Raw genomic sequence first — 116,849 nt, forward strand, 5'->3', positions numbered from 1 at the left:
CTCTCTCTCTCTCTCTCTCTCTCTCTCTCTCTCTCTCTCTCTCCATGTATTGAAAAACCGAGGTCCGGGTCTGAAGTCCCAGAAATTGGGTGGTAATAAAGTGGGTGGTAATAGTTGGGGTAGGATCCTGCACCAGGCTTGTCCCGTCGACTCTCCCGTGGTCCAGATGATTTGTGGGTGGAGGTGTGCCGATTCGCCTCCTGAAGCTGTGGTTGCAGCTCCTGAGTCATTGCCAGCCCTTCAGTCATCTCGAAGTGAGACCCCCAAGCCTCACTCATGACCTCAGGGGCTCCTTTCTCTCCACCTTTCTCTCATTCCCACCTTCCCCGGAGACAGTCTTCGGGGCCTCCCTTCACACAGACCTCCAGCCACCACTTTCTACAGAGCAAGATCAGGTCCTCTTCGATCTGCCTCTAGTTAGCTACCCAGCGTCCAGTTACACCAGGTGACCTTCCTGCTCTCCGAACTCAGTCCACGTGGTCCAATTGCAGTGCCTTTGCCCAGAAGTCCCCTCCACCTGGGATGCCCTTCCCCCTCATATCCACTTGTCCAAAACCTAATTATCCTTTAAGAGTCAGTTCAACTTGTGCCTCTCAGACAGAGGGAAGAGTCCTGGCTTGGAACGGAGGCCGGAGGCCAGGCTCTAGGCTCCCTCTGGGTGCAGTAGTTTGCCCTGGATGTAAATTCCATGAGGACAGGGACTGTGTCATTCTCCACTTCTACACTTGTCTTCGCGATGCTCGTGAATGCTTCACAGTACTTGCATATAGAAGACACCTAATAAACATCTGCGCCTAATAATTTTTTCTTTTAATGGATGAAACTCTGGTTCAGTCCTTTTTTCTCTCTACCGTTTCGGTTACTTCATCTTTAAATGGGTAGGGGTGTTGAACAGAATGGTCTTTGAGTTGCTCTTTGGGAAAAAAAAAAAATCACAAAACAAACCCCACCTAGCATTGCAGCTCCCTATGTCCCACCCACTGATTGCCTACCTTGGGGGCTAGGCCCTGGCCCGGGGCAGATGTGAAGGTCTGAGGCCCCTGTGGGTCAGAGAGCTGCACTGGGGCCACCAGTACCTGGGAGGGGGTCCTCTCATGCAGGACGAATCCCACTCGCATGGACAGCATGATGAATGTGCATTGAATCCAGCACCTTTCCATCCCCATTTCTCCGGTGGGAAAACTGAGGTTGGGGGTGAAGGGTGCCGACTCAAGATCACAAAGCCTAGGGCCCCGGGTGTCCTGGCCTCCTGCTTGCCTGCTCTAAGTGGAGCCCAGCTCCTCTGCCCAGCTAACGAGGCTCACCACAGCTTTCAAGGCTGTAACTGCCCCCTCCACCACCACAAGCGAGGCTTCAGGGGTGGGGTCTGGGTGAGCTCAGGCCTGGGCCTACTCAGAGATAGGACCCCGCGGGTACCCACCCTCTTCGAGATTCATTTTACAGCAGGGGAGGCTCAGGCCCCAGAGAGCAAGGACTCGTCCAAGGTCACAAGCTCGATCGCGGCAGGAAGGGAACCCAGGCGTCCGTCCGCCCAGCCTGGGCTTCTCAGGGGTGGGGGCAGCACCCGCGGTGCCAGGCGCTGCCGGCGGCGCAGAGGGTGCCGCGGGGGCGGGGTCAGCGGAGGGCGGGGCGCCGGGCACCGCGGCTGCCAACGCCACCGCGGCTGCCAACGCCTCCGCCGCGCTAAGGCTCTAGCTCCGCGCACTCCCTCCGCGGCCGCTGAGCCGAGCGGACGCCCTCCGGGGCCGCGCCGCAGCCCTCCGCGCTCCCCCCTATCATGCCCCGGGCCCAGGCGGGGGCCGCCCAAGCAGCCAGGACACCATGCCCGAGGGCGGCGGTGGCGGCGACGGCGGGGAGGTGCCCGCGCTCATCCCGGCCGGCGAGCCGCTGCGGGAGGAGGTACCGGCTCTGTGTGGTGGGGGCCGGAGCCGGGGCTGGAGCGGGAAGAGGTGGACAAGGGAAGGGGCGACCCCCGAGGCGGGGGCTGAGGAGGGAAGTCCGGAGACCCTGTGGCCAATGACGTCACTGGGGTAGCCTGCGTCCTGCAAGAGGTCCTGGGACCTAGGGGCCCACGTGGGGGTAGGGGTGGGGTTGGCTGGGAAGGGATATGGGGGCAACTCCCGCCCCCGACGCCCCCTCATCCCGCCTCGCCTTCCTGTGACGTCAGCACCTGGCCCCTGCGCGGCCCCATTCTGCAGCGCTGCCCCTCACCCCCAGAGCCCCGGGGTTAGGCCCCCAGGCACTCACGAGGTGCCGGGGCGGCGCCTGCAATGCAGCAGCGGTAGCGGGGACTCGGGGGGCGGGGAGCGGAGGGAGGAGGGGAAAGAGGGAGGGAGGTGGCCTTTGGTACCCCTTCTCCCTCTCCCTGAGGTGAGGCCCCAGGGCCCATCATGCTGGTTGGGACCCTCAGAATGGCCCCTCCTCAGTCCTAGCCGCGAAGAGGGTCTGCAGGGCTGTAGGGCCCAGTGTGGGTGTTGGGGGTGGTGGGTGGTGAGTAGATCGCTGTGTGTGTTTCGGTGGACAGAGGTTGCTTGTGGGTGTGTGAATGTCAGTGCGTGCTCCGCACACCTCGAATGGAATATACGTGCCCTATAGGCAGGTGGAATATACGTGCCCTATAGGCAGGTGAAGGTCTGGTGGCTTGGGTGAAATGCTCACGTGTGAGTGCATGTGAGTGTATCGTCCTGCGGTGTGTGGGTCTCTCCCGGTAGTCTGTAGGATGTGGGTGTCAGGTCGCAGTAGGGGTGGGGGCATGTGCACCGTGGTAGGTAAGGGGCTGCCGTGTCCCTGCGCTTCAGTGAATGTGTAACATTTATGTGCATCTGTGTCCTGTGGTGGGTGGGTTGGGGGAGGGGATGCGTGTGCACCTGTGCGCCAAGTTACAGTGGGGGAGGGGGGTTGCGCCCTGGGCTCTGGTGAGGGTCTGCTGCGTGCTGGATAGACAGGCAGTGGTCACATTCCCGGTGGGAGGTTCTTCCGTGAACTTAGGGTGGGGTGGGGTGGGGGTCACGGATGAGGGCAGGTGCATCCCTCTGGCCCCGCAGGTCAGGGTAGTGGTATGCCTCTGTGGTGGGCGGCTGCTCTGGGTTGGGGTGGGGACAGTTCCTCTCCTCTTGGGTTTCTCACAGCCTGGTGGGGGTGGGACTGTGGGGCAAAACGTGGCCCCTTAACCCCCCACCCCCGCTGCTTCCTCCAGACCACGTCTTCCTTCTCCCCCTTTTCACCCCTTCTCTCTCCTTAGGCACCTGGGGATGAGGCGGGAGCCAGGCTGGCAGCCCGGGCCAGGGAGTGGTCCCTGCTGCCCAGCAGCTGTGTCCCGCTCCACCCCCAGCACAGACGGGGAGTGGAGGACGGCACTCCATCTGCTCCCCACCCCACCGCCCAGACTCACACCTCTCCCTCTCTTCCTCTTTCTCGTTTACTTGAAAGCCTCGCCCAAGTCTCCTGCTGTCCCTAGCGAGACCAAGGGACCAGAGGGAGTTGCAGGGTAACGGTAATAATATTTATTCCCATGGCCAGACCCTGTGCCAAGATCTTCACACATTATGATCTCGATGAATCCTCACAACAACCCCAGTTTACAGAGGAGGAAGTTGAGGTCCAGAGAGGATGAGGGAACTGCCCAAGTCATACAGTGAGTGGTGGAGCCAGCACCCAATCCTGGGCTCCTAAGCCCATGCTCTTCACCCCTAGGACCCCTGCCACCCTGGCTTCCCACACCACCAGGTCCAGGAATCAGTGCCCAGAGAGGGCAGGGATATGGCCACAATCACACAGCAAATCGGGAGCAAAGTCAGGACCAGAGCTCAGTTTTCTCAGTGGCCAGTCATGGGGGAGAGGGGGGTCCTCTCCTCTTTTGGCAGAGATGGGTCTATTTTGTCCTACATGCCCCTGACCGAGAGATGACAGGGCACAGTGGAGGATAGGCTTGGGGCAGACAGGCCTGGGTTTGAGTCCTGCAGCTCGACTGTCAGTTGGCTAGAAGGGTGAGGCCTGGAGCAAGTTGCCCCGTCCCTCAGAGCCTCAGTTTCCTCCTCTGTAAAGTGGGGGCACAGCACCACCTCGTTCAGTGGCTTCCGCAGAGCAGCAGGCACAGCTGATGGCCGCGTGCTGACCCACGCCTCTCCTCTCTCTGCCCACTCTGCAGCAGCGGCCCCTGAAACAGTCCCTGGGGAGCTCCCTGTGCCGGGAGTCGCACTGGAAGTGCCTGCTTCTCACGCTGCTCATCCACGCCTGCGGCGCTGTGGTAGCCTGGTGTCGCCTGGCCACAGTGCCACGGCTGATCCTGGGGCCCGAGGCGGCCCTGGCCCAGGGGGCTGGGGGCCCACCGCCCACCTACCCAGCCAGCCCCTGCTCGGATGGCTACCTGTACATCCCACTGGCCTTTGTCTCCCTCCTCTACCTCCTCTACCTGGCCGAGTGCTGGCACTGTCACGTGCGCTCCTGCCAGGCGCCGCGCACCGACGCCAACACGGTGCTCGCCCTGATCCGCCGGCTGCAGCAGGCGCCGCCCTGCGTCTGGTGGAAGGCCACCAGCTACCACTACGTGCGGCGCACCCGCCAGATCACCCGCTACCGCAACGGCGACGCCTACACCACCACGCAGGTCTACCACGAGAGGGCCGACAGCCGCTCGGCTAGGGGCGAGTTCGACTACTCGGCGCACGGCGTCCGCGACGTCTCCAAGGAGCTCGTGGGCCTGGCCGACCACGCGGCCACACGGCTGCGCTTCACCAAGTGCTTCAGCTTCGGCAGCGCCGAGGCCGAGGCCTCGTACCTCACGCAGCGGGCCCGCTTCTTCAGCGCCAACGAGGGCCTGGATGACTACCTGGAGGCCCGGGAGGGCATGCACCTGAAGGACGTGGACTTCCGCGAGTCCCTCATGGTCTTCGCCGACCCTCGCAGCCCGCCGTGGTACGCGCGCGCCTGGGTCTTCTGGCTGGTGTCGGCGGCCACGCTGTCCTGGCCGCTGCGCGTTGTGGCGGCCTACGGCACGGCCCACGTGCACTACCAGGTGGAGAAGCTCTTCGGCGCCAGCTCGCCCGCACCCGGGGCCGGGCCCAGCGGGCCCCCGCTCTCCCGTGTGGCCACGGTGGACTTCACCGAGCTCGAGTGGCACATCTGCTCCAACCGGCAGCTGGTGCCCAGCTACTCAGAGGCCGTGGTCATGGACGCCAGCTCGGGCGCCTACCTCCGTGGCTGCCAGCGCTGCCGCCGCTCCGTCAGCAGCAACTCGCTGCCCCCCGCCCGGCCCAGCGGGCCCCGCCTGCCTTTTAGCCGCAGCCGCCTCTCGCTGGGAGCCGGGGGCCGCGCCACGCCGGGGGTCTTCCGAAGCCTAAGCGGGGGGCCGCTGGGGCGCCGTGGAGAGGACACGGAGCCCCTGGAAAGCCCACCGTGCTACGAGGACGCCCTTTACTTCCCCGTGCTCATCGTCCACGGTGACAGCGGCTGCCAGGGGGACGGGCAGGGTGCGCTCTGAGACCCACGCGGCCCCCACACTGGCCCTCCCCCCACCATCCCACCACGGGGCTTCCATGCCTGAGTAATTGTTATCCAGAACAGGAGGGAAGACAGACCAGCACACGAGGGATGGGGTGGGGTTGGAGCCCTTAGACAGGCTAACATGCAGGGACCCACGGTCATTTTGGGGGCGGAGGGACACCACCGCGGTTGGGTCTACGTACCATCCCAGCATGGCTCCCCTCCAACCACCACCACGTCCCACCCCGTGCGATGGCGGACGATCTAGCCTGGGGGCCTCTCAGGCTGCGCAGGGAAGGAAGTTTCCGGAAAGCCTGGGCTGGGGGAGGAGTCCCAGGGACAGCTGTTGCCTGCAGTAGAGGGCTGCCTATGGACTCTTCCCTGCATGGCTGAAGCCACGTGGGGGGCCCTCGAGCAACCCAGAAGCACAAATCGGTGGTTTGGGGCCGCCCAGCTGGGTTGGCATCCATGAACCTGAAGAGCCGGCTACGGCAGCACCACGGCCTCGGCCCCACTACCCTCCCAAAGTCCCCATCCTCCTTCCCTGACAGGCCCGTCCCTGCCTGCCCTCTGGCCTCTGCTCAGGGCCAGTCCCTGATCAGACCCTGTGGTGCAGCCCCTCTACCAGGAGCCTGGTTCTTGGAGCACAGCCCTGTCCCACCCCACCCCCCTGTCTTCCCTGGTCCACCCTCCCCTGCACATCCAGTCACCCCTGTAACCCGGGGTTGTTTCCCAGGGCCCCATCTCAATTCCATATTCCCTGGTCTCTGCTCCTGGCCCCAGAAGTCCATGTCCGCCTCTGTCAGCCGCGCACACGCCTTCCAGGCTGTGTCCTCTCATCGCCCCCTGACTTCTCTGCTCTTTACCTTCCTGATGGCCCACGGGGCTCAGGGCTATCGGGCATCCGAGGGGCCTTGGCCCCGGCCACAGCCTCTTGGACGATGCCCTTGCTCTGCCATGGAGGCCCCTGCTTCCCCCGTCCCTGGGGCTTGGCCCAGGGGACACCAGCCCTCCCCCAGGGAGGAGAGAGTAGTCCCTTCCCTTCCAACTGGGGCTTCCACCCGCTCTCATGGGCCGGTGGGGGAGGGAGGAGGCAGAGAAAATGCAGATAAAATAAAAGGTATGAAATGGAAGGTCTTCTCACGTGCATTCCTGGGTGGTGGGTTCAAGGCCACTACAACAAACACAATGGGCCATGTTGGGTCTGGGAGGGGATGCAGGGTGGGGCTGCAGCACCCCCAGGAGAGGGTGAGCTCCCTGCCTGGCCTGGGGTCTGAGACTCAGATTGAGGTTGCTCTGAGCAGCTGACTCCACCCGACCGGTGTCTGGGTCGCTTCTAAGAGACTGTCCAAATGGCCCCTCTTCCAGCCCAGCAGCGGTTTCCATTTTGCTGCTGGGTGTGCTGAGGACTAAGGGAGTGTGGCTGGTCCCCAAAGTGGGAAGGAAGAGGTACGGCCTGTGGCGCAAATTCAGTTCCCCCGATGGCTGCTGGTGTCATGGATCTGGGGGAATGGGCACTGAGCAGGTCAGAGGACGCAAAGCTGGAAACAGCCAGCCCCAAATCAGGGCATGGGGTCTGAAGACGGAAGAGGGCAAAGGAAGGGCCTCCCTCAGTGGTGGAGCTCGAGCGGCCCTTGGAAGTGCCATCTTCCTGTACAGCTGTGCAGGGGTGTTCACTGTGCGGGAGGCAAGTGCGGGTGGAATCCCCCCTGTGGGCCACTCCTCAAGCCCTGGCACGAAGCTGCATCCGCTTGGATGAAGGGCACCCTTTTCTAATCCATGCAAAGGCACCATAATGGCCAGTGGTGGCCCTAGAAGAGTGCAGAGAATGGATGGGATTCCCCCAGGCAGAGACAAGGCGAAGGGTGCTCTGGGCAGTGGGAGCTGCCTGCACAAAGGCTTGGGTGCAGGGCATGAAGCAAGGGTGGAAGCAGAGCTGTGGAAGAGGTGGCTGAGGCCTTCAACACCAATCCCTTAACTGGGGCATTGCCCTTAAACTGGGGCAAACTGGAGCCCTGGAAGGTGGTTGAGCAGGGAAGTGACAAGCTCAGGACTGCATATTAGGATTTTTAGCAGAATTCCAGCTGCCTGCTGGCCACATGGGGAGGGTGGAGTTAGAGACCAGAGCTTTCCCTGTGCATCAGCCCACTGCCTCACAGTGGGTCAAACCTTTGTTTGAAGTCAAACCTTTGTTCAGAAGCAACTTAGGTGGAAAACTCCGTGGTGCCCAAACATTCAAGGAGGCTGCAGCAGGCGGGGGGGCAATGTGTGGCCCCGGCTCATCCCCATGGGGAAGATTTCCCTCTTCCATCATCCTGCTCTAACACCTCAGCCACTAATGGCCCACCAACCACTATCCATTCTCCCCTCCTCAATACCAGAACTCCAGTTTTACTTTAGATGGCGATGAGCCCAGCTAAAAGGCAATATTTCCAGCCTCCCTTGCACATATGGTGTGGCTGTGTGACCTAATTTTAGGGTATGAGATATAAGGAGAAGGTCTTGGAAGGGATTTCTAAAAATGCTCCTTGAAATAGAAACAATATTGGTGAAGGCTAGTTCTGTCCTCTCTGCTTCATCCTGCATTCCACCTGGAGCACAGATGTGATAGTTGGAACTCCAGTAGCTACTTGGGACCTGGAGATGACCTTGAGAATTGTAGCCATGTGCTGAGGATAGCAGAGAAGCAAGATAAAAGACCTGGGGCTGGGAATTCCCTGATGGTCCAGTGGTTAGGACTCTGAGTTTCCACTACCGGGGAGCACAGATTCGATCTCTGGCCAGGGAACTAGGATCCTGCATGCCATGCGGCGTGGCCAAAAAAAAAAAAAAAAGACCCTAGGCTTCTGATGACACCATAGGTGTGTCCACATCATCCCTGGGTTGCCTGCTTTCAAACCCTCTCAGTGAAAAAGAGAAATAAACCATTAGTTTGTTTAAGCCACTGGTTTTTCTTGTCTCTATTACCAGCAGCCCATATTATTACCTATTTACTGCTGCATCACAAATTACCCCCAAACTTAGCGGCTTACAACGTCAATAATCATTATTATCTCTCCTGGTTTCTGTGGGTCAAGAATTCAGACATGGCACAGTGGGAGTGGCTTATCTCTGTTCCATGATGTCTAGGGCCTCTGCTGGAAGAATCAAAAGCCGGGAATCATCCATGAGGCTTGTTCATTCATGTGGCCGGCAGTTGACGCTGGCTGATGGCTGAGGGCCTCACTAGGGCTATTGGTTGGAGCACCAAAAGAGGGCCTCTCCATGTGGCTTGGGCTTCCTTTTAACTTGGTGTCTAGGTTCCAAGGACAAGTGTACCAAGAGAGTGGAGGCTGTATTGCCCTTTGCAATCTAGCCTCAGAAGTCACATGCATCACTTCTGCCCCTTTCTATTGGTTAAAGCCATTACAAAGGTCCACCCAGTTTCAAGGTGAGGGAACATAAGACCCCGCCTCTCACTGGAGGCTTGTCAGCATCGCATTGTAAGATTAGCACGTGGGATGGCAGATATGTTAGTGGCCATCTTCAAAAATGCAATTGGCCAATGAGCCAAATGCCATTCCTAACAAACCAACATCTATAGGCTGGTCTGAAAAATTAGCACCAACCGTTTTTTTGTGTTTTGTTTTGTTTTGTTTGTTTTTTGGAGGTTTTTTTTTGGCTGCACCGTGTAGCTTGTGGGATTGACCAGGGGTTGAACCCAGGCCTCGGCGGTAGACCGCCAGGGAATTCCTGAACACCAGCCATTTTATAATGTTTGTTTGAGGGAGAAGGTGGTGGTATATCAGATGTGGGCCTACTAGGGGCAGAATGACATGCTTAGGTCATTTATTTGGGCCCTCTAGCCTACAGTAGATTAAATATGGCCACAAACTCTTTGTAGCTCATCCCCTCAAGAGGTGGAATCTATTTCCTTGCTCTCTAAATCTGGGCTGGCCTTATGACTTGCTTTGTCCAGTAGAACGTGGCAGAAGTGAGGCTGCACAGCTTTGGAGGCTAGACCTCAAGAGAACTTGCAGCTTCCACCTGTGCTCTCTTGGAGCCCCGAGACCACCAGGCTGTGAAGATGCCCAGCCTAGTCTCCTGACAGATGAGAGGTCACATGCCCCAGCCAAGAGCCTGGACGTGCCAGCCCAAATGGAGCCGCACATGACTGTAGCCACAGGAATGACCCCCAGGTAAGAGTAGCAGACTAGCAGACGAACCACCGAGCTGATCCCAGCCCAAATTGCTGACCTACAGAATGGTGAGAAATAAGAAATCCTTGCCGTTTCAAGCCACTAAGTTTTGGAGTGGTTTGTTACATGCAATGGATAGCTGATACAGGCTCTGAACCCATTTCCACCTCTCAATGAAGGGTCACTGGGCCTGCAAAGCCTGGTGAAACTGGAAACCCCAGTGTCTGCTGGACAGCTCCCATCTGGTGGTCTGCTGTCTCTTGTTCATGTTTGGTCTCTATTTGAGCCAACAGTGAACCAGGATACCCCATTCTAAACCATTCTCAAAGGAGAATAATGGCTGAGGAAGGGGGCAGAGCTTTGTCCCCAGATCCCAGAGACCTCTGCCTCTGCTCTCTGATCGAGGCCTGACTCAGCTCCACACAGCACAGCTGAAACAAGGTGCCCGATCTCCACACCCCCAACCCTGCTTCTCTCGATCTTTTCCATCTCAGGAAATAGTGTCACCACTGTTGCTTAAGCCAGGCGCTTGTATAGCAATCTTCTTCTTCATAGTTTTTTTTAAAAACTTTGTATTACGTAAAATTTCAAAGACCACAAAAGTAGAGAGATTGGTGCAACAAGGCCCTTTGTCTCCAGCGCCCAGCGCCGCAGCCATCGCCCACCAGGACCAGTCTTATTTCACCCACACCCCCTGCCCCACTTCTCCCCGCTCCAATTGGACTATCTCGAAGATCTGGAAGTTGTAACATTTGATCCATGAACACCTCCCTCACCCCTGACGTGACATCTACACCCAGGATTCTGCCTACAACACATCTCTCTAAACACCCCCAGTCCTCTCCAAGCCACCACCTTGCTCCAGGTCCCCCTAGGGGGTCCTCTTCCAGTGACAACCTTGGACTCCAACAAGGCTCCCCTTCCTCGCATCCCCTCCAGCCCATGCAGAATCACCTTAAAATATAAACCAAATCACATCTTCACCTCACTCAAAATATACCAGTGCCTCAGGACTTCCCTGGCGGTCCAGCAGCTAAGACTCCATGCTTCCACTGCAGGGGGCACGGATTCCATCCCTGGTCAGGGAAGGAAGATCCCGCATGCCTCGTGGTGCGAAAAAAAAAAAAAAAAAATATATATATATATATATATCAGTGCCTCAAGGAAAACCCAGACTCCTGCCCTGGCCCTCAGACCCCTGTGAGGTCTGGCGGACATCCCCAAGCTCCCCTCTCCTTTTGGAGCTCCAGCCACTGTGGCCTCATGCCTGATCCTACAACAAACCAGGCTCCTTCCTGCCTCGAGGTCTCGGCACATGCTGTGCTAGCTCCAGGAGCCTTCCGCATCCCCAGCTCTTCCCGAGACGCCCTGACTGCTCTGTCTGAAGCCATCCACTGTTCTACCTCAGCTCCCTTTGCATTTCTTTTCTGCCACTCACCATAAGTGGCAATTATTTTTATTTATGTATGCATGAGGTTATTATTTGTTTCTTCTCTTAGAACTAAGCTATGGGAGGCAAATGGTAACAGGTGCAGACCTTTCAGTCTGACGGAGTTCCAATTCTGCCACTACCACCTGAGTGGCCCTGGGCAAGTTACTTATCCTCTCTCTCAGCTGCAAAATGGGAGATAATAATAGAATCTTCTGACTTCCACGGGTTGTCATAAGGATTAAATAAGATAATATGCCACCATCACAAGATTGTAAATCAACTATAAAAAATAAATAAGAATAAAATCACAACAGTACTAAAAAAAAAAAAAAGATAATATGCCACCATGCTAAAAACGGGGTTTACAGCATAGCAAGTGCTCAATAAATTTACCTATCATCATCATTTGTACTATTACTGTTATTAATTATAAATAGGTACTCCAGGGCTTCCCTGGTGGTGCAGTGGTTAAGAATCCGCCTGCCAATGCAGGGGACACGGGTTTGAGCCCTGGTCGGGGAAGATCCCACATGCCTCGGAGCAACTAAGTCCGCGAGCCACAACTACTGAGTCCACATGCCACAACTACTGAAGCCCGCGTGCCTAGGGCCCGTGCTCCGCAACAAGAGAAGCCACCGCGATGAGCAGCCTGCACACCACAACGAAGAGTAGCCCCCGCTCGCCGCAGCTAGAGAAAGCCCGCACGCAGCAACGAACACCCAATGCAGCCAAAATAAATAAAATAATTAATAAATAAATAGATAAATAGGTCCATATTGCGCATGTGCACACACACTCACCAGCAGCCAGCACAGCGCCTGGCATACAGTCAATGTCCAGTGAACATGTGTTAAGTGAATGATTCCACAGCTTCTACCAACACCTCTGGGGTTACTGGGGCTACAAGGTCCTGAGGATTGGCTGGTGGCCCGCTTCACCTTATCCTGTGGCCCAGACCTGCCAAAGGAGATTTGCATCACTCAGTCTCACTGGAAGTGGGCCCATGGGCCCGAGAAGGGCAGCCAGGGAAGTGTGTGCTGCCTCCCCAACCCACAGCAGCCCATGAGGTTTTGTGTCCCCTTTGTGGATGCAGACCCAGAACTACCGGACCCCTAGAGCACCCCCAGGTGGCAGGCCCGTGCACTTTTTGTGAGTTTCATCTTCCTTCCCAGGTCACACCCACTGCCCTCTGTCCTCCAGAGCCCCTGAGTATGAATTTATCACTGAAGTGGCTGGAAAGGACAAGGACACGTCCCTGAGTCAGGGTGGAAAGGCGAGCTGCTGCCCCGCTGGGTGAAGGCAAAAAGCCCCTGGGAGTCAGATCAACAGCAACGAAGAAAAGCAGAGCGGCCAAATTGATAACTGCACACCAAGTGCCAGAGGTTGTGCTGGCTCTGCTCCAAGGAGGAGTTTCTGTCTGGTATGTCAGCTGAGACCAAAATCGGCTAATTTTCGGTAACCTGTGGTTGCCCAGGAAAAGGCAGTTGTATTTTTCTTCTTTTTGGCTGCTGTTTGTAAAACTTATAAAATAAAACTGACCAAAATAAAAATACTGATTTTTTTTTTTCAGTAGAAGAGTTTTAATTTTTGTGTTATAAAACACAATGTGGGTGGACTTCCCTGGTGGCGCAGTGGTTAAGAATCCGCCTGCCAATGCAGGGGACATGGGTTCGAGTCCTGGTCAGGGAAGGTCCCACATGCCACGGAGCAACTAAGCCTGTGCGCCACAACTACTGAGCCTGCGCTCTAGAGCCCGCGAGCCACAACTACTGAGCCCACATGCTACAACTACTGAAGCCCACGCGCCTAGAGGCCGTTCTCTGCAACAAGAGAAGCCACCGCAGTGGGAAGCCCGCGCACCGCAACAAAGAGTAGCCCCCGCTGGCTGCAACTAGAGAAAGCCCGTGTGCAGCAACGAAGACTCAATGCAGCCAAAAATAAATTAATTAATTAATTAAAAAAAAAAAGACCCAACGCAGCTAAATAAATAAATATTGTAAAAAACCACAATGTGTTATAACTAATATTTTAATATTAGACTAATATTTTAATAAAAATCAAGTTCAAAACTCTAAAAAACACTTATAAAACAAACATAAGATCCTTGAAAATTTCAGACTCTGTGGACAGTTATGAAGTTAGGAGTTGGAGGGGAATTCCCCGGTGGTCCAGTGGTTAGGACTCGTTGCTCTCACCGCCTGGGGCCCGGGATCAATCCCTGGTTGGGGGACTAAGATCGCGCAAGCCACGCGGTGCAGCCAAACGAAACAAAACAAAAACAAAACAAAAACAAAAAAAGCGCATCGCTCGTTTGTTTGCTGGGAAAGCAAGGGGTGGAACGTGAAGGACTCACCAGTGAAGGTGGCAGCTCCGGTGGTTTCAGGGACCGCCAACTGTGGGGTAGAAAGGAAGCTCCAATCTCCATCTTCAACCTGGCCTTCTTCCTTGAGCTCTGGATTCAGGCATACAGGTACCTTCTTGAGTAGCCCACTTGAGTGACTTCCAAATACGGCAAACGCAGTAGAGCCCACACTGAATAGCACCCATCTCTCCAAAGTGGCTGCTTCTTCCATGTCTCCGCCTCCATGAATGGCACCACCAGGGGGAGCCAAAACCCGGCGGCCACAGTCCTCCTTCACATTCAGCCGGTCACTGATCCGGTCCAAATCCACTTGCCAACCACCTCTCAACTTTACTCTCTCCTCCCATCCCAGCTCTGCTTCTGCCTTGGTTCAGATCACCACCCTCTCCTGCCTGAGCAGGGCCCTGGGTGGTCTCACCTTACGTATTCCTCTTTTTCCCAGTATTATTGAGATATAATTGGCATATAGCACTGTATACATTTAAGGTGTACAACATAATGATTTGACTTACATTAAAGTAATAGAAAAAATTTTTTCCTTGTGATGAAAACTCTTAAACTTATTTACTTAACAACTTTCATATAATACATACAGCACTGTTAATTATCTTGTCATGTTGTACATTACATCCCTAGTACTTATTTATCTTATAACTGGAACTTTGTACCTTTGACTACATTCATCCAATTCCCCATCCTCCTAGCCCCCACCTCTGGTAACCACAAATCTGATCTCTTTTTTTATGAGTTTGTTTGTTTTTGAAATATGACTGATCTATGACACTTTGTTAATTCCTTGTATACAACATAGTGATTCAATATTTCTATACCTTTCAAGATAATCACCATGATAAGCCTAGCTGTCATCTGTCACATACAAATATATTACCTAATTATTGATTATATTCCCCACACTGTACATTTCATACCCATGACTCATTTATGCTGTACTGAAAGTTTGTACCTCTTAATCTCCCTCACCTATTTCTCTCCCTGCCCCTCGCCCCCCTCCTTACCTTATGTATTCTTGCTGCTCTCCTGTCTGGTTACTTTTGTAACCCTGATCCCTTGTGGAGTCTCTGATGCATAGTACGGTCTTGATAAATATTGGACAAGTGAGTGAATGGTTTGTTGTTTTAGTGTCTGGGGGGGTTCCAGTGGCCTCTACTTGACCCTTCTCCCTGTAATAGCCCTTGTTCCCATGGGGATATGGGGCTCTGCATGTGTCAAAATGTCCTAAATTACACACAGGAACGAGGAAAATAGTCCGAGGTGGGTCCTCTGTGAGCAAGCTCTGTGGCGGAGCCTCTACTAGGGAAGAAAATTAAAATCTCCTCTTTAATTATTTCCTTATTAGTGAGAGAAACTGCCACTTAGAGGTTGCCTGCCGCTTTAAACCAGCTGGTGGTTCTGTAATCTTCCCCTTCTGAAAGACTTCCCCTCCTCTTCAACCAACACAATTGCAGGCCCATGATCCAAGAGAGGCCAAATGGATGCTTGGAATGTAAATTTTAGGCAAAGTCTCACATATTCTGAGCCTGGCTGGGGACAAGCATCCGGCAGTGGCCTGATCACGCGGCTCCTGCGTCCCCGCTCCAGCCTCCCAAGCTACCCCAGCTTCTGCTTGTGTCCAGGTCTGACTTTCAGCCCACATTAACCCTTAGCCCCACGGCTCCCAATGTCCTACCAAAGATTCCCTTCTATTTTGCTTGACATCGAAGTTTGCTGACTGCCTGGGGGCCAAGGTACCCCTGGGAGGAGAGCATTTGAGACCTCCTTTCCTTCTGAGGTTTAAAGTGATTACATAGAGACTTCCCTGGTGGCGCAGTGGTTAAGAATCCGCCTGCCAATGCAGGGGACACAGGTTTGAGCCCTGGTCCGGGAAGATCCCACATGCCGCGGAGCAACTAAGCCCGTGAGCCACAGCTACTGAGCCTGTCCTCTAGAGCCCGCGAGCTACAACTACTGAGTCCGTGTGTCACAACTACTGAAGCCCGCGTGCCTAGAGCCCGTGCTCCGCAACAAGAGAAGTCACTGCAATGAGAAGCCCGCACACCACAACGAAGAGTAGCCCCCTGCTCGCCACAGCAAGAGAAAGCCCACGCAGCAACGAAGACCCAACGCAGCCAATAAATACATAAATAAATAAATAAGAAACAACAACAACACATAAAGTGATTACACAGCTCCAGATGCTGGTGATGGACTTGAACTGAGATCAGATGGCAGGAAAGAACCCCAAGGGCCCCCAAGAGGGGGTGGCTAGACATAAGTTCAGTACGAGGGTCTGGATACAGGCCAAAGCTGGAAACATCTCCTGACGCAGCCCCTCACTCCCAAGGCTGTGACAGCTGTGGCAGCACACTGTCCCCTCCAGTGCCATGGCCACAGGACCAGGAATGACTGTTGGGTGAAAATCGGCAGATAACAGCACCTCTCCCAGCAGTCTGGCTGCAGCAGAAAGTGGCTGGCAACTTCTCACTAGTAAACAAGCCGACAATAAAAAGAAGATTTTATCATCTGTCCTACTGGGCGCTCCACTGCAGGACCTGCTCGCTGTGGCTAGAGGGATCTCACACCAACCCAGCACTGTTTGCCTGGTCCCTAAGTGTGGCTGTCAGAATGATGGCCCCAAATATGCCCACATCTTAATCCCCTGGAACCTGTGAGTATATTATCTTACATGGAAAAGGGGATTTTGCAGATATGATTAAGGTTAAGAACCTTGAAAGAGGGAGATTATTATCCTGAAATATCCAGGTAGAGCACCCATTTTAATCAGTCCTTCGAGGGCTTCTTTAATCAGTCTGTCTTTTTTTTTTAATGTAAAAAGTTATTTATTTATTTATTGGGGCCGCACCGCACAGCATGCAGAACTTCCCCATTTAGGGATCGAACTCATGCCCCCTGCAGTGGAAGCACAGAATCTTAACCACTGCACCACCAAGGAAGTCCTAATCAGCCTATTTTCAATGGCCACTGAGAGCAGAGAATCTCTGGGACCCGGTGACACATCAGTCTGTGAGGTTGGTCAGCTAACAGGTGGGATAGACTGATTTTACCATTCTGTTCTCCAAAGCCTCGGAATTCTTTCCTCTGTATTATTCCAAGGAAGTCTGACTCTTCCCAGTGTGACCAGTGCTAGGTTGGGGCTGGAGTGAACCCTCTGAAAAAGCTGCTGTCAGATGCCTGCATTAGAGTGAGAAAATCCAGCTTCCCGTAAGGCAATCCATGTGTTAAGACCTAAATCTTTACTTTCTGCTGCCTGGTAGTGTACCCTCAAAGCCAGGTTTGCCTCTTCTCCACAGGCTTCCGTCATTCATCTTGGGAGTGATATCATTCATCTTGGGAGTGATATCATCTTTCTAATCTGATTTTGCCCACCCACAGGCCCGTTTTGGTGTTGTTTTTTTTTTTAATGTTTATTTATTTATTTATTTTCTTATAAGTCATCCATTTTACACACATCAGTGTATACATGTCAATCCCAATCTCCCAATTCATCACACCCCCACCCCCACCACCCCCAACCGGCCGTTTTGTTTTCATTTTCCTCCTTCTCATTAGCTATCATGGGACAAACCTGGCAATGGAGTAGAGCAAGGGGGAGGGGAAGGGTTCCAGGCACCCTCAACCTCGCACCTTCTTCCCACTCCTCACAGGCATCCTCCTTCAGAATCCTGGCGTCTAACAAGATCCTTCCTTTGATGCAGGGCCCATGCACTGCAGCAAACTCATGGGGATGCCATGAAATATTATAAAACTTTGAGGGAAACACAGAGATACTGGATATCTGTCAGACAACTGGCAAGCTGCTAGCTCGAGGCAGTTCACAGCTTCAACATCGGATTGCAGTACGTTCCTTTCGATGACATAATATCTTTGCACAGCTGGATTTTTGGCAGCTGCCATGATAAAAAGCAAGTACCACAGGGAAAGTCAATGCAGAACAGGAAATGAAGGTGACGATGTCCTGTCTCACTCCAAGTTTTGAGAAGTGGTGCACACACCCATCAGCAAGTGATTGTGGTTATTTAAGAATAAAATACTTTTGTATCTTTCAATGTATGTGTATTATTTTCTCAAATGACCACTGAGGTATTAAAACACAAGTACTTCTTACGTCATTTGAACCTAACTATTAAATGGAACTGTTGGGTGACCAAGGGACACCATGAAAAAATCAACGGAGACACTCAGGACGTGGTGAACCAACAGTGTTTGGGAACCTCTGCCGTAGGGACTTGGTGGGCGTATGATGTCAGTTTCTGTGGATTCAGCTCTCCCATGATCAGTTTCTGGACTCTGTCTTCAGGGCTCCCCACTGGCAGCTAAAGCAGACAGCACTTCCTACAGGAGGTTCTTGCAGCCACCCTGAATGTCATAGGCTTCCATCAAGAAACCTGCCTCTCCTCATAGAGAGATCCTTCTCGTCTCCAGCAGATTATTGTGGCTATCATGGGTATTATCATATACACATTGTTCAAATGAGGAACGATTAGGGAACCTGCCTAATGTCCCCAACCCTCAGGTAGTGGAGCTGGAATCAAAGCAAGGCTGTTTGGTGCAGGGTGCCTGGTCTTCTGTTTTTTGGCTGCGTTGGGTCTTCATTGCCGCGCGGGCTTTCTCTAGTCACAGCGAGCTGGGGCTACTCTTTGTTGCGGTGCTCGGGCTTCTCATTGCGGTGGCTTCTGTTGTTGTGGAGCTCTGGCTCTAGGCGTGCGGGCTTTAGTAGTTGTGGCGCACGGGCCCAGTTGCTCCGCAGCATGTGGGATCTTCCCGGGCCAGGGCTCGAACCCGTGTCCCCTCCATTGGCAGTGTGCCACCAGGGAAGTCCCTAGGGTGCCTGGTCTTAACCACTGCCAGCTGGTCTCCTGGAAAGAAATTCCCAAACTCACCAAAATCACGCTAAAGCATGGCCACTCTCAGGGGCCCTAAAGCTGCATCTGGTCTGGGCCCCTTGTCTGGATCCCACGAGGTCACAGGCCATGCCTCACTTAGCATCATCATTCACCAAAACCATAACAACTGACTGTGAGGAAGGCTTCACCTGCCCCCCACACCCAATCACATCATGATCAGCCTGGGAGCCCACATCTTGCAGCCTCACCCCTAAAAGCAAGTTCCCTGGGAAGTGGGCATTTTCTGATCAGAGACATGGCGGTCATTATGCACTAGCTCTGCTCTAGGGGTGAGGATCACAGAATCTACCTGGATTCAAACCTCTACTTGCTAACTTGGTCAAGTAGGGCAGGTGGCTTAACACAAGGCACTCAGGCAAGTGCCTTCAGCTTCCTCATTCATAAATTGTGGTAAAAATGGCAATTCTTGGGGATTGTTATGGTTCTTAAATGTTCTTTTCTTAAAAATTTACTTATTTTATTTATTTATTTTTGGCTGTGTTGGGTCTTTGTTGCTGCATGCGGGCTTTCTCTAGTTGCGGCGAGCAGGGGCTACTCTTTGTTGAGGTGTGCAGGCTTCTCACTGCGGTGGCTTCTCTTGTTGCGGAGATGGGCTCTAGGTGCATGGGCTTCAGTAGTTGTGGCACGCGGGTCCGGTAGTTGTGGCTCACGGGCTCTAGAGCGCAGGCTCAGTAGTTGTGGCGCACGGGCTTAGTTGCTCCACGGCATGTGGGATCTTCCTGGACCAGGGCTCGAAGCCGTGTCCCCTGCATTGGCAGGTGGATTCTTAACCACTGCACCACCAGGGAAGCCCTTTTAAATGTTCTTTAAATGCTATGTTCTTAAAAGATTCTTAAATGTAAAGCCCTTAGAATTGGGCTAGGCATATAATAAGGCTGCAAGCATCTACTATTCTTTTAATTAGTATTTGGCATCAAACCCCACTCGCATTTGTAGAGGCCAGGACACCAGAGGTGGAATCCCCTCTGGAAGGCATCCTACTCCCCAGGCCTGAGTTTGCCGGGGGTGGTTCTGAAGCAGGGAGTGCTGGCACCTAGTTGAGCTCAGTAGGTGTTAGTTCCAACCCCCCTCAATTATAGCTCCCCAGCCTGTTCCAATATTGTTTGAAGAATATTTTATTGAGTTCCTAGTGCTGAACTCCAGAACCTCCAGGGCTCCCTGGAGAACCCCCCCCAAACCCCGTCTAGTGTAGGAGTCAGCAGACTAATATTTTCAAATGTAGGGATGAGCACTGATACAGAGGTCGGCCTTGACATCAATTCCACTCCAAAAACTGTGACTGTCAGATCCCAGCTGAGGACCTCTGAGCCCAAACCCACTCCCTCCCGCTAAACACACACCCCTATGAAAGGTGTCCACACATCCGAGCGCTAGTTGGGGGAAGGGAGGGCCCAGCGCTAACAGTTCTTGACCCCAGGTGAGACGCTGTTCTTTCGCCCCCGGGAAACAGGATTCAAGAGGAAGAACAGCAAGAGTCCCACCAGCTGCTATGAAGACTGGCAGGGACAGCCTCAGCTTGAGGACCAATGTGAAGCCGTCTTGGGGTCTTCCAAATACGACGGAGGGCACCTGCGAGCAGATCTGCCGTTTTGCCGGGGGAACTCGGCAGATATTACAGTAATAAACAATTAATAAATTAAGCAACTATTCATTGAACACTAGTGTGCTCTGGGAGAGGCCGGATTGAGGCTTTCTGGTGGCTTCAAGCCACCGAAGGTAGGTGGCGCCAAAGGCCCATTCATGGACACCGTCCGCCGGACTCTTGATACCGTCTTGGAGCTCCCTCCAAAGAACCCGCGATCTAGACGAACGGAAACCGGGGGCAGGGAAGGAGAGTGGGCGCCCGGGTCGGGTCCAAGGGGCATCCTGGTCAATAGGGTTCGGACCCAGTAGTCTGAGCATACCCAGAGGCAGTGAGGACTTCGAGGGTCCCAGATCCGGAGCGGGCGTGGCTTCCGTCCTGAGAAGGTGGGGCCTAGGGTGGGTGGGGCTATACATTAACAGGAGGCGGAGCCTGAGAGGAGAGGTTGGGTTACTTTCTCTGCGTGGTTGATGCCTGTGCTCAAAGCCCCAGAGAGCAGCGCTCTGGGTGGGCGGGACTTAAGGGACCATCAAGGGCGGGGCTTCTGGGCATTCTTAGTGGGAGGGCCCTGGGGCTCTGTGTAGGTGGGCCATTACCTCAGTAAGAAGCGAAAGTGTGTTAGCCATACGTGGGCGGAGCTCTTCCCTTGGTGAGGCCGGTCTGGGGTCCCGACCCTACGATGTTGGATGCTGGGGGGGGGCGTGGCTTGTAGCTGGGTGTGTAGCCTGAAGAGAAGCTAGAATGGAACGCGGTGAACCCCTGGAGGGCGGAGTTTGCATCTCTACCGGACAGAGTTCATGTCTCTGCGGGATTCCCTACACTCGTGGACCTAGTCCCCAGCTCTGCAAAGGGCGGAGCTGCGTGAGGAGAATGTGCAAATTCTGGGCGGAGTTCATACCTCCTGGAAGCTGCAACTAATAACCTCCAGTCTCCTAGCGCACGCTGCGCTTAGGAGGCGGGGCTATGGCCCTGGTGGGCGGGGCCTAGGTACTGCCTTGGCCGGGGCGGAGCTGATAGAGCAGAGGGGCGGGGCAATCGCTCGGCGAGAACCTCTGAGCCGGCAGGGGGCGAGGCTTGTGGCCTTGGTGGGCGTAGCCTCTGGAGAGTTCCTGAGGGGACGCCAGACAGCAGTGGGTGGGCGTGGCTCGTAGCTCCGAGAAGCCAAGCTGATAGTGCAGGCCCGGGTCGCGCCTGGAGGAGGCGGGGCCTGAATCAGTGGGCGGAGCCTCAAACGCAGCTCTGGGTCTGGGCGGAGCCCCATTTCGGCGCTAGTGGGGGCTCTGCCCTGGGAGGCTGTCTGTTTAGGGCCGCACGCAGCTCCGCATCTGGTGCTCATTACAGGATGACAAAGAGCCGGCTCTGGGCCCCCTTCCCCACTCCCATCCCCGCCCTCCGACAGCAGTGCTTTTAACTCCTTCCTGCCCTCGGGGCGCTGTGGATCTCCTGCCCAGGGTCACAGGAGGGAGCTCTAGTTCTTCCCGTCCTGGCAGGCTCTGTCAACCCCCAGTCTGCGCCCCCCACCTTCTTCTCAGACCTAGGCCTTTGGACCACCTCGCGACCCCCACTCCCATCCAGTGAACCTCTCCGGCGGCGCCTCCAACGTTAAAAGCTTGGGCTGGATCTGTCGGGGGCGTCTGGTTTGAGTTAGGGGAACGTGAGAGCGGAGGGGGGGCGGTGCGTAGCGTTCCCTCCGCCCCCTCCGTGCCGCCCCCCACCCCGCGCCTCTATTCGTCCCCAACTCCCGCCCCTCCTCTCCTGGTCCCTTGGGGCCCAGCTCAGCCTTCTAGCCCAGGCCCAGCCCCTGGGGTCAGAGGGTGGCAAAGGGCACTGCATAGGAAAGGGGGCTCTGGGTCACCCCTCCTCGCCTGCCCGGGTGGTCGTGGTGGTTCTGCTCCGTCCTAGTTAGAGGTCCCTTAGAAGCGGCAACTGAAAAATCACAGAGGTGGTGGGAACCCACGCCTCCCCCTCCCCTCCCCCTGCCACGCCTCCCCCTCCTTGGTCCCCCCAAGGCAATGAGCCCAGGATGAGGGAGGTTGCTGGGTCCCCACAGGCTGTGATTTTTTTTTACCATCCCCTCCTCCCGTTCATGGCACATCTCAGCCTGGAGCAGCCTGAGCCTTGCTCGGTCTGCAGTTCTCCCTCTCCCAGCACCATCCACACAGAGAAGGGCACAGTGTGGCCCAAGATGGGAAGGCCTTGCTCAGGAGGCTGCCCAGGGAGCTGCGTGTGGGATCTCGCTCCTGGGCTCCTGGCTCTCCGCAGCCCAGCTTCTAGGCTCTTACTCCCACCGCCTCCCCAGAGCAGAGAGGAGTGCCTCCCATCGCCTACAACCCAGGGGGGTGACAGCACCCTTGACTCAAGCCGCCTGAGCCCCAGACACCAACTTCTGGGCGGCCTTTGAGGAGGGGAAGGGAAGTACCAGAGCTGACTCTCTAGACCGCCTTCACTCCCCAGAATCACCAGGCCTAGAACTTGCCTTTGACCCCCTAAACCCCAGTTTGGCTCCAGTTCAGCAGAAGCCCTCATTCCAGATTCAGTCCCACCTTCTAAGAGTTATGGTAAAAAGAGGAACCAATATGAAATTCTCTTCATGCCGAACCTCCCACTCCTAGGCTCTCTGTGTGACCTTGGGCAAAGTTCTGCCCTCTCTGGGCTCCTGTTTCCCTGAGAATCTCTAAAGCATACCCTGCCTTGAGGAGTCTTACCTTATTTCCTGGGGAGCCCAAAAAAGCTGAAGGAAGATCCCCTCTTTTTTTCTGAGTCCTCCCAGACCCTCCCCTCAGGCACCAATGGGGGTCAGGAGCTTTGGGTGAGGTTGGCACCCCGTTTATTGGAGAAGACCCCAGAACCCACCCCCTGAGGTCCTGGGGGGCCTCGGCATCTCCTCCGTCGTGAGTGCTGAGCCAGGAAACAGAGCTCCCAAGAGTCAGGTCTAGCGGTTGACTGAGAGAGGAGCCTGGCTGGGCCCGGGGGACCAGGAAGCCTTCTGTCCAGCTGGGCAGCCCCCGTGGGTCCCTGGTGCAGCCTGGCCCATGTGTCCAACGCATGGCCCTTCCCCCACCCCACAGAGCAGGGGCTGCGCCCCATCACACGCTGGTTCTGCAGGTCTGCACCCCTGTGAGGCTGCCCCGGTGGGGCACGGGTTCCGTTGAGCCCTTGCTCCCGGTGTGGGTGACCCAGCGATAGCAGTCGGTCACGCGCTTATTGGGCGCGTGGGGGCCACAGCGGGTACAGTACACGATGCCCAGTGCAAGTAGGACCACCAAGAAGACGCATGTTGGCACTAGGAGTGCCACCAGCAGCCACCGATCATCCCTGCGGCTGCGGCCTGCTGGACTGGCCTCCCCCAGGGCTGTGGGGACTGCCGAGGGCAGCCACGGGGCCAGGTTGGGGTCAGGGGTACCTTCCCTTGGGACTTGTCGGGCTTTGGAATGGGAGTGTGTCGGGCTAGCGAGTAAGGTCTGTTTAGTGGGGCTCTCTGGGGGCAGGGGAGTGTGGAAGGCTGGGGGTTGGGTGGCAGCAGGCACGGGGACTTGATGGGTAGGCGACACAGGGGGCCTGGAGGTAGTGATCAGAGAAGATTGGACAGTGGAAGTAATGGGATGGTGGGTGGCCTGGGCTTTGAGGACCGGGATATCTGGGGTCACAGGCGTTTGACGGGCGCTGGAGGTGGTGACCAGAGGGGCGTGGTTAGCTGGGATTCGAGGCAAATGAGTGGCATTCTGGGTATCTGGAAACATGGGGGACTGGTGAGCGGGGAACAGTTCAGGATATTTGGCTGAGATACTTGGGGGCCGGTGGGCAGGGGTTGGTCCTGGGTGTGTGGCAGAGATAACGGGGGGTCGGTGGGCAGAAGGCAGATCTGGAGAGTTGGCTGAGATCTTGGGGAACTGGTGGTCAGAGGGAAAAGCTGGCTGTACTGCAGGGATCACGGGGGGCTGAGGGACAGGGGGCAGGGGTGGACGCGTGGCAGAGACAATAGGGGGTTGGTGGGCAGAAGGCAGTGGGGGGCGTGTGGCAGAGACCACCACAGGCCGGGTGACAGAGAGCACTGAGGAGTGGTAGGGGACCCTAGGGGCACTAAGCGGGGGTGGCCAGGTGGGGTCCAGGTAGGGCATCCGTGACTCTCTGTCCTCTGGGAAGCTAGGTCTATAGGCCAGGCCAAAGTCAGGTGACTGCGTGGCCTCCATCCACGGGATCCCAGGCATCTCTGTCCAGCCACCATCGAAGACCTCCCAGGCTTCATCTTCATCCTCTTCATCCTCCCCATCATCCAGCAACTCGTCCCCAAGGTCCTGGGAAGCCCGGGCGCCCATGGCCCCAGCGGGGCTGCAGCTGATGCCATCAGCCTCCAGCTCGTGGCCCTCGCTGCAGTAGCACTCAAAGCCACCAACGTAGTTGACGCACATCTGCTGGCACACGCCGGCAATCTGGCATTCATCTGTGTCCACGCAGCGGTGCGGCTCATCCTCGGCTGGCCGGAAACCCAGGCGACAGTGGCAGCTGTAGCCCTGTGGCCCTCCAGGCTCACACTGCTGCTCACACAGGGCATGGGCACAGGGGTCCTCGCAGCTGCGCCCGTCCACTGCCAGCCGGAAGCCCTCGGTGCAGCGACAGGACACCCGACCGTCCGCCTCCTCCACGCACTCGTGTTCACAGCCCCCGTTGTCCGGGCCGCAGCCAGTACCGGGGCACAAGGGCCCAGTCCGCGACCAGCCCACGCCACCGTCAGGCTGCTTCACGCAGAGCAGAGAGGCTTCTCTGCCAGCCTGGCACGGCACGGCAGCCACAGAGCCGAAGGGCAGCCACTGAAACTCTGCAGAGACCAGGTGGAAGGGCGTGGTGTAGACGGCGGGGCCGGCCTGGCCTGCCTCATCGGGCAGCGCTGGGCAGGAGCCCTCGAAGCCAAACTGGCACAGGTAGCCATCGACGGCCAGCGTGCACGAGCCCTCGAGCCAGCGATGCTCGCCACTCGCCTCAAGGGCCGCACAGCGCTGGGCCGGGCAGGGCCCACCCGTGGCGGGCTGGGCCCAGTTGGTGAAGGCCGTGTCCTGGTCCCCTGTGGTCCACGTGAAGCCCCGCAGTGGGCGCTGAGGCTGGCAGTGCCGGGCCTGCCGCTGCAGCCCGATCCACAGCAGCCGGCTGGCCGGGCCGGGGCCCACCAGGCTGTCCACGCGCCGGGCCTCCTCGGGGGTCCGCGGCGTGGCCAGGTCGCCCCCCAGCTCACGGCAGGCCCGCCAGGCCTCGAGGAAGGTGCGGCGCCTTGGGAAGAGCGCGTAACAGCTGCCGGGGCCGCAGGCAGCGCGGGGCTCGGCGGCCCAGGGGGCCTGGCCCAGCGTAGGCACCGCGGCCGCCCAGGCCAGCAGCAGGCGCAGCAGCATCGCGACGCCCCCTGACTGGCCCGGGCCCGGCCGGCAGCCGCTCTTGACAGGGGGAGTGACTGGGGCCTCCAGCGGGCGGGCCGGGGGCGGGCCCGGGCCGGGCTCAGGCCTTGTAAGGAGTGGGCTGGGGCCGCTGCCAGCTCCCTTCTCTCGCTCCCCGGGGGCCGCCAGAGCAGGAAGCAGTCGGGCGGGGGGCAGGGGTGGGGGGTGCTGGGATTGGGGGCAGGGGAGGGGAGGAGGCGCTGCTAACAGGCCGGGAGTCGAGGAGAGGAGGCTGGACGACCCTCAGAAAACTCCAGCGCCGTCTGGGGCTCTTGGCGGAGGGTTGAGGTCGCTTCCCAGAGACTCACAGAGACCCCAATCGGGACACACTGACCTCATCACACCCGTGAACAACTGCTTGTCATGTGTGTGGAAACATGCTCTGACTCACGCTCTCACATCACACACGTGTGTATACTCCTCTCCACACACAAGAGCACTCTCTCGATACTCTGTCCCTTCGTCCCAGGTTGCACATACTCTGACATGCTAAACGCTTTAGGTGTACATGCGAAAGTGGTGTGGCGTTCTGCAGGCCCTAACACAGGAAGTCACCCACCTTCGCATGCAGGCCCTGGACGTGGGAAGCACCTCGATCACACAGACGTGGGCATCCGCAGCCCTCATTTATATACTGAGCTCCTACCTCTGCCCTCAAGCCTCCTGGCTCCAGCTGGACCGGGTGTTGGGGGTGGCCAGGGAAGGAGGAGGGGCAGGGGGCTGCCCTCCCTTCACCTCTGCTCAGCCTGGGGCCCTGGGAATCTGGACTTAGAGGGGGAGGAGGCGGCCCCCAAACAGGAAATGCTTCTCTGGGCTCCCTACTGCAGGAGGGCAGGGTGCATGGGGGAGGGGGTGGGCAGGGTGAACAGGGCTGGCTGGGAGGGGACTGGTGAGAGGCCACGTATGGACATGGGGCGCACAATGGTACACACGTGTGTGTGACACAGCCGTCACATGTGTGGAGCCCTCCTTGCCCCCATACAGGGCCTGCTGCGCAGGCCTGGCTGGGGTCCTCTTCCCGCCCCTCCTGGAAGCCTCTGGAGGCATGTGTACTGAGCCCATTATTCAGGATGGTCCCTGGGGAGCTGGTTGTCAGATTAACCCGTGCACACCCACTGCACTCTTAGCAGAAATTTGAGCCGGGGCGGGGATGCTGAGAAGAGGTTCTGCCCCTCAGCGTGCTGTCCTGATCCGGCTTCCCACTCTGCCACAATCGGCTGTGTGACTGCAGGAAGTCGCTGACCTTCTCTGGGTCTCCATTTTTCTTACCTACAAAACGGGGCTAACGTGTCAGGGCCCTTCAGCTCAGCAGGGCTATTGTATCACGGCACTCAGGGTGTGCAAACGTGCTTTGTCAGCTGCAAAGCATGAGACAAATGTTCCTTAGTCTTCTGAGCAAATCTGGGGGGCGGGGGGGATGGAACCAGGGCGGCTTTGCTAACCTTCTCACAGTGGCAGGGCTGGCCTTGCAGACGCGGCCAATCCCCTTGAGAACCAGGACTTTAGAAGGGCTTGCTATGTGCCAGGAAGGTCATTCTTTCACGGTTTACATCTGTGAAGCACAGAGAATTATCCCCCTTCTCATGAGAGGAAAGTCAATGCGGGGCAGTTCATCCTTCCCCTGGCTCAGACCCAAAGCCTTGAGGTCATCCTTGACTCCTCTTCCTCCCACACCCCACATCCAATCTCTCAGAAAATCCTGTTGTCTTCACCTTCAGAACAGATCCAGAATCTGACTGCGTCTCACCCCTTTGCCACCACGTCTGGCCACTACCCTTGACCATTTAGACTTGTGCAACGCCCTCTCCTCTGGTCTCTCTCTTGCCTTCTCCATCCTGCCAGAGGGATCTTTTTAAACCCCAAGTCAGATCCAGTCACCCTCCTGCTCAGAACCCTCGAGGCCCCTGTCCCAACTCAGAAGAAAGGCCAGTCTTTACCACGCTCGGCCTCCAGGCTCTTGTGATCTCCCCACAAACTCCCTCTCTCATCCCTCTCCCTTCCCCTCACTCCCTCTGCTCCAGCCACTCTGGCCTGTGGATGTTCCTTAAACTCACCAGGCACATGTCTACCTCAGGGCCTTGGTATTGGCTGTTCCTCTGCTTAGAACACTCTTCCCGAAAGATGCAAAGTCTCTGCTTATTCACTTTCTTCAGGTCTCAGCTCAGGTATCAACATCCCAGACCACCACCCTCCTCCGCCATACGCTGGGGCTCCCTGGTCCCCTGGTCTTGTTCCATTTTTCTCCTCTGCACTTACCCCTATCTGACGTGGTATATATTTGCTTGCTGGCCTGAATTCCCCAATAGCCAGGGTTTCTCGCCTTCGGTATTATTGAGATTCAGGGCTGGGTAATGATACTTTCTAGAGACTGTGTGGTGCATTGTAAGATGTTTAGCAGCATCCCTGGCTTCTGTCTAGATGCCAGTAGCATCCCTCCAGCTGGGACAATAAAAAGTGACTCCTTGGGACTTCCCTGGTGTTCCAGTGGTTAAGACTCCACACGTCCACTGCAGGGGGCGCAGGTTCCATCCTGGGGAACTAAGATCCCGCAGGACTCACGGTGCGGCCAAAAAAAAAAAAAAAGACTCCAGACATTGCCAAATGTCATGTCCCCTGGGGGCAGCATTGCCCCTAGTGGAGAACTCCAGCCCTAGGAGACTGCGAGCTCCATTTGGGCAGGGTCATTGTCTTATTCCCTACTGTATCCCCTGAGCCTGGAAAGCTCCTGGCCCACAGATGCTGCTCAATGGGTTTTGCTGAACGAAAGAATGAATGAATGCACGCATGAATGAGTGAATGAGACTCAGCTAAGTGAAGAATCTGGCTCAGGGCAACGCAGGGGGGGTGATGCGATTCTGCCTGGAGCCAAAGCCCACCTGCTCCCCACATTCACCCAGCCTTCCCCAGAAGTCATACCATCCCAGGCCTGGGAGATCCCTGGAAATCGGCAAGCTTTTTTGTGGGTGGGTACACTGAGGCCCAGGGAGTCTCAGAGAGAGTGTGTGGCAGGGCTGGGACCAGAACCAAGGCCTCGGACCCTTCTTCCAGTTCTTTTTGCTGCAGTGCCCTGAGGAGTCGGTGGAGCAGTCTGAGAGTTGGGTATGATGTCAAGAAATGAGGATGGAAGGAGGGCATGATGGGAAGAAGGCACAGCCTAGACAAAGTTACTGAGCTGGGAGAGCTCAAGATGTGTTTGGAGAATACAAAGGACTCTGCCGGGCCCGGAGGGAGGTTTAGGGTTAGAGGGACAGTGCAGACTGGAGAGAAAGTATCAGAAACGGGGTAGAGGCCTGGCCTGGAAAGCGATGGAGCTGCCCCTGGAAGGCTGGCCTCCATCATGGGGGTCACGGGGAAGAGGCGTGATGAGAGATCCCTGTGGCTGGTATGCGGTGGGTGGAGGGGGGACTGGAGGCCAGGGACCAGTCAGGAGGTTGCTGCAATAGTCTGGGAGAGGGGAGGGAGCTGGCTGTAGATCTGGGTAGCAAGGCGGGGCAGGCTGGGGAAGGCAGCCGCTAGAGGCTCTTCAGGGGCGGGCGGGGGCTGGCCGGAGCCTGGTCCAAGGGTGTGGCGGTCCCAGTCATGATTCGGGCAATGGCCAGTGCTGGGGCGTCTGAGGGGAGGCTGCAGGCCGTCTGGCGAGTGGGTGGGTCAGATCAGAGGTCAGGACTACAGCCTCAGTGGGGGTGAGGCATTGGGGGGCAGGCAGGAGGAGGAGGGTCAAAGGCCAAATTCCAGATGGCCTGGCTGGGCAAGTGGAGGGAAGCCTGAGCCAGGAGGCGGGCGGTAGTGGGGAGGAGTGGGACACCCTGACCCCAACAAGACTAAGGGTTTGGTAGGTACAGAATGAGACTTGGAGATGCACCTGGGTGCCCAGTTTGGATGGGCATCTAGCACTCACTTACCCCCCACCCCCAGGGCCATACATGTTGGGAGAGGTGGGGTGGAGGCTGCCTAAAGTTTCCTTGGTGGCGCAGTGGTTAAGAATCCACCTGCCAATGCAGGGGACACAGGTTCGAACCCTGGTCCAGGAAAATCCCACATGTCGCGGAGCAGCTAAGCCCGTGCACCACAACTACTGAGCCTGAGCTCTAGAGCCTGCGAGCCACAACTGCTGAGCCCACGTGCCACAACTACTGAAGCCTGGGCGCCTAGAGCCCGTGCTCTGCAACAAGAGAAGCCACTGCAATGAGAAGCCCGTGCACCACAACAAAGAGTAGCCCCCGCTCACCACAACTAGAGAAAGCCCATGCAAAGCAATGAAGACCTAACCCAGCCAAAAATAAACAAATGAATGAATGAATGAATTAAAAAAAAAAAAAAGAATTTCCTACCCTCGTCAGGAGAAGGTATATAGTGGGCACAGCATCATGGATTTGGGGGTGAGGGGATAGAGGGGGGCTTGCTGTGGTTTTCATGCCAGTCCCGTTCAACCTGACTCATCTTGGTTCCCCCATAGCACAGAGAAGATGCTAACTGATGCAATAAATGCTTGGAGGATGGGGGGATGGATGGATAGATGGATGGGTGGATGGATGGATAGATGGATGGATTTAGGAATGAGTAAGTGGATGGATGGATAGATGGCTAAGTAGATGGGTGTGTGGATGAGAAAATGTTTAGATGCGTGATTGGGTACAGGGAATCAGGCAGAAATGCTAATTTATAATTAGCTGCCACCGTGATGGATGGCACACTCAGAATGTAACCCTATGGATCTTAGGAGTGCAGCCCAGGAGGACGGGACAGCTTGGGTCACCATCAGCAGGCAGCATGCGTGACGCTTCCCTGTTACCACACAGCCTGTTTTCTCCGTTGGGGCCTGAGGCCAATGTGTCTCCCTGGCTGGGGTGGGGACAGCTCAGGACACCAGGCGTGGCTGACTCACATTGGGAGTCAGGAGGCTGGGGTTCCCTGCTCTGATCATGGCCCTTTTGGAGAGAGCTCACCTCAGGAGGGCCATGGAAACAGAAGCCCACTTCCCCAGAAGGAACGTTGTCTTCCAGCTACTGGGACAAGCCAGACGGTGATTCTGGATGCAGTATGTGGGCCTGTTGGTGTTGGGGTGAAGGCGGCTTGCAGAGGGGCTGGCCCTCAGAGGGCCCAGTGGAGCAGCCAGCATGGGGGAGCCGAGTGTGATTGGGGGGCGCCCCCCCCCGGGGCAGGAGTCCTAGAGAGCATTGGCATGAGGGCCGCTGAGCCAGCACATTGCTTTGTGTACAAATCACCTCCTTTCCTCCTTTCTCTTTTGTCCCCATCCCCCCACCTCTCTCCATTTCTAAATTCTTCCCAAACCACCCCAGCCTTCAGGCTTCAGGAGGAAGGGCCAACGGGTGGGCGGGAGGCGCCTGGTCTTGGGTGGGAGAGGTCCCAGGGCAGGAGTGGGGAGGGAGGGGAATCTGGGAAGGAGGGGGTTGATTGCGGCCCCCTCCCCTGCCCCACGTGCTGTGCCACACCCTGTGTGCTTCTGGATGGGAGAGACCCACAGGAGGGGTGTGTTGCTGGACCAGACAGGGTGGGAGAGAGAGGCTTGGAGAAGGTGGGACCCAGGATAAAGTGTTGTCTTCCAGGCCTGGCCCCTGGGGTAAAGGATTCTGACAGCTGGAGGGGGCTGAGGTGGGGCAGAGGTGTCTTTGTCATACAGAGGGACTGTGTGTTTGTGGATGTACCTTGGTGTCTGTGCATGACCGTGTGTGTGTGTGTGTGTGTGTGTGTGTGCGCACGCGCACGCTTGTGAAAGCCTGGCACTACTGTGGGTGTGCACAGCTGGGTGACGTGTGTGTCCTCGAGGGCCCGCACGTGTGCCCACAGCTGTGAGGGGAGAAGCATATGGCTGCCCCTGGATTGCCCAACCTGGGCCCAGCTGGAGCCCCAGTCTCTCTCCTGTCAGATGCCTGACCTGAACATCTGGCCACATCTGCCCAGGGGGCCATGAGTCCTGGAGCTCCCATCAGAGCTAGAGGGGCCCGGCCCTTCCGCTCAGTGTTCACATGGCCCAGAGAGGGACGAGGCTTGCCCTAGGTCACACAGGCGGAGGCAGAGCGGGGACTGTACCCGAGCCTGGGGATCCCAGGACAGGTGCTCTCCCGGCCCTCACTGTTCTTGTCCTCCCTCTGGAGCCCTTTGCCCGTGCAGCTCCATGGAGCATCCCTGAAGCTGGTCCTGCCTTGGCCCTGCCATGTGCTCCAGGGACGTCCCGGATGGCCCTTCTCGGGCCACAGCTTCCTCATCTGTGTGAAGGGTACATATGCGAGTGGACTCTGATCCCTGTGGCATCTGGCAAAGGCCTGCCACCCAGGGTGACCCACTCTTCCCCGTTTGCTGAGGACTTGCCTGGTCTCAGCACTGCAAGTGCCGTGTCCCTGGAGCCCCCTCAGCCCCGGGCAAACAAAGATGGTTGGTCACCCTGTCTCCAGGGACATTTCTCTTTCCACCACATTCTTTCCATTGCTACCCTGGTCTCCACCCCTGCCGTCTCCACTGGCACCTGGAACTTTCCCCTTCTCTTCCTGCCCGTTCACATTCCCCGGGGACCTCTGTGTCTCACTGTCCCTCCCTCTGACTGCAGGGTCTCTTCCTCCCTGTTCCTCTCTTCCCTCTCTGTCGGGGTCTCTAGCTCCCCTGTCTGTCTCTGGGGTCCCTCTTTCTCCTCTCCTGTCCCCAGCATTGTCACCTTGTTGGTTTCTGGGGTCTCTCTGTTCTCTGCCCTCTTCTGTTTCCCCCCTCTCCATCTCTGGTATCTCACCCGCTCTGTCTCCCTGGTCCTGTCCCCGGGTCTCTGGCTCGCCACCTTCCCTGGGTGGTCCAGGCCTCCCTCGCTCCTCTCCCCCAGCTCGCACCCCCAGTGCTGGCTGGGGTGGGAGCCAGGTCTGGGGGCTGTGACCAGGCCGGGAAGGGGAACCCAAGCAGACATGGTATTTATGTTAGGACTTCAAAGTGGAGCAGAGCCCGAGGCGGGGGTGGTGAGGGCTGTCAGGGGTGGGAGGGGTGGGAAGATGGCGGGCAGAAGCCAAACTGAGGTCAGCTCAGGCCCCTCCCTGGTGAGGGTCTCCTTGGTGACACACACCTCCCCCGTGGGGACACTGAGACCCAGAGTAGGAACGTAGTGGGCTATTTTGGTGCAGAGTTCCAAGAAAGGCACTTCCTGCACCCCCGCCCTGTCCCCTCCTTTCTTTCTTTCTGTCACCCTGCAGGAGCAGCTGTGTCCTCTGAGCATCAGCCCGGCCTGGGAGGCAGGGGCTCCGGGGGCAGCAGGAGCAGAGGGCTGCATCTCAGCAGGAAAACATCCCTGGCACTGGGACAGGAGCGCGTTCTCAGCTCTCTGGCAGAGGTCTTGCCTGGCAGGGCAGTGAGGGTCTGTAACCCTGTCGGCCCCGACTGGGCCAGGCTGGTCCAGCCCCTCGAGGCCTCTGGGGGCCACTCGGGCTGCCTGCCCCAGGGCCCAAGGGGCCAAGATGGCCGTGAAGGTCACCCCACCCCTGCCCCCCCACCCTTGGCCTAACCCCTGCTAAAGACACCCAGCTGCTGGGGCCGGGAAGGCACGGGGTCAGGGGCCCAGGCCATGGGCGGGGTGGGCAGGAGGGACTGATTGTCTCATCCTGCGACTCAGATCTGTGTCCTAAGCCCCTCCCAGGAGCCAGACCCAGCAGACACCCCTTCAGTCTGGGCCACCCCCTCGGGAAGCCCCCCTCCCAGACCAGAGGCTTGCTCTGGACCCAAGACCCTCTGCTCTGAAGCCCACCCAGGCCTCCAAAGCCCCTGCCCCTGGACCAGTCCCCCCCCCCTTCCCCAGGCACTTCCCGTGAATCACTCAGGCTGGAATCTGATGAGCTCAGGCCTCCCCACCCAGTGCTGCCGGCCTCTGCCTTCTGTCTGGCCAGTGGGGTCACCACGCCCCCAAGAGGGTCTTCTCAGCAACTCCTAGCCCCCAGTAGGGTCCACCATGGGGTGGGGTAGCTGAGTGGTGGCAGGGATAGGCCACGGCAGGGGGTGAGATTAGTCAGGAGAAGGACTTGGACCTCTTTTGCATCATCAAAAATGTATGTGTGTCCTTATGTTGTATGTGTATCTCTGTGTGTGTCTGCACTTGTCTCTGAGTTCGTGTGTGTTTGTCTGCACTTCCACGCCTGTGCAGCGTGGGAAGCAGCAGGCATGTCCGAGAGGGGGCCTTGGGTGTGTCAGCGGCAGTCCTGCAAGGGTAGGTGTAAGTGTGCCATGGGAGTCCTTGTGGAGCAGGTCACCACATGTCTCTGTGTTGGCCTGTCTCCATGTATGTGCGTCAGGGTGTCACATTCTGAACCCGAGAGGGAGAGTGTGAGGGAATATCTCTGAGTTTGCAGATCTAGGGATGTCTGCGTCAGGGTGTGGCTCAGAGGAGGGGCCAATGTGTGTCACTGTGTCCCATCCTGCAGGGCATGAATGGCTAACAGTGTCAGGGTGTCCTAACACTCTGGGTGTTCCTGTTAAGGGTGGCGGTGCTCAGGCTTCACTGTAGGTGACCCTGGCAGGGCAGGGTGTCACACAGCCTGTGTGCAAATGTGAGTCAGGGTGTTTGCGTGTTAAGCTGTGGACACGAAGGCGGTCACAAGGCCATGGCGGGGAGTTAACTGCTTGGTGTTGAAGTTGAGTCAGGGCGTTTGCGTGTTAAGTTGTGGGCATGAAGGCGGTCACAAGGCCATGGCGGGGAGTTAACTGCTTGGTGTTGAAATTGAGTCAGGGTGTTGTGGGTCTCAATGACCGCTTTCCTCACCACCCTGGCAGGGTCCTCTCTCAGGCCACCCCACAGGTCTGGCTCCTGAGTCTGCCTGGCCAGAGAGCCCTGGGGGGAAGAGGCCGCTCTCTCATTCCCTTCCCAACCTCCATTAGCAGGATCCCCATTCGCAGGACGGTCCCAGGGCCCTTCCTGGCACCAGGCCCTGCACAGGTCCTCTGAATGCCCTGGGTCCCCGGGGGGGGGGGGGGGGGGGGGCGCAGGGGGGGGAGGGCGCCGGGGGGGGGGGGGGGGGGGGGGGGGGGGGCCCTCAGGAGAGAAGGGAACCTGGCATGTGACTGGGAGTGGGGCATGCCCGCCCCCTGGTGGCAGCAATGGAGGATGTGCCGCCCCATGTCCCAAGCCACGGGATGAACAGTTAGGCTGAGTCTTCAATCACTCCACATATATTTACTACATGCCAGTTCCGGGCCAGGCATTGTTCTAGGCCCCCAAGATTCATCAGGGAACAAGGCCGACTTGGCTCTGGCCTTCTAGTGAGGAAGACAGACAATAAACAAACTCACACAGGGAACTACTGTGAGGTGATAAGCGCAACATTTCCAAGTGAGGAAATGACTCTGCTGCTCCTCCAGAGATCCAAGCGTCAGGGTTCCAGCCCTGCCCTGCAGCAGTGGATGCTGGAAATGGCACGGCACCTCTCAGAGCCCTGACTTCCTCTTCCAGAAGGCCAAAGGTGGAAGGCAGTAGTGGGAGGGGGGGGGGGGCAGTACGGAGTCCGAGCACACAGTAGGCTGTTACTGCCCAGATCACAGCTGTCTCCCTCTGGCTGGGGCTGCGGATGCTGGGTCCATACGGACACAACAGATTGCTGAGTGGATGAGTAAACAACTCCTTCTGTTTTGGAGGATTGCAGAATCCGAAGCTCCACGGAACCTGGTGTCTGAGTCCTCCGCCCTGTAACAAGCCACTTTGCCTGAGCAAGCCTCAGTTTCCTCATCTATAAAATGGGGACAATAAGATCAGTTCTAGACCAGCCTGTCATTGCCTGCCCTGCCTGGAGCCCCAACCCCTGTCTCATGACCCTTGGTCATGCTGATTTATCTGGCCGGGACCCCTAACCCATCAGAATTTCTTCAGAAGGTAAACCAGAAGATTCAGGGAGCAGGCAGGGCCTGGCAGTGCTCCAATGAGCCACTGCTGGGGGCATGCTGAATTCTCAGAGCCAGGAATTAGGACTGAGCATGGGAAGGAGGTGGGAAGGGCTTGCAGAGGCCCCCTCGCAGGGGCCCAGAAGCCTCAGCCAGCCCTAGTTCCCATGAGACCAGCTCTTCATCCGGCCCTGGGGTTCTCTGAACACCCCCTGCAACCATTCCAGGTCCTTCCTCTGAGACTGAACTTGAGACATCCTGTGTTTGGTTCCCAGAACCCAGCCCTCCCTTAACCTCCCACCCCACTGCCCTTCCCTCTTAGTTATCAAACTCCAATTAGTGGACAACATTTATTGTGCGCCTGTGGAGTGCCCAGCACTGTACAGGGCACTCGGGTGGGTGCGGGACTGGGGGGCACATACAAAAGAGTGAAGGGAGACTCCCCACCAGCGAGAAGCTTGTGGGGGGCGGGTAGAAGTGGGGGAAGTTAGAGCTGCTGATGGCCTAGTGAGAAATTTGGGAGCCCTGCAACCTGGGCTGTATCTGGAGGGTCTGAAATCCCAATGTCCAGGATTTCTACCTTCCAGCTGTCATGTCTGATATATGAGCTGATGTCCCTTTGTGCTCAGTGTCTGAGGGAGCACCTCAGAGACTGGCTAGGGTCCTCCTTCCACCAGGGGCTAGTTCCTTCCCAGGGAGTGGTCCCCTGAGGCTGGCCTCATTCAGACCCCTGACTCCCAAGACAGCTGAGGGCCAGAGGTCTTGGCCCTGGCACTGTCCCCAAGTTGCCTGGCAGCTGCCAGACTGCAAACCCCGTGACCACCTACACTGCCGCTGCCCTGGAGCTGCGTTCGTCCATCAGGTCACCCTCTCGGCAGCTTCCTGGGCCATGTGCACCCCCTTGTGGTTGTTGCTGGTATTTTCTTTGCTCATTTGTGGCCTGATCTGGGCCTCCCTTTGGGGTCTACCGGACCTTGAGGGTTAATTTCCTGGTGGTTTAGAACACAAGGAGTAGCTGGAACCTGACCCCTGGTTTGGGTGTGGGGATCCCAATGGCCTCCTGTGTGGTGTCTTAGGAGTCACTTTCCCAAGCCTCAGTGGGTAAAAAGCCAGGCCCTGTGTCCCGTAAAGCTCTTGTGAGGTCCAAGAGAGTCAAGTGCAGAGAAGATGATTTCCGAATCCTCACCTCACTTCAGAAGCCTGTCTCCTCTGTCCCATTCCCTTGGGACATCACAGTGCCTGGGAGGACTTCCCATCTTGGGGAAGACCAGAATGTGGGTGTTCTCTCAGCTGGACCCGACCCAGTCCCCAGGGCTGCCTGGAGAGCCTCTCCCTTTTGTGAGAGTGAAGAACAGACCCTTGGAGAGGTGTGTGTATGTGTGTTGCTAGCATCCAACCTCCTTCCCTCCCCTTTTCCCTAGTCTGAGCTCTGCTTTGCCACAAAACCATCCATTCTGACCCATGGAAGACTTCTGGGAGAAGGTAGGGCAGCAGTAGCACCCCGACTTCACAGATGAGGACACTGAGGTTTGGAGGTGCTTGGCCTCCAGGTGGTCTGGGCAGCACTGGGCCCCGACATCTTGCTGCCTCCCCAAATCCTCCTGACACCCAGGAGTGGGTGGGGCCTTTCAGGGCCTTGAAGCCCCACCCTCCACTGCCAGAGGTCGGGCCCCTGTTGGATTTGTCCCCCGTTGGGCACACTCACCACTGCGGGACGGCTGGCCTCTAGCTGGGGGAGAAGGATGAGAGGCCAAGGGGCCTTGGGCCCTTCGTCTGGGGCCCCCCCAAAACCCCCTGGGCTTTACTCCAGTGCCCAGATGTGGCCAGTCCAGGCACCTCCCAGCAGGTGTGATCAGAGGGCTAGACAGTCAGAGGAGGTGGCAGACACGGAGCGGCCCGGGGTGGGGAAGACTAGGGGGCTGTGCCTTGGCCAGTGGGGTGGATGGCTCTGAAAGGCCTTCCCCCCAGGCTCAGAGTTTTCTGCCCCAAATGGCCCTTCTGCCCACTCCCAGCTACTCCTCTGCTGCCTGGCTTCCCTCAGCCTCTGGCCCCCTTGGCTGGGCAGGGCCTCCCCTGGCCTGGTCCTCGCCCCCCTCGGCCATCGTCTCAGACTCTCCCCTGCTGTCCCTGGGACTGGCTTTGACCTTGGTGTCCCCATCTCCCCGGCCCCCTTTCTCCTGCTCCCTGCCCTCTGCCTCTGGCCTCCCACTGCCCTCCTCTGGGGCAGCCCCCGGGGAGGTGCCCTGGGTCTCGCGCCACTCTGTCTGGCGATAGATGAGGTAGCCGGTGGTGGGGAGCTGGTGGGCCAGGGCTCCGGGGGGCAGGCGGTGGTAGTCCTCCTCCTTGTATAGGAAGAGGCTGAAAGTGTCAGGCTGGGTCACCCGGAACTTGGTGGCACAGAGCTTATTCAGCATGGCAGTCGAGGCCCCTGGGGGCACGGCTAGCGTCTTGGAGGTACAGCCACTGCTGGGGTCCTGATAGGCTACGCGGAGGAGGTGCTGTGCAGGAGAAGCAAAATCAAGAACTCAGCCCTGCCTGGTGCGAATCTGGCCGCAAAGCTTGAGGTCTCAGTAGAAGCTCCGCAGGAACAGGGCTGGGATGGTACATATCCAGCGGTAGAACCAGTGGCAAAAGCTTTGTGAATAAGGTGAGCTCTGAGCAGGGGCTCTGAGGAAGGGAGGGATGTGCTTGGGCTAGCGGGTCACAGCTGCAGGCTGGAAGGACGCCCCAGCAGGCCTCTACAGCCTAACAATCCTACTCAGGTAGAGCTTACTCTGCGCCCTCAGTACTTGTCCTGAATTAACCCATTTCATCCAAATATCAACCCCAGGAGGTACATACTATTACCCCATTTTATAGACAAGAAAATTGAGGCACAAAGAGGTTATATAACTTGCCCAAGCTCCCAGAGCCAAAAAGCAGCAGAGCCAGCATTTGGATCTAGGATCTGGCTATCAAATCTGGACTCTTAGCCAAGGCTAGAAAGGGTCCCTTGACTGGATGGAAGGAGGGTGAAGGGCAGAGATGCTGTTTGGCTCTGAGGACACCACGCCTGAGCCCAGATGGGAGGGTATGGGGGTCACGGGCTGGAAGCCTGAGTCCAGTTGGGGTCCAGAAGCCAGGATCTGCCTGTGTCCCTTTCCCTCCCCATGTCATGTCTCAGTTTCCTCATCTGTAAAATGGGGATAATAATGATCCCACTTCAGAGTTTCTGTGAAGATTCAAGGCTGAGCCGCCAGAGCACTGAGCACAGTGCCGGCTCGTGGAACGCAGCCTCCAGAAAGGCTGGCTCGGACGTGTGTTACGCACGGGGCGCTGTTTCTGTCGTGGGGTAATGCAGGACTGGCCTTTCCCCTTCCCCCTCCTTTCCTGGGTCTCATTGGGCAAAGGAGAGGACTGCGCCAGACAATGCCAGACTCCCCCCGGGGGTGGCCAGTCCTGTTACCTGGAAGCTGTGGGTGGCGGGCAGGCGGCGCTGCTCCCAGAGGCTGAGGGAAGACTGCAGCTCCTGCGAGGGGCTCAGCGGGAGGGTGTGGGCCTCGTTCAGGCCACTCAGCAGGACCAGGCTGGCCGAGAGGCTGGTCAGGTAGTAGCCGCCTGGGACACAAGGGAGGAATGCGGCTCAGGCTGGGCGTGAGTGACCTGCTCCTTCCGCCTCCTCTGCTCAGTCAGGGCGCCCCAGCCCCACCCAGACAGAAGGGGCGTGTGTGGGGTTCCTCACCCTCTCCAGTGAGCAAGGCAGGCTCCAGCAGCTCTGACATGTACTCGGCCTCCAGCAGCAGCTCAGGAAGGTCGCACTGGGCCAGGACGAGGCTCAGCAGTGGGAGGAATTCATCGGCCCCTGCACCCTCCCCTGTGGGTGGTGGAGGAGGAAGCTTCAGGGTCCTCTGGGACCCCAGGGTCAGAATCCACTACTTATCTTAGACAAGGACCGTCCCCTCCGCCTGCCAGGCCTTGGGCACTGTGGTCTCTATGGCAACCAGGGGGCGAGGCCTGGGGAGTGGATGCTCTGCTTTCTGGGCCACAGTTTTACCATCTGTGAAATGGGAGGGTTGGACCCTTTTTTTTTTTTTTTTTTTCCCCCTCCCTGCTGTGCCATTCCTGGAGCCTCTGCCTGGTGGCCTGCCTCTGACTTGGCAGGAGCCAGTGGGAGGTGGTGGGAGGGGGCATACCTGCCTGGGTCCTCAAGGCTGTGTAGAGCAGCTTGCAGGCCTGCAGGAGCCGCTTGACCTGGGCGCTGGGTGAGTAGGCACGAAGTAGCTGCAGTAGCTTCTGGTGCACCTGTTCCATCTCTACTGGGGAAGGCAGGCTTAAGTGGGACCCGAAGGCTCTGGGGCCCTGGGCCCGGGCCAGGCAGAGGCCTTCAGCCAGGCGGCCCAGGGAGCCGTTGGTGGAAAGACGGCGCCGCAGGCGGGCCACCAGGATGGGCCGGAGAGGCTTGAGCACGGAGCGATGCAGCGACTTCTCCAGGACGCATTCTGCGGGGGAGAGGTAGGCTGGGGTCAGGGGAACCAGGGGGGCAGAGTCCCTGGGAGGAAGGGCATGATCAGGAGAGGAGAGGGATGAAAAAGAGGAGGAACCTTGGGACTTCCCTGGTGGCGCAGTGGTTAAGAATCCACCTGCCAATGCAGGGGACACAGGTTTGATCCCTGGTCCGGGAAGATCCCACGTGCCGCGGAGCAACTAAGCCCGTGTGCCACAACTACTGAGCCTGTGCGCCACAACTACTGAAGCCCGTAAGCCTAGAGCCCGTGCTCCACAACAAGAGAAGCCACCACAATGAGAAGCCTGCTCACCACAACAAAGAGAAGGCCCTGCTCGCGGCAGCTACAGAAAGCCTGCATGCAGCAACGATGACCCAACGCGGCCATAAATAAAATAAATAATAAATTAAAAAAAGATTTGGAAACTTGGTGACAGGGAGGCAGGCGGTGGACAGAATTTGCTTGAATGGTGGTGAGACAAGGTGGGTTTGTAAAGCCGCAGAACAGACTGAGAGACAGGCTGGCAGTGTGGGGAGGCAGAGAGAGTGGAATGGGGAGATAGTGCTGAACCGGCAGAGCCCCGGGCTGGAGTCTCACCCAGCCTTTCTGGTGGCAGCAGCTTCTCCGGGCCCAGCTCCGCGCTCAGCATGGCTCGGGCCCGGCTCAGCGCCTCGCGGATACCCTGCAGCTCCTGGGTCTCAGGGCCGGCCCGCACCTGGGTCAGTAGGTCCTGCACCAGCTGGCCCACGGCTGTGTGTCGGTCCTGCATCAGCGCTGCGGCTGCCCGGCCCACCTGCCGCTCGGGCGCCAGCAGGGAGCAGAAGGCAGCGCTCATGGACCGAAGCAGCGGCCGCCGGCGGCCCAGGCGGGGTGAGGTTGCTGGGCTCCCCTGGGACCCTGGCACCCCCTCCTCCTCTGAGCTGCTGGGGGAGCCGCAATCCACCTCCTGGAGGGAAGGCAGTGGCGGGAGGCTGGGGCCGGTGCCCCCTGGCACACGGTACCCCACTGAGCTCTCCCTCCGCAGCAGCTGGCGAGAGGGCAACCTTTCTGTCTGGTTGGGGGCTGTCCCTGGCAGCACTGGGACTGGGGGAGGCGGCACAGCTGGTGGAGACAGGGGGCTGGAGGTCTCTGTGGACACACGCACTTTGAAGCTCCTCTTGAATTTCTCCCGCTTGGTGGGGCCCAGGTCCCCTGGAAACAAGGGGTTGAAGAAACACAAGGCAGCTCCAGTGCCCTGGTCCAGCTCTTGTGGGGACCGGGGCTTCAGCCTGGGCAGCAGTGGGCCTTCAGATGGGCCTGGCTGAGCCTTGGTGTTGAGGGAGGAGCTCCAGAACTCTAGGGAAGAGAAACAGGTTGGGGCCTCAGGGGGTTCAGGGAGGGGGCCCAACCGAGGGAAAGGCACAGGCTTCAGGCTGTGTGCCCATGCCTTCCCTTTCCCTCTTGGCCTCAGCTTGTCCATCTGAGCAACGGGTAGCAGGGGAGCCCTTACCAATGCCCAGATGGGAGATGGCTTCCAGCTCCTTGCGGGTGGCTGCCTGGCAGATGGCTCTGGGGAGCTGAAGCGGGAGGAGAAGAATGTCCCTGAGGCCGGAGAGGGGAGCAAAAAGTCAGGAGTGAGGAAAGCTCCGGGCTGTGGGCACTGAGAGCGTCTGTGTGGGAGGAGGACAGGGTATCCCAGGGAGTAGGGCCCCATGGACAGCAGGCGCCCTGCAGGCAGGCTCACCGGGTGTGGCAGTAGGCACAGATGAGCTGGACCAGGTCCAGGAACACAAGCTCTGAGCCCTCCAAGGAGACGCCTGAGAGATGGGAAGTGAGGTTGTTCTCTGGGGAACCCCGGTGCCCTGCCTTGATGGCTTCCAGCCCCTCCCTCCAGGCCGGTCCCTCTCACCCCCAGGGCTCTCCTGGATGTAGTGGCTGGAGACGAAGGAGGGGCCGCTGGCCTCGGGCAGCCGCATGCACAAGGCTTGGCACTGGCGAGTGTTAGATTTCCGTACCAGGAATGTCTGCGAGTCGACAGGGGTCGGAGGCTCAGGACCTCCGCGTCCAGCCCCGCTCCCTCCCACCCTCGGCCACCAGCCCCAGGGGTGGGGGAAGACTCACCCCGGGGGGCTCGGTCCTCAGCACGTGCAGCGCGGCCGCGGCGTTGGCTCGCAGCTGCAGCCACACGGGCCGGGTAAGCAGCAGGCGCTCCCGCAGGCTCACGGTGCGCCCGGGCTGCTGAGGCCCACCTGCTCGTGCCCCGCCGGCATCAGGCACATCGTACAGCGGGTCCTGCGCTGGCCTGGGGGCAGGCGCCAGACCTGAGCAGGGGGCCAGGGTCTGGGAACCTTGCCCAACCCTCTCCCCCTCCTTGCCCAGGACAGACCCAGTTCTGTGGTCCCCCCGCCCCTGCCCCACCGGGTTGCCCTTCCAACTTCACTAACTTTTCTCTCTCCAGGTGCCCAGGTGCGAAGCTGGTTGGGCTGGGGGCTCCGAGAAGGCCTGCTCCAGACTCTCCAGGGGCTTCCATGGCTGGGAGCTCCTTCGGTATCTCCGGGGACTCAGGAAGAGAATCCAGCCCCCAAGGCAAGAGCACTCACATTCCCAGTGGTGAGTAACACTTCCTGAGGGCGGTTCGCCCTGTCACAGCCGCCAGTTAACTCTTGTGTGTCCGCTCAGCCCGGGCAGTGCCTGCTTCCTCTGTTCTGGGCCCAGCCTCTGGGGGCAGGGATCGTCTCCATGCAAGTGGCCCTCCGAGGGCCCCAGCTGTGGGGCTACCACCTCCACACAGTGCGTCCTAAAGCCTTGCCAGCCTCCTCGAATCATACAGGTGGGCAGAAAGGGGTTAAGCAGGGCCTATCTAGGTCCCCACAGGCCTCGCCTTTGGGGCATCTTTAGGTCTGTGGTCAACTGCTCATCTGTCCACGGTCTTGAGCTCAGCCTTGTGGGAGAGCGCCCCCTACAGGTCACCGATGACGCATTCCTGAGCTTAATTTGCGTTTTGGGATTTCAGGTTGCCGTGGAGAAAGGATGCTGTGTCTCCATGGAAACTAACCTCTTTGCTTAACTGAGGTTCTGGGGGCGGTTCTAACAGCGCTAAACAGGGGGGAGTCTGGCTGTGAGGTCGTCAGAACATGGCGCTGCTGCCAGCTGCCTCCCACGCACACAGGCTCTGCCAGCCTGCCTTGCCAATCTGCCAAGTGACTGGGGCAGGTGCAGACATGATCCAGTCTCCAAGCACCGAGTACCCAGTCCCCGTCCCCACCCAAGGCCACGTGCTCTGCCTGTGCCACATGTTGCTTCAGACGTTGCTCACCAGCACCAGGCAGTCCAGGGCCCAGCCCCCCAACCTCTGGGGAGCAGGCAAGTGGGAGAACCCCCCTTCCCCAGCCTATACTCCAAGTTCGAGTGGGTAGGCTCCCGCTAGGCAGTGAGAAGAGGTACCAGGGACCCCAGAAGAGACTGCCTGTCACAAGCACTCTCCATGAGAGCCCTGATTCCCTTGCAAGGTAAATTAGACACACGCCGGTCACGCCAGAGTCCCAGAAAAGGTTTTAATTCCAGTCCCTGAAATCTGGGAGGCGGACACCAGGAACCGCCTTGAGAAGGAAGACCTGGGGAGCCTGCCTTCTCACCTCCAACAACAGCCAGGACACAAAGGTCCCCCAAATATCATTTCTGGCCCAGAGTTCCCGTGAAGTGGGACCCAGCTCACTGGCTCGGTGACTAGGGAGCCGGGTCCAAGGTCAGCAGAAAGGATGTTGCTTTGGCTTAAGATGAGACACATCTTCATCAGGGAGGGCACCGCGAAGGCTGACCTTCGGTGGGGGCAGGTGGTGGGCTGGCCGGGGATGGAGGAGACAGTGTTGCCTGGCTAAGGCAGCTCCAGGCCACAGTTGAACAGGGCCCCGAGGAGGGGCAGAGGAGGAGTCCAGACCAGTGGCGGCTAGAGGGGAGGGCCACAGCAGCACTGCAGGGCTGGCTGGGCAGACGCTGAGGGGCCTGTCAGTCTGCCTTTCTGCAGCAGGTACGTTCAAATGCTGGGTTTGCTGCCAGCTGCTCCAAGGGCCCCCTGGCTGTGAACAGCAGGGTCAAGGTCCTGGGGGTACACAGGAAGGGAAAAACCACTGCAGGTGAGAGGACGCCGAACCAAGAGGGAAGCAGGCACTTCATGTGCGGCACTGAGAGGAGTGGCCTCAGTCTGGCCCAGAGCAGGCAAGGCCAGGAGGGCACAGGTCAGCTCCACACCGCTGATTCCTGGGCCTCTCTGGTACTCTGGGCCCGCCAGGCCGGCTGCTAGGGCTCAGCACTCCACCCTCCCTAACCAGAGCTGGCGGGGCGGGTCCATCACCTAGCCCCATTACTCACCCCCACCGTAGCTCCCACAATGCCCTCACACCCAGACCGTCCTGACTCTCTCAGGTCACTGATCTGACACAGTCCCTGCCTCCCTCTGGGCTCCTTTCCTGGAGGCTGGGCTGGGGGAGGAAGAACAACCCCAGTAGTTTGTGGGTTTTTTTGACCAGGGATCGAACCCGCGCCCCCTGCAGTGGAAGCGTGGAGTCTTAACCACTGGACCGTCAGGGAAGTCCCGACCCTGCTGGTTCTTACCATCTGATTTTCTCTTCTGAGGGGACACGGCTGCTCTTGCCTGGGTGGGTAAGAAGAAAACCCCCTGAGAGCCTGCCTCCAGCTTGGCAAATCCCCCTTCCACCATCAGCCTTTCTGAGGTGGAGGTGCTGCTGGGTCTGGGCTGCACTAGAGGGGTTGCCGGGGTATAAGACCCCTTCTAGGCAAAGGTTTGATGTGCTCTCCAGTCAGAGACTCAGGCAGCCCAGCTGCTTTCCCGCCTTCCTGCCCTCCCTTTACCCCCACCCCCATCAAAACCTGCCCTGCAACAAGGGGCTGATGTAGACTAGGAACTCCCTCCTCCGGAACAGCCTCAGGCCAAACGAGGCTTGTGAGCTCAAGCAATGCCAGGGAACCTGGGCTGAAGGCAGAGGGTGCCGAGGGCTGAGCAGAGAGCTTCCCAGGCCCTCAGGAAGTCCACACGTGGAGCGCCTGCAAAGCCCAAAGCTGGCATCTGGTTGGGGAGGGGGCACTGCACTGCCAGCCCCCATCCTGAGACAGGCAGCACCGGACCCACCTTTTTGATGGCTGTCCAGTCCTCCAGGATGTCGATCTCCTGCAGCATGTACACGATGTAAGGGCCTGCAATGGGGGTCAAGGAAGCAGGAAGCCTGGTGGAGGGGGCAGGTGACGGGCCTTGGCCCGGGAGCTCCAACACTCAGAAGAGGCGGTGCTGTGGACATCGGGGCAGGGAGCCGAGGACCTAGTTAAGAGCTCAGGCTCCACCTCCTACCTCTTGGCCCCCGGGTTCTCGGCAGGGTGGAGAGGTGGCATGGCTATGGCCTATTTCACCCACTCCACGGGGGCCTTCCAGTCTCAACCCTACCACTCCTCAGCTCCCCTCACCTATTCTCCGGTCTCAAGGTCAGAAGGCCAAGGTCCATGCCACCCACTCAGGGATCTGGCCCCTTTCCCCATCTACAAAGAGACTCTAGTCTCCTCTGTCCTGAAAACAACCCTCCTTCGGTCTCACACTCCCCTGTGGGGACCAGCCACTCTGTCCCCCTGATGTCTCCACACCCTCACCTCCCATTCACCCTTCAAGTCTCTGCAGTCCAGATTCTTCCCTCCCTCCCTGTGTGAACCTGATTCCCACCACCAGGAGGTCAGTGCCCTGAGAATCTGGTTGCTGCAGGAATATGAGGGGTGGGGTGGGGTGCACAAGAGAATTCAATTCAATTCAACTCCGTGCTGCTGTGCCAGGAGGGAGGAAGGCACAGCAGGCCCTGGACCAAAGGGACGCACGCCTGGGGCGGGGCAGAGATGACCATGCCCAGATGGGAGGCAGGTGCCCCAGTTTAGGTACAGGGGTAATATCTAAATAGCCATTTCGGCGGGGAAACCAGGAGAGGCTTCGTGGAGGAAGTAACAACCGAGACGAGCACTGAGCAGGCACACGGGCAAAGGCAGCCGATAGGAGAACGGAAAGTCAGCAAAGGCATGGGGGTGGGAAAGCCTGGGACGTCATAGGAAAGCCAGAAGGGCCTCAAAGGAGAGCTCACTCCGGAAATTACGGGGAAGTCTCTGGATGGATGTTTCTACTTTTTTACGGTCCACACAGCCTAGGAGGACCCCGCAAAAAATCCCTGACGGCTGGATTTGACTGGACATGGCCACAGGATGCCAGATGACCATAAATGAGTCTGGTCTGCCTCTGTCTTGCGTGTCCCTCCACCCTCCTCCGCCCTGACCTCTCGTCCAGCTCGGGCCACCGTGGGGGAAAGGATACCGGAAACAAGAGGGGCCTTCTTCCTCTTGCTGGGCGGCACGGAGCCCCAGGTCTTCGAGCTGCCTCTGGCGTGCAGTTTGTCATCCCACCACTCTGTGCCCCAGACCAGGGTCAGGATTGGGGTGCCGGCCATCCCAGGACGCCCCACCCCTGTAGCCTGTGTCCCTCACCCGGGCCAGGCCAGCCCTTCCCCATCACTCGCGCCCCTACCCCAACCAGGGCAGTGCAGAGAAGCCTGGGCTTGGGGTTGGAAGCTGAGTTCAACCCTGGGAAAGAGGTCACTGTGATTTTGTGAGGCTCGCTTTCTTCATCTGTTTCATGGACAGGGGTACGATAATAATTCCTCCCTCCCCAGTGCCCTGTATGAACGTCGGCCTGTGGACACGGAGAGGACTTGGCCATGGCATGTGCGTGTGTCAGAATGACACCTCCGTTCTGGAAACTGAGCAGGGGGGCAGGGGACCCGCTCTTCCTGAGTCCCCACTGTGTGCCAGGCTCTGGGCTAGGCGCTTCCCTGGCTGCTTTCATTCAGTCCCCACAGTGACCACGAAGCAGGTCCTCTTACAACCCCCCTGTGCAGGCAGGGAAGCTGAGGCCAAGATGGGGGGCAGGCACTGAAAGCACAGGGCCTGGGGCAGGGGTGCCCAGCCAGCCGCTCGCCTCACCAGAGCTGATGTCCAGGCTCTGGCGGTCCTCCTCCAGCCTCTGGATCCGCTCCTGCAGCTCCCCCTGCAGGGTGTCGTAGAGCAGCAGCTTCTCACTCTGGAAGAGGCGGAGTGGCTCAGCCAGGGAGGCCGGGGTGGCCACTTCCGTCCCCACCTAGCGCCCAGCGCCCGGCACATTCACCTCCAGGTGCTGCTTGGCTCCCTGCAGCTCACACTCGTACTTGTTCCTGATCACGTCCAGACAGAAGCCCTTGTAAATCCCTGTGGAGGGAGGGAGAGGGAGGTCCTGCTTGGCCAGGGACCCAGGGGCCCATAAAGGGGGGCCAGGGGCACGGGTGAGGCAGAGCAGGGACGAGAGGGGAAGGGGCCAGAGAGCCATGGCTTCTGGTAGGGGAACAGGGCACACACCTGCCACCTGAACGCGGATCTTGAGGCTCCGCTGCAGCCCCCCGAGAGGCTCTGTGTATTCGGGCGCCCTCTCAGCTCCCACCTCCTCCAGCCGCACCCGCAGCTGACTCAGCCGTTCCCTGAACAACCTGGGAGGTAAGAGGCAGCCGCGCACCCGTGTGCTCGCCCGTCAAACACGAGCGGAGCGCCCGCTCCACAGCAGGCCCCAGCCAGCCCTGCCCGGCCCCAGGGTCCCTTGCTCACTTCTCCTTCAGCTCCGAGAACTGCTTCTCCAGGTCCAGCATTTCACTGACGCACTCGCTGCGGCGGCGCTCGTAGCCCTCATCGTCCATCTCTGGGACAAGAGGCCAGTCAGGGCGGGCAGAGCGGGGGCGGGCGGCACGCGGGCGTGTGGGGCTCACCTGAGCTCTCCTCCTCGGACTCGGTCTGGCTGCCGCTCCGTTCCTCCTCGCTCTCTTCCTCCTCCCCATTCATCTCGGCGGCTGAGTCGCCCTCTGCTTCCATCTCCTCTGTGTCTTTGCTTGGAGGCTGGATGGGCATCTGGGCTCTGGGAGTAGGAGTGGAGCCATCACTCGCCACTGCCCACAGCTCTGAGCGGGAAAGTGGCCACTTGGGAAGTCAAACCAAGCCTCACTGCTGACGGGGACAACCGGGGGGGTGACTGGACTCGCCACACCCTGGGCACACACTGGGTGGGGCAGGTGCAAGTGGCCCTGCCTGCACATCTCCTGAAGCCTGGGAACCACAGAAATGCCCATGCCCTTGGACGCTGCCAGTGATCCCAATCCCGGGAAGAGTGGCCAAGGTGACGATCCATAAGATGGGAAAGGCCAAGGGTGGGCTCCCCACTGTCTGTGGGACTGGGCCCAAACATCTGACTGGGGCTTTCAAGGCCCTACATAGACTGGACTTGAACTGCTGGTCCGGCTCCTTCACCCCACCTTCTAATGCTTAGTTCTCAAATATACCATGCACTTCCTACCCAGCGCCCCCCGCACACCGTGCTGCTCCTTCTGCCTATGATGCCACCACTTCTCTTCCTGAGAACACTCTACAATGCTCATCTTCTCCCCGTGCTCAAATCCTATCTCCCTCTGCTTCCTCTAAGACCTCACGTCATCAGTGCTCCAGTCTTCTGCATCCTCCACTCTCCCTCTTGACAGCTCTGTCCCATGAAACTTTAGACGCGCTCAGGAATTTCCCACCATATAGAAAAAGCAGAAACACAAAACTTCACCCCACTCCACTCAATCGCCCCCCGTTTTCCACCTTTTCCAGGCCTTGCTCTTCCTACTTTCACCTCCCGCTTGTTCCAGTCTGTTTCTGTATCATCGCTCTCAGCTGAAACTGATCCTGCAGAGTTAACAGATGACCTCCTTGTACCTAATGCCAGTATTTTTTGGTGCTTACCTCAGGTTGACTTCTCAGCAACACTGAACACTGTTAAGCATTCCTTCATTTATTCACTCATTTAATCTTTATTGAAAATCTAATATATGCTAGGTACCATCAGACACCACGGTAGGAGGCAGGCACAAGTGTGACAGAAAGACAGTCTCTGACCTCAAGGAGTTTACAAGTTCCTGGATGAGAGAGAGGCCAAGAAGCAGATCATTACTGTGGGGTGAGAAGAGTTAAGATGAGGGGCATATGGGAGAGACAGCTAAACTGGGACCTGGAGCCTGCTGCAGTTTTGAGGGCAGAGGAAGATGGGCCAGACAGATGAGCTGAGCTGGTTGAGGGAGGGAGCATTTAACCAGAGTAAGTAGTGTGAGCAAAGACCCCGAAAGGAGAGAAGGGGCAGGGTTGGGGGCACCTGGGTCTAAGCCTCAGAGAGAAATCTGGGCTGCAGAGATCTGGTCATCACATATAGTGAGTTCTTCAGGCCTTGGGAGAGGGTGCAACCAGCAAGGCAGAATGTGTGGAGTGAGAAGGGGCTCGTGATGGAACTCCCAGGGTCACCAAAGGGGCAGATGATGCGACCCCTGCAAAACAGAAGGAAAGTAGCAAGAGGTGGAGGAGGGAAAACTCAAAGCATGGAGAGAACTTCAGAATGAAGGAGACGTGACAGTGCCAAGTGCGGCCAAAAGATCACTCAAGAGGAAGAATAAATAGTCTTCTCAACAGATCATCTCTTTGTCTACTGGGGGCTTCTGGTTCACTGTGATATGCTTGTCTGGGCACTTCTCTTGTAGTCCTTTAGTTCCGTGTAGACACCCTTCCTTATTTATTTACATGTCTATTGGCCCATTCTCATGTCTGTCTCCCCAACCAGTCTGTAAGCCTCACCAGGGCTGGGCTGCACATGCGCTTTATTCGCCTAGCACAGTACTAACTCATTCGATGACTGGAGGATTTGCAAATACAAATTAAACCAAACAAACTTTTGCAGGGCAGGGATTGGCTTTTACTTCTTGGTAGCCCCCGGCCTCTGTAGTGGTAGCAAACGTCAATTCAAGTAAATTAACTGGCCTAGCCTAGAGGACAGTTTCGAAACATTCCTCAATGATTTCACAAATGATCTGACCCTGACCTGAAAACTTCGGTTCTCCAAACCAGCCTCATCTTTCCCATTCTCAAGCCTCAGTTCCTGCATTTCCCAAACTTCGCAATTCCTCTTCACTGTTAAATATATTAATTTTGGAAGATGCAGCGGTAGGTAAGTCCTACCTTTCCGGACCAGAAACGGTGAGGGGTTGGGGGAGGTCTCTCCAGCAGTCTGAGTCTACTGGGTGAGCTGAATTAAATCACAACCTCCCCCTCCTTACCTTGGGTATAAAAAGAGAATAATAAAGATTGCAAGCGATAAGGAATGGAAAAGCAAATTATAAGGCACTGTGTACAGGCAGTTTATCTCTCAGAAAGTGAGCATGTCGAGGGCAGGCCTCCTCGAAAGGAAGATTCTTCCCTACCATCGAAGAAGCCAACACAGCCCCTCTACGGCGCGCCGAGAGCCCCCCGTCCCGCTCCATCTGCGTACGCGCGGGCGCGGGCGGGACAATCACTGGCTCTTCCACGGCCAGCACCGGTCCCGCGGCCCCCGGCACGCATCCGGCCGGTTAAGTCTCCGCTTCGGCCCTGGAGATTGGGCCGGCTCCGACCCACTGGCCGGAGAGGGCGAACCAGGCGCCAGGGTTGGCGTTACGCACCCGCGGGGAGTGGGGCCTCCGGCCTCACGTCCGAGACTCCCTGAGAGGTGCCGGAGGCAGCCGGTACTGTCCACCGCCGCGGGGCTCCCAGAAGCGCCGAGCGAGCCTTTTTTCCTGAGGCGAGAGCCTGTCCACGCTTCCGCATGCGTCATCAGCAGGCGCCCGTCGGAATGCTCACAATTGGACAGCTCGGGGCTAGGCATGCCGGGATACCGCGGGCCGGTTTCCATAGCAACCGACTGAAATTCACACAGGCTTTCAACAGGCAGGGAAGGCCCTCGTGCGTTTCTTGCTTTGCAGCCAGCGCGCCTCGGTCCGCAGCCACCACCCACGGCTTGAAAGGGGAGAGCCCGCGACCTGCTCCCCCACCCCGCCCGGTTCAGGAGAGTAATGGAGCCAGCTTTAGGTGTGAACACTCATTTATTTACACATTGTAGTCGGTAGGCAAATTACCCAGCCCAGCCTATTCAGAGGTCCAGATCTCAGACTCCCACGCACAGAGCCTGCAGACCCATCCCTTCTCCAGGGCCCCCGAGACGGAGGCCTAAGACAACCAGGAAGTTGCCCAAAAGCTAAGAACTAAATTCAACGCCTTCAACTGATTTCTTTCCAAAATGCCCATTTTGTTAAGTACTCGGACTTCTCAGCTCTGCCCCATTCATACTTTTTGCTCTCCTATAGCCCACCCACCCAAGAGTGTTAATAACAATAATAATAACAACAATAATAATACTGTAATAATATTAATAATACTTCACATTTGTACGAAGCTTACAGAATGTTTTCACATGTAGCATCTCATCTGAACCTCCCAACAGTTCTGTGAGGTAGGTATTCTCACCTCCCTTTAACAGATGGGGTAACTGAGGCTCAGAGAGCGAATGGGATTTGCTCAAGGCCACACAACTAGTTAGTGGTTAAGCTAGGACTTGATCCCAGCATCCCATACTCAAGTCCAGTGTTCAAACACCACAGCTACCACTGTAAAGTGGAGTGACATTTCTTACCCCAGTCAGGCCTGAGGCGCGGCCTAAGGAGTGAGGAGGCTGAGACTTCTCAGACTAGGGGAGGGAAGGGCTCAGCAGTGACGCGGGGAGTCAGGGTACTTGGCCTTCAACTCCTGTTTGAACTGACGGTAAAGGATCTTATTGTGCTGATTTTCGGCCTCTTTCTGGGGATGGAATTTCAGAGCTTCTTTGAAGCCCTTATGAACCAGGAAACCTTCGTTCAACACCTCGAAATCGAATCCTGCCACGTGCAGCTCACAGGCCTGTGGGGGAAGAGACAGGTCAGCAAAATTTGATGACATTCCTAGGGCAGAGACTGACATCCCTGCTCGCTCCAGCATTCCCATTCCTCTGGAGGCATCCTGGATCTTCCAACCATCCAACCACCTCCTGAACTATGATCCCTCCTGCCTCATTGCCTCTTTTCCATCCAGAGCCACTCATAGCTCCCTGACCCCACCATCCATCCTGCCCCATTTCCCCTGCCCTCTCCCTTATGAGCACCTGGCTGATACGATTGAAGCCATACTGCCGAAAGCGCTCGTCGAAGTTGGGCACCTTGCCTCCGGCCACGTAGAATGGCTCCCAGGGGTCTTGCCAGGGCACCACGTAGGCAGGCCTCAGCAAGGTCTCTTCTGGCAGGTTGACCCAGCGGGAGTAGTTGGTGGGCGCCTGGCAGGGGGTGCACAGCCCATAATAGAAGGGCCGCACCTCGCCCACCTGGTAGAGCTGCAGCAGCTCGTTTTTGTTCGTGGGCATGCGGCGGGCTCGACGGATCTCGAAGGCAGGCACCACCAGCGCTGTGCCCGCCCACTGCTTGCTCTGATCCAGCATTTCTCGCAGGCCTCTCCACAGCCCCTCACTGGGCACCATGTCCACGTCGATTACCAGGGCATAGTTGGCCCCCTCACGAGCCAGATTCCTCAGCAGGTTATTGGGGTAGGAGACATTGGTGCCCAGCGCGTAATTGATCCCGGGCTGGGCCACCCTGGCTAGCTTGTCAAAGACCTCCTGGCAGGACCGCAACAGGGCAAACTCCCCTGGCTCCCGGGGGTCGGGCACGGCGGCCTCATAGCGTGAGGGGCACACAAGGTGCATGGCAACCCTGGCACGCATATCGGGGCAGTGGCTGCTCAGCGCGTAGGTCAGCACCGTGGCCAGCTGCGCCTCCTCCTTGGTGGCGGCGAACACCGACACGGATAGCGGGCCCTCCCAGCGCTCCAACAGGCCCGATAGGTGCAGCAGGTTGTCCACACTGGCGTGAGTGGCCAGGATCACATCGTTGGGGTCCATGGTGGTCTTCAGTAGGCCCCTGTAGACGCGATAGTCGCCGCTAGCGTCCAGGACGCCTCCGGAGGCCAGCGCGGTGCGAAGCTGCGCCTTGACTTGGTCCACCGACCGCGGGGACGGGGGAAAGAATTCAAAATATTGGTCTTGCTCCTCCTGCCCGTGCAGCCCGGACAGCAGCGACAGGTAGAGCAGCTGCAGCATCGCCACCAGCATTAGCGCGGCCAGCAGCAGCTGGTAGAAGGCGCACCGTATGGCGTAGGACATCTGCATGGCTCTCGGGGCTCGCGGCGCGCAGCAGAGACCACCGGGCCGCAGCCTCTACCTGCCGCCGCAAGCCCGGATTTACCGCAGCCTGTCGAGCGCGGCCGAAGCGAGCCGAGGCGAGCCGAGCCCCTCGCGCAGCCGCGCCCGCCCGCCCGCGCCGGCCTCGGGCGCGCCAGCTCGCCCCCTGTGCGCCGGGAGGAGCTACTGCATTCTCTGCCCGCGCCGCGCGCTTTGTAAACGCTGGAAACTGGCCGCCACCGCTCCGCCGCGCCTGCTGGGTTCCCAGAAACAGGCACCCCCCTCCTCCGGGTCAGTGCGCGACCTCCTGGACCAAGCGCGTCCTGAAACCCCGGCGCGCTCGTCCCCGACTTAGGGAGGGGAAATTGTGGCAGAGCTTGGCTGCAGAGTGGTGAAGGATGGCGCGGGTTCCCGCCTGTGGCAGGCGGAAAGGAACACAAAAAGCCCCTTTCTGTCCGCCGTCTCTCCCTCCTCTAGGTCTCATCACGTCTGTACTGAGGAATGCCTGCGAGGGTGCCGGGAGGCGCGGAGATGAGAGATAAAGGAATGTGGAAAAGAATGCTGCACGTGGGACGAGGTGGCCGAGTGGTTAAGGCGATGGACTGCTAATCCATTGTGCTTTGCACGCGTGGGTTCGAATCCCATCCTCGTCGGTCGTGTTTTACAGTGGAGATGATTCTTAATTTTCACAACCCGATGTCTGGAGCAGCGGGTCGAAGAGAACTGAACAGGAGGTGGGACCCAGTTCCGTCCGGACCGGACCTCTGTTCTGTCTTTGTTCAACCTGCATTCCTGGCCGTTTCATACTCCAGGTACCTGGACCTTATGGGAGGAGGTTGGAGGTGTGCTTTTCCTTCTCCCTAGAAAGAGGGCCCGGGGTTTGGTGGCACCTAAAAACCAGAACCGGAATTCTGGCCAATGCTAAATTGGGGGCCAATATGTTTTCCGCAGGAACTAGAGAAAACCACCCTGGAGGAGCTGCTCTGTCTAAAGTACTGGAACTTGATGGTGGCAGTGGCGGTGATGCTTGATCATTTAAATTATTAATCTATTCAGCGCACTGATTCCCCTCCCCCAGCACTTCTCCCAGGGCAGAGACCTTGTTTGTATCCACACACCTGCCTCCCTAACACACACACACACACACACACACACACACTTAAGCAGAAGGCCTCGAATATCTAACACCAGTCAGTGTACACAGAAGGTGCTTGATAAGTGTTTGTGGAATGATTGCTCCATGGACTCTTTCAAAGAGGAGAGGCTGTGGGGAAGGGCAGGTACTTTGATATGTATTGTAGTAACTTCGAGCGCTGTGAATCTTGGAAAGGTGCTTTAGGACAGTCAGGGGAGGACCTGGAACGTCAGGATAAGGTGTTCGCCGGCTACTCCACACACAGTAGGGAGCCAAGGTTGTTGAGTTGAAGAGTGATCAGGAGACCTATATTCTGCGGCTCCAGCTTGTGGAATCTGATGCTGTCTCCAGGTAGACAATGTCAGAACTGAGTTGTGTTGTAGAGCACTTAGCTGGTGTCAGAGAATTGCTTGGTATGGGGGGGAAAAAACCACGCATCAGAATTGATGCCAAAATTGTCTGTATAGAAATAAAACTGAATTTTGTGTATTCTTGAATCCTGCAACTTTGCTGAAGTCATTTATTAGCTCTAATTGTATGTGTCGGTGTGTGTATTCTTTAGGATTTTCTGTATGTGTGTGTATCACTTGTGATTATGGATAATTTTCCTTCTTCCTTTCCAATTTGGATGCCTCTTATTTCTCTTTCTTGCCCAGTTGTTCTGGCTAGAATGTCCAGTACGAAGTTGAATAGATGAAATGGTGAAAGCAGGCAGCCTTGTCTTTTTCCTGATCTTAGGGGGAAGACTTCAGTCTTTCACCATTAAGCATGAAATTGGTTGTGGATTTTTCATAAACACTCTTTATCAGGTTGAGGAAGTTCTTATTTATTCCTTGTTTGTTGAGTGTTTTTATCTTGAGAGGATGTTGGATTTTGTCAGATGCTTTTTCTGCCTCAGTTGAGATGATCATGTGGTTTTTCCCCTTCATTTCATATTTGGTGTATTACAATGATTGATTTTTGCAGGTTGAAACACCTTGCATTCTAGAGTAAATCCCACTTGGTCATGGTGTATAATTCTTTTAATATGTTGCTGGGTTCAGTCTGCTAGTATTTTGTTGAGGAATTTTACATCTATATTCCTAAGGGATATTAGTTTGTAGTTTTCTTTTCTTGTGATGTCTTTATCTAGCTTTGGCATCAGGGTAACGCTGGTCACATAGAATGACTTAGGAAGTGTTCCCTCCTCTTGTATTTTTTTGAAGAGTTTGAGGACTGGTGTTAATCCTTTAAATGATTGGTAGAATTTGCCTGGGAAGTCATCTGGTCCTGGAGTTTCCTGGGAGGTTTTTGATTACTGATTCAATCTCATTCCTTGTTATAGATATGTCCATATTTTCTATTTCTTCTTGAGTTACTTTTGGTAGTTTGTGTGTTTCTAGGAATTTTTCCATTTCATCTAGGTATCTCATTTGTTAGCATACAGTTATTCATAGTGTTCTCTTATAATGCTTTTTATTTCTGTATAATCAATAGTAATGACCCCCTTTGATTTCTGATTTTAGTAATTTTCAGGTCTTCACTTTTTTTCTTAGTCTACTCAAAGGTGTGTCAATTTTATTGACCGTTTCAAAGAACCAACTTTTGGTTTCATTGATTTTCTGTGTTGTTTTTCATATTCCATTTTGTTTATCTCCAATGTAATCTTTTTTTTTTTTTTTTTTGGCCACATTGGGTCTTCGTTGCTGCGCACGGGCTTTCTCTAGCTGCGGTGAGCAGGGGCTACTCTGCTGCGGTGCACAGGCTTCTCATTGCGGTGGCTTCTCTTATTGCGGAGCACAGGCTCTAGACACACGGGCTCAGTAGTTGTGGCTCACGGGCTTAGTTGCTCCGTGGCATGCCCACTCTAATCTTTGTCATCTCCTTCCTTCTGCTAGTTTTGGGTTTAATTTGCTTGAGATCCTCCTTTTTAATGAGGCATTTACAGCTGCAAGTTTCCTCTCAGCACTGCTCTTGCTGCATCCCATAAAGTTTAGTATGTTACCTTCATTTCCATTTGTCTCAAAGCATTTTCTGATTTCTCTTTTGATTTCTTTTTTAACCCATTAGTTATTTAGGGGCATGTTGTTTAATTTCCACATATTTGTGAGGTTTCCAGTTTTTCTATTATTGGTTCCTAGTTTCGTTCCACTGTGATTGGAAAAGATACCTTGTGTGATTTTACTCTTTTAAAAATTATTGCAGGGACTTTCCTGGTGGTCCAGTGGGTAAGACTCCACGCTCCCAATTCCGGGGGGCCCGGATTGAATCCCTGGTCGGAGAACTAGGTCCTGCATGCATGCCGCAACTAAGGAGTCTGCGTGCCGCAACTAAAGATCCTGCATGCCGCAACTTAGACCTGGTGCAGCCTAAATAATTTTTTTTTTTTTTTTTTTTTTTTGCGGTATGTGGGCCTCTCACTGTTGTGGCCTCTCCCGTTGCGGAGCACAGGCTCCGGACGCGCAGGCTCAGCGGCCATGGCTCATGGGCCCAGCTGCTCCACGGCATGTGGGATCTTCCCGGACTGGGGCACGAACCTGTGTCCCCTGCATCGGCAGGTGGACTCTCAACCACTGTGCCACCAGGGAAGCCCCTAAATAAATATATTTTTTTTTAAATAAATATTTTAAAAAAATTATTGCAACTTTGTTTTGTGAGCTAATATATGATCTTCCCTGGAGAATGTTCCGTGTGCACTTGGGAAGAAGGTATATTCTGCTGTTTTTAGGTAGAGTGTTGTGTGTATGTCTGGCCTGTTTGGTTTGGAGTGTGTTCAAGTCCTGTTTCCTTGTTGATCTTCTGTCTAGTTGTTCTATCGTTTATTGAAAGTGGGATCCTGAAGTCTCTATCATTGTAGAGATGTCTGTTTCTCCTTCAATTTTGTCAATTTTGGCTTCATAGTTTTTAGGACTTTGTTGTTAGGTGTGTATATGTTTATAATTATTATATCTTCTTGATGGAGTTACGCTTTTACGAATATATAATATCCCTCTTTGTCTCTTCAATGATTTTTTAATTAAAGCCTATTTTTTCTGATATTAGTATATCCACCCCAACTGTCTTGGTTACTGTTTACATAGAATATCTTTTTCCATTCTTTAACTTTCAACCTATTTGTGGTTTTGGCTCTAAAGTGAGTTTCTGGTAGATAGCAAGCATATAGTTGAATCATTTTCAAATCCATTCTGACAATCTTTGACTTTTAATTGGAGAGCTGAATCAATTTACAAACCAGCAGGTGTCCTCCTCATAAAAAGGTGAGCAACTGGAGGATAAGGACTGACCTTGCAATGTTTGTGTCCCTCCACCAAGCCTGTCTCAGTGCCCTCCACACAGAGCCCTCTCCAACTGTTTGCTCATGGACACTGGCTGCTTCTGAGGGAACCTGGGCCTGTTGGCAGAGCTGTGTCAGGCTGGGGATGTGGCGGTGGCCAGGGGGGCTGGGCATCAGGAGAGGGATGAGCCAAGTGTAGCCCATCAGCCCAAGAATTTTTCTAACATCAAAACCAGCTGCATCCTGATCTGATGGGAAAGTTGGGCTAGGTACACGGGGAAGGAGGACAGGAAGAAGGAATTCCATGTTGTGACATCATAAGGATATCTTTCTGGGCCCATCGTCCACTGCTCAGCCCAACCCGGCTGAACGCGGACCAGTACCACTGGGTTCCCCGGGGTGGCTGGGTCTGGCAGGTCTAGGGAGCTTTTGGGTACAACAGACAACAGTCTCTGAAGGTAGAGAAGGAGAAGGGGACCTAGGAAGTACTGGGGTCCTGCTCCCACCAGTCCCAGCCAAAGGGTACAGCTAGGTCTAGTGGTCTGCACAAAATAATCCCAGAACTACAACTACCATTTAGTAAATGTCAGTCTGTACTCCAGTGCTTTCTCCAGGACTGCAGTCTCCAGGAATCCCAGTTCCCACTGCTGGGAAAGGGCCTGGCTTCGAACCCAGGACTGTGGGTCAGGGCACATGCACTTAACCACCAAGTTAAACGGCCTCTGTAGAGGCAGCAGCCTTCTCTTCTGTGTGCCTTCTCCTCTCTCTAATCCCCTGGTTAGGCCTCAGGCCTAAGGCCCTTCAGCGTTTGTCCCCAGCCCACTGCCCCAGCCTCATCCTCTCCCGTCCCTTTCCTCACACCCTAGGAGTTTCCGCTCCCCCGTGACCTGTCGCCAGAAGTCCCCACTGTTCCCTGAATATTCCGTGTCCATGCCTTCCACATTTTCTGGTACCTCTCCTGGGATGCCCCTCCCCTACCTCAGCCCAGCAAGCTCATATTCATCCCTCAAGGCCCAGCTCAGGGGACACCTCCTCAGGGATGCTTGCCCCAACTTCCCAGTTGAGATCACTGGCCCCCTCTTCTAAGAGTTTCATATTACACATTCTGCAGTGTCCTCACAAGCCCCATCACAAGTTACATTCTATTTCCCATGGCCTTGGGAGGAGGGTCACAACTCCTTCGCTGTGGGGAAGCAGAGGACACCGGTGGGGGAGAGAGCGATAGTCATCCATGCGGCCAGGCACTCTGCCCGGGAGCACAGGGCTCCTTGCAGGCCAGTACCCCTGGGCCATGATGTGGTCAAGAGGGCCCAGCGCAGGGATGCCCACAAATCCCTGCCACTCTCAGGGCCTTGGTCATCCCATCTGTCAAGTGGGTACAATCATCCCCACCCCACCCAGCTCATCAAAGCCAATAGAGCTGAAAGCACTTTGGAAAGTGAATTCATTGTACAAATGGAGAAGGTTATTATTAGACCCAGGAGCAGGGTCAGAGAGAAAAAACAAGCAAAAAGGTGGAGTAAGTGCTTAGGGCTCTCGCCTTGAGCCCCTCAAGGAAAAGGGAAGCAGGCCGTGGGCAGGAAGAACAGCACCTACAGGGAGGTGGGGGCTGGGTCCTGGCTCTGCCAAGAACTGGTCACTTCCCCCTGGAACTCGGTTTCCTCACCTGTACAGAGGGGAGCACAATCCCTGCTGGCCTCCCTCCAAGGGCCTCAGTGTGGCTTCAGTGAGACAGCGGGTGCAGAAGAGCTTTGCAAACTGTAAAGTGCGGCGCACACATGCAGGCTAACTGCAGTTCTGCGACCCAGGCCCAGTTGGGCTCTGGGGAGTGGACACAGTAAATGCTGGCGACGAAAACCCTGTTTGAGGCCCAGAGGGTCCTTCGAGCACCCTCAGATCCTGAACTCCTTCTCCCTGTCCCCTCAACTTCCCTGGAATCCTCTGTTCTGGAGTCCAGGAGACTTGACCATGGTGTCACTGAGGCCTGGAGAGAAGAGGAGCTCCTGTCCAGGGCTGGCCCCCACTCCCACTCTGAATCTGAAGCTGTGGCCACACGAGCCACACAGTTGGCAAGTTCCCACCTGTGGCCTCTGAGCCCCAGCACTTGGCCAGTGAGTTTCTCACGATTAACAAATGCACTCCTGGTGGTGAGGAAGGGCCATTGTCCTCGGCCCTCTTTTTCCTGATCATCATCCTTTCAGTGAGGTCTGTGTGCATCTAGATAGTCTGTCTCTGCGTCAACTCCACTCCTGGGGAGGGTTAGAATGGCAGGTGGTGAATTCTTCCTTGCAGCACCCGAGGTGGCCACCAGCCCAGGAAAGAGAGCAGCACCCGCCTCTTCCTGGGACCCTTGGACCGCGGGGCCCCAGCCCAGCAGAGGCTTGAGCCTGGCCCACCATTCCCCCTGTGCTGGGTCTCAGCTCCGAAGAGAAGATGCTGGGAGAGACCTGGACGGAGCACTTCAGAGCAGCGCCTTGAGGAGGAAGGAGAGCGAGGCTCCACAGGAGAGCCCCAGAGCCAGGAAGAAGGTCATGAGGGTGCCGGCCACCTCCCTCTCATGTGGCAGCACCTGCCTAGAACACACAGGAGTAGGAGCTCTTAGAAAATGTCAGGCCCAACCTGGACCCAGCCCTGTGCCCTCCGCCCTCCTAACAACAGGACGCCTGAGTTCTAGTCTGGGCTGACCCAACCTCTGGTCGCTATAATTAGGCCCTTCTCTCTGGACTCCAGTTTCCTGATCTGTAAAATGGGGCCACTGGACATAGACATCTCTCACGCCCCTGGGGCCTAGATGCAACTGCCTTCCTTCCTGGCAAAATGTCCCCTACCTGGTCCTCCCGGTCACCTCTGCTCTCCCTGGATTCTCAACTCCATTTTCCCTAGAGTAAATAGCCCAGGAACTCTGCTTGTGATCAAAACCTTAGCTCCCTTGCAACTGAGAATTTGGGGGAGTAGCTGGGCCCTAAGGAATGACAGTCCAACCCATTTATTTCACAGATGGCGAAGCTGAGGACCAGAGAGGAGGCCCCCAAATCAGTGCCTGGGCTACTTTACTGCGCAGGAACCTCCCAAGCCAAGTCCTCCTCTCCCCAGCTCCTGGCCTGGGACCGGCTCAGCAGTTAAAGCCTGACCTGACAGGTGGCACCAGTGAGGCCCCTCAAAGAGCTAGCCCACCTCCCTGCTCCCAGGCCCTCCCCCCCACCTTCCCATCCCCCAGACCTGGGCGCCAGGCACATGGTGAGGGACACCAGGTAACCATTTGAAACAGCAAAAAGCAGCATGAAAGTGATGAAGTAGGCGTCCTGTGGGAAGAGGATGGGCAGCCGGGACCTCTTGGGCACGTGGCACAGCATGAAGAGTGGCACAAAGAGGACGCGCAGGCAGACCAGCAGGGGCAGCAGCCGGCTGTCTTTGTCTGGCTGCGGCAGAAGGTTGGGGTGAGGGTGGTCCCTGGGAGCAGGGTCTCTGCTCCAGGGACACCCCAGATAGACTCAACTATCACTTCCCCTGACCTACTCCATGTGTGCCGGTGAGGACCCAGCACTTGGGCCTCTGGAGAGCGAGCAGCTGGGCCAAGGCCACCCAGCAATCAAGGACCAGCCTGGGGCTAGACTTTGCCTCTCCTGAGCTCCAGTTCGTGCTCTCTCCGTGGAACTAGACAAGCATCTTCGGTTTTCAACGTCGGTGGCTCTGAGCACCCCTGGGTTCCGAGGACCCCTCTGGGGAAGGTGGGTTTGGGAGCTGGGGATCCAGGCCCTGTCCTGGCTTGGATGTGCAGCTTGTGGGATCTTAGTTCCCCGACCAGGGACTGAACATGGGCCCTTGGCAGTGAGAGCTCGGGGTCCTAACCACTGGACCGCTGGGGAATTCCCAGAGCAGCTACTCTTTGATCTACTTTGTTTGTTGTGTGTCCTTGGAAGTTTTCATGTAAAGAAGCAGCATCTTGGCTAAAAGCAATCTAAATACTAGGAATCTTGTCTGACCTCCCACGTGGTGCAGGAAGCTCCACATAACAGTCTCTAAGCACCAGGGCCTGGGCCCTAGGCTGGATGCTGGAGACACAGGTCAAGTGGACAAGGCTTCTGCTTTCAAAGAGTTCACAGTCTAAGCCCTGGCTTGCATATCTCCAGGGGCCAGGTGCTCACTGCTAAACCAGCCAGCTGTTCCATTACCAGACCCAGACCAGTGGGACTGTTGGGACATCACCTTTCTATGCTCTTTCACACCCTCTGATCCCCGACTGCTTCCCCAAACCGTCAGATCACCCCAGCCTAGGTGTGCTCACCCACAGGAAGTAAGAGGTCAGGCTCCGTCCCAGACAGTCCATGACGTTGAAGAGAAGGAAGCAGCAGATGGGGTTGAAGAACTGACCTGGGAGGGAGAGAGGGCTTATCCTGGTCCTGGCTGCCCTCTTCCCTCTCTGCCCTTCATTCCCACTGCCCTGTCCTCTTCCGCTTCCCAGCACTCACTCCACTTCCCAGGGCTGGTGGAGCTGGTCACCATGGCTGTGATGGCTGGGAAGACGGACAGGGTGACTGTGAAGACCAACACGAGGCACAGCGCCGTCAGCCAGATCTGGGGGTCGGAGGCAGGGTGTGAGCAGGCAGGCAGACCCAGAGCCCAACACGCAGCCAAACCCTCCTGCTCAAGCCCTGGCCCAGGAACAGGGCACTGGGGCCTGGCCCAGCCTGTCTCTGACCCACCATGACCCTGTCACCTTGGGTGGACCAGGTGAGTACAGGCCTCAGCGCATTCTAAGAGTCTCTGGGGCAGGCTGGAGAGAGCAGCCCTCTCTTCCCCAGGGGTGGTGGTTGGGGGCTATATCCAAGCCAAACCTTCTGGAAGACAATGAAAACTGAAGGTTTCCCTGGCTTCTGGGGTTCCTCTGGCTCCATCTCTGTCTCCTTCTCAGGGTCAAGATCCAGAGTCAGCACTGCCCTTTGGGGGCTGTTGGGAATCCCGTTCTTCTCATCTGGGGCAAGAGGGGAGGGCAGGGTCATGCCTGTGACCCACGCTTGTGACAACCAGGCCCGAGGGAAGGAGATTCCAAGCAATTAAAACAAGTGACCCGCCACCAGCCCAGGGTGCAGGCAAAGAATTAACAATGGAAAGATGCCGAGCTACTATTTATTAAGCCCACACTTGTGCCTGGCAGAGTTAAGCACCTTACATGGATTATTTCACTGCCATTGCTTTACAAATAAAGAAACTGAGGCTCAGAGGGGTTACATGACTTGACTAAGGTCACACAGCTTGGGTGTTATGAAGCTAGAATTCAAACTCAGACACGCTAGGATCTAGAACTTGTGTGCCTGAAGCTCTACTGCCTCCCCATTTTATAGAGGAGGAAACTGAGGCCCAGAGGGCAAAGGGATGACTTTAAGCCCATTGACTTCCCTTCAAGATCTTCTGCCTCTGATTACACGAGGCTACTAGGGATGAGGGTTCTAGTTGGGGACGGAGGGGAAATGCTTCCCTGTGGTGGTGGCTCTAGCCTCTGCTGGGACCTCCACCTCCCTGGCAGGGTCCCGGGCTCACCAGGCTTGAGGAGCTCAGCTTTGGTCTCCAGCTCTTGACCTTGCGCCTTTGATGGTTTCTTGGCCAGGTAGTAGCGGGCAAACTTCTGCAGAAGGAAAGCGTTGTCCCTGCCTGGCTTGGCTGAAGTGCCTGGATCCCTCCCCACCCTGTTGACTTAAAGGCTGGGGTCCCCCAGTGGCTGACTCCTTTGGGGATCAGGGCTGGGCCCAGGTCCCCTCTGCCTCCTTTGGCCTCTCTCAGGGCCTCAGACTCAGGGCTGTATCTGTGATGCTCTGAAGTGGGCCTTGAGCCCAATACCAGGCTCACCAGGTGGGGCAGGCTCAGGTAACACACGATGGACATGAGGATGCCCACGCAGGGCGTGATGAAGTACCCCAGGGCGGAGGTCTGGGCATCCACGCCACCTGTGCAGAAACTTCAGCTGCAGAAGGGAGGTGGCTGGTCCACCAGCTCCCGCAGGGCTAGCAACTCTTTTCCTGCTTCGCATTATGCATGTCTCAGATTCACCTCCCGGCATCTTCCACTCCTCCCACTAACAGACTCAGGACCCTTCTGCCGGGGGCCCCAGCCCAGCCCTTCACTCCTCTCACTCTTCCCCATGTGTCATTTTTGTTGAGCACCTACTATGTGCTCATTAGTACTGCATGCTCCTTACAATCTGAGGATGGAACTATAATAATCATTCAGGTGGGGAACCTGACACAGGTAAGGGCCAGCCAATGCCCCCAGCTAGGGAGCAGTGGAACCGGAATTCAAACCCAAGTCTATCTGAATCCCAAACCTGTGCCCCCTTCCCTCAACCTCAGCCTACTGCCACATGCCAGTGCTGGCCTCAGGGATCCTGCCCCTGGCCCCAAGTTAACCCAATCCTCACCTAGTCATTCTCTCATTGTATAACTCAAGAGCCCCAAACCCAATCCCCAGCTCCCCCATCACCCCATCACCTCCATCTCCACCAAAGCCCAAGGCATCCTGCTCTTGGCACATTCTCTCTGCTCCCCAGATTCCCAGAGGCCACCCCTGCCCTCCAGCCACCCAAGTCTACTCACTGGCCATGGACATGAGCATGGCAAGAGCAGCGAAGATCCCAGCCAGGCCCTGCCCGCTGAGGAAGAGGGTGCTGTACGTGGAAGGCATGGTGCCCAGTTGCCCGAAGAGGCTGCCCTGCAGAACCGCACAGAAGGCTGTGGAGGGACAGGATTGGGGGCCGCTGCTCAACTAGGCAGGCCTTGGGGACTCCCTGGAGGAGGTGTTGGCAGGGTGCCTAGGGGACTCCGGACTAGGTTGGGTAGGCATGTTCCGATGTAACACCCCACATTCATCCCTCCTCCGAGGTGCAGCCCTAGGTGTGAGGGGCTAGGGGCCAGGAGACCTGCTCTTAGGTCACTGTGGGGCCTTGGATGAGTGACTTTTCTTCCCCACTGGGCCTCAGTTTCTCATCAGGGATATGGGTGATGCTACTGCTGTCTTCCCTTCTTGGATACCTTGGGCCCTTTCAGTAAAAAGAAGAGGCTGGGCTGAAGCCCTGGGGGGCTGGGTGGGGAGATGGGGAAGGGCAGCGGTGCTCACAGTTGATGAACCAGACAGAGGCCATGGTGATGGAGAAGAAGGGCTCGGGGCTCATGTCCACCTTGACCAACACCGCCGTCAGGGTAAAGAGCAGCAGGATGACCAGCAGGCTGCCCAGAATCCGCACAGTCTCAGAGATGCTGCTCAGAACGGAGGAGGGCAGCGTGGGCATCGCTGGGCCCAGGCCAGGTGAGGGGAGGGGGCAAGAGTCTCATCCCAGGGCTGGACAGTGGGGGCTGGGGAGAGATGCAGGGGGGAGGGGAGGAAGCATGGAAGGTCTTCCCTGGGCCCAGATGGAGCTGCCTCAGCAAAGGCAGGGAAGGGACAACAGAGGGATGGCCTGGCATTGAGCCCAAGGGGCAGGGCTTCTCACCACTGGTACAGGAAGGAGTTGAGGAGTGTGAAGAGCAGCAGAGGCAGCTGGGACAGCAGTGTCACCCAGTTGTTGAAGTTGAAGGTATCTGCAGGGCTCGTGTGGTTGGTGCCCAGGGTCTCAGTGGTGCCGTTGGCCCCTGCCAGACGCCCCTGGAAGTACTGCCAGGATGCCAGGGGAGTGGGGTACAGAGTCACCCTACAACCTACCCTCAGGAACCCCCCAGCCTTCTCCCTCTGCCTCCTCCCATGCTTGGGATTGCTCCGTTAACTTCTGCGGGACTGACTCTCTGTCTTTGCACCGTCCCCAGCACCTGGCACACAGTTGGAGCTCGATGAACGTGCATTGAATTGAACGGCTGAAGTCTGGGACCGAGCCCAAGCACTAAGAACCCCCAACTTGGGCTTTGCTCCATCTCTAGATCACCCCTCCTGTCCTGTGCCCTGGCTCCAGCCCCCACCCCCACTCCTGCAGCAGCTTCCAGGTTCCCCAGTACTTATGGAACTCCTACTGTAAGCCAGGCTCTGGCCCAGGTGCTGACCAACTGCTTTCTCTCTGGAACACACATCCTGCCACGACTCTGCTTAACTCCCCCGCTCCCCGTCCATGGCTCCCTGTTGCCTGCAAGGCAAAGCCCCAAGGTTTTGGAACAGCATTTGGGCCCCTTCAGAACCAGACCCTGGTCTCCCTTTTGGGCCCCATTTCCTGTTCCGTCCTGCTAAGCTCCAGTCACCCCAAGCTCTGGCCCTTTCTCTGAATAAGCTGGTACTCTCCTGCCTCTCGGTGTCTTTGCAAGGCTGCTGTCTCTGCCTGGAGTGCCCTCTCCCCTCCTATCACTCCCCTCCCCCAACACAAATGCTTTACCCAAGTTACAAATCACCTCTTCCATTAAGCAGAAGGAATTGCTCCCTCCCCTGGGGACCCACAGGGCTCTGCTCCAAGCCTGGGATGGCACGTGTCATGTTACATTATTTATACTTCTTATGCACCCATCTTGCTCTCAAGACCATGGGCTGATTCATCTCTGGGTCTCCAGGGCCCAGCACAGAGCCAGGCACTAAAGAGGCATCTGGAAAGTTGTTGCATTTAATATATAAGAATAACCCAGTCCCAAGGAGAACACCAGCCCCACATTCCTGCCTTCCCTTGAAAGAATGTAAGCTCCGTGAGGATGAAACCTTCCTCTGCTATGTTTCCTTCTGTACCCCCAGTGCCAGGAATTCTAGGTGTACATTAACTATTTGTTGGATGAATGAATGTAATTCATGCTATTTCAAAGAAAACCAAAGGCTTGGATAACCCAATTTTTGAGTGACTAGCAAGGAATAATGACAAACAGGCGAAGTAGGTGGGTAGCTCCTTGCTGGTTCCACAGGATCCCCTGACCTGGTGGCCTTGCCCCTCTAGGATCTGGGCATCCCTCAAAGCTTGTTCGTCCTAGCCATGAGAGAGGCACCTCCCCTCTCTGAGGATCCTGCCTCAGCCGACAAACGGACGTAATGTGGAATCAAAGGCGGCGTGGTGGGGAAAGGCAGCTGGAGGGACGGACGGTGGTTGTGACCGTGGGGCTGTCACTCCAGCCATGAGTCTCACCGGGATGGCTGTGATGAAGAAGTTCCAGGGAAGGAGGGTGCCCAGCCCCAGGATGAAGAAGCTGATCCCGACCAGGTGGTAGCTGTGAGGATCATTGAGAAGGTCACCCGGAGGACGTCCCGCTTCGGCGGCCCCTCCCACCTCCCAGGGCAGCTCCTCCAGAGAGCGGACTACAACCCCCATCACCCAGGCTCAGGCACCCGAGGGAGGCGGCTGACGGGAATTGTAGTTCCAGCTGGTCTGCTTTGCGCTTTGGAGAGCCCGAAGGGAGCGGGTCTGAGCTGCCCACGGCCACCGGATCCCCATACGCACCCCATCCGGTCCCCAACTCGCCTGTCCTGCGGGGCGTCTCCTCGCGCCATGGCCGCCCAGCGGGATGCGCCCGGGTGGGAGAGAGATGGGGAAGCCGCACCTGCACCTGCTCCGGGGCCCGTGGGCCGAGCCGGGGACCCAGGAGGCTAGGTCTTGCAGGTGGTGGACAGGGGAAGGGGGGGTCGGGTCTCCCCGAGTCTGGAGCGGGGTAGGGGGAGGCTGGAGCCGGGCAGGGAGCCTCGGGCCGATTTCGCCTAGTCTCAGGCTCCGCAGGCTCCGACCTCGGCTCCGCCCCCGGGGCGGGGACAGAGGGTCGCACCACCCCTCCCGACCTCAGGACTGGGGACTCCAGACTCCCGCGTCTGACCCCGGCCCGACCGTGCCGTCCCCGGACCCCAACGCACCCCGTGCCGCCCAAGAGGCGGTGGCCCGGGAAGATTCCCCCGCCGCCTCCCCTCTCTGCGGGCGCCTGGCCCGGACCAGTGCGGGCGGGGTGGGGGGAGGTAGTGGGGAAGGTGCCCCCCCACCCCCGCAGCGGAGTGCTGTGGAGCTGACCTGGCTCAGTGTTCTCCCGGCTCCGCCAAGTCGGAGGTGGTGCCGTGGCGCTGCTAGCGCCGGCTAACTTGGGAGACCGCCGAGGGGCCGGGTCGCCGCGCGCCCGCCAAGCCCCGGCCGAGGGTGTAATCCGAGAGCGGCCGGTGCTGGGGGAAGCCAGAGAGACCGTCTGACGCCAGCGGTCCTGGCGGGCTGCGCCTAGATGGGTTCCCCGGGAGGCAGAGGGGAGGGCCAAGTGCAGGTGCCGGTCTGGAAGACAGACGAACAGATGGACCCTTCTTCTCCAGTGGGTGCCTGGGGAAGCGCCGGGACTTTGGGGCGCACAACAGAGGGGCGAGTCCCACCGGGGCCTCCAGGCGGGTTTCCCGGTGGCGGTGTGGCTGAGCTCCGGAGCAGTGAGGGGCTAAGCAAAGGGTCCGGAGGAATGAGTGAGCCGGCGGTGAGCCCAGACCCGCTCCCTAGCCTCGCCTGGTGCCCTCCTACCACCGCCGCTTAAAAAAAAACAAAAAAACAAAAAAAAACTTTCAGCGGTCCCACCTCACATCTTATCAAACATTAAGATGCATCCACTTCCCACTTTTTTCCGTTAAAAACTTTGAAAGGTGATAGACCATTGCCCTTTTGTAATTAATTCTCTCTAACTCATATAATTTACGAGTGGGTTTGTCTTCTCTTCAATCGCCATGCGTATTGGGGATGCTGGAGAAATAAGAGGTTTTAAATCACAAATTATTTTCATTAGTAATGACATTTTTTGGCTATTTCCAGGTTCTTGTGTTTTGTTTTGTTTTTCTCTAGCCAACTGTGAGTATGTGAAGCAAAGACTGTACTTACCTTTTTTTTTTTAATATTTATTTATTTGGTTGCACTGGGTCTTAGTCGTGACAGGCGGGCTCCTTAGTTGTGGCTCGCCGGCTCCTTAGTTGTGGCATGTGAACTCTTAGTTGTGGCATGCATGTGGGATCTAGTTCCCTGACCAGGAATTGAACCCGGGCCCACTGCATTGGGAGCGCGGAGTCTTAACCACTGTGCCACCAGGAAAGTCCCTACTTACCTGATTTACTGTTTATTGCAAACATCTAGCGCCACTGCCCGGTACATAGCAGGTGCCTGATAAATGTTTGGTTAATAAATGGATTGCAGTGATATACAAATGATTTTAGGGAGAACGGAGACATCATTAAATTACAGTGAGTGAGAAAGTTATTCTCTCTTCAGTTTGCTTTCAAGCTTTCAGAGTACAACAAGGGGGAAAGTCTCAACTGCGGTGCTAGCATGTTTCTAACACCTATTAATCTCTCTCTCTCTCTCTCTCTCTCTCTCACACACACACACACACACACACACACACACACAAACTGGCCTCAGGGCTTCTGCTGACAAATTTACCTAAATAGAGATTAATAACTTATGTTAATTCTATTTTTATAGTTACTTTATTTTTAGGGCCACTTATTTTAGGGATACTGGTTTCCTATTTATTATAAGATATACTTTTCCTTGAAAATGAATTCATTTATACACTTAATGGGGGGGCACAGCTGTGACACAAGTTTCCATGGAAGTACATGAAGAACTGAGGTTTAAGGAACATTGCATTTGTGAGGCTGTGAGCGAAGACGATGAAGGCGTTTCACCGAGAGAACAACCCGTACCACGGTCAGGGACATAAGAATGCCGACACATTCTGGGACATACAAATAGATCCCTTTGGCAGGCACTGCAGGAGGAGGGGACAGAGCTTCTGCGACAGCCGGTCTAGTTATGAACGGCCTGAGGGCTGAGTAAGGAGTGTGGATTTCATTTTAAAGGAGGGGTTCTCCACTCAATCAGACTCAGTCATCCTTCTAAGAGAAAATATTTTGTTACTATCCTGCAGTGAAATTCATCTGTAATAAAACCTATCTATATATGCAAAAGTTAATGTCAATAAAATACCCTAATTGTACTACCCAGGCTAGAGAGAAGTATCTAGTAAAATAATGTGTGTTTGAATATGTTAATGCTCAGGCACAGTGAAGCAGTCTGATTCTGGCCCCTCTTTATAAAACCACTGTTCATGCAATGGCTGTGGATGCATACACAGTACAGGCGAACCGGCCACTCCAAGACCACTAGTTTGCTATTGGTGATGTGATTTTCTGAAAGGGTGACCAAGTCTTGGCAAAATTCCAAACAAAACAAAGTGCAGCTGTCCCTCTACATAGAGAGTCTCTGCGTTACTGAAAAATGCTGTGTATACTCGAACCTTACAAATAATACATTTTATCCATACATGAAATGTGATTAGTCTAAGAGAAAATTATCAACATGGTTTTCAAAAATAAATAATAGATTTTATTTTTAGTACTGTTTTAGATTTACAGAAGAGTTGAGTAAATAATACATAGAGATCCATATACTCACCCTTGCACTCCATTGCCCAGTTTCCCCTATTACTAACATCTTGTGTTAGTGTGGTACATTTGTTACAATTGTTAAACCAATATCAATATATTATTATTATTTTAAAAAATAAATTTATTTATTTATTCATTTATTTAATTTTTGGCTACATTGGGTCTTCGCTGCTGCACACGGGCTTTCTCTAGTTGCAGTGAGTGGAGGCTACTCTGTTGTGGGGCGCAGGCTTCTCACTGTGATGGCTTCTCTTGTTGCAGAGCACAGGCTCTAGGTGCGCGGGCTTCAGTAGTTGTGGCACACGGGCTTCAGTAGTTGTGGCTCGCGGGCTCTAGAGTGCAGGCTCAGTAGTTGTGGTTTACGGGCTTAGTTGCTCCGCTGCATGTGGGATCTTCCCGGACCAGGGCTTGAACCCGTGTCCCCTGCATTGGCAGGCGGATTCTTAACCACTGCACCACCAGGGAAGTCCAATATATTATTATTAACTATAGTCCGTAGTTTACATTAAGATTCACTCTTTGTGTTGTACAGTCTATGGGTTTTGACAAATGTATAATGTCATGTGTCCACTGTTACAGTTTCATGTAGAATAATTTCACTGCCCTAAAAGTCCCCTGTGCTTTACCTATTCACACCTTCCCTCCATCCCCTGAACCCCTGGCAACCACTGATCTCTTTACTGTCAATATAGTTTTGCCTTTTCTGAAATGTCATATAGTTAGAATCATACAGTACATAGTCTTTTCCCAACCTCAGCACTACAGACATTTGGCTGGATAATTCTTGGTTGTGGGAGCTGTCCTGTTCATTGGAGGATGTTTAGCAGAGTCCTAGACCACACCCACTAGATGCCAGTAGCACCTTCCCCCAGTTGTGATAATCAATGTCTCCACACATTGCCAATTTGCCCTGGGGGCAAAACTGCGCCTAGCTGAGAACTGATGTTCTGCAGTCTTTGTTCTCAGCTCTGTCAGACCCAACACCCTCTTTATTTTTTTAATTGAAGTATAGTTGATTTACAATGTTGTGTTAGTTTCAGGTGTACAGCAATATATATATATTCAAAATATTTTCAAATATTTCCATTTCAAAATATTTTCCATTATAGGTTATCAAAAAATATTGAATATAGTTCCCTGTGCTATACAGTAGGTCCTTGTTGTTTATCTTTTTTATATGTAGTAGTGTATATCTGTTAATCCCAAACTCCTAATTTATCCCTCCCCCGCTTTCCCCTTAGTTAAACATAAGTGTGTTTTCTATTTACAAACATTCTATTTCTGTTTTGTAAATAAGTTCATTTGTATCGTATTTTTATTTTTTAAAAATTTATTTATTTATTTATTTTTGGCTGCGTTGGGTCTTTGTTGATGTGCACGCGCTTTCCCTAGTTGCCGTGAGCGGCGGCTACTCTTCATTGCGGAGCTTGTGCTTTTCATTGCGGGGGCTTCTCTTGTTGCGGAGCATGGGCTCGAGGCACGCGGGCTTCAGTAGTTGTGGCTCGCGGGCTCTAGAGCATAGGTTCCGTAGTTGTGGCGCATGGGCTTGTTGCTCTGCGGCATGTGGGATCTTCCCGGACCAGGGATCAAACCCGTGTCCCCTACATTCTTAACCACTGCGCCACCAGGGAAGTCCCCACACTCGTTTCTATCTTCCTCCTTGACATCTCTTTGCTGATACGGGCCACGAAGAATTGGGGATTATTGTTGCCACAGTATAACATGGCCTACCATTACAGCTCTAACTTGTCAAGAAGTTCTTCCTGTTACTCTATTTAAAATTCCAAACCAATTTCCCCATCCCACAACCCTGCTCTACATTTTCTTTTTCCATAAACTTAACACCTCCTAATTTTTTTTTTCTTTTTTGGCCACGCCACATGGCTTGCAGGGCCTCAGTTCTCCCACCAGGGATTGAACCCCGGCCATAGCAGTGAAAGCTCAGGATACTAACCACTAGGCCACCAGGGAACTCCCTCTCCTAATTTTCTTAGACAGAATGTCCATTGTTTGGTCTGTCCTCACTAGACTGTAAGCTTCACAGGGGGAGAAACATTCATCTGGTTCGTACACTGATGTATCCCAAGTGTCTTGAGCAGGATCTAGCATGAATATTTGTTGAATGAATGAATAATGCTTTCCTACTTGTATATAACAAGTTTTTTTCCCCCATGAATGTTAATGGGAATCTTTCTGTATCTGTGGAATCTAGTACCTTCAGGATACAGCTTTGTTCTATCCTTTCATGTGATTCCTCCTCTCCCCTAGGACATGTGTGCTTTTTCCATCTATGAGCTCTTTATATATAAAGGCCATCCCTTGTTTTGGAAAAGTGTGATACTATATCTTTTAATAATTTTACTGTGCATTGTTTTCTGATCTCTTCACTGGGAATGCCAGTTATCCTATGTTTGACTTCACTTATGAATCTTCCATCTCTATCATCTTCTTTATAATCATTTTACATTGTTGCTCCCTCCCACTATGTTCTGGTTCAGATATAGGAATCTTACTCAATTCCCGCCAATGAAACAAGTGGGATAGACCTGTAGGGGAGGGTGTCTGTCAGAATCCTGGGACCGAAGCAGATAGCACAAACTGGGACAACAGTATTATCTACAAAGCTATGGTTTAGACAAACAAGCGTCGGAGAGCAAGAGCAGAGGGCCATCACCACACCTCAGCCTGAATTTAGAAAGTGGGAGCTGTATGGAGAGAGGGCTCCAGTCTTTGATACAGAAACTGCCACCAGTCCATGGTGGCCCAGCAGAAATGGAGCTGGGAGGTTTGAATACCTCGAACTCACTCTCCTCCTGCCTTCTATTCTCTTGCCAAGGACTCCTGTTGGCCACATTGCCTGGCAACAAATGGGCAAAGGAGCCCACTGATGCTATTGCAGAGGTCGCCCTCCCAGGGCTTGGAGCAAGCTAGAGAAGGTGGCAAGTGGGTCTGGAGGTGCAAATGGAAAATAACCAGTACCAGAGATTTGGTGGGGAGGAAGCTTCCTCTCTTCTGAGAAAGAGATCCAGGAATAGAAAGACCCGCTCTCTTTCTCCTCTGGATATTAACCACTGACGTCAGCTTCTCCCATTCAAACGATGAACCTCATGCTGAGCCTGGCAGAACAGAGACATGGGATGATCCTGAGTCCTTGACGATATTCTCAGAAGTTTAAATCAACCACCCTTCCTCTGGATTTCCCCATCTGTGAGATATTACATTTAATTATTTTTAAACCACTTTGAGTTGATTTTCTTTTACTTGCAGCTGAACGCTTGATACATGGATGATAGTGAGCTGCCTTGAGTGGCTTCTAGCTACTAATAAATAAAGTTCTATGGATTCAGATTTTCTATTTATGGGTGGTGCTTGTGAAACCTAATAACACAATCTTTTTTTTTGGCTGTGCTGTGCAGCTTGCAGGATCTTAGTTCCCTGACCAGGGATTGAACCTGGGCCAGGGCAGTGAAAGTGCCAAGTCCTAACCACTGGACCGCTTAATAATACAAATTCAGAACCAGGTAAACATCAATTCTAGGAATGCAATATAGAATAATGAACCTCTTAGAAATCAAGGTGTGAGCAGGCATAATTCACTGTCACCATAACTGGCTGTCGTAGGGAAACTCATGGAGGCTGTGGTAAGTTAACTGCATTCGTGGCCCCAGTTTCTGGCCTCTCTGCATCCACACCATTTGCCCTGGAACTCTGTGGTCTCCTCACACTCTGATGCAGGGTTGAATTTGTGACTGATTTGGCCATATAGAATGTGGAGAAAGTAACACAATGTCATGCCTTGGCCTCAGAAGGCTTTGTATGCCACTTCTCTCTAGGAACCCTGTCACCTCCGTGTGGACAAGCACAGGCTTGGGTGCCAGAGGATGAGAGACCACATGGAAGAGAGCCCAACTGTCCCTTTCAAGACTATACTGGACCAGCCTACATTCAGCTGATCCCCAAACGTGTGGGAGATCCCAACCAACATCAGCAGAATCGCCTACCCAACTCACAGCTGACCACAAAGCATTAACTGAACACATCCAAAACCAGAAAAACTGCCCAGATAATCCATAGACTTGTGTGCAATAATAAATGTGTAATGTTTTAAGCTACCACACTTTGGGGTTGTTTGTTACAAAGCGATAACTAACTGATACAGAATTTCAAGGATTAACAAATCTGAACAGATATGATGCACAAAGATTCACATAAAGTGCACAAAGGTTGACCCCACTGAGTGTAGGAATAATGTGGAATTTTTAATCTTTTTTTAAAAAAATTATTTATTTATTTACTTATTTGGCTGCACCAGGTCTTAGTTGAGGCACTCGGGATCTTCGTTGTGGCATGCAGGAGGGATCTAGTTCCTTGACCAGGGATCGAACCCGGGCCCCCTGTATTGGGATCACAGAGTCTTAACCACTGGATCACCAGGGAAGTCCCGGAAATTTTTATCTTCAACCAGTGGCCTACCTGCAACACGTGGATTATGGTTGGCTTATAAGAATTTACTAGATATGGCTCCAATTGAAAATGCCCATGAGACAGTTCACAGCTCTGCCTGGTGGAAATTAGAACTGAACCGCTATGGGAAACCACAGCTGAGAGGCACATCCTTGTGGCCATCCCTGGGAGCCACTCAGGGACAGATATGGAATTGGTGGGAAATTACACACGTATGATCATAACCTAATGGTGGAATAGTGAATGGATAAGGAATTTACCAACTGGTCTCAAACTGTCCTACCCCTAGAGACTTTCTGGAGCTACTAACTGTTCCAGAGACCATTGATGTCAGGAGGCAGAAAGGGTCTATATGGGCAACTGTAAGCACACCTTGTAAGAGAAACTTTGGGGTCAGAAAGAGGGGACACCCTAGTATCAGTCAGCAGCTGGAGGAAACAGTAGGAAAACATTTAGGAGAAGCTACTTGGGGACACATCTGGGAAAGTCTAGATAAAGGTCACTTCTGGATGGATTTCTCCAGCCCTTTCAGAATTGCCATATTGGCAGCAAATCCTGTTTACAAGCTCACGGGAAAACAGCAGAGCCATCCAGGATGAAGGAAAGGGGTTGACTTAGTTGGCGTCCCTTGAATGGGACAAGATGGCCATTGACAGGCCTTGGAAGTCCACGATCTGGTAAGTGGAGTTATTGTCACCCACGTGGGGACAACAAGCCTTGTAATTGATGGTTTACTGTAAATTCCTGAAAAACCTAAACCATGCTGGTTGCAGTGCCTTTAGCTTTAGAAATTGTGACCAGCAGCCCCTTGGATTCCCTTTAATGGTTAACACTCAATCCTTTGGTATCCTCAAGTGGCTTAGCAAAGAATAATGGGTAAGACAGGAGCTGCAGCTGAGGTACAGGGTTTGAATCTCCACGAATTCCCAGTTGAAAACAGAGCAACTAGATAATATAAGCAAATCCTGTGGGGGATTTTTACACCAAAACTAGGTGATAAAGTGTGTCCTTCAACCCAAAATACAAGTTGGTAAGAACAAACCATCAACAGCCCCCAGAGACCTTCATGGAGTCAGCACCTCTGCAGGAAAACAAGAAAACCATAGACCTGAGAACCGTTACTCTCTGGAAAATTCACAGGTCAGTTTTAAAGCAGCAAGCTGAAACCAGGAGGCATTAATTTCACCCCAATAGTAGACAATAGCAAGGGACCCAGCATAAGCAGGAAGACTGCATTAGAAGATACCAATACAATTTGAAAATATATATATATAATATATTATATATATAATATGTATATTATATTATATATAATATATTTTTATACTATATTATATATATATAAGACAAACTGGAACATCTAGGACCTACGAACTCTCAAAACCTCGGGAGGTGAGGGAGAGTCCCTGCCCCTCTCCTGACCTTGGGCTACTCCATTTGCTCCATTGTCCACGGAGGAATAGCCCGGGATGAGCTAGTCCCTCAGTCTCTCTTGTCAAAGAGGTAGAGTCTCAGAGGAATGTGCTGGACTCCCTGTTGTCCAGCCACCTCATCCTAAAATGCCTAGATCAGGGACCTAGAGGCCTGGGCTCCATCCATGGCTGCTCAAACTTTGGGCAAAACATTTCACTTCTCTGGGTCTCAGTCTCGTTATTGGTAAAATGGGAATAATTTTAATGAGTGCTGTCCTGCTTATCTCAAGAGGCTATGAGCTGGATCAAAAGAGACCATGGGTTTGGAAGTGAAGGGGTCACAAACGCCTTTCGCACAGTCATGAGTTCAGGTGGTGGTTCTGCCCGGTACAGCCGTAGGATCTTAGGCAAGCCCAACTTCTCTAAGCCTGTTTTTCTCACCTGTAAAATGGTAGTAGCTGTGGTCATCGTCATCATCTTCATCACCATCTGCATTGCAAGGTTGCTGTGAGAATGCAATGATATGGGGGAAGCCCTTAGCAGCGATCGACACATCGGGAGCAGTCATTAAACGTTAACTACTGATGTTATAATGATGTCTTTTTTCATTAGGGTCTTAATGTGAGGACCGTCGAGATCCTTTATGCTCTTCCCTCTCACAAACGCTAGAGGACGACATAGACGGCGAGACCCCAGCCACAGCAAGCCAGACGCAGCGACATTACCCGCCACGCGGTGGCGCTAAGCCACATTATGTCATTTTCCGCAGAGTTTGGGGAGCAGAGAGAGGTGACGGAGTGGGAGGGTAGATGAAGGTAAAGGGGAACCCTGGGAACTGAGGATGCTTGAACCAAAAGATCAGGGATCCCTGCCGGAATTGAGTAGCTCCCGAGTTCCCAGGACATAATAGAGTCAGTAGAGATGAATGGGTCTTGGAGCCCTTTTGAATACGAGGGCACCCCCTCCTTCCCAGTGCCGGGTCTGCATCCCCTTTCCTGGGGCAGCCTCTAAGCCTGGACGCCTGAAAGAGGGAGCGCGCTCCTCCTTTCTTCGCGGTAGCTCATTCATCTGCGGCCGCGGCACGCCGTTGCCATGGAGACCTGATGCAGGCTATGGGGAGGGAGGCCCCGGGTGACGTCTGCGCTGCTAGCAGCTGGTCTCTCGCGGCCTCCCAGTTCTTGCCTATTTTGGAAGAGAGCCGCAGCCCTTCTGCTGATGCGCGCGCGCTGGCGCCTTTTAAAGGCAACCGGCGGAGTGGCGGCTCAGCCAGAGCCCGAGAGCTGCCCCCGCCCCCGAGCGGCGAGCCCCGCGCGGGGCCTGGGCCCGGGAAGACTCCGGTGCCATGCCCCCGCCCCCCAATCTTAGCGTCCTCCACCCACTTTGGGGAAATTTCAACCTCGGAGAAAGGAGGTCCTGCCCTTGCCCCCTCCCCACCACATTCCCCCATCTCTCTCCAACCGGGAGACTCTTCTTCCATAGAAGCCTTGGAAGGAAACAAGATGCCAGGCCTAGCGCGTTTGGGGATCCTCTCTGGACAAGGCCACAGAGTGAAAACACCAGGTGAGGACTTCTCTGCTGGCTGGGCTACCCTGGGTCTCTGGTGACCCATGCCCCTCCAGCCTCCTGCCTTAGCCTTTTTCTCCTTGGGCACAGCCTGAGGTCAGGTTAGGATCTTAGCTGGAAGGACCCTCACCAGTTTCTCCAACCCTCTCATTAAACTGAAAGAGCAACTGAGGCCCAGAGAAGAGTAGTGACTTGACCAAGGTCACATGGCACGTTCCTGGACAACATGGGCCAGAGCTCAGGGATGCTGACTTCCTAGCCAAAGATCATTCCCCCGGTGCTTAACATTGAGAATAGCTGGCACAGTGTGCCAGTCTCCGGCTCCTGCCTTGTACCCAGTAGAGGAGCTGGATAACTTTTGCAGCAGTGGCACCAGCTGCTTCTTTTTCCCCAGCAGAGTCCAGACCTAGGTAGGCTTTCTGGATCGATGATCACTTTGGGCAAGCTTCTGGATCCCATGGACTCCATGACCAACAAACCAGATTGCTGCTTACAAACATCTGCTTCCGTCAAAAGCTTATGGCAGCCCACCAGCTCTCTGGAACTTTCTGGAGCCAAACCTTCTCCATACTGCTTGCAGATGCCAGTTGGCTTCTGGTTGGAGATGTGGCCTTCAGGCTCTGGCGGGGCTCGCCAGGGCCCTGTGGACCCAGCTCTTTGGACTCCGCCCCCCCCCCACACACAATCCTGATGATGCCTGTACTCTCTCCGCAGCACCTGCAGGGGTGTTTGACCAGGACTCACTGAAGACAGCTGTGAAGTACTTGACCATGCCCGAGGAGCTATCGATACATAGGTTTCCAGACATCTCTGGGCCCCTACTCTGGACCAGGGCTGGGGCCCCAAAGGTGGATATGATCCAGCCCAACTGTGGGCACCAAGTCTGGCAAAGGAGAGAGGTTCATGTTCTGGAGAAGTTAGCCCTGGACTTGAATGGCTCTTCCCAGGGGCATCCATTGTTAGGGCCAAGCCTTCAATGCACAGAAGGGGAAACTGAGGCAACCCTCCAAGAGACGTTATTTGCCAGGGTCACATAACAAGTCAGTGCAGTGTTGAGACTAAGACCCTAGAACCCTGCCTCCTGGCCCAGGCTCTCTCTCTCTACACCTTGATCTCAGAGACCAGCCTTTGAGAGGTGCTCAAAAGGTCATTGTGCTGTGAGCCAGGTCCTTGGTTCAGGGTCCCCCTCTACTAAGTGTTGGCTGTGTCACTTGGGCCACTCCATTCTCTGCATGAGGCCTCAGTCACTCCAGGTGGATGATCTCTGAGGGGCCCCCACTTCAACTGTGAGTCTGGGATTCTCTGAATGGGGTGTCTTGCCAGGCTGTGGACCCTCTCTGTGGTGGTCTGTGGGACACTTCTGGGGGTGTTTTCTTCCTCCCACCAGACCGAAGCTAAACAATACTGGAAGTAATAGTCGCTTCAACCACAGGCTGTGCAGACCACCCGAGGATGACCTGGGGTCTGTTTTATATACCTTGGAACCTATCAGATTCCCCCAGGGGTGAGTCCCCTGGAGCTCTTAGCACAGACCTGTGAAAATGGCCCCTGATGGGTTGGGTTTGAAGAAGGAAAACCATACCAGCCCTGTGCCCCCATGCCCTCAAGGCCAGGTCTGCAGGGCCCAATACGGGCTGAGGACTTGGTCCTCTGGGAGACTTCAGGCCCACTGAGACCCTAGCACTGGTCACATGGGCTCATCCCCACCTGAAAGTGGGTCTCAGGGCAGCAGCGTTTGACTTCTAAAGCCTGAGAGGCACTGGCCAGGGGAGACCTGGGCCCAGAGATGCTCAGGGTGCCGGAGATGGGAGGGCCCTTCCAAGCCAAGGGGGGTCCAACCCACCCACCTGCCATTTTGCAAATAGGGAAACTGAGGCCCAAAGAGAGGAAGGGGCTTACATAACACCCCAGTAGGCTGGTGGCAGAGCTAGGACCAGAACCCATGTCTTTAGATCCTCCTGTCCAGGACTCTTTCCCCCCCCGCATTGAACATAATCTGCTGACGTCTAGACTGAGCCCACCTCCAGGTCTTTCCAGACCTTCGAATCCTTGACAGAAGGCTTCTCCAGCCCTCCCCTGTCTGCACTGGCTGATTCAGGAGCTTTCCCCTCAACCGGTGGTCCTTTCTCCTAAAGCTTCCTGGTGTCCCCTTTCCATTTGTCTAGGGCTCATCTTTTCCTGGTTCCAGAAGCTTCTCTGTCAACAGATGATAACTGCGGCTAACCCCCCTTCTTGCCACGGTTTGACCAACTCCCTGCAGTTCCAGCATTCCCAGGGGTGGGGGGTCATCATTCTCCCAGCTCTTGGGGGGTCTATTTGTTGCTCCTAGGGCTTCCCTTCTGTCACTGGCCCGGGCCCAGGCCTGCTGCTCTTCCATGGCCACCCCAGCCTTGCATCCCATCAGCCTCCCCTGGAACTTCATGGGTCATTCCCTGCAGATTTCCTCTCTGCTGGGCCCAGGTTCCAGTGGAAATAACAATAACAACCCAGGCGTCACTGGGTTGCTGCGAGTTGTGAATGAGTTAATGCATGATTAGGCGTATAAGGCACAGGTAAGTATCCATAAACTCTCATGTTATGAGGTGCATTAGGTGATAAAAAGGAGTCCCTTGAACCTGGAGCCTATGATGGCCTAGGCGCCTGGGGGGAGAAGGGGCGAAAGGGCCCGGAGGACCTTTGGTAACAGGGAGTGACGGGAGCCAGGAGGGTTTTTAGCTGGGGAAGAACACGGCCAGGTTGGCTTCTAGGAAAATAACAGGGGGAGCTTGGTCGCTGAGCACTGCTAGGGGCTCCATCCCCGGGCTTGTTGAGCAGTGCGGCCGCCAGCCGATGCCCAGGGAAGGAGCGTATGGGGACCCAGGCCAGAGCCCCTAGTATGACTTTGTGTGCATCCCTCAACCTCCCCAGGCCCCCAGCTGTCATCTCTGTCCTTCTCTTTGGAACTGCTGCAGCCCCCAGCCTGCCCCACCCCAGCTGGTGCTCTCAGACCAAGCTGCGCCAAGGCTGCAAAAAGCCAGTGGGTGTCCAGGCCCTGTTCCCACACTTACAGTGACAGAGCGTGTGCTACCTCCCAAACCAGCCCATGCTATCTCTTCAGAGCCTTGTTCAAAATCATATTTTCATAAAGTTAACAATGACTGACACTCCTTCATTCAACATTGATTGTACTCCTTTTGTGTGCCAGGCATTGTTCCAAGTACTTTAATGATTTAACTCAATTTCCTCATCAATCCTTTTTTTTTTTTTTTTTTTTTTGCGGTACGCAGGCCTCTCACTGCTGTGGCCTCTCCCGTTGCGGAACACAGGCTCCGGACGCGCAGGCTCAACGGCCATGGCTCACGGGCCCAGCCGCTCCGCGGCATGTGGGATCTTCCCGGACCAGGGCACGAACCCGTGTCCCCTGCATCGGCAGGCGGACTCTCAACCACTGCGCCACCAGGGAAGCCCTCTCATCAGTCCTTTGATGTAGGTGCTACTATTCTCCTTACATCCCTATTTGACAGACAGGTAAACTTAGGCACAAGAGGTTAAGTCACTTGCCCAACGTGAAGGAGCCAGGACTCCGAGTGGGCATCTCACCCCAGAGCCTCCTTCCTGGCCTCCACCCTCTCCTGCTCCTGCTTCTCCAAGCCTCAGGCTCCCTCCCACCCACCTGCCTTCCCACAAAGAACTTATTGGCTTTCTGCCCATGAACCCCTCTGCTCAAGGCTGAGCCACTTCATCTCAGTCCTGCCACAGGCGCCAAACCTGGTCGAAGTGGAGATTGGCCTCCCTTACCAGTGGCTGCCCCTCTGCACCTTCACACTGTGCATCTGTAAACACAGCTACGGGCTTTGGTGGCTTCTTTTGTGGCTACATGTCCTGTGTTGTCTGATTTATGATACTGCACTCCGCCCACCCCACCCCACCTACTCATCACAGCTGAACATGGTCAGCCAGTCACTTGACACCTGGCAACTCAGCCCAATCACACCTCCTCCGGGAAGCCAACCCAGACTCCCAGGCTCCGTCATCCCTCATTTTGCTCTCCCCAAACACCCTGTATGCCTTCCTCCCAGCAGTCATTCCACTTAAATGGCTTGATCGGGTTCTCACTTTCTCACCAGCCTGGATGCTCCCTGAGGTTAAGACCAAGGCTGTGTTTCTAAACCACTGCATCACCAGTGCCTAGCACAGAAGCTGGCACAAACTCAGCCCTCAGATGTGTGTGCGTGAATGAATGAATGAGTGACATACCTGAGGCCCTGCTCTGGGCCGGACCCTATGCTGGATGCTGAGAATACGAGACCAGGCATAGACGCTGGTGGGGGAGACAGACAAGCAAACAGGCGGTGACAATGTAGGATGAGAACTGCACTGATGAGGAAGCACAGGGGGCCGCGGGGGGCATTGAGGAGGGGCCCTGGACCCAACCGGAGGACCAGAGGACAAGGAGTTAGCCAGCTGGAGAGCGGTGATGGAGAGGATCCTGAAACTGGACTGAACTAATGACTGAATGTGCGGAAGGTCTGTCTCCTCCCCCAGACCTCCAGCTCCCTGAGGGCAAGGCAGGCATCCTGCACTCCTTTCTCCCCTACAGTGCTTGGGGAAGTGTTGGGTCCCTGAACTGCATTTAAAGAGTGGTTTCAGTTGATTGATTTTCCTTCCCGCCTTGGAACATGGCTGGTCTGACACGCTCCTCACTGCGTTGCCTGTGCCACATCTTCTCTCAGCCCTGCCTTCAGACCCTGCCCTAGAAAAGCTGCATCTTTTCCCACCTGAGCTACACTCTCCCCCTCACACCCTCTCCATGGTTCTGTGCCCCTCACCTTCTCTGCTCAGCCCACCCACCTGGCTCTGACCGTCTCAATGTGTGGGCACCAGCGTGTACCTTCTTCACATGAGATTTGTTGATTTCATAACCATAAATAGATGAAATGTTCTGAATACTTCCCTATGCAAGTAGAATTGGGGGAGTGATAACATAATGAAAAGACCTTAAGAGAAAGAAAACAGCCTGCTAGGGTGCGCCTTTGCAGAAACCAACATGAGGATTATATTTTCACTGCAGACTGGTGGACCCTAGCCCCAGGATGGGGGAGGTTCTTGGGAATCTGTTAGAAAACCTTTACACGGTTTCAGACTCATGGATTCAAAAGAACAACCTAGTTAAGAGTAGCAAGAAGTAGAAATCAGGAGACCTGGGTTCTAATTCTGGATTTATCTCATTCTAGCTGTGTGACCCTGGACAAGTTACTAAACTTCTCTGAGAAAGTGGATAGAGATTCTTCCCCTGGGTTAGACTGGAGGCTCTAGGAGTCCTGAGACCCCACAGTACTGTCATTTTCCTCCCAACAGGACATTTTGTCTTCTTGTTTAATACCTTAATCACCACCCAAAATGCAGTCTTGAGACTGGGGTTGGGGTAGGATGGAATGGAGTATCCTGACTCTTCATTGCTAACTCCAGCTCATGTTGCCAAGGAGACAGGATGCGGAACATCAGTTCTGCATGGGGAGGCCACATCTACACAACTACAGAGTGGCTAGAAGCTAGTAAGGAGCCTAGCCCATAGGGCTTCCCAATCTCTTCACCCTTAAGGAGTACAGGGACACTACTGCTCCATGGCATTTGGAAGAGTAAAGGGAGATGAAATGACATTTTGGTATGCCCTGGGTCCAGAGAGCTTCTGGTTGAGAAAGAGAGAGATGAGCAAAGATATTCCTAGCGTGAACTCATCCTCTACTCCAAAAGAAAACAATCTTTTCCTGTAAAGTGTCAGTTTGTAAATATTTTAGGCTTTCAGGCCATATGGTCTCTGTTGCAGCTGCTCAACTCTGCCATTGTAGGGTGAAAACAGCCATATACAATATATAAACAAATGGATGTGGTTGTGTGCCAATAAAACTTTATTTGCAAAAGCACTTTGTGGGTTATATTTGGCATGCAAGTCAGAGTTTGCAGACTTCAACTCTACTCCAAGGTACAAGAGAAAGTCTGGACTTGGGAGCAAGAGCTCGGCTTAAGGCTCAGCATCGCCAATAACTTGCTGTGTGACTTTGAGTAAGTCATTGTGTCTGAGCCTCAGTTTCACTATCTATCAAGCGAGCATAATACTATCAACCTGATTTGGCATGAGAATAGGTCTAACAGGTCAGAACAGATCTGAAGTCTTTTCATCCCTCTGTTCCATCACTTCAGGTAGAGCTAACCCCCTCCTCAGGCCATGCCCTTGCCTGCTGAGGTTGGGCAGGAGCCTGCTGGAAGGGAGGAGGTGTTTCTCTCTAGAATCAGATTCTTGGTCTGGCTTTCCAGTCTTCAGCCCCAAGTGACCCCATTTATGCAGCAAGCCAAACACAGGAAGAAATGAGGAATCCCTTCGTTTCCACCATGCAATCATTTGGCAGGAGGCTACAGTTCACTTGAGAAAGTGATGTGGCTGCAGTGGCTGGTGGCCAGGCTTCAGAGGAGGCATTTGAGACTCAGGCTGGGACTAGAGTTTGGAAAGGTAAGCTTCAATGCTCTTCTAGATTGTTCACCTATGACCCCAATTTCCCTGGGGTCCAAGTCAAGCAGCTGCACCTGTGGTCTGGTGGTGACTTGCAGCGCCACCAATTGCCTTAATGGACCTGTCTTGAGCCATCTTGTCTGTCTGTCTGACCTGACAACCACTGAGATTTTGCATCCTTTGGCATCTTGTCATCTGTTCCAAAGACCCATCAAGTGATTCATTCATTCATTCATTCATATTTTCCCTCTCTCTCTCTTTCTCTCTCTCTCTCTCTCTCCCTCCCTCCCTCCCTCTTTATCCTTCTCATAGACACATTTGTCCAGAGCCATACAGGATACACTTTGACAGCTCTCTGTCTAGATCCTTGCCCCAAGCCTCCAGAAAATTAACCTTAATCAGGAATCTCCATGCTGTTTTAAAGAAACAGACTCCCCATTCACCCTCCAGCTCCCTCCCAGCAGGTCATCCTCCCTGAAATCTCTGGAAAAGATATACCTTCTCTTCTCTGATAGAGGCTGAGGGGTGATGTCCCTCCAGGTCCCCAGTAAAGCCATGTAAGACAGGGGCAAGGGATCTCACGGCCTGTTCTTGTTATAAAAATCCCTTTTTCGGAAAAAATAATAAAGAAATAAATCAGCCAATCCCTCCTCGATGCCATCACCTCTTCTTGGTGATTTTTCGGGGAAGGAGTGGGCGGGGTTGCCATGGCAACAGATGCGAGCTTGTCTCGGTAAAGAAGGGACCTTGATATTTTTTCTCTCTCTCATTCTCTCTTTCAGTTGTGTATGTGTGTGCGTGTGTGTGTGTGCGCTGCGCATGCTTGTGCCCACACCAGGAATTTTTTTTTTTTTTTTTTTTAGAACTAAAGAAAGCCCTTCTCTTTCCTCAGCTCCCCAAATATGGAGTGATGGAAAACCATTTACTCCTGCAGGCCAGGGACAATTCAGGATGGTTCAAGAGAAAAGGAAGAGGTCATACGGGGCTCCTTTCCTCCATCTTTTAGCTAGAGATTGCATGCAGAGAGACCTTCACAAATCGTTGGGGTCCAAAGCCTGGAGAGAAGGGAAGATGTTGGGTGGAGAGAGATGATTAAGGCATAAATGGTGCAAGAGCCCAACAAGTGACATCTGAGAGAGCAACAGAAGGTGCATTGAGGCTAGGGATGCAAGCAAATCCGCACACACCATCAGGTGCTGGGAGAGAAAGGCACAGAGCCAACTCAGACGTGGACACAAACACACACATGTACAGGGAGGCACACAGAAAGCTGCAAACATATAAATACATACCAGCACAAACATAGAACTACACACAACACAGGAAATCATAGACATTCTTAATAAAGACAGGCATAGACGCAGGCATAAGGAAATGCATAGATATAAAGGGATACAGACACACAGCTATGAAGACACATGCGAACAGACATACAGAGGCCTACAAATACAGTCATGGTCAGATGGACAGACAGACACACATGCACATTCTCAGAGTCTGGCCCCCTCCCTTCAATTGCCCAAGCATCCCCAAGAAGCAGTGCATAGCTGGAAATGCTGCAGGCTCACACAGAGAGTTTGGGTGGGTGGCTTCTGCTCCCCCCATTTCTTCTACAAACTCACCCCAAGGCCCCCCTCTGAATTCATTCCCTTGCCCACTTTCTTATAGTCAATGGGCTCTAATACCTCCCTCATCTCAGACTTCCAATTCTTAGCCTGTTCTGCTGCTGCCGCCTGCTGCTTGGGAGGGGGAGGGAGGTGTGTGTGGGGTGACTCAGCCAGGCCAGGATGACTCACACTGCCAGTATTTTTAGCAGCGGCCAGGAGCTCTCTAGCGTGCCAGCCGCCCCCCTCCTCCTGCTTGCTATTTTGGAACCATCACTGGTGATATAAATAGCTCCTCTCCCACATACTGAAGCTGCTGCCAAGCTATTTTTGGTTCTCCACAGTTAAAAATAGCTTTAAGGAGGTGGGATGCAAGGGGTGTGGGAGTTGGCCTGGGGAGAGAAGACATTGGGGCATACAGCGCTTCTCAACTTGAATCAGAGTGGGCGAGCTAGGATGAGCTCTTCTGTACCCCCTCCCTTGTCCCTTTCTAGACCCTTCTTCTCTTCCAGAGTGCCTTCCCCCCCAGTCCATTCTGGAAAAATCCAAGGGCTCTTCCCTTGAGCCCAGTTCCCCCCCCCCCTCCGCATTTACTTCACTCCTAGAGTTCAGATATCCTGCCCCCCTACAATCCACCCCCTTATTCATTCTCAGAGGACAAGGGCACAGCCAGCTGGGGCCTCACTGTGAGACCTGTATGGATTCAAGCTCTACTTTAACGTCCCACGTTCCATATGACATTCCTTGGGATAGTTCAGGACCACGGACAGCGGCGAGTGCCCCATTCTTTCACCGCGGCTCTGCTCAGCTTGCTGGACCAAACCAACAGGCACCTCTGGTCATGGAGAGGAACACTAAGAATGCCTCTCAGTCAGGGATAAAGAACCAATAAGTGAATAAAACAGGAACACTGCCCTGGATTTTCCTACAGGAAAGGGGTCCAAAGATTAAGGGCTTGTCCAAACAGAAGCTTGAGCGAGGGGTGGGTGAGTACGTCGGGGGTCAGACAGAGATGAAAGTGGAACAGAGATACGCTTTGTGAAGGAACCATTTTTCTGTCACCCAGGTAAATAGGGTTAGAGATAGTGGCAGACAGACATACCCCTTCCCTCCATCTCAGCTGTGCCACTGAATACGGGAAGGTTGATGTGGATGGACCCAACCTCTCCCAAAATACACAAGAGGTCAGGATTGGGCCCTCAGAGACCCCCTTCTTAGACAGCCTTCTTCTCAGCTGTCTCTCCTCCTCCCACTCTACCTCTCTTGCTTCCACCCTTTTCCACGAGGAGTGAAGACCCCAAATTTTGCTTCTTGGTGTCAAAGTTTATCTCCACCCCTCCTACGTGGCTTTCTACAATCAGGCCAATCCCTTTCCCCCAAATTTTAAGTGGTCCCATCCCCAGCCCCTCACGTGACTTCACACACACCCTTACCCCACAGAATTCGATTTCAGATAAAATGTCCCCTAGCCCATTTCTTTTCCCTTTGTTTGGGGGAAGCAAAGGCACCCTTCAACCCCAGTAGAGAGTGACCATCCGTGCAGAAAAGAGCAAGAAGAAAGAGGGAAATGATAGGGCAAAGTGATATGATGTGGAGACAAAATTGACAAAGAAGAGAGACGACAGAGAGCAGAAGGGGGACGTTGGGGGGGGGGCGCAGAGGGCGCACAAAGTTGAGATAGACCACCAAGCCGGCAATGAGATAAAGAAACTAGCTGGTGCGGGGCGGTGGGGGGTATGTGGAGAGTTGAAGATGGAGAGACAGCGAGGAATCCTACCGCCGATGACGGGGAGGGGGTTGGAGGGGAGTGTGGACAGCCCGACGGAGTTAAGGGGTCTCTGGTAGGTGCCTGGATCGTGCAGAGGGTCCAGCACGGCCCCCTCGCTTCTCTGCTGCGTCCCCATCCTCCCCGCTGGAGGCAGGGGGGAGCCCTCCGGAGCGTGGCGGAGGCAAGCCAGGCCCCGCCCGCCGCTGCCGCCGCCGCAGCAGCCGCCGGAGGATTCCTGTCCTAATATGGAGCTGGGATTCCCCCGGCCCCGCCCCCGCCCCCGGCCCGCGGGGAGACGAGGCTTGCACTCGAGCGGGGGGGTGGAGGGATATGGGGGTGGTGGCGGGGGAGCCGCTGGCTCTGAGGGCTGGCAATGGGGGAAGGGATACCTTGGTGTAGACCCAGATCCTCACCAGGCCCTGGGACCCTGCCTCAGTTTCCCCCGTCAGTGGCTGAGGTTAATTAGTTGACAGAGAAACGAAGAGTCACTGCCGACTGCGGCGTTGGTGCAAGTGTTCCTATTCTTGGCTGTGGGAAAGTAGAACCAAGGCCAGATTCAGCTGGTTCCTCTCCCTCAGGACCCTTTTCCCACCCATCCTAGGGACATAGAGCCCCGCCGGCCTCCCCCTGCTAAATCAGCAAGGCCCGGCTTTGGAAAGGGGGAGGAGGAGATATGTTCTTTGAAAGTGACTAAGGGAATCCCGGATTGAGTAATCCCTAGAGAGAAACCCCAGCTGTGACCTATCCCACAGAGGCCAAGGAAGGTCCTTCTCCCCACCCCCATCGCCCCGCCCCAGACGAACTTGACCTTTGGCAAATAGGGAGGGGGGATTTGTGTACGACCCTGCTCCTCCCCTTTCCCTTATCTCTTCAGAAAAATCATTGTCAGAGCGAGCCCCTCTACAGACTCTCCTGCCAGGGGCTTCAGACCGCCCCAACCCTTGCCCTGTCCCTTCCCTCAGCTGAATACATTAGGATACCTGGGTCCCTGCACCCCCTTTCAGGCCTTCCTAAAGCAGCGCCTGCCTCTCGGCGCAGCTGCCGCCAGCCGCGGCCCCCTCCGCAGCCTGCGTTCTCCCCCTCCTCCCGGCACCCCTCCCGCTCTCGTTCTACGTCATGGGATGACGTCGGAAGCCTGGGAGGGAGGAGGAGCGCGCCCCCCCAACCCCAGCCAGCAGCTCCCGCTGCAGCTTGCTTAGCCCAGCCTCCCGCCCCCCCTTTCTCTAAAGCGAGCCCCCCACGCCTGACAGGAGCTATATAAGGCGGAACAAGGCAGGCAAGGGGGGCAGCGCAGCCGAGCGGAGCCCAGGAGAGGAGACAGAGAGAGAAAGAGCCTGAGCGAGAGACGGGGAAGCAAGGAGGAAGCCACCGGTGCGTCGGGACAGGAACGCAGGTGTTCGGAGCGCCCGAGCTGGAGCTCCGCAGCCGCTAGTCATGTATCGCTCCACCAAGGGCGCCTCCAAGGCGCGCCGCGACCAGATCAACGCTGAGATCCGGAATCTCAAGGAGCTGCTGCCGCTGGCCGAAGCGGACAAGGTCCGGCTGTCCTACCTGCACATTATGAGTCTTGCCTGCATCTACACTCGCAAGGGCGTCTTCTTCGCTGGAGGTGAGCAAACTGGGGCGGAGACACGAGCTGGCGCGCGCCGGGGAGAGTGAAGCAGAGGGAACCCACTGGGACTGCCGCAGGTCTAGGGCAGCGTGTCGGCGAGCTGGGGTGAGAAGGAACTAGGAGAACTCAGGAATTCCCACTTTTCCTCCTGAGTTCTTTCCAAACCTCACCTTAGTTCTGAATGAGGATTAGAGAGCCTGGATAGTGTCCCTGGTGCCAGACTTATGGGAGGGGGAGAGCCAGGACGGAATGGCCCCAGTCCCCACCAGCGTAGAGGCGCTCCGGGGAGCCAGCGAAGGGAAACCCGGGAAGTTACAGGGACGGAGCCGCCAAAGCCTGGGGAAGCACAGATGCTGTTCACGATACTGGAAGGGCTCTTCTGCAGCCGGCGGAGCGCTGCCCGCGGTGCTGACAGCACCACCGGGTTGCAAGGCACTGCCCGCGGTGCTGAACGCTCGGTCGGCTTTGGAGCGCTGTCCGTGGTCCTGAAACACAGACCCGCCAAAGCCCCAGCCCCGACTTAGAAGTCGAAGGGCTCGCTGGCTGGAGAGATCCAGCAACAGGTTCCCCGGGCAAGAGCTGTGGGCAGCAGGTCAACAGGTGTGTGCAGAAGCAGGTCCATGAGAAATTCCTCAGAATTTCTGAAACCCGGTCCATGTCTTTCTCACTTCTGCTTTGCTTCCCAGTCTTCCTCCTGACTCACCCTGTCTTCTCACTCTGCAGGCACTCCTCTGGCGGGCCCCACAGGGCTTCTCTCAGCTCAAGAGCTTGAAGACATAGTGGCAGCACTACCTGGATTCCTGCTTGTGTTCACGGCGGAGGGGAAGCTGCTATATCTCTCTGAGAGTGTGAGCGAGCATCTGGGCCACTCCATGGTGAGTGCTGAGGACCCTTTCAGCTTGGACTGCAGCACGGATGGGAACACAATGAGTTTTCCACTTTTGAGAATCTGGGAATTACAGGGGAGGAAGTTATAGCCTACAAGATGCTATGTGCCAAGGATTGGCTCTTGCTGCCTTCATTAATGGTCATCTCTCCTTTACCTTTCTCCAGGTGGACCTGGTTGCCCAGGGTGACAGTATCTACGACATCATTGATCCAGCTGACCACCTAACTGTGCGCCAGCAACTCACCCTGCCCTCTGCTCTGGATAATGGTGAGAACTCCTTTCTCCTTTCCTCAATCCAATATGCCTCCTGCTGCCCTGCTCCTTCCCATTTGCCATCTCTCTCAGCCATTCACTCTCTTACCAGTTTTTCTCTTCACTCACCTAGATCGCCTCTTCCGCTGTCGCTTCAACACTTCCAAGTCCCTCAGGCGCCAGAGTGCAGGCAACAAACTGGTGCTTATTCGAGGCCGATTCCACGCTCACCCACCTGGGGCCTACTGGGCAGGAAATCCTGTGTTCACAGCTTTCTGTGCTCCACTGGAGACAAGACCCCGCCCTGGCCCTGGCCCTGGCCCTGGTCCTGGCCCTGCCTCACTTTTCTTGGCCATGTTCCAGAGCCATCACGCTAAGGACCTGGCCCTGTTGGACATCTCAGAGAGGTAAGCCCAGAGTGTTCAGACTCCAGGGAAAAGGCAGGTCAGAGGTGAGGGGACCCTAGATTCTGGAGTCAGGGACAGGGAGGTTGGGATCTAAGGGTGCAGAAGACCTGGGAGGGAGTGAGATGCCTGGGTATCAAGCAGGGAAAACAGAAAGCTGACCTCATCCTTTCCACCTTCCCAGTGTCCTAATCTACCTGGGCTTTGAGCGCAGTGAACTGCTCTGTAAATCATGGTATGGACTGCTGCACCCTGAGGACTTGGGCCACGCTTCTGCTCAACACTACCGCCTGTGTGAGTGTCCAGAGAGGCTGAGGACAAGACAGGGAGTTGGGAAAGGGCATGGGAAACCTGACCAAGAAGGGCTGTGATCAAGACTGATGTCGGGGAGATATCAGAGGCTAACAGCTTTGGATGCTATAGGGTGAACACTAGGGTAAGGAGTCAAGGTAAGAATAGAATCAGAACTGGGGGACTCTGAGTGGTGAGGTCAAAGTGGGGAGTTGAATGGTGCAGGTTAAGGTAGTCAGAAAAGAGGATGTCATGAATACCCCAATTCAGTGGAGAGGTCAGAGAGTGGGGAGAATAGGTGGTGCTGTCTGATGGGTGTCCTAACTCTGCATCTCTTCTTTCTCCTCAGTGGCTGAGAGTGGAGATATTCAAGCAGAGATGGTGGTGAGACTGCTGGCCAAGCCTGGAGGCTGGGCATGGATTTATTGCCTTTTATATTCAGAAGGTCCGGAGGGTCCCATTACTGCCAATAACTACCCAATCAGGTGAGCTGCAAGCCAGGGGCCTGGGAGGCAGCTGAGGTGGACATGGAGGAGATACAAATCAGAGAACTTCTCTGGGAATGGACACCACACCCTTACCGGCTGCCTCTTCTCTCCTCTCCAGTGACACGGAAGCCTGGAGCCTCCGCCAGCAGTTAAACTCTGAAGAAACCCAGGCAGCCTATGTCCTGGGCACCCCGACCATGCTGCCCTCATTCCCGGAGAGCATCCTCTCGCAGGAGCAATGCTCTGGCCCTAATCCACTCTTCACCATGGGGCCTCCCCGAAGCACCAATTTCCCCAGTGCTCCTGAGCTGGGTGCTGTCTCAACACCAGAAGAGCTTCCCCGACCCCCCAAAGAGCTTGGCTTCAGTTACCTGACATTTCCATCTGGCCCTGAGCCTTCTCTTCAAGCAGACCTGAGCAAGGATCTTGTGTGCACCCCACCCTACACGCCCCACCAGCCGGGAGGCTGTGCTTTCCTCTTCAGCCTCCATGAGCCCTTCCAGACCCACTTGCCCACTCCATCCAGCTCTCTCCAAGAACAGCTGACTCCGAGCACTGTGACCTTCTCTGATCAATTGACGCCCAGCAGTGCAACTTTCCCAGATCCACTGACTAGCCCACTACAAGGCCAACTGACTGAAACCTCAGCCAGAAGCTATGAAGATCCTTGCACCTCCACTTTCCCAGATCAGCTGCTTCCCACCACTGCCAACTTCCCAGAGCGTCTGAACAGCCCTACCCATGAGCAGGTGACTTCTCCAAGCACAGCATTCCAAGCACACCTGAACAGCCCCAGCCAAACTTTCCCAGAGCAACTGAGCCCTAATCCCACCAAGACTTACTTCGCCCAGGAGGGATGCAGTTTTCTCTATGAGAAGTTGCCCCCAAGTCCTAGCAGCCCTGGTAATGGGGACTGCACACTCCTGGCCCTAGCCCAGCTCCGGGGCCCCCTCTCTGTGGATGTCCCCCTGGTGCCCGAAGGCCTGCTTACACCTGAGGCCTCTCCAGTCAAGCAGAGCTTCTTCCACTATTCAGAGAAGGAGCAGAATGAGATAGACCGTCTTATCCAGCAGATCAGCCAGTTGGCTCAGGGCATGGACAGGCCCTTCTCAGCAGAGGCTGGCACTGGTGGGCTAGAGCCACTTGGCGGGCTGGAGCCCCTGGACCCTAACCTTTCCCTGGCAGGAGCTGGCCCCCCTGTGCTCAGCCTGGACCTAAAACCCTGGAAATGCCAGGACCTGGATTTCCTGACTGACCCTGATATATTCCTGGAAGAGACGCCCGTGGAAGACATCTTCATGGATCTCTCTACCCCAGACCCCAATGGGGAATGGAGTTCAGAGGATCCTGAGGCAGCAGTCCCAGGAGGGGCCCCATCACCTCGCAACAACCTGTCCCCAGAAGATAGCAGCTTCCTGGAGGACCTGGCCACATATGAAACCGCCTTTGAGACAGGTGTCTCAGCATTCCCCTACGATGGGTTTACTGATGAGTTGCATCAACTCCAGAGCCAAGTTCAAGACAGCTTCCATGAAGGTAAGTTGAGCCAAAATGTTCAAGAACTCAAGTTCCTCTCTTGCCAATGAGATGCTGGGTGGAGTTAGATGAGTAAACTGCCCTCTCTGTTCCTCAGTTTCACTAATAGGATAAGATCACCTGCTGTGTAGGATTGCGGTTAGGATAAGAACTAATGAAAACAATATGGATGTTCTGGACAAGTAGGCCTGGGGGGCAGAGATTAGGGGTGTGGGATAAGATGCAAGAGAATCTTGGGTAACGGTTTGTGCTTCTTAACTCTACGAGGGACCTAGATCAGCCATCCCACCCCATTTTACAGATGAAGACAGTCAAGATCCCGAAGTTAAAGAAACTCCCCTGAGGTTGCACAACAAACTGATGGAAGCGGGTTTAGAGCTCTATCTCAGTATTCTTTGTCCCCCAAAGGGAATACAGAGTGAGAGCTTATAGGAATTTGGGAAAGAGAGTGGGACTCAGCCCCTGGCCCCGACAGAGTGTCCCTGCTATGGCTCCATCCTTTCCAAAACCACAGACATAATTTCACTCCATTCATCCAAACTACTCCCGTATCTTCTGAGCCTCTGGTGATCATTCAGTCATTGGACCAGCGTACTGGAAGCCCATACTATGTGCCAACAGTGCACCACATCCTCAGCCTGTCTTTCCTAATAGGCCTAACTGACTGTTGTCTCTCTCTCTCTCTCTCTCTCTGCAGATGGAAGTGGAGGGGAACCAACGTTTTGAATAAGTCTGTGACTTAACGTCGTCAAGTATGGCATATTGTCATCAAGACATGGAGCCGCTCTCCACCCCCCCGGGATTGTTGGGGGGATTCTGGGGGCCAGAGGGGGATAGATCCGATTCCCCAGGCCCTGCAGGATTTGGGGGGGGGGAGGTGGGAGGGCAAGGGAGGGGAGCTTCTTTTTAAAATTTAGAGACATCAAGCAATCCCAGTTTCCATTTCAATCTGTATTCACTCGTAGTGAGTTTCCTTGAATGGGATTTCAAGCGGAGAATGGGGGAGTCTCACTTCCCCCGCCCCGCGCTGCCCCATGGGCCTGGGCCAGTTCTCCACTCCTGGGGGCCAAGCCACCCCTGGGCCTTGGTGGGGGAAAGGCAGTGCCCACCTGGGCCAGCCTGTGCCCTGAGGGGCTCTTGACACCCACGTAGAATTCTCTACACACCAGTAACGGGATTTCAATTCCGATGGACTCTGCCGCCCTGGCGGCCCTTCTTGTGACTTTTGCGCCCCGCGCCTGGGGTGGGGGGCGCGAAGAGACGCTACGTTCCTTTCCGATGGAGGAAGGCAGACCTGCCGCCGTCACACGTGTGCTTGCACGAGTGCGTGTACCTGGTGCGGGACTCACCCGGCTGCCCAACTGCCTGGGACTACCCAGGTGGTCACCTCGTGGTGCTGCGGTGACTTTGTAGCCAACTTTATAATAAAGTCCAGTTTGCCTTTTTGGTACACCTGGTGTCATGCACTTCTGTGAAAAGGGAAGGGTGGTGACCTGAGAAGGTTGAGAGGTCCCAACGGGAGCCTGGAGGTTAGGAGGTAAACTCTGGACCTGCTGACAGCCCTGGCATTTCTTCATTCACTCACGCACTCATTCATTCATTCACTCAACACCTGAGTGTTCTGTGTGTGGCCCACCCTGTTCTAGAAGCTGAGAGTTTGGAGCTGAAACAGATGCTACGTCTTGGCTTCAAGATGCTTTGACATCCAATGCTAAAGGGTACTGGAGTCTCCTCTCTGCTCCGGGCTTGCAGTGCTTCCAGTGTGGGAGGGAGCAGAAGTGTCTGGGGATGGGTAGGGGATTCAGCTTGGCATTTTCCTGGACATGAGTTTGGAGTTTCAGAACATGAGTTTCTTTCTTCAGCCTGGCCCTACAGGCAAGCAGCTTCCCTGGATTTAGGGTCCTGGATCTCTCACTGGAAATGATAACCACCTCTTTTATCCCTGAATGGGGCTTTCAGCTGACAAACAATTTTATATCACTTAGTCGCTGCAATAAAGCCTCTGGACAGGTGTATAAGCACCATTTCATTGATGGAGAAACTGAGGATCACAAGGAAAAAGTGATTTTTTTACTCCCACAGTTAGTGAGAGCCACAGGTGGGCAATTCACCCACGTCCTCTGCCTCCAAGCCCTGGCCTGTCTCCTCTGCCAGATTCCCCAGGAAGGGCAGGCTTGGGCTGGAGCAGGGGCCTCCTCCCCTCCCAGTCCACAAACTAGAGCAGACCCCAAACTTCTGAGCAGAATATAACTTAGTGGATCAAGAGGAAAAGTTTCCCAAAACACTGTCTTCCTCTAAGCTTGAGGGCCATACACCACAGGATATGGTGGGGGCAGAAATGAAAATTAGGAGCCAGAAAGAGCTGGATTCAAATTCCACCTCCACTATCTGCCGAGTAGGATGTGAGCCTCAGTTTCTTCACAGGTAAAATGGGGCTGAAAGAAACGGCCCTGACCTCCCAAAGATGCTGCTAGGACGTGATGGGGCCTCTTATAAGCTGAGGAGCACAGAAAGGACTTAAGTTATTAAACTGAATTAGAAAGCAATGGTGACCACGAAGGCTTACAAGTTTCTTTCTCAAGGTGGGGAAGGAAACTCCAGGCCCCAGTCTCCCCCACCCCAGCCCACTGAAATACGGGGGCTGGATTCCAGGAGCTGAGAGCACAACACTGAGAATTCCCTAAACCTCCTCTCATTCCAAATCCTCCAGTTCTGAGGCCATGCCCTTCAGAGGTCCTATGAGAAGGCATTCCAGGGACCTGTCACCTTTTTTCCACCTTGGATACATCCTTGGGTGAAACAGGAAGGTGCAGTGTTACCTTCTGCCTTCCTGTGCATCTATTCTCCAACTTGAACAAAAGAACTGGACTGGAAGCCCCAAAAGGACCCTGTCTCTGCTCCACCCCCCACTGGTGCCGATCACAGGGCCAAACACACGGCAGGCACACTAGAAACATTTTATCGAGAGGACCACTTCTGAAGGTCAGCCTGATAAGAACCTGAGTAGGAAGTTACCAATTTCTACCACAAGAATTTTGTGCCTAAGTTCCCCAGAGGGCCAAGCATTGTATCTTTCAGCTTTGAACCTTAAGTGACCATAAGCTCAAGACACATGTTGGAGTCCCATCTACAAACCACCCCTGGTATGTTAACTAAACTTACTGTGGCAATCACTTTGAAATATATACACATATCGAATCATTATGTCGTATACCTTAAACTTATACAGTGTTATATGTCCATTATGTCTCAAACACTGGGAAAAATTGTTCATTTTCTAGTAAAACTGTTCATCAACTGAAAAAAAAAACCTAAAACCTCCCTGGTGGTCATCAAAAGTAAGGAAAGTCTGAGAAGCTGGGACAGCCAAGAGGAGCCTATGGAAACATGATGACGAAATGTAACGTGTTCTAGATAGGATCCTGAAACAGAAAATAGACATAGGTTAAAAACAAAAGGAACCCAGGAATTCCCTGGCCCTCCAGTGGTTAGGACTCTGTTCTTCCACTGCAGGGGGCATGGGTTCGATCCCTGGTCTGGAAACTAAGACCCCTGGCGTGGCCAAAAAAATAAAATAAAAAATTAAGGAAACCTGAATAAAGTGTGAACTTTAGTTAATAATAATGTATCGATATTTCTTCATAAATGTGACCAATGTGCCATATAAGTGTATGATGTTAATAACAGGGGAAATAATAGGTGTGGAGTATATGGAAACTAGTATTTTCATAACATTTCTGTAAATCTAAATATATTCCGAAATAAAAAGTTTCTTTAACAAGTAAAACTAAATAAATGAACATTTAAAAAATTTTAAAATGTGAGCAAAAAAATGAACACCTCACTGGTGTTTGGTGGTGGCGGTAGGTGATAGTAGAGTGTGCGTTTTGATGAGAAGACATCTCAACATTCTGAATGAGAGATCCCGGCAGCCAAGTTCAAAAGAGCCAATGGCTCTACCTGCTGGACAGAGAGGGATCTGCTTCTGTTCCTCTCACTGGCAAGGTCCCTGTGGCTCAGAGCGTCATACCTTAGCACTGGTGGATAAACGGAGGCCAGCGGGGAGGAAAGGACTTGTCCGATGGCACTACCAGAGTCGCTGCAGAAGCCACATCTGACCCTCAGCCAGTTCCCTTCCCACGGATTCCAGACTCTGCCCTGGGAGCAGAATGTAGGAGAAAGAGCACAAGTTTTGGGGTCATAAAGACTGACCCCAAGGGCTGGCTCTGCAGCCTCATTTTTTTTATGTGGGAAATATTCACAGTAACTACATGTGCCAGGAACGTTTCTGGGTGCTGGGGACGCAGCAGTGAACAAGACAGACAAGATCTCTGGGCTCACAGAGCTTACATTCTAGTTGTGGGGAGATGTAACCAAAAGTAAGTAAAGTCTCAAAGGAGCAATACAGAATGTGCAGTAAGGGACAGAGCCAGGCTGCTACGGTAGAGAACCACAGCTCTGGTTCAGAGGGTCCTAACGTAGAGTGGGGTGACAGGAAGCCCTTTCCTAGAAGGTAACATTGAGCTAAGATATCAAAGACGAGGAACAGGAGTAAGAATGTTCCAGGCCAAAGGAAAGCAAGAGTAGAGGTATTTAAATGGGAAAGGCTTTGACCTGTTTAAGGACGAGCAAGGAAATCGGTGTGGCTGGATCAAGGCCAGCGAGAGGAAGAGTGGTTGGAGAGGAGGGAAAAGATTACTCAGGGCCTTACACCACAATAAGAAACTTAGATTTTATTTCACATGCAATAGGAATTGATTGAGGAGATTTAAGCAGGGGAATGACATGATTTAATTCACATGTTTAAGCCATCCCTCTGACAGTGTGTGGAGAAAGGATTAGTAGAGGCAGGAGTGGAAGCCGAGAGACCAGCTGGGCTCCTGCCGTGGTCCAGGCAAGAGGGGATGAGAGCTTTCACCAGGCACAGATGGGGGTAAGTGACTGGATTGGGGATACTTTGGAGACAGAACTAACATGATTTGCTAATGTGTTTAGAGGGGCATGAGGAAAAGAGAGGAGTCTTGTGTCTCTGACTTTAGTAACCGGTGAAGAGTTGCTGTGTATTTAGCCTGGGATGAGATGAATATCAGGACTTTTGTAGTCTCCTCTCGTGCCCGGCAGGACTAACTGAAAACCTCTCTGGATGAGGGCATATCCATCTTAGGCCTCAAGGAGCTTCCATAAATAACGTGTCACAGGCATTGAGCAGGACACAGTCAAAGATAACCAGACACACAAAGAAGCAAGACAATACGGGCAGGAACTAGCAAAACAGATACACACAGTGCGTATATCGGAGGGGTCAGTTACTGACTTTAAAACAACTATACGTTTTCATGTTTAAAGCAGTTAATTACCAAGTCAAGAACATCTACAGGGAACATGGGGAATTCCCTGGCAGTCCAGTGGTCAGGACTCAGTGCTTTCACTGCCGAGGGCCCGGGTTCAATGCCCGGTTTCACTAAGATCCCGCAAGCCGTGTGGCGTGGCCAAAAAGATGAAAAACAAACAAACAAAAAAACACTTTAAAAAATTAAGTAACTCACTAAAAAGAAAATGGTACAAATGAACTTACTGACAAAACAGAAATAGAGTCACAGACATAGAAAACAAACTTAGGGTTACCAAGGGGGAAAGGGAGGGGGATAAACTGGGTGATTGGGATCGACATATACACACTACTATATATAAAATAGATAACTAATAAGGACCTGCTGTATAGCACAGGGAACTCTGCTCAATACTCTGTAATGGCCTATATGGGAACAGAATCTAAAATAGAGTGGACATATGTATATGTATAACTGATCCACTTTGCTGTACAGAAGAAACTAACACAACATTGTAAATCAACTCTACTCCAATAAAAATTAATTAAAAAAAATAAAGTCCACAAGGCAAGTATATAAATAAATAAATAAATAAGAAATGATTCAAATATGCAAAGTTTAAAAAAAAGGAACATTTACAGGGAACACGAAATGAAAACAGTGATAAGCAGACTTGAAAAAGAACCAATAGATTTTCTAGAAATGCGATAAAAAAGATGAAAACTGAAATTAAAAATTCAATTGGAAAACAATTGGAAATGGAAAATTGGAACCCGTATCAAGGGTTTTTTGGGGGTTTTTTTGGCAAAAAATTATAAAACAATGTGCTGAGTGGCCTGTTTGTACATTGTCTGAAAACCATGTGGGTATCTTAATATATCACAGGCTACTATAATCTATACTAGGCCAAGTTTTAGTAAAAGTACACAATCCAAAATATTATTTTCTATTTCAGTTATTTGAGCAAAATAAAATCACCCTATTGATATAATGAACACGTGTAATTAAAAATCATCATTTGAAATAAAAATTGGTGGCATATACTGCATATGGAGTATAATTATGTCATACACAGTGCCAGAAACTCAGGACCAGTCTCCCCATCGAGACATCAGCCAGATTTCAAATCTGCACGGGGATGAATGCTAAACTCAAAACCTCTGAGGGGCAGAACTGAATTTCCCCAGATTTTCAGAGCTGAAGAAAATCAAGTGCAGAAGCAATTCAATGCAAGAAGAATAACGTTTTCAACGAATGCTACTGGGGTAATAAGACGTCCGTGGCGGGGGAGAAAAGAATTTCAACCTAAGCCTCATACTTTATACAAAAATTAACTCAAAATGGGTCACAGACTTAAATGTAAAACATAACTATACTGTGGATATGGTTTAAGAGGACATGGTGCTTAAGAAGACATAGCTAATTGCAAACTTCTTCAAATTTAAGATTGGCACTATATACCCACGATGTGCTTACAAGCAAACCAGGATGTCTAGATTGCTTCTTAGTTACACCCAAGTAGCCATGTATAAGGATTTTAGCTTCATCTTCTTTCCTTTTCACTTTTGATACAAAGTCCCTGCTAGAAGGCTTGGAAGCAGACTCATATTTTCTATGCAAATATCTATGCAAATTTTTGCCTGGAAATGCCAAAGTTGAAAATAACAAGAAATAGTTTCTTAAAAGGTTCGATGAAGAAGTCACACACACATAAAGAGTCAGCTGATGGGCTTCCCTGGTGGCACAGTGGTTGAGAGTCCACCTGCCGATGCAGGGGACATGGGTTCGTGCCCCAGTCCGGGAAGATCCTACATGTCGCGGAGCGGCTGGGCCCGTGAGCCACGGCCGCTGAGCCTGCACGTCTGGAGCCTGTGCTCCGCAACGGGAGAGGCCACAACAGTGAGAGGCCCGCGTAGTGCCAAAAAAAAAAAAAAGTCAGCTGATTCTCACAAGGCAAGTAAAGCCATTTAGGCACAGGATAAGAACTCCTTAAGAAAACACAAACTGCCTTATGAAAATGCAAGGCCAACCTTCACGATTGTTTTGCAAGTTGAAATATACCTCTGAGACTTCATTCCAGCTTTGCTGCAGGCCAGTGACTAAGATTATCTACAGAATAGATGAAAAAAGCAATGTAATCATCGTTTAGTTGGAAGACATCTGACACAGTGCTGTAACTGAGCACACCCAAATAGTCCAGGGGATGAAGTAGCCACACAATAGTTAGAAATCATCTGCTCCTCTCACTATGGAGCTGTGGCAGAAGTACAACAAAAATTGAAAAATATAAAAGGTGCAGTATGGAAGTCACTAATATCATCAGAAGTAGGGGGTGACAGCAGACCTCATTCACATCACTAAAACAGGAAACTTGGAATAAAATGCAACAATATATAAATTTTTCAAAAAGAAATGGCCACGGCTTTTTTTCTTAAAACCTAGGTTGAATTGAACCTATACATAATATATATATTGAGAGTGAGAGTCAACAAGATCTTAACTTCTTTGTACTCTTGTTATAAAAAAGTAAAACTTCAGAATGATTTTTTATAATCCTTTGAGAAGACTGCATGTAAGAGCACCAGGAGAGTGTTACATCTCCCATTCCTAGAAGAACAGTGGTCCATGAGATTACTTATGAGGATTAGGAAAGTTAGACTCACCCAAATATGATGCACTATTTAAGATTTATTGTTCTTGAATAAGCAGTCCTTCCTCTAAAATGCAAGTCCCCCAATAGGATTAAATGCGTGATTGTTGTTAAAAATTCATGTGAGTTCAGCAAACTAAATGCTTTCCCTAAGGCCAACTGAGTTTCCATCAAACATACAAGGAGATTATATCTAGCTGAGGAGGAGGAAAGTATGTGCCAGGCTGGATAACCAAGCTGGGGAAATGCTAGGATTCTGGAAGCTACCTGAGAACACAAATGGAAGAGTAACATTTGATCCTTCAAAACATTGTACATGTCTGACTTTTCCTACTCTTTTTTCTACCAGTAGCAACTTCAAGCTCCCTCTGAAAAATTACTACTAAGACTGTAAATGAAGCAGAAATTTTTTGCCGTCTAAAAACTAACCAAGATATAGCAGAATAGGTATAGTTTTTAAAGAAAGTCTACTGATCTCCATGGTCCATGTAAAGTGGCGCATCCCTAGCCATGACCTCAAACGAACTGTATTTTTTCTTTGCCTCACCTCATCATTCTCCTTTCTTCTGTTTTATATTTCTATCTCACCTCTCCCCACTTTGGTATTCAGAGTTTTGGTCCAAAAACTGGCAACACTGACATCACCTTGGGAGCTTGTTAGAAATTCAAAATCGTGAGTCCCTCCTCAGATATTAAATTCTGCATTTTAACAAATTTCCCCAGGTGATTCATAAATAAAGTTGCTTATCAAATAAAAAAAAGGGGGGGCTGCCCTGGTGGCACAGTGGTTGAGAGTCCGCCTGCCGATGCAGGGAACACGGGTTCGTGCCCTGGTCCAGGAAGATCCCACATGCCGCGGAGCAGCTGGGCCCGTGAGCCATGGCCGCTGAGTCTGCACGTCCAGAGCCTGTGCTCCGCAATGGGAGAGGCCACAACAGTGAGAGGCCCACGTACCGCAAAAATAAATAAATAAATAAAAGAAGACACAGCTATAATAAAGTTTTCATGATGTGGACAGAGAGCTAAAAATAAGCCATAAATATAACATTTTAGGAAAAAACATAGGAGAAACTCTTAGGTACCAAGGGTTTGGTGAAGAGTTCTTAGGCATGACACCAAAAGCATGATCCATAAAAGAAAATAATTGATAAATTGGACTTTATTGAGATTGAAAACTTTTGCTCTGTGAAAGATCTTGTTAAGAGGATGAAAAAACAAGCTACACAATGGGAGAGAATATTTGCAGACCACATACCTGACAAAGAGCTCCTACCTAAAACTCTCAAAACACGGCAGTTAAAGAAAAACACAACAATTCATTAGAAAATGGACAAAAGGGAATTCCCCGGCGGTCCAGTGGTTAGGACTCGGCACTTTCACTGGGCCCACTGCCAAGGGCCCAGGTTCAACCCCTGGTTGGGGAACTAAGATCCCACAAGCCACACAGTGCAGCCAAAAAAAAGAAAAAAGAAAGAAAAGAAAACGGACCAAAAAATGGAGACAATTCACCAAAGAACATAGATCTATAGCAAATAAGCACATGAAAAGATTTTCAACAACCCTAGACATTATGGAAACAAATTAAGACCACAACAAGATATCACAACCCACCTATTAGAACAACTAAAATAATAACAACAACATCAAGTTCTGATGAGGCTGCAGAGAAACTGGATCATTCATATATTGCTGGGGCAGTGTAAGTAATGTAGTTACTCTGGAAAATAATTTTGAGGTTTCTTAAACTGAAAACACAATTACTATATGACCCAGCAATTGCACTCCATTTATCCCAGAGGAATGAAAGTTACATCTTTCAAGAATAACCCCTTTATTTGTAATAGCCAAAAAGTGGAAACAACTAAATGCCCTTCAATAGATAAATGATTAAACAAATTGTGGTACATCCATACCTTGGAATACTATTCAGCAATAAAAAAGGAACAGACTATTAATACACACAACAACTTGGATGGATCTCAAAGGCATTAGACTGGGTGAGAAAAGAAAACAACCTCAAAAGGACATATACTGTATGAGTTCACTCATATAGCATTCTAGAAATGAGGACAAAGACCTCCCTATAATAGAGGTAGAGAACAGAAAAGTGGTTGCCAGGGATTAGGATACTAGGAGAGAGGTGGGTGGGTGCAACTATAAAGGAGAGAAGGTAACCAAGATGGGAGCTGTGGGGATTAGGATGACCTAATCTTGGAAGTGACATGCCAGCACTTCTGCCAGTCTTGGTGACATAGACTAACCCCAGCACAATGTGGGGGAGTGTTAATTACTAGGAGGTGGGGTTCGAGAGCCATTTTGGAAGGTGGCTACCACACCAACTAATTCTGTTACAAGAGCATCTAAAACATAATAGGTAAAGGTGGAAAGGATGTAAAAAAAAAGATCTATTGTGCTGACTCTAAACAAGAGAGATTGGTGTAGGTATGTTTAATAACAGACACAACAGACTTTGAGACAAAAAACATTACAAGCAAAGAGTAAATGGGAGATGAAAAGTATAGACAGTCCGTTTAGACAATTCTTTTAACTGTTACAGTGAAAGAAAACAGAGAAATGGGGGCTTCCCTGGTGGCACAGTGGTTGAGAGTCCGCCTGCCGATGCGGGGGACACAGGTTCGTGCCCCGGTGCAGGAGGATCCCACATGCCGCAGAGCGGCTGCGCCCGTGAGCCATGGCCGCTGAGCCTGCGCGTCCGGGGCCTGTGCTCCGCAACGGGAGAGGCCGCGACAGTGAGAGGCCCGTATACCACAAAAAACAAAAAAACAAACAAACAAAAAAAACCCAGAGAAATGGGGCAGTGGCTAAAGGGCGATGCGAAGCAAGAGAATTGCTTGTTCTTGAATGATACTAGAGTATATGTGTGTGTGTGTGTGATTGTTGTTTTTCTGGGTTTTTGTTTTTGTTTTTTTTTGTTGTTTTTGTTATTGAGTTGTATGAGTTCTTTATATACTATGGATATTAACTCCTTATCAGGTATACGATTTATAAATCTTTTTCCCTTATTCTGTACATTGCCTTTTCATTTTGTTGACGGTTTCCTTTGCTGTGCAGAAGCTTTTTAGTTTGATGCAGTCCCATTGTTTATTTTTGCTTTGTTGCCTTTGCTTTTGCGGTCAAATAAAAAAACTCACTGCCAAGAACAATGTCAAGGAGTCTGTTTTCTTCTAGGAGTTTTATGGTTTCAGGTCTTATGCTCAAGTCTTTAACCTATTTTGAGTTAATTTTTAAAGTTTCATTCTCTTGCAAGTGGTTGTCCACTTTTCTCAACACCATTTATTGAAGGGACTGTCCTTTCCCCATTGTATATATATTCTTGGCTCCTTTGCCATAAATTAACTGGCCATATATGCAGTTATTGCTTCAACCTTTTGAGATAAGCACTATTTTCTCTATCTTATAGATGATGGATCTAAAGCACAGAGTAGTTAAGTAACTTGCCCAAGACAACACAGCTAGAGAGAATGGAAATGAGTATGGCCTCTGACTGATAACCAGCAAGAAATTGAGGCCCTCATGCAACTGCTCAGAAAGAATTAAATGCTGCCAACAACGACGTGAGTTTGACAGTGGATCCTTCCCCAGTCAAGCCTCAGATGAGACCACAGCCCCAGCTGACACCTTGATTGAAGTTTTGGGAGACCCTGAAGCAGAGGACCAAATGATGTTCATCACAGGGTTGTGTGTATTTTTTTTTTTTAATGCAAACAACAAACCTACCCAACAGTTGAGGACTTGGTTAAATAATGGTCTACCCATAAGACAGAATACTAAGTACCCATTAAAAATTGTTTTAGGAAGATGATTAATAATGAAAAAATGTTCTAAATCATTGCCAAGTTACAAGTAAAAGTAGAATACAACAGTATCTAGAGTATGACCCAAATTTGTTTTATTCTTAAAATATTATATATAAACACAAAGAACAAAAAACAAGCAGAAAAGATATATACCACAATATTGCCAGGAATCTCATCTAGGTGAGGGGATTACTTGAGGCTTTTCTTTTCTTGTAGGGTTTTTCCTATGCTTTCCAAATCTTCTTGGTGTAAAACCAAGTACCTAGCACACAACAGGTGCTTAGTAAATGTGAATCCCATTTTCCCCCCAACTCCTCCTCTTTTCTCTGAGGGGACAATAGTCCTTGATATTATGACTAATGGGAAAACAAAAGGCCAGGGCTTCCCAAGGACTCCTCCCACCATGGGCAGGTACCTACCGATGCTTTGCTTCTTCCATGGGTCTGTAGCCATAAACCCCACAATAATTCACATTCAGATATCACCTGACTCAGAGCCAGGGTCAGCTTAATAGAGGGGCCTGAAGTAGCCCTTGGGATCCAGGGCACTCCATGTAGCAACCCTGCTTGGGGCTGTGACCTGAAGTCCCCAAAGGGTTCTGTCTCCGTTGAGGTGGCAAGTCCCCAAGAGATAGGAGGCATTTCTGATGGAAGCAGAAACAACATCTGCTGCCTCTGTACACTCAAGTCCAGCAGCCATGCCCCCACCTACCTTGCCCTTTCTCTCACCCCTGGAAAATGGGAAAACACAGGATTTTCTGCTACCCCTGCCAATTCAGATCCTGAGCAGTCGCTCTGCGTGGATGAGGTCCCCTTCTCTGGGGTCCCAAGGCAGAAACTGAGAGTGGGTGACAAAAGATGTTTATTCACATTTGATCCTTTTGATATAACCACACATGCATACATAATTTAAAATCAGAAAAATATAATCAGGTTGATGTGACCTCCCTTCCTCCCCGCTGGCCCCGCCTTCCCAACTGGCCCCTTCAAAATCCTGGAGGGTGGGGGGCAGGGGTCACTTCTTGGCAGCTTCTGCCTGGGCTGCCAAGTCTGCCTCTCTCTGAGCAGCCAGGAACAGGGCTCGCTCCTTCTGGAAAGCTGCCAGCTCTTCTGAACTGAGGCTGCAGGTACAGAAAAACAGACGGTAAGTGAAGGGCCAGTCACTGGTGGGGAGCTCACAGCACCATGTCACTGTCTCAGAACCCCTCTCCCCTCCTGCCCCCATACCTTTGCTCATCTGTTTCCTCTGCCAGAACTGCCACCCCACTATCACCCCTGCCTTTTACTCCTTTCTTAAAGCCCTACTCATCTTTTGAGGATGAGCACAGCTATACCCTAGTCCAAATTAACCTGCCCTTCCTCTGCGCCCCAAAACATTTTGTGAAATGAAGTCATCAGGTGGTGCACGCATATCTCTTTCAGAGCAAGGATCAGATTCACTCACTTCTGTACTCCCAATGCAAGTAAAGATCTGAGCAAAGTAAAGTCTATCCCTGTTCCACGCTTAACCCCACTCCTCTTGGGAAACAACCAACCGTAAGCCTTTGCATGGGGTGTGACACCAGCAGCAAGAGGCCAGCAAAGGGTTGAGTGTTGCCCCTGCTGTCGTCTGGCCAGAGGCTCTCCCACCCTACATCTCACTTCAAGGAAACAATTTCTGAGGCCATCCGAAGCCCCATGAGGGGGCCTGCTGCTGGCCTCAGGATCAAGTCTGAATTTGAGAACCAACTAGTCCGTTTGGCTCACGTCCTACTATGTCCCATTCTGCCTCTAGCATTATATACCCAGATCACACTGAACTTCTTTGCTCCATTCCTTCACCTTACATCCTTCACAGGGACTTTTCTACTTCTTGCAATGCTTGCCCCAGTCCTTGACCTCACTTCCCAGGGCTCTGCTCCCTGTTCTGAGGATACCTGTAGTTCCTTTTATCAACACTGACCATCTGGCAGTATACTGCTCCATTTATGGATCTGCCTCCATCTCTGGACTCTGAGTTCCTTAGAAAGCAAGGTCAAGCACGGCTACCTCCTTCCTAGCTGCATCCAGTGTCCAGGACAATGCCTGACACATGATAGGTACTTAACAAGTACATTCCAAATGAATGAATGAGGCTCCCCACTCCCAAGAATCTAAGATCCATTAACTCAGAAGCTGACTCTCCCACTCACTGGACCCCCAGCTTTGTCCCAGAGTCAAGAACTTTCCAGGCCCTCCCCTCACACTGAACTTCCCCGGAAACTCACTCCTTCACCACACGAATGCCCAGGGAACGGGCAGAGCCAATGATGGAGCGGACAACAGAGGACAGGGGCACATCCTGCAAGGCGAAGGCGTCATCCTGAGCTTTGACACGGGCGATTTCATACACGTGCTTCAGTGTCACTAGGCCTGCCACCTCTTTCCCTGGGAGCAAGGAACAAATAGCCCTTCAGGTGTCACTGCTTCCTTCCAGAGCCCAGAAGCCCAGATGGCCACCCTGCCCCGTACCTGTGTGCCGGGCCCCCTTCTCAATCCCAGCAGCTGCCTTCAGGAAGTAGGAAACAGTGGGTTGGCCAATTTTGATTTCAAATGTCCTGTCAGGCTGAAAGGAAAAAAGACACATGAGAATCTTTCTTCCCACCTCCCCCAACCCCTGCTGCCCCAGCCCAGGGAACTTCTAACTTCCTGTCCCCCCTTCCCTCAGCTCACCTTCCTTCCCTTTAACTGACAACAAAACCACAGAAGAAACAAATCTGCAACAAACGTCCCTGTCACTTCTATTCCAGGTCCAACTCTGCTCTGGAAGCCCCAGCAAGTTGGAGGAACAAAGGAAAGATCTGCAATACGGCAGCGCGGGTTCAGGAAAGATATGGCCTAGTCCCTACTGTATAAATGGGGAAAGTGGGGCCGGGTAACAGGAAAACACTTGCCCCAAGTTATGCGCAGAGTAGCAACCCCAGGTGGCCAGCTCCAGGGCCTGGGGAGAATGAGAAGGAAACTGGGGATCAGAGTCCCGACTCCTCACCTTCACAAAAATCTTGGTAGGCAGAGGAATGCCTTCTTTGATGTCCTTGGTCTTCTCGTTGAACTCCTTACAGAACTGGTTGATGGAAACGCCTCGCTGTGAGGCAGGCATAGGGGTCAGCGTGCGGAGGAAGGGACGGCTCCCTTTCCCCCGGAGGCTCCATCCATTCTCTCCTCCGTCTTCACTTCCCTAAGCTCCCATTCTCTTTTCTCTACCCAGATCCAACTACCATTTTATGTGCCAGATGATTCGTATGTTTCACGCCTCTCTATCCTTACAACAGCTCGTGGACGAAGAACAGAGGAAGCTGAATCTCGAAGAGGCTGTGTAACTAACCCAAGGACATACAACGTGTGGGCAGCAGAGCCGCGTTTTAAACCGAGGCCGCTCTGGCCCAGCCCGCACCCGCCACCCGGGTTCTAGCTCCCACCCTCCGACGCCTCCCACGCCAGGTTCCTGCCGCGGCTGCACCTGACCCAGGACGGGGCCTAGTGGGGGCCCGGGCATGGCCTGGCCTGCCCGCACGATGGTCCGGATCACGCCGCCGGCCTCGGGCTTCCTGAGGGCCCGAGTGGCCCGGCTTAGCTTCGACATGAGGCTGAGTCTCCGGCCTTAGATCATCTCAGGTCCACAGCAAGAGCTAAGGCTCCTGGCGCCGCCACCTTGGGTTAAAGGTCAAGGGTCCTCACGTTAGGGTAAAGCAGATGAAGCCAACCAATAGCAGCGTGGAATCATCCTTCCGCTCTCCAACTAGTAAGACAAGGAAGATGAGATGAAGCGGAAAAAACTTTTAACTTGCTACCTTAAGATTGAGGAAGGACTCGAATGTCTCAGACACACACGTTCCTCCTGGAGAGCACACAGGCAGTGCCTCAGACAGCTAAACTGGCAGGTGGCCCTTAATATCCGCACTGCATTGTGGGTATGGTAGTTTTGACCGCGTATGCGAATCCCACAGCTTGCTATGTCCTGGGGCGCCATCTGCTGGACATAGTGATAATCCCTGGGTTGGAAAATAGTTTAGCGCTCCTTTTTAGGAGTGGGGATCTCTTCACTTTCTGAGCCTGTTTCTTCACCTGTTGTTGAAAGGGAAGATGGTTAAGAGTAGGACCTTGGAAGTAAACTGCCTGGTTGCTTCTCTTGCTGGCTGTGAACTTGATCAACTTATTTAATTTATGCTCAGTTTCCCCCTCTGTACAAAGAGGATTATAATAGGTAGTACCTACCCCTGGGATTGTTGTGAGGATTGAGTCAGCAAAGTGCTTTAGAACAATACCTGACACCTAGTCAGCACGTGCTCTTCACTGTACAATAAGGACAAAACCTTGCAGAGCTCTTGTGAGGCTTAAGAGGCCCAGAACGTAATTGATACATCACCTGTGTCCAATAAAATAAGCCAGCATCTTCTTCTTATTGTAGTTATTATTATTATTTTTAGCATTTGCTACTTGCCAGGCACTGTGCTAAGGGCATTATTATCTCATTTAATCCTCACAATGGCATGACATATATTGTTTTATTATACCCCCTTTACAAATTAGAAATTGAGGCACAAAAAGAGGCCCTAAAACACCCACCCTGTGTGTGACAGGGCTGGGAAAGAAATATGAGATTATCTGATTCTAGACCTTGTTCTGTTTACCACAAGTCTGTACTGCTGTAATCCCTGGTTAAGTGATATAATCCATGTAAAATGATATGATCCATGTGAAACCACACTGTAAACTGTGAGACACATAAACTTTTTATTCTGCATTCGCATTGGACTCCCGCTAAGGAAATGTGATTGCTCCTGTCTCTGAAGTCTATCAAGTTCTTATAACGCTCAGCCTCATAAACCTTCTCAAGACTCTGGAACCAAGAAGGCTCTTTGATTTACCAGCTGTAAAACCCGGGGCACAGTAGTTAACTTCCCTGTGCTTCCGTTTCCTCACTAGTAAGATGGGGCTGAATATAATACCTACCTCACAGGAAATTAGTTAATTCAGGTAAAGCACATAGAAGAGGGCCTGGCCCAGAGCAAGCCAAGCTGGGTAGGATTTATCTCTGGGTGTCCCACATCACTCAGCCTATATTTACAAATTTATTTACAAATAAAGAAATAAATCCTTCCTGAATGAAGGAATCAGGAAGCAAATGGGCATGGCAGGTGCTCAGGGAGCCAAGAATGTGGCCTGGCACAAACTGGGCTGCATTGGGTGCAATTTCCACTTGCTGTCAATGAAAGGACAGTTTTGATTACTCAGCTCTTACAGATGATAAGGAAGCAACTCCCTAGTCTGCGTTTGGATATGTGGGAGGCCAGACTGTTCAGTGGCGAAGATGAGCCCAGACAGGCGAGTGAGGACCCGATCTCACAGGCCTTGCCAGCCTGCTAAAGAGTGCGGGCTATACAGTAGGAAGCCATTGAAGAGTGTTAAGTATTTGCATCATATTTGCATTTTGAAAAGGTGACCCTGGCTTGGATGTGTAGAGGGATTGGAGGAGAGCAGGGATTTGATGCAGCGAGACCGATTAGGTCAGGGCAGTAAGACGGTGCAGAGATAATGGTAGCTTGGGACCAGTCCAAGAGATACTTGGGATATAGAGTTTATTTTAGTCAACAAATGCCTGTGTAGTATGAAGTGTGTACATCTTTATGAAGAGTAACTCATTTTAAAAAAAATAAATTTATTTATTTTTGGCTGCGTTGGGTCTTCGTTGCTGCGCGTGGTCTTTCTCTAGTTGCGGTGAATGGGGGCTGCTCTTCATTGCGGCGTGTGGGCTTCTCATTGCGGTGGCTTCTCTTGTTGCGGAACATGGGCTCTAGGCACGTGGGCTTCAGTAGTTGTGGCACACAGGCTCAGTAGTTGTGGCGCACAGGCTTAGTTGCTCCGCGCTCCGCGGCATGTGGGATCTTCCCGGACCAGGGCTTGAACCCATGTCCCCTGCATTGGCAGGCAGATTCTTAACCACTGCACCACCAGGGAAGTCCAAGAGTAACTCATTTAAATCTCATTGCAATCCTTTGAGGTATAGGTGCTATTATTATGCCCACTTTATAGATGAGGAAACTGAAGCACAGAGAGGTTAAGTTACTTGTCCAAACTTACACTGTTAGAATGTGGCAGTGTCAGGATTTGAACCCAGACTGTTTGGCTGTAAGGATTCATGCACTTGACCATTCCCTAGGCTGCCATACAAATCAGCAGAAGTTAGCGCTTGATGGGTAATTTGTGGAAGGAGGGGGAGAGAAGCATCACGAGTGATGCCCAGAATTCTGGCCTGAATAATCATGCAAATGAATGATTAGGCCTTTCACTTTGAACGCTGGAGACACAGGAGTTGTAGGTTCAGGTAGAAGACAATGAGTTGAGTTTGGGTGTGTCTGTGACACCCGTCTGAAGGGTATGATCTGGGAGAGAAGCAGACAGGAACACTGGCCTCTGAAACACAGAGACTAGCAGTCTTTGAGGCCAGGGCCAGGAGTGAGATTGCCTGGGGTGGAGAGAAGAGACGAGAAGAGAACTCACATTTAAAGAGTGAAAAGAAGAGTGACTTCCTCAGCAGTCCAGCGGTTAAGACTCCTCACTTCAACTGCAGGGGGTACAGGTTTGATCTCTGGTCGGGGAACTAGGTAAGATCCCATATGCTGTGTGGTGCGGCCAAAGATTTTTAAAAAATAAATAAAACAAAATAAAGAGTGAAGGGACTTCTCTGGTGGTGCAGTGGTTAAGAATCCGCCTGCCAATGCAGGGGACACGGGTTTGAGCCCTACTCCAGGAAAATCCCACATGCCGCGGAGCAACTAAGCCCATGCGCTACAACTACTGAACCTGCGCTCTAGAGTCTGTGAGCCACATCTACTGAGCTTGTGTAACACAACTACTGAAGCCTGCATGCCTAGAGCACATGCTCCGCAACAAGAGAAGCCACTGCAATGAGAAGCCCGCACACCGCAATGAAGAGTAGCCCCCGCTCATCGCAACTAGAGAAAAGCCTACGCGCAGCAACGAAGACCCAACACAGCCAAAAATAAATTAATTAATTAAAATAAATAAAGAGTGAAAAGAAGAGAAGAAGGAGTGAGCAGAGGAAACAGAAAAGGAGCAGTTACGGAGCTGGGAGGAAGAGCAGGAGAGTGAGGCATCTGCAGCTGCAGGAGAAGAGTCAGAGAAAAAGGAAATGAGAAAGTGGAGATCAAGCTAAAACTGAGCCTGTATCCCACGGAAAATGGAAAAGCCTAGACAAAATATTTGTGGGTGGGGGTTTTGCAGACCCCCAAAGTACACAGTATCAAAGATTCACTGGGCTGCAAGAGGAAAGAGGGATAGAGTGACAAGAGGAGGGATGTAGAAGGTCCCAGCTGGAAAAGCCCATAGCCTGCTTCTCAGGTGGGTTAATGAATCCCAGAAAAGCAGGTGAGGGCAGGAGTAGGGGGTGGCTACTCCCATTCCCCAGGGAAGCAGCAAGACCCGGGGAGGGAGCAGCTGTGCAGTGACCATGGAAGGCTCGACAGAAATGCCTGCGTCCTTGTGTGGCAGAAAAGCTCCTATGCTTTGAAGCATGACAGGAAGAGAGCAGGAAGCCACCAGTCCTGCAGGCAAAGGCTGACAATGTAGAAGCCTTCTCAGGGTGCAGGTCCCATCAGCCCATCTCAATGGGGACCTGTGTGAACAGACAGCATTGGGTGCCGGGTGCATCCTGCTGGGGGAAAGGGAAGGGATTCTGAATTTCCATCAATGGAACCAGAGATGAAGTTGAGTTAAAGAAAAGTAAAGTTCTGCATTTTACACGCAGGAAGTATGGACCGAGATCTGTACCTGTCACACACAAACAATGCTTGGCCCCATGCCTGGTACCCTGGGGGCGCCCAGAGGCATCATGGAGGAGCAGCCAGAGAAGGGGGAAGGCAGCGAGAGAAGGAGTTGGCTGGGCTCCCTTCAACTTCTTTTTTTTCCTTTTTTCTTTTTTTTGGCCACACAGCGCAGCTTGAGGGATCTTAGTTCCCTGACCAGGGATCGAACCCAGGCCCCTGGCAATGAGAGCACAAACTCCTAACCACTGGATTGCCAGAGAATTGCCAGGGCTCCTGTCAACTTTGATTGCAGACGTGGGGAGTTAGGGACCTAGAACTACCCGCATATAGTCCGCCCCCTCCCTAAGGCCCCACATTCAAATTGTCCGCAAGTCTCGCCCACTTATGTCCCTACAGCTCCCACCAATTCTGCCATCCCCTCCATGACTGCCCAGAAAGTAGGGCTGACAGCCAGGTTCTCACTCTCCCAACATATACACACACTTCTCGCCAGCTGTGTGAATTCAGGCAAGTCACTTCACCTCTCTGGGCCTTAGTTTTCTCAACTGTGAAAGAAGAATAATGAAGATACCTACCAGACAGGACTGTTGAGAGAATTCAGTGAGATTAACCAGGTTGGGTGCTTAGTTCCGGGTGGCACAGGGCCTATGGTAAGCACTCTGTGGAAGTTAACGATTATTATTGTCAGTTCAGCCTTCATCTTTCCTGGGCTGGATGCTCTATGGGCCCCTCTATGGGCTCTCTGCCTCCATTCTTGCCCCTCCAATCTAGCCTCTCCAACTTGGCCAGTGTCAGGCCCTTGTGTAAAGCTTGTCATTGGCACCTACGGCTTCTTTTCCCTGCAGTGTAGATCTCAGTCCATCTGAGACACTCATTAAAGTGCATCTTCCTGGGATTCTCCATCCAGGGATAACTGTACTTCTCACAGAGCCCAGGAGACCCTGCTGAGACTCCTTACCCTACAAGCTAAAGTCTACACTTGTTGGTGTAGATGGGATTCAAGGCCCCACTAACCTCTCTAACCTGCTGCTCCCTACCTCCCATCTACCATCCAGTCACACCAGGGAGCACACCCTTCCCTGTCACCCTGTGCCCTCCTGTCTGTGCATATACGTACCTGGATACTCTTTCTCCCCTTTTCTTCTTGGCTCCCTCTGCCTGCCTCCACCTCAGGAAGGTGACTGTTATGGGATGAATTATCTCCCCCTGAAAGTAATATGTTGAAAGCCTAACCCCCACTACCTCAAAATGTGACTGTATATGGAAATAGGGACGTTAAAGAGGTGATTAAGTCAAAATGAGGCCTTAATCCAATCTGACTGGTGTCCTTTAAGAAGAGGAAATTTGGACATGTAGAGAGACAGCAGAGATGCGTGTGCAGAGAAAAGACTATGTGAAGATGCAGGGAGAAGGGGGCCGCCTGTAAGTCAGTCGGGGAGGCCTCAGGAGAAACCAGACCTGCTGACCTCTTGATCTTAAGCAGGGCTTATTTCAAACTAGGGTTGTGACCTATAAGTGGGTTATGGAATTGATTTAGTAAGTTCGACCAGCATTTTTTTTTTTTTTTTTTTTGCGGTACGCGGGCCTTTCACTGTCGCGGCCTCTCCCGCCGCAGAGCGCAGGCTCCGGACGCGCAGGCTCAGCGGCCATGGCTCACGGGCCCAGCCGCTCCGCAGCACGTGGGATCTTCCCGGACCGGGGCACGAACCCGTGTACCCTGTATCGACAGGCGGACTCCCAACCACTGCGCCACCAGGGAAGCCCTCAACCAGCATTTTTAACAAAAAAGAACAAAACAGAAAATAGCAGAGTACATCGCATGGAGTAAAGGTACATGTTATCTCATGGAACCTGTGTTTCCCTTGTGTGTGTGTTGGGCCACAATGAAAATGTATTTCTTTTTTTTTTAATTTATTTATTTTAATTTATTTATTTTTGGCTGCGCTGGGTCTTCGTAGCTGCACGGTGTTTCTCTAGCTGCAGCGAACGGGGGCTACTCTTCGTTGCACTGCGCAGTCTTCTCATTGCAGTGGCTTCTCTCGTTGCAGAGCATGTGCTCTAGGCATGCAGGCTTCAGTAGTTTTGGCACACAGGCTCAGTAGATGTGGCTCACAGGCTCTAGAGCACAGACTCAGCAGTTGTGGCACACGGGCTTAGTTGCTCCGCGGCATGTGGGATCTTCCTGGAACAGGGCTCAAACCCATGTCCCCTGCACTGGCAGGCAGATTCTTAACCACTGCACCCCCAGGGAAGCCCTTTTTTTTTTAAAAGTTAGTTGTAACTCATTTTCTTTTTCTTGGCCTCGCTCTTCCCCTACCAAGGATCACATCCAGGCCCCGGCCAGTGGAAGCACAGAGTCCTAACCACTGGACCGTCAGGGAATTCCTGAATATGTATTTCTTACATGCTCATGGCCAAAATATATAGAAAGTCATTGCAGTGGCCTGGGTGACCCTCAAAAATAATGTTGCACCTACCTTGTTCATTTCTGTGTTTCTGTTGCAAAATAAACTAAGGCATATTAAAAATTTTAAGAGTTTATTTGAGCATAATATCATTCAAATTGGGCAGCATCCAATCTAGCAGATAGAAAGTAGCTCCGAGGAGCAGTACAAAATGAAGGACTTTTATAGGCAGAAGGGAGCAGGAACAAGGAGGTTATAAGAGGCAAAAAAGTGGGTTGGTTATTGCAAGGTCACCTTCCTTTAGGGGACGGCAGGGATCTATCAGGGGTCTCACTAGTGCTGGTCAGGTGATTTCTGTTGACTGGTTTAAGATTCTGGGAGAGTGGATATTGTAATTAAGTCTGGTGATGTGAGACTTAGCATAAGTGACTCCACTTTGGGCCTGTTGTCTTGTTTTTCAAACAAGTCCAATGCCCGACCTAGCACCTGGCAGGTCTATGTGGTTAGGTCTTTGGGAAATACTTGTGGGGCAAGTGCAATGATCCTTGCATATATTACCTCCTCTATTTTGGTTCCAAGAAAGTAGGTTCTTGTTTCGTCACAGAAAGAATTCAGAGATGAGACACGGAGGCCAACAAAGCAAAGCGAGTACAATAGTACACTCTCAGGAGGGAGAGCAGGCAGGCTCAGGTGAGCAGCTGCCCTGAGTTTCTTTGGCAAGCTGGTTATATGGGGTGTGAAAATGACTGGGCAGAATATTCATTGAGGAGGGAGGGGTTTTGGTTCATATTGCCTGAATCTCATCCCAGTCCCACCTTCCCAAGGGGAGGAGGGATTTTTACCCTTATTTGGTCTTGATCAGAAGTGTCATGGAGTCTTCATGGGTATTTCTTGGTCCAACACAGGTGTCATGGTGCGTGATGGGTACTCCTTATTTGCAAGGCTAATTTTATTGTAATGAGAGGGTAGTGAGCAAAAGGTTACATTCAGATGCCGGAGATTCCTGCCTTTTACCACCTTTCTTTGTTGGCCTCTAGGACCCCTGGCGTTCACAAGATGTATGGTTTCCTGGACCTGGCCTGTGCTCCCCTTTCTCTGTTCATATCTAGCTAACTGCCTGTTCGAATACTTCCACCTCTGTGCCCCTAGTCTCAGCACCAAAATCTTTCACCTGGATGAGAACAGCCTCCAACAGGTGTCTGCTTCCACTTTGGCTCCTCTGCAGGCCCTCCTTCAGCAGCCAAAAGGGGTCTTTCTAAAGCTTGTCAGGTTTTGTCACCCCAAAGTCATCATGCCACTCACCTACTCCAGTAACTTCCCACTGGAACCCAATTGAAATCCTAATTCCTTATCTGCCCTATAAGGCCCTTCTCCTCCCTCCCTCCCTCATGCCACTCCAGCCACACTGACCTCCTTGTTCTTTGTGATACTGTGATTTATGATGAGGAATATATACAATCGCCCCTCAGCGTCCACGGGGATTGGTTTCAGGCCCCTCCACCCTACCTCACCCTCCCCTCCGCAGATACCAAAATCCAAGGATGTTCAAGTCTCTTATACAAAATGGCATAGTATTTGCATATAACACATCCTCCCATATACTTTAACTTACTTATAATACCTAATACAATGTAAATGCTATGTTAGTGTAAGGTCGGATCTTAACAAACGGCACCACGAAACAGAGGAGAGCTTCAAGTGAGCTTTATTAGGTAGTGCTCCCGGGCGAGGTTCACTGGTCCGAGAGAAAGGGGGCCAGAGAAGTCGCGCCCGGGCGAGGGTTGGGCAAGATTTTATAGGGGAAGAAGGGAAAGGGGTGTGGTGAATCCGGGAGGGCGCAGGGTATTCCTTATTTGGTGGTCTTTTCGGGTATCCTGGGGGACCGTTAGTCCCGCCCCTCGAAAGGCGGGAAGGCTGGGCTGGTTTCAAAGTCCCCAGGTCAGTTCCTGGAACTGGGTGGTCCGGAATGTCGCCAGGGCAGTTTCGGAACTGGGTGGTCCAGAGAATTTCGTTCTGATGCAAACTGTGAATCTGATTGTGTTCCCCTGCCTCAGGCCAGTTGGCCTTACATCCCGACATCTTTGGTGTAATGGGGCGGCGTTCTGATCTCAGGCTACTTCATGCTGAATGGGGGCGTCGAAAGGGGAGTCGGGCGACCAGAGGTCCGAGGCTTAGGGGAGACCAGTGGGGGGTTCTGTAGGAAGCAAGGTGTAAGGACCGAGGAGCATTTGGTTTGTGGCCACCCGAGAGACTTCCTCCATGCGCCTGCGAAGGAACCTAAGAAAACAGGGAGCAAACATGAGCAAGATACAGATGAGAATTAAGGGGCCTAAGATTGGTGTTAGCCAGGTATAGAGGGTGAATCGCCACCAATCGGGAACTGGGGAGGCGGACTGTTGGTGTCTGCGTTGGAGTTCTTCTCTTAAGCGATGGAGGGCTTTTACGTTGTCTTACGTTGTCTTCGAATCCTGTTTCATTGATGTAA

At 53.5% G+C, this 116,849-nt stretch overlaps 8 protein-coding genes, 1 long non-coding RNA gene and 1 other non-coding gene across 21 annotated transcripts; 4 read left to right on the plus strand and 6 right to left on the minus strand.

Moving 5' to 3' along the window:
* Positions 1 to 1,702: 1,702 nt before the first annotated feature.
* TMEM151A (transmembrane protein 151A) lies at positions 1,703 to 6,614 on the plus strand. The gene is made up of 2 exons (XM_027090427.1): positions 1,703 to 1,899; positions 4,148 to 6,614. The coding sequence occupies exons 1-2, from the start codon at positions 1,822 to 1,824 to the stop codon at positions 5,477 to 5,479; spliced, it is 1,410 nt and encodes a 469-aa protein (XP_026946228.1). The 5' UTR covers positions 1,703 to 1,821; the 3' UTR covers positions 5,480 to 6,614.
* Positions 6,615 to 22,767: 16,153 nt separating this feature from the next.
* On the minus strand, positions 22,768 to 25,348 carry CD248 (CD248 molecule). Its single transcript, XM_027090337.1, has one exon. It carries the CDS (start codon positions 25,336 to 25,338, stop codon positions 23,044 to 23,046), a length of 2,295 nt encoding a protein of 764 aa, XP_026946138.1. The 5' UTR covers positions 25,339 to 25,348; the 3' UTR covers positions 22,768 to 23,043.
* Positions 25,349 to 35,574: 10,226 nt separating this feature from the next.
* Positions 35,575 to 43,118, minus strand: RIN1 (Ras and Rab interactor 1). Of its 4 annotated transcripts, none has more exons than XM_027090717.1 (10): positions 42,146 to 43,118; positions 41,823 to 41,993; positions 41,611 to 41,725; positions 41,446 to 41,518; positions 41,212 to 41,303; positions 40,320 to 41,057; positions 39,411 to 39,716; positions 38,960 to 39,091; positions 38,684 to 38,835; positions 35,575 to 37,736 (listed from the first exon to the last, which is right to left on the minus strand). In XM_027090717.1, the coding sequence occupies exons 3-10, from the start codon at positions 41,675 to 41,677 to the stop codon at positions 37,251 to 37,253; spliced, it is 2,046 nt and encodes a 681-aa protein (XP_026946518.1). In that variant the 5' UTR covers positions 41,678 to 41,725; positions 41,823 to 41,993; positions 42,146 to 43,118; the 3' UTR covers positions 35,575 to 37,250. The 4 variants fall into 4 exon arrangements, with proteins under 4 accessions (XP_026946518.1, XP_026946517.1, XP_026946520.1 ...); XM_027090716.1 differs by having other exon boundaries at positions 41,823 to 42,003; XM_027090719.1 differs by having other exon boundaries at positions 41,823 to 42,022; positions 42,146 to 42,344.
* A 123-nt stretch (positions 43,119 to 43,241) lies between these two features.
* Positions 43,242 to 50,413, minus strand: BRMS1 (BRMS1 transcriptional repressor and anoikis regulator). 7 transcript variants are annotated; one of them, XM_027090723.1, is made up of 11 exons: positions 50,282 to 50,413; positions 47,534 to 47,679; positions 47,376 to 47,466; positions 47,133 to 47,251; positions 46,906 to 46,985; positions 46,725 to 46,821; positions 46,060 to 46,152; positions 44,848 to 44,912; positions 44,313 to 44,352; positions 44,070 to 44,179; positions 43,242 to 43,800 (listed from the first exon to the last, which is right to left on the minus strand). In XM_027090723.1, the coding sequence occupies exons 2-11, from the start codon at positions 47,670 to 47,672 to the stop codon at positions 43,735 to 43,737; spliced, it is 900 nt and encodes a 299-aa protein (XP_026946524.1). In that variant the 5' UTR covers positions 47,673 to 47,679; positions 50,282 to 50,413; the 3' UTR covers positions 43,242 to 43,734. The 7 variants fall into 7 exon arrangements, 6 of the variants coding, with proteins under 6 accessions (XP_026946524.1, XP_026946522.1, XP_026946528.1 ...); XM_027090721.1 differs by having other exon boundaries at positions 47,133 to 47,260; positions 50,282 to 50,412; XM_027090727.1 differs by lacking the exon at positions 50,282 to 50,413 and adding an exon at positions 48,205 to 50,204 and having other exon boundaries at positions 47,133 to 47,260.
* Positions 50,414 to 50,682: 269 nt separating this feature from the next.
* B4GAT1 (beta-1,4-glucuronyltransferase 1) lies at positions 50,683 to 52,986 on the minus strand. The gene is made up of 2 exons (XM_027090720.1): positions 51,793 to 52,986; positions 50,683 to 51,551 (listed from the first exon to the last, which is right to left on the minus strand). Exons 1-2 carry the CDS (start codon positions 52,846 to 52,848, stop codon positions 51,360 to 51,362), a joined length of 1,248 nt encoding a protein of 415 aa, XP_026946521.1. The 5' UTR covers positions 52,849 to 52,986; the 3' UTR covers positions 50,683 to 51,359.
* A 94-nt stretch (positions 52,987 to 53,080) lies between these two features.
* On the plus strand, positions 53,081 to 54,489 carry LOC113611558 (uncharacterized). The gene is made up of 2 exons (XR_003429505.1): positions 53,081 to 53,672; positions 53,812 to 54,489. It is a non-coding gene; the product is annotated as an uncharacterized LOC113611558 (long non-coding RNA).
* Positions 53,432 to 53,513, plus strand: TRNAS-GCU (transfer RNA serine (anticodon GCU)). The gene has a single exon. It is a non-coding gene; the product is annotated as a tRNA-Ser (tRNA).
* Positions 54,490 to 58,698: 4,209 nt separating the features above from the next.
* On the minus strand, positions 58,699 to 66,858 carry SLC29A2 (solute carrier family 29 member 2). 2 transcript variants are annotated; one of them, XM_027090164.1, is made up of 12 exons: positions 66,655 to 66,858; positions 66,322 to 66,403; positions 64,729 to 64,889; positions 64,356 to 64,495; positions 63,836 to 63,970; positions 63,093 to 63,190; positions 62,787 to 62,871; positions 62,084 to 62,220; positions 61,718 to 61,823; positions 61,534 to 61,619; positions 60,468 to 60,667; positions 58,699 to 59,821 (listed from the first exon to the last, which is right to left on the minus strand). In XM_027090164.1, the coding sequence occupies exons 1-12, from the start codon at positions 66,681 to 66,683 to the stop codon at positions 59,710 to 59,712; spliced, it is 1,371 nt and encodes a 456-aa protein (XP_026945965.1). In that variant the 5' UTR covers positions 66,684 to 66,858; the 3' UTR covers positions 58,699 to 59,709. The 2 variants fall into 2 exon arrangements, with proteins under 2 accessions (XP_026945965.1, XP_026945966.1); XM_027090165.1 differs by lacking the exons at positions 58,699 to 59,821; positions 62,084 to 62,220 and having other exon boundaries at positions 59,949 to 60,667; positions 66,655 to 66,698.
* Positions 66,859 to 88,127: 21,269 nt separating this feature from the next.
* On the plus strand, positions 88,128 to 93,807 carry NPAS4 (neuronal PAS domain protein 4). The gene is made up of 7 exons (XM_027090451.1): positions 88,128 to 88,494; positions 89,221 to 89,372; positions 89,551 to 89,653; positions 89,772 to 90,045; positions 90,227 to 90,336; positions 90,683 to 90,818; positions 90,940 to 93,807. Exons 1-7 carry the CDS (start codon positions 88,320 to 88,322, stop codon positions 92,405 to 92,407), a joined length of 2,418 nt encoding a protein of 805 aa, XP_026946252.1. The 5' UTR covers positions 88,128 to 88,319; the 3' UTR covers positions 92,408 to 93,807.
* Positions 93,808 to 104,225: 10,418 nt separating this feature from the next.
* MRPL11 (mitochondrial ribosomal protein L11) lies at positions 104,226 to 107,912 on the minus strand. Of its 2 annotated transcripts, XR_003429398.1 has the most exons (6): positions 107,633 to 107,912; positions 107,162 to 107,257; positions 106,645 to 106,738; positions 106,401 to 106,560; positions 104,867 to 105,275; positions 104,226 to 104,417 (listed from the first exon to the last, which is right to left on the minus strand). XR_003429398.1 is itself a non-coding variant. In XM_027090126.1 (5 exons), exons 1-5 carry the CDS (start codon positions 107,753 to 107,755, stop codon positions 105,170 to 105,172), a joined length of 579 nt encoding a protein of 192 aa, XP_026945927.1. In that variant the 5' UTR covers positions 107,756 to 107,912; the 3' UTR covers positions 104,226 to 105,169. The 2 variants fall into 2 exon arrangements, 1 of the variants encoding a protein (XP_026945927.1); XM_027090126.1 differs by having other exon boundaries at positions 104,226 to 105,275.
* Positions 107,913 to 116,849: the final 8,937 nt, after the last annotated feature.

This window comes from Aethalodelphis obliquidens, unplaced genomic scaffold (assembly GCF_003676395.1).
Source record: "Aethalodelphis obliquidens isolate GAN/ISIS:26980383/991018 unplaced genomic scaffold, ASM367639v1 scaffold69, whole genome shotgun sequence".
NCBI classification, from domain to species: domain Eukaryota; kingdom Metazoa; phylum Chordata; class Mammalia; order Artiodactyla; family Delphinidae; genus Aethalodelphis; species Aethalodelphis obliquidens.

What these genes read in the sequence shown, in the direction of transcription:
- TMEM151A (XM_027090427.1), top strand. Translation starts at nt 1,822, where the DNA reads ATGCCCGAGGGCGGCGGTGGCGGCGACGGCGGGGAGGTGCCCGCGCTC. An exon ending in GCGAGCCGCTGCGGGAGGAG is followed by an intron (nt 1,900 to 4,147) that starts GTACCGGCTCTG and finishes CCCACTCTGCAG; the next exon opens with CAGCGGCCCCTGAAACAGTC.
- CD248 (XM_027090337.1), bottom strand. Translation starts at nt 25,338, where the DNA reads ATGCTGCTGCGCCTGCTGCTGGCCTGGGCGGCCGCGGTGCCTACGCTG.
- MRPL11 (XM_027090126.1), bottom strand. Translation starts at nt 107,755, where the DNA reads ATGTCGAAGCTAAGCCGGGCCACTCGGGCCCTCAGGAAGCCCGAGGCC. An exon ending in GAAGGGGGCCCGGCACACAG is followed by an intron (nt 106,561 to 106,644) that starts GTACGGGGCAGG and finishes CCTTGCTCCCAG; the next exon opens with GGAAAGAGGTGGCAGGCCTA. An exon ending in GGCATTCGTGTGGTGAAGGA is followed by an intron (nt 105,276 to 106,400) that starts GTGAGTTTCCGG and finishes CTGTACCTGCAG; the next exon opens with CCTCAGTTCAGAAGAGCTGG.
- SLC29A2 (XM_027090164.1), bottom strand. Translation starts at nt 66,683, where the DNA reads ATGGCGCGAGGAGACGCCCCGCAGGACAG. An exon ending in GGAGACGCCCCGCAGGACAG is followed by an intron (nt 66,404 to 66,654) that starts GCGAGTTGGGGA and finishes TGATCCTCACAG; the next exon opens with CTACCACCTGGTCGGGATCA. An exon ending in TCTTCATCACAGCCATCCCG is followed by an intron (nt 64,890 to 66,321) that starts GTGAGACTCATG and finishes GCATCCTGGCAG; the next exon opens with TACTTCCAGGGGCGTCTGGC.
- RIN1 (XM_027090716.1), bottom strand. Translation starts at nt 42,231, where the DNA reads ATGGAAGCCCCTGGAGAGTCTGGAGCAGGCCTTCTCGGAGCCCCCAGC. An exon ending in GGGCACCTGGAGAGAGAAAA is followed by an intron (nt 42,004 to 42,145) that starts GTTAGTGAAGTT and finishes GCCTGCCCCCAG; the next exon opens with GCCAGCGCAGGACCCGCTGT. An exon ending in CATCTCCCATCTGGGCATTG is followed by an intron (nt 41,058 to 41,211) that starts GTAAGGGCTCCC and finishes TCTCTTCCCTAG; the next exon opens with AGTTCTGGAGCTCCTCCCTC.
- B4GAT1 (XM_027090720.1), bottom strand. Translation starts at nt 52,848, where the DNA reads ATGCAGATGTCCTACGCCATACGGTGCGCCTTCTACCAGCTGCTGCTG. An exon ending in GCTTCAATCGTATCAGCCAG is followed by an intron (nt 51,552 to 51,792) that starts GTGCTCATAAGG and finishes CTTCCCCCACAG; the next exon opens with GCCTGTGAGCTGCACGTGGC.
- BRMS1 (XM_027090721.1), bottom strand. Translation starts at nt 47,672, where the DNA reads ATGCCCATCCAGCCTCCAAGCAAAGACACAGAGGAGATGGAAGCAGAG. An exon ending in GTCCGAGGAGGAGAGCTCAG is followed by an intron (nt 47,467 to 47,533) that starts GTGAGCCCCACA and finishes CTCTTGTCCCAG; the next exon opens with AGATGGACGATGAGGGCTAC. An exon ending in TTCTCGGAGCTGAAGGAGAA is followed by an intron (nt 47,261 to 47,375) that starts GTGAGCAAGGGA and finishes CTTACCTCCCAG; the next exon opens with GTTGTTCAGGGAACGGCTGA.
- NPAS4 (XM_027090451.1), top strand. Translation starts at nt 88,320, where the DNA reads ATGTATCGCTCCACCAAGGGCGCCTCCAAGGCGCGCCGCGACCAGATC. An exon ending in GGGCGTCTTCTTCGCTGGAG is followed by an intron (nt 88,495 to 89,220) that starts GTGAGCAAACTG and finishes CTCACTCTGCAG; the next exon opens with GCACTCCTCTGGCGGGCCCC. An exon ending in TGCTCAACACTACCGCCTGT is followed by an intron (nt 90,337 to 90,682) that starts GTGAGTGTCCAG and finishes CTTTCTCCTCAG; the next exon opens with TGGCTGAGAGTGGAGATATT.